General features: G+C 45.9%; 1 protein-coding gene across 7 annotated transcripts; it reads left to right on the top strand.

Annotated features, from left to right (window-relative positions):
* The first annotated feature begins 62,176 nt into the window (after window positions 1-62,176).
* Window positions 62,177-121,358, top strand: slc25a47b (solute carrier family 25 member 47b). 7 transcript variants are annotated; one of them, XM_070879372.1, is made up of 7 exons: window positions 62,177-62,442; window positions 89,793-89,836; window positions 89,920-89,991; window positions 100,389-100,571; window positions 113,915-114,197; window positions 114,697-114,769; window positions 119,992-120,044. In XM_070879372.1, the coding sequence occupies exons 1-6, from the start codon at window positions 62,406-62,408 to the stop codon at window positions 114,738-114,740; spliced, it is 663 nt and encodes a 220-aa protein (XP_070735473.1). In that variant the 5' UTR covers window positions 62,177-62,405; the 3' UTR covers window positions 114,741-114,769; window positions 119,992-120,044. The 7 variants fall into 7 exon arrangements, with proteins under 7 accessions (XP_070735473.1, XP_070735467.1, XP_070735470.1 ...); XM_070879366.1 differs by lacking the exon at window positions 114,697-114,769 and having other exon boundaries at window positions 119,992-121,358; XM_070879369.1 differs by lacking the exon at window positions 114,697-114,769 and having other exon boundaries at window positions 100,494-100,571; window positions 119,992-121,358.
* Window positions 121,359-140,604: the final 19,246 nt, after the last annotated feature.

The raw sequence follows: 140,604 nt of genomic DNA on the forward strand, positions 1-140,604 counted from the left end.
TCCGTTTGGCATTCGTTCGGCGGCAGCTATCTTTCAGCGGAACATGGAAAGCTTGCTCAAATACATTCCTGGAACAATCGTATTCCAAGACGACATCCTTATAACGTGTTGAGACACCGAGGAACACCTCCACAACCTGGAGGAGGTGCTACGCCGACTGGACCGGGTAAGCTTGCGGCTGAAAGAGGCCAAGTATGTGTTTTTGGCCCCAGAGGTTGAGTTTTTGGGCAAGAGGGTTGCCGCAGATGGGATCCGGCCCACTGAATCAAAAACGGAGGCGATCCGCCGGGCGCCCAGGCCTGGCAATACGTCGGAGCTGCGATCATTCCTGGGACTTTTGAACTATTTCGGGAACTTTCTGCCGAACTTAAGCACATTGTTGGAGCCATTACACATGTTCCTGCATAAAGGTTGTGAATGGCTTTGGGGGGACTGTCAAGAACGGGCTTTCAATAAGGTGAGGAACCTGTTGACTTTGTATGACCCCTGTAAAAACTGGTTTTAACGTGCGATGCATCGTCCTACGGGGTTGGGTGTGTGTTGCAGCAGGGTAATGACGACGGCCGACTCCAACCGGTGGCTTACGCCTCCAGGTCACTCTCCCAGGCAGAGCGTGGATACGACATGGTCGAAAAGGAAGCACTCGCTTGTGTTTACAGTGTGAAAAAGATGCACCAGTACCTTTTCGGTAGATGGTTCGAGCTAGAGACGGACCACAAGCCGTTAACATCCCTGCTGTCCGACAGCAAGGCTGTCAATGCCAATGCGTCAGCTCACATACAGCGATGGGCTCTCACGCTGGCTGCGTATGACTACATCATACGGCACCAGCCAAGCACCGGAAATTGCGCAGACGCGCTCAGCAGGCTCCCATTGGCCACCACCGAGGGAGCAGCGGAGCAAAGCGCCGAGGTGGTCATGGCCGCAGAGGCTTTTGACACCGCAGGCTCCCCCATCACAGCCCGCCAGATCAAACTCTGGACCAACAGAGAACCCCTCCTATCCATGATAAAGAAATGTGTCCTGACTGGGAATTGGGCGCCCGCACACAGGGCGTGCCCCGAAGAGGTCAGACCGTTTCAGAAACGGATGGATGAGCTCTCCATCCAAGCCGACTGCCTGCTATGGGGCAGCTGGGTAGTCATGACCCAGAAAGGCAGGGAAGCATTCATCAGAGAACTCCACAGCGAGCACCTTGGCATCGTATTAATGAAGGTCATTGTCCGGTCACATGTATGGTGGCCGGGGATTGACTCAGACCTGGAACACTGGTTTCGCAGGTGCACAACGTGTGCCCAGCTGGGCAATGCCGCCAGGGAGGCCCCACTCAGCCCGTGGCACTGGCCCACCAGGCCATGGTCACGTATTCATGTAGACTATGCTGGCCCGTTCATGGGAAAAATGTTCCTGATCGTTGTCGATGCATACTTGAAATGAATCGAGTGCATCATATTAAACTCGTGCACGACATCCATCACCGTGGAGAGTCTGCGTACGGTTTTCGCGACGCACGGCTTGCCAGACATTCTGGTCAGCGACAATGGCCCGTGTTTTACCAGCCATGAATTCCAGGAGTTTATGTCGGGCAATGGTATCAAACACGTCTGGACATCGCCATAAGCCGGCTTCCAATGGCCAGGCGGAATGTGCGGTCCAAGTCATAAAACAGGGCATGCTACGCATCCAAGGACCCTCCCTTCAGTACCGCCTATCGCGCCTCCTGCTGGCCTACAGGTCCCGCCTGCACTCGCTCACGGGAGTCCCACCAGCGGAACTTCTCATAAAACGCACGCTTAAAACGCAGCTGTCCCTCATTCACCCAGCCCTGGCAGACATTGTTGAGGGCAAGCGCCAGTCTCAAACCGAGTTCCATGATCAAAACTCAATGGGGAGGTGTATAGAAATGGATGACCCGGTATTTGTTCTTAACCATGCTTTGGGACCCAAGTGGCTTGAGGGCACAGTAATTGGCAAAGAAGGGAATAGGGTCTAAACAATGGGCAGATATGCTGCAAACACTTGGACCAAGTAAAGAAAAGGTTCAGCATAGACATAGAGGAACCTGAAGAAGAGCATGAGATGTCACCCACACTACTGCTAGTGGACGAGCAACAAGGACAATCCACAGCATGCACAATCCCTGCGGCCAGCCTGGACAGCCCGGTATCACCTCAGGTGACAGAGACGCGTGCCGAGGCCCAGCCACCAGAGCCACAACTGCGGCGCTCCACGAGAGAGCATCGACCACCTGAAAGACTTAACCTTTGACACAAAAAGATGTAAGGGGGGAGGTGATGTCATGTATATAACCATCATGCAACGGTAATCTTCATGTAACTAACTTTCATGCAACTCCTGTACACTGTACTTATACCCTAGAAATGCACACCCTGGCCACAGGGGGTGAACTTGTGGGAGACACTCCTCACCTGGTTTTCCAGGTATAAAAGGGGAAGTCCCACCCAGGGTCAAGACTCCTTGCTCCTGGGAATAAAGGATAAGGTTACATAGTGACTGTGTCTGCAGTACATGCCTCGTGTGAGTTTGTAGTACGGTGCAGGGACACGACAGAATGGATTCCTTAAACAGGGCCTCACAGTACAACCTCAAGGATCAAACCTTCCTCGCAAACAGTGGACAACCATCAACCGTCTCAGAACTGGTCATGGTGGATGCTGCCACCTGCTTCATAGATGGAAGATTAAAACATCCCCATCATGCGACTGTGGAGCTCCTAATCAGACCCTGGAGCACATCACTGAGCACTGCCCTCAGAGGAAATTTGCAGACAGCCTTCAAGATATCTATGCTGTTACACCGGATATCTGACTTAGATATTGACATTTAATTTGCTTTGCTACTACCAAACGAAAAAAGAAGAGTGAACTCCCCAATGCCACTGCCCACAAATCTGTTCAAGATTCCCTTAGCCACATTTAACTTCTACATTTTGTATATATCATCCAAAATTACCTTTGCTGGTCCACTTGCGCGCACATGCTGCTGTGGACCTGAGCTTCTTTGCCTCTATGCTAACTGCCTTCTGACGTACTCTGCTCCCACCTGAAGCCACTTCTCCCCAGTCTCTACCGTTCATACCCCCATTCCTCCTTTTGCTTCTGCCAATGCTCTTTTTTGTCTTCCACCTCATCTGACACTGCCAACCTCCTCTTCTGTTGATGTTGTGGGCCCAACCCCTTTTGACAAGCTTCCTTCTGCTTCTCCATAGATATCTTCTGCCACATATTATACGCCTCACTGTCTCTTCTAAATCAAGTCAGAGTATCTTTCATGAATACTCAAACTGCTGCTATAGAGGTCTTGAGCTCCCTTCTACAACATGCTGAAGGAATTGGACTGAGAGAAGCTTGAAGCAGTGCTTCACTGACTTCATTGCTGACAAGAGTCTGCTTCTATACAGATCAATGGACATGCTGAAGGAGTGTCCAGCAGCAGGGACATGGAGTAGTATTGGATGAGGCTTCCGTCTCTCAAGGGAATGCCATATCTGGTGGTATCCACTTCCCCTCCTCCTCCTGAAATAAGCAGTTGATGTATCAGAAAGTGGGCCCGATCAGGCCACTGCAGCTGCTGATGTGGCATAAGCAGTGCACACAATATTTTTATTAAAGCGAATCAGTGGTGTAAATTTTGCTCCCTCAAAAGCAGCCATCTGAGCCATCTGACCTTGACTGCCCCTCACATTTAAATGACAACAGGAGGCTGAGGCCAGGGAAACCAGCCAATTTCTTTACATTCCACCTCAAGTTCTTTTTTTATTCATTTCTGGTATGTCAGTGTCATTGCCAAGGTCAGCATTTAATGCCATCTCTAATTGCCCTTGAGCAGGTGGTGGTGAGCCGCCTTCTTGAACCGTTGCAGTCCGTGTGGTGAAGGTACTCCCACAGTGCTGTTAGGGAGGGAGTTGCAGGATTTTGACCCAGCGACTATAAAGGAACGGCGATATATTTCCAAGTCAGGATAGTGTGTGACTTGGAGGCAAAATTGCAGGTGATGGTGCTCCCATGTGCCTGCTGCCCTTGTTCTTCTAGGTTGCAGAGGTTGCGGGTTTGGAAGCTGCTGCCAAAGAAGCCTTGGCGAGTTGCCGTAGTGCATCTTATAGATGGTACACAGTGTAATATCTGTAAGCTTGTAATGTTTGTAGCTCCACACTGTGGATGTGGACGTATTGTGCACTGCAAGTGCATAGTTAATCATTAAACAGAACTAGGCAGTTTCCATAGACTTCTGAGGGAGCTGTCTCATGTTAGGAGCTGTGTGTGCTTGCGCTCTGAATATATCACAGTTGGCGACTGAGATGGGATTTTTCGGATGATTTAAAGCTAAAATTTTGTTGGTGAAGGATTCAGCCAGCCGATAGAGAGACTTTGGAAGTTTCTGTCTTTGGAAAAAAACTACAAAATCCGAGGTAAAATACAGCACATGGTGTGAACAGCTAGAGATTAAAATGGCAGGTTTATTGGGACATTTGGGTGAATGTAGACACGACCGGGAACGTTTTAAAGCGTATGTGGATTGGATAGAAATGTATTTCACTGCAAATAACATAATCGAAGTTCCAGACAATGCAGTCCAGAACCAGGCTGTGTCGGAACATAAGAAAGCGATCTTCTTATCGGAGGCAGGTCCGGCATTATACAAAATCCTTGTAAATCTGCTTGTGCCTGACGAGCTAAAGGACACAACGCTTAAAGAGATTTTAATGAAGCTGGAGCAGCACTATAAACCCAAACTGTTAGAAATTGCTGAAAGCTGTCGTTTTGGGATTCGGAATCAAAAGGCTGATGAAAGTATCGGTGATTACATCATAGCATTAAAAAAACTATCGATGCACTGTAATTTTGGAAACTTTCAAAACCGAGCATTACGGGATCGTTTTGTTTGTGGGGTGAAAAATGATGTGAGCAGAAGGAAGTTATTGACGATGGATGATTTGATTTTTGAGATTACTTGTTGACAGTGAGGTCGATGAGCATGGCCAAACAATATTCCCGAGAATTAAATAATGATTACGGTTGTCAGTCAACCGAGGAAAATCACCTGCAGGTTCAAAGTAAAAGATGGGCATGGCCGAAAGTCTCAGAAACTGGAAATTCTACCAGAGCGTCGAAGTCATGCTATAGGTGCCTGGGACAACACATTGCTCAAAGTTGTCCATACGTGAAGGCAGAGTGTTTCTTCTGCAGGAAGACTGGGCATGCCGAATGAAGGGTAAACCAGTTTTTAAAGCTATGAGTCCAGCGTTCAAAGCTATGAGTAATAATCCAAAGAGACTATATAGCATGGAAGAACAACAACAGGACGAGGAGATGTTAGAGTTACACGTCATCAGGAGCACGAGGTTAACGGACAGCAATTCGGAAAGCATCAAAATCCACATAGATGTTGCGGAATTCAAGATACCAATGGAAATTGACATGGATGCATCCGTGAGTGTAGTACCGGAGTCACTGTACCGAGACAAATTGCGTGATTTCCAACTGGAGAAATCCAAGATAGAGCTGCGAGGCTACTCAGGAGAGAAAATTCCTGTGGTAGATCGTATCACCGTACCGGTGAAATATAAAGATCAATTTCAGAACTTGTCTCTAATAGTAGTGAAAGGAGACAAGTCTGCCTTACTAGGAAGAAATTGGTTGAGCTCACTGAAGCTGGATTGGAGTAAGATTTTCTGTGTGGAAGCGAGATTTTCATCAACGGATGAGGTTATCAAGCAGTATCCGAAAGTGTTCTGCAAAACAGGCAGTCCGATCCAAGGCTTCAAGGCGAGTGTCAGGGTACAGAAGGATGCTAGATCGGTTTACTACAAGCCACGTTCCGTACCATATGCACTTTAGGAGAAAGTTGAGCAAGAACTCAAAAGACTAGAGACTGAGAACATTATTTGCAAGATAGGTCGATGTAATTGGGCTACACCCATTGTTGTTGTACCTAAGTCCGATGGTAAGGTAAGATTGTGTGGTGATTATAAAGTAACCGTAAACCAGGTTCTAGAGGGTAATGTCCCCAATACATTGCCGAATATAGAAGATTTGTTCACAACACTGACAGGTGGTCAGATCTTCTCAAAACTGGATCTTACGAATGCCTACACAGCTTGAATTAGATGAGGAGTCCAAGTCATGTTTGACTATAAATACTCATCTAGGCCTATATCAATTTAATAGGCTACCATTTGGAGTGTCTTCCGCCCCTGCCATATTCCAAGGGGTGATGAACCGGATTTTGCAAGGTATTGAAGGGGTGGTATGTTATTTGGATGACATACTAATTTCAGCACCAAATAGGCAAATTCATAATAACATTTTGAATGAAGTCCTCAAACGGCTAGAGAAGCACAGAGTATGAGTGTCTGCTCGTAAGTGTGAGTTATTTAAAAACTCAGAGGAGTACTTAGGGTACAGAGTAGACAAAGATCGTTTACATCCAACCATGGAAAAATTGGATGCAATTAGAAATGCACCCACTCCCAGGAATGTCACTGAACTTTGTGCATTTTTGGGTCTTTTAAAGTATTATGGGAAGTTCCTACCAAATTTGGCTACAGTATTACATCACTGAATGAACTTTTGAAAAAAACAGGCCCATTGGAAGTGGTCAAAACAATGCGATACAGCATTCAAGGAGTGTAAAAGCAAATTGGTAGAGAGCACCATGTTAGTTCACTATGACATATCTAAGGAGATTAAGATAGCATGTGATGCCTCTCCGTATGGAGTTGGGGCAGTAATCTTTCATGTATTAAGTAGTGGGGAGGAGAGACCAATTGCTTTTGCTTATAACACTCTCAGTGCCAGTGAGAGTAATTATGCGCAAATTGAAAGGGAAGCTTTGGCATTAATTTTTGGGGTCAAGAATTTTCACAAATACTTGTATGGTCGTAAGTTTACCATCGTTACGGACCATAAGCCCCTAACAGCAATCCTCCATCCAAAGTCCCCAGTTCCAACCTTAGCTGCAGCCCGAATGTAGAGATGGGCTTTGATTTTGTCAGCATATACATATGATTTTGAATACAGACAATCAGCTGATGACAGTAATGCTGATGCAATGTGTAGATTGCCTTCCCCATCACAAGTTACACCCGATAGGGAAGAAGTGTTTTATTTTTCATACATTGATGAACTGCCAGTCACAGCTGAAGAGATTGGTAGAGCAACCAAACGTGACCCAGTGATGTCAAAGGTGTATGAGTATATTGCAAATGGATGGCCAAACCAGGTAACAGACAAAGATACACATCCATTCTTCATTTGTAGGAATGAATTATCAGTCGATAAAGATTGTATCATGTGGGGTACAAGAGTGGTTATACCAAATAAATTCAAGTCCAAATTATTAGGAGACCTCCATGACCAGCACCTGGAAATGTGCTTGACCAAGAGTTCTGTAGCAGTTATTTATGGTGGCCAGGTCTTGATAAAGATATAGAGTACATTGTGAGGCAGTGTACGACATGTCAATTGGTAAGCAAACAACCACCACCAGTACCATTACAGCCACGGAAATGGCCTTCCAGGGTGTGGCAAAGGCTACATATTGATTTTGCTGAGTTAGAACGACAACAATTGTTCATTGTGATTGATAGCCATTCGAAGTGGGTTGAGGTGTTTCCAATGTGGAAAATAACAAGTAAAACATTAGACATTTTGTGAAAATTATTTTCTGCATTTGGCCTCCCTGAAGAAATTGTTTCGGATAATGGACCACAATTTCTTTCAGAAGAATTTGCACAATTCACGAGCAAAAATGGTGTGAAACATACGAAGGTTCCACCATACCACCCTGCTTCGATTGGTGCAGCAGAGCGCACTGTACAAATTATAAAACGTGCCCTCATAAAACAAATGTTAGATCCTAACCCAAGGAAATGACAGTTGTCATTGGATCACAAATTGGCTAATTTTTTGATTACATATCGAAATACTCCTCATACAACTACTGGTAGAACACCAGCAGAGTTGTTTCTCAAACGACAGCCACGAACCAGATTCTCGTTGTTAAAGCCAAATTTGGCACAGTCCGTAGAAGAGACACAATTAAGACAGTAGGAGAATCAGGATAGAGGTAGAGTAAAAGAGAGAAGTGTGAAATTAAACCAGAAGGTGAGTGTGAAGAACCAGCACCATAAATGGTTAAAGTGGTTACCAGGAAGAGTGGTGAAGATATGTGGTCCTCACACATATTTGGTAAAGATGTTTGATAATGGACAGGGTAGGTTTGTTTATATTGATCATATTTTACCTACAGACATGGAAGGAGTTGAAGGTGGGAATGATTCAATTATTTCTGACTCATCAGATAGTTTTGATACACCAGTAGCAAATCCTAAATTTAATGTACTGGAAAAAATCCAGGAGAGAATCAGAATGAAAGTCTGAGTCCGAGTCAGGAAAACAAAGAGCCTGAAGTTAGAGTGTGTTCAAATGAAAATCAAGGAAATTCCATGGAGGAAAACGTTCCTCAGGATGAGCCTCGAATGAGTTTAGATTCGACACCATGTTTGGAAGGTTTTGTTCGAGAGCGAAGGTATCCTCCTTGAAACAGGAAACAAGTGGTGAAGTTAAATTTGTAAATATGGAAAAAAAAATAAGTTTATATCCTGTTACTTGCCGCTTATCAACCCAAGCCTGAATGTCAGCCAGGTGCTTGCTGCATGCGGGCACGGTCTGCTTCATTATCTGAGGAGTTGCGAATGGCACTGAACACTGTGCAGTCATCAGAGAACATCCCCACTTCTGACCTTATAGAGGGAAAGTCATTGATGAAGCAGCTGAAGATGGTTGAGCCCAGGACACTGCCCTGACGAACTCCTGCAGTGATGTCCTGGGGCTGAGATGATTCGGCTCTTACCACCACAACCATCTTCCTTTGTTTTAGGTATGACTCCAGCCAGCGGAGAGTTTTTCCCCCTGATTTCCAATGACTGCAGTTTTACTAGGGTTCCTTGATGCCACACTTGATCAAATGCTGCCTTGATGTCAAAGGCAGTCACTCTCACCTCACCTCTGGAATTCAGCTCTTTTATTCATGTTTAGACCAAGGCTGTAATGGGGTCTGGAACCAAGTGATTCTGGCGGAACCCAAACTGAGCAGGTTATTAGTGAGCAAGTGCTGCTTCATAGCACTGTCAACAACACCTCCCATCACTTTGCTGATGATGGAGTAGACTGATGGGGCGGTAATTGGCTGGATTGGATTTATCCTGTTTTTTGTGGATAGGACATACCTGGGCAGTTTCCACATTGTCGGGTAGATGCCAGTGTTGTCGCTGCACTAGAATAGCTTAGCTAGATGCGTGGCTAGTTCTGGAGCACGACAGCTAGGATGTTGTCGGGGTCCATAGCCTTTGCTGTATCCAGTGCGCTCAGCTGATATCACGTGAAGTGAATTGAATTGGCTGAAGACTGGCTTCTGTGATGGTGGGGATCTCAGGAGGATCATCCACTCAGCACTTCTGGCTGAAGATGTTTGAAAACGCTTTAGCCTTGTCTTTTGCACTAGCATACTGGGCTCATTGAGGATGAGGATGTTCATGGAGCCTCCTTCTTCTGCCAGTTATTTAATTGTCCTCCACCATTCATGACTGGAAGAGGCAGGATTACAGAACTATGATCTGAACTGTTGGTTGTGGGATCGCTTAGCTCTGTCTATAGCATGCTGCTTCCATTGTTTAGTATGCATGGTAGTCCTGTGTTACAGCTTCACCAGGTTGGCACCTCATTTTTAGGTATACCTGGTGCTGCTCCTGGCATGCTGTTCTACACTCACTGCATCAGGGTTAGTCACCTCACCATCATAGGTAGTCCCTTGAAATCAAGGAAGACTTGCTTCCATTCTAAAACTGAGTTATTACGTGACTGTACAGTCCAATGCGGGAATTATAGTCTGTCACAGGTAGGGCAAACAGTGGTTGAAGGAAAGGGTGGGTGGGGAGCCTGGTTTCCCGCACGCTTCTTCCGTTGCACCTGGCTTGTTGTTAATGGTAGAGTGAGGAACATGCCGGGCCATGAGGTTACATATAGTGGTGGAATACAATTCTGCTGCTGCTGATGGCACACACCGCCTCATAGATGCCCAGTTTTGAGCTGTTCTGAATCTATCCCATTTAGCACAGTGGTAGTACCACACAACACAATGGAGGGTGCCCCCAGTGTGAAGATGGGTCTTCGTCACCACAAGGACTATGTGGTGATCACTGCTACCAATACTGTCATGGATAGATGTATCTGTGACAGGTAGAGATGGGTGAGGATGAGGTTTTTCCCTCATCTTAGTTCTCTTACCACCTGCTGCAGGCCCAGTCTGGCAGCTATGTCCTTCAGGACTCAGCCAGCTCAGTCAGTAGTGGTGCTATTGAGTCACTCTTGGTGGTGGACATTAAAGACTCCCATGCAGAGTACATTCTGTGCCCTTGCTACACTCAGTGCTTCTTCTGTATACCATTGTGCCGTCATCTGACAGGACATACCGAGGAATGGTGATGGAGGAGTCTGGAACATTGGATGAAAGGTATGATTCTGTGAGTATGTCTATATCAGGCTGTTGCTTGACTAGTCTGTGGGACAGCTCTCCCAATTTTGGCATGTCCTCAGATGTTAGTGAGGAGGACTTTTTAGGGTCAACTGGGCTGGGTGTGCCTTTGCCGTGTCCGAAGCTAGTGCCGAGGTCGCTGCGGAGTGGTCTATCCAGTTTTATTCTTATTATTGTCTCTTGTAGCGGTTTGTATAACTGAGTGGCTTGCCAGGCCATTTCATAGGGCAGCTAAGAATCAACCACATTGCTGTGGGTCTGGAGTCATGTATAGGCCAGACCAGGTAAGGACATCAGATTTCCCTCCCTAAAAGGACATTAGTGAACCAGATGGATTTTTATGACAATTTACGGTAGTTTCATGGTCACCATTACTAATACTGGCTTTTTATTCCAGATTATTAAATTAACTGAATTTAAATCCTGTGGTGGGATTTGAACTTACGTTTCTGGATTCATGGTTCAAGTCTCTGGGCTACTAGTCCAATAACATAACCACTACGATACTGCTCCCATTAAGGACCAATGACCCTACGGATTGTCAGAAGTGTGGTGGTACATCCTAGTAAACACTAGAATAGGTCCTCGACATGACAGGCAGGGGGATGAGTCATGACTGTGGTGAGTGGAAATACTGGAGACAACCCGAATGGTTTCTTCATACCTTAGCCTCTTTATCCCTTCTATTCCACCCTACACAATCTGCATGACAAACTGCAGCCAGTCATCTCTCTCTGCTTACCCTTGGCACTAAAAGCTAACCATTTATCCCCCTCTTTCATTTTGAGTGCAGAAAATGTCAAGGCACTTGAAGAGGAGGGTAGCCATGCATTCGGCAGTGGGACCCAGCATGATAGAGCTTCTGGTGACAGCTCTGACAGCATTTACCACACAGAGCAGCAGCAGTGCTAAGATGTAGCCTCAGAAGAGTGGCATTTCCTCCATGGGAGAGGCACCTGCTCCTCTGTCACCCACGGTACTAGTGTCCTTGTTAGTGCCAATTGGGCCAGATTTCCCTGTCTACGCCAAGATCTGCAGTCGGGCCTCCAAAGTTGGTTCTGTTGGAGATCAGCCATCACGGTCATCTGAAGTGTCATCACTGGAGGCTCAGCAACTCTCCATTTCGAAGCTGTAGCCACTGGAGATCCACTTCGCTGGAGCATTAGAATAGTTAAACGAGCATACAAGAGGCATTCATCATCACAGGCAGTCCCTCGGAATCGAGGAAGACCTGCCTCCACTCTCAGCATGAGTTCTTCGGTGGCTGAACAATCCAATACGAAAACCACAGTCTATGTCACAAGTGGGACAAATAGTCAGCAAGGGAAGGGGTGAGTGGGACTGGTTTGTCGCACGCTCTTTCCGCTGCCTGCGCTTTATTTCTGCATGCTGTCGACGACAAGACTCGAGGTGCTCGACGCCCTCCCGGATGCACTTCCTCCACTCAGGGACTCCCAGGTGTCAGTGAGGATGTTGCACTTTATCAGGGAGGCTTTGAAGGTGTCCTTGTAATGTCTCCGCTGTCCTCTTTTGGCTCATTTGCCGTGAAGGAGTTCCGAGTAGAGCGCTTTCTTTGGGAGTCTCGTGTCTGGCATGTGAACTATGTGGACTGCCCAGCAGAGCTGATCAAGTGTGGTCAGTGCTTCAATGCCAGGGATGTTGGTCTGGATGAGGACGCTAACTAGGACAGGCACTAGGGGTTTGCACAAAAGTGGATCTTAATTGTGCAACTATTAGCAAATTATAAAGTGAGTTCTTGCAGTAATGTTTTTTTTCTGGATTTGATATTGGTGTTAATACTTGTAGTCAAGTGAGGGCACCACCAATGAGGTTGGACTGCAGGAGGACGATCATATAGTGGTTGTGAGGATATTGATAAGGATGGCGGGACTGATGATGTATTGAAGAGTGGAGGAATGGTTCAGGTATAGTATAGTTCAGGTACAGCTCTGACCATAAGCGTAACTGGTGCCTGATGCTGCTTATGCTACTTCTGCTCTTCCTTTTCCTCCTCCTCCACTTTATTCTGCCAGGTGGTGGTGAGGGCTGGTTGGCAAAATTGTTGTAACATGTAACATGCCTCAAGAAATTTCAATAAAGTCAGGGGCTTACTGACTAGCTCCTCCAGAATGCTCTTTGATCATGCTGATGGCCTACTCAATAAGATTTTTGGTGGCATGGCTTGCATTGTAAGCCAGCTCTGTGTCTTGCTTGGGTTCCTGACAGAGGAGTCAGGAGCCATGTCTGGAGGGTATATCCCTGGTCATGAAGTAGCCAATCTGTGATCTGACAGCCAGATTGGAACAGAGGACTGGCACAGGATGACTGAATTATAGCTGCTACTAGGAAACTGTTGTGCGATAAGGTTATGGGTTCAAGCCCCATTCAAGACTTGAGTACATACTGACATTCCAGTGCAGCATTGAGAGAAAGCTATACTGTTGGAAGTGCCGTCTTTCAGATGAGACACTAAACCGAGATCCTGTCTTCCTTTTCAGATGAATGTAAAGATCCCATGGCACTATCTGAAGAATAGCAACGAAGTTCTCAATGTCCTGGTCAACATTTATTTCTCATGGAACTATGCTAAATGCAAATTGGCTACTGTGTTTCTTTATTTTATAACAGTGACTACATTTCAAAAGTACTTAATTGGCCATGAAACGCTTTGTGATGTCCTGAAGTCATGAAAATTCTTTTTTTTTCTTTAATGGTATCCTGTACTGGTTGACATTTGACAGAATGTGGCAGTTAAAGCATATTGTAAGGGCAATTTATAATGCAGTTTCACTATTCGGTTTCTCAATCAGCTGTTATTTGTTTGTGTCTCATCAGACATTATTGGTTGGTGTATTTAACATCTCTTGTACAGCACATCCCCAGAGAGTCTGATCAGTGAATCCATGGGGACCTCGAAAGAGCAATCACTAACCCAACAGTACCTGGTTAGAGAGGTGTAATAAAATCATATGGAGAATGTAATAACAACACTATGTGAAAGTGGAGAACACACACAGGCACAAGACACTGAATCATGCCAGCCTTATTATGAAGACATTTTAACATTAGAAATGATTGTTGCCAATATTAGGCGATGTTGTTTCCAGTAATGGCAATTCCTTCTCCCCTCCTTACCTCTCCCAAATATCAGAGGATGAACATTTGTGTCGACAACAGTAATTTCTAGCCTTTAAAAACAAAGGCTGTGGTTGCAATTTTATTTAATTTAGATTTCAACAGCCTTTCCTTACTGAACCAGATACATCATTGCAAATTAAATGATACAACTGAGGATAATTTCATCAGACAAATAAGACCCACGCAGTTATTCCATTTAAGAGCTGTCTTTTGGGTGATACATAACCGGTTTAATTGTAAACTCATCCAAATCAAGTGCACTTTCATATGTTACTTCACACCCAAATCCATTTTAGAAACAATTTTAGAAAATATTTATAAGAACATAAGAAATAGGAGCAGGAGTAGGCCAGAGGGCCCCTCGAGTTTGCTCCGCCATTCATAAGAACATAAGAAATAGGGGCAGGCGTAGGCCATATGGTCCCTCAAGCCTGCTCTGCCATTCAATAAGATCATGGCTGATCTGATCATGGACTCAGCTCCACTTCCCCGCCCGCTCCCCATAACCCTTTATCGTTTAAGAAACTGTTTATTTCTGCCTTAAATTTATTCAATGTCCCAGCTTCCACAGTGCTCTGAGGCAGCGAATTCCACAGATTTACAATCCTCTCAGGGAAGAAATTTCTCCTCATCTCTGTTTTAAATTGGCGGCTCCTTATTCTAAGATTGTGCCCTCTAGTTCTAGTCTCCCCCATCAGTGGAAACATCCTCTCTGCATCCACCTTGTCAAGGCCCCTCATAATCTTATACGTTTCGATAAGATCACCTCTCATTCTTCTGAATTCCAATGAGTAGAGGTCCAACCTACTCAACCATTCCTCATAAGTCAACCTCCTCATCCCCGGAATCAACCTAGTGAACCTTCTCTGAACTGCCTCCAAAACAAGTATATCCTTTCATAAATATGGAAACCAAAACCGCACGCAGTATTCCAGGTGTGGCCTCACCAATACCTTATATAGCTCTCGTAAGACTTCCCTGCTTTTATACTCCATCCCCTTTGCAATAAAGGCCAAGATACCATTGGCCTTCCTGATCACTTGCTGTACCTGCATACTATCCTTTTGTGTTTCATGCATAAGTACCCCCAGGTTCCGCTGTACTGCGGCACTTTGCAATCTTTCTCCATTTAAATAATAACTTGCTCTTTGATTTTTTTCTGCCAAAGTGCATGACCTCACATATCCCAACATTATACTCCATCTGCCAAATTTTTGCCCACTTACTTAGCCTGTCTATGTCCTTTTGCAGATTTTTTGTGTCCTCCTCACACATTGCTTTTCCTCCCATCTTTGTATTGTCAGCAAACTTGGCTACGTTACACTCAGTCCCTTCTTCCAAGTCGTTAATATAGATTGTAAATAGTTGGGGTCCCAGCACTGATCCCTACGGCACCCCACTAGTTATTGGTTGCCAACCAGAGGATGAACCATTTATTCCGACTCTCTGTTTTCTGTTTGTTAGCCAATCCTCTATCCATGCCAATATATTACCCCCAACACCGTGAACTTTTATTTTGTGCAGTACCTTTTATGCGGCACCTTGTCAAACGCTTTCTGGAAGTCCAAATACACCACATCCACTGTTCCCCTTTATCCACCCTGTTTGTTACATCCTCAAAGAACTCCAGCAAATTTGTCAAACATGAGTTCCCCTTCATAAATCCATGCTGACGCTGCCTGAATGAATTTTGCTTTTCCAAATGTCCTGCTACTGCTTCTTTAATAATGGACTCCAACATTTTCCCAACCACAGATGTTAAGCTAACTGGTCTATAGTTTCCTGCTTTTTGTCTGCCTCCTTTTTTGAATAGGGCCGTTACATTTGCAGTTTTCCAATCTGCTGGGACCTTCCCAGAATCCAGGGAATTTTGGAAAATTACAACCAATGCATCCACAATCCTTGCCGCTATTTCTCTTAAGACCCTAGGATGCAAGCCATCAGGTCCAGGGGATTTATCTGCCTTTCGTCCCATTATCTTACTGAGTATCATCTCCTTAGTGATTGTGATTGTGTTAAGTTCCTACCCCCCATAGCTCCTAGACTATCCACTGTCGGAATATTGTTTGTGTCCTCTACCGTAAAGACTGATACAAAATATTTGTTCAGAGTTTCTGCCATCTCCATGTTCCCCATTACTAATTCCCCGGTCTCATCCTCTAAGGAACCAACATTTACTTTAGCCACCCTTTTCCTTTTTATATACCTATAGAAACTCTTGCTATCTCTTTTTATATTTTGCGCTAGTTTACTTTCATAGTCTATCTTCCCTTTCTTAATCATTTTTTTAGTCGTTCTTTGCTGGCTTTTAAAAGCTTCCCAGTCTTCTGTCCTCCCACTAGTTTTGGCCACTTTATATGCCCTTGTATTTAATTGGATACCATCCTTTATTTCTTTAGTTAGCCACGGGTGGCTATCTTTTCTCTTAAACCCTTTCCTCCTGACTGGAATATATTTTTCTTGAGAGTTGTGAAATATCTCCTTAAATGTACACCACTGTTCATCAACCGCCCTACACTTTAATCTATTTTCCCAGTCCACTTTACCCAACTCTGCCCTCATACCTTCATAGTGATAGAGAATTCAAGCAGGCTGCAAAGTTGAGAAAACACAGACCCCAGTCACAGACCCCTGCCGACGTGAGAGCTAGCACATTGCATTGAGCTATAACTCACACTTGACATTTCAGGACTTTGGGCAGAGAGCCAACCATGGGCTAACAACACAGACTGGTGAATCAGTTAAGCCAATAAGGTCAAAGGGGGCGAGCTCACGGTTGTAAATTGATCCAGGTATAAGTACAGCCATTTTTTGCCATGTGCTGCAGTGGAACAAAGAGCTGGAACCTTGCCAAAGATCTGTTACTGCTGCTAAAATAAAGTTATGTTAAACTATCACCGGAGTTCGAATCTCATTGAGAATTAAGAAATCTAACAATTTTGGCGTCACGAACAGGATCGCTGAGGAAAGAAACTGAATTTTGGACATCGGACCTACATACTGAGGTAAGGACTCCTCTTTATGAAAGTCCTCAGTCAATTGTCTAAATTCGCCTCTCCTTCTACATGATTCCGAAAGCCTCCAGTTTGCGAACCCTCTGGTTAGTAATCAGCTCGAGGTCCCATAGACGTTTAAACTTCGGCGGTGTGTTAGTTAATTCATCACCGACCCACTGATTTGGCTGGAAAGCCTACGACTCGAGACACCAGTAAAGAAATTAGTATTATGGCAGCAGAAGATAAGAGCAAAGAATTGCCTACAACTGTTAAAGGCGGGCGGGCTCCACCTGAGGTTGCGATAGACGAAATCCTCGAACAGTTGAAAGAATACATAGAGCAACAATTCGACTTATCTAAAACCTGTATTAAGATCGAACGAAAGTACGGTACCTCCAAAGGACAATGGTCCTTGGATAAGCTCAAAAGGGGCTGGGAAAAAACGACCTGTATGAAAAATAAAGAATGAACCAGATGGTCCTTAGCCGTTATGGGACAGATCCGACAGCGGAATGAAATTATGACGCGATCCCAACATGATAGGGACATGACTAGTACAAAGGACCAATTTGCAAGCGGTTTGTGAACAACTCAGAGAAAAAACTTGAACTTGAAAAGTTGGAAGTAGAAGTTAAAGATCTTAAAGGTGAAATTAAAGAATGGAAAAAATCATTAGGTCAAGAGACAGTAATAGGAAAAGGAAAATGTATCGGTCAATTCCCAGGGTACCCATGTTTGGATAAATTAAAAGCGCAAACCCGAAGACACGACCAAGGAATAGATACGGATTCTGAATCCTCCGACGAGACAGGGTCGGAAGATGAAGAATTAGGGGTGTGTTTTGCCCTGTTAAAAAAAAACGAGTTGTAGTCAAATCAGAAGAGACTGTGGATGAGGACGGAATTAAAAAAACGAAGAAAAGGATCTATGCAAAATACTTAGTTCATGATCTGGCAGACGCAGAGAAAATTGATAAATGGTCCAAGGAGTTGCCCAATCCAAAGAAAGGGGGAGTGAAAATGTGGGACCAATTGGACCACTTAAGAAATATATATCAACTTCATCCCTGGGACGGAGTGCAAATTTTGACCGTAATGGTGCCAAAAACACAAGGAAGAAAATTGTACGACAAGGTAGGAGAAGCTTTGGGGCGGGATGAGCAAGAATTAGACGCAGGCTGGGATGCGATTAAACATTGGCTGCAAGCCTTCAGTCCAGCAAAGACAGACTGGGAAAAAAATTGCAGCCTGCCAACAGAAAGGAACAGAGGAGGTCCTGGAGTATGACGAGTGGTTTAGATGCATGTGGCTAGAACATTCAGGTATGAATCATACGGATGAGGAAATGGATGGACAAATGTTTGGACCACTGAAAGCAGCTTTCATGGCAGGTCTAAAGCCAGAACTGTCCAAAATGCTTAAAGTAGTGTTACCGGACTGGGAAGGTAGAGGAACAACCTTTGCAGCGTTGGTGGATCAATGTAACTAATTAGACAGTGATATGGGAGCTAAAGTCCGAGCTGTACAATTCATGGGATGGAAATCCCAGGATTCCGATAAACAATCATTTGGAAAATTACCCGGAAAATGTTATTATTGTGGGAAAGAAGGTCACTGAGCCAAGACATGCAGGGCGAAACAGCAAGGTCATGGCCAGGGAAGAGGATGCAACCAGGGATACAATTCAGCCAACAAGCCAGACTTGTCACAAGATAACGACCTCATAGAAGCATTTAAGCGACTGACAGTACAACAACAGAAAAAGTTATTTGGGATAGCAAAAAACGATTAGAGCCCGCCCTGGCCCCTCTCTTCACAATAATACAACAGAGGGGAGATGGACTATATGTAACTATGAGGGTGGGCGATAAGGATGTGGACTGTCTTTTAGACACAGGGGCGGAATTAACATGCTTACCCCTACAATATGGAGACTTTTTGCCGTTGGATGGTAGGGCACGTACAGCCTATGGAGTTGGGGGCCATAAAATGGAAATTAAAAGGACAACACCGGTACTTATAGGGCTGGGACCACATGAACTAACCACGCCGGTCTGGATAGGCCCAGTAGATCAACCCCTTTTGGGAATGGACGTTCTAATCCAAGTAGATTCATCGTTGCATTTCGAGGATGGTCGGGTGACATAGTCAATTAGAACTTTGAAGAAAGAAGAATTGAAGGAACACCCGATATGGGCTAAAGATAAGAACGATTGTGGCCTACTCCAGATGGACCTTGCGTCATTTACCAGGTCCAAGCCTCCATGCACTAAACAGTATCCCATCAGTCCAACTGCCATCGCGGGAATCTTACCGGTTATTCAGCAATTGGAGAAGCAAGGGGTGCTTATTAAAACGCATAGCTCCTCCAATAGCCCCGTGTGGCCGGTACAGAAATCCAATGAGACTTGGCGTTTGACCGTCGATTATAGGAAAGCTAACCAGTGTATTGATCAAAAAGCTCCTTTGGTCGCAGATCCCTCCACCATTTTTAATGCCCTCAAACCGGAACATAAATATTTCTCGGTTATAGATATGGCCAACGGATTTTGGTCGGTGCCTCTGGCACCGGAGGTTCGACAGTGGTTTGCTTTCACTGTCCAAGGACAACAGTATACTTGGACCCGGTTACCACAGGGTTTCCACAAGAGCCCTACAGTATTCCACATGGCTTTACAAAGCCATTTGCGAGAATTACCTCCCCTGTCATCCACAGTCATCCAATATGTAGACGATATCTTGCTAGCTTCAAACACGGAAGAACAGCATGAACAAGATCTACGAGCTCTGCTGGACCACCTTTGGCTGAAAGGACAAAGCCAGCATTGACAAAGCGTAAATATCCCAAGAAGAGGTTGTATACCTGGGACAAAAGATTTCACAAGGAAAGAGAGAACTTACCCAGGATGGAAGTGCAGCCATTCGGGCTGCTAAAAAAACCCATCACTATTCAGGAACTAAGATCCTTTTTGGGATTGTGTAACTTTAACAGAAATTGGATTGACTCCTTCACACAGCTTGCTCAGCCATTGAATGATATCTTAAAGGGGAAATGTGACTCTAAAGAAGCCATCACCCTCACTAAGGAACAGCAAGAGGCCTACCTGAGTTTGAAAAAGGCCTTGTGTTCGGCACCAGCTCTGGGAATCCCCCACAGTGGTAAGCCATTTACCCTGTTTGTCCATGGGAAAGAAGGATATATGACAGCTATACTGACACAAGAACATGGGGATCAGCAAAGACCTATTGGCTATTATTCGGCAAAACTGGATGCGGTAGCCCTCGGATGGGGAAGTTGCCTAAGGGCCATTGAAGCTACATGTCGAGCAGTAATGATCACTGCGGGTCTAGTCCTCGACCAAAAGCTGATGGTCAAGTGTCCCCACACCGTACACGCTTTGCTGTCTATGAATAGAATGTCTCAGTTGACAGCAGCTAGATGGACCCGCTGGACAGCAGTTTTGGAAGCTCCTAATCTCCATATCGTCCGGGCCAGCCCGGTTAATCCCGCAACTATGCTCCCGATGTCAGAATCGAGGGAGCAAGAGGGGGCAAAATGTGAAGAGCATGATTGCGTGGAGATTTTAAAAGAAACAGAAGAAGCAGCCTTAGTAGCAGAGGAGCCTCTACACAACCCAGACCTCATCCTGTTTACAGATGGTTCCTCCTTTGTTGACAATGGTACCAGAAAATGGTACCAGGATGGGCAGTTACAACCTTATATGAGGTAGTAGCAAAAGGATGTTTACCCTCAGGAACGTCAGCACAACAGGCCGAGTTACAGGCTCTGTCAGAAGCATGTCGAATAGCAGAAGGACAGACAGCTAATGTCTACACAGATTCGCGTTATGCTTTTGGAGTCGTTCACGACTTTGGTTTGTTATGGCGGAAAAGAGGATTCCTCACTGCTGCTGGTACACCTATCCGAAATGGAAAAGAAGTCCGAGACTTACTAGAGGCCATACAATTATCTCAGGAAGTGTCCATCCTGAAGTGTAAGGCCCCTACCAAATACCACGGGAGCACAGGGAAATGCCCTAGCCGACCAGGCAGCTAAAAAGGCCGCCTCACAGGGCGTTCCCCCAGAAGAACCAACACAGATGTGCAGATTGAAAGCACTCAGGATTCTGACACAAGACCTTCAAACAATGCAAGGCGAGTGCTCCAGAGAGGAAAAATGGACATGGATCGAGGCAGGAATTAAGCTATGCGAAGATAGTGTGTGGAAACAAAGGCCCCAAGTTTCGCCATGATTTGCTCCTGATTTTTAGGAGCAACTGGTGTAGAACGGAGTATCTTAGAAATCGGAATTCTCGCCATTTAGTTTGCTCCAGTTCTAGTCAGTTAGAACAGTTTCACTTTGGAACAGAATTTTTTTTCCGAAAGGGGGCGTGTCCGGCCACTTATGCCTGTTTTCAAAGATTCGTCAGTGAAAACTTACTCCAAACTAACTTAGGATGGAGTAAGTGAAGATTTTTGTATGCTCGAAAAAATCTTGTCTACACTTTAGAAAATCAGGCGTAGGTTACAAATCAGGCGTAGGGAATGGTGGGGGGGTTTGTAAAGAGAAGTTTACAAACATTAAACACTTCAGTTTTACAAATAAAGAGCCATCATCAATAATAAATGATAAAAACATCAATAAATCAACCAATAAATCAATCAAAAAAAATTTATAATAAATAATTTTTTTTTTTAAATCAATAAATAAAACATTTTCTACTTACCGACTGCAGCACCGGGAGCCCTCCAACAGCGTGCTGGGATGCCCCCCCACCCCACCCAGTGTGTCTCTGTCAGTGTCTCTATCTCTCTCTCTGTCTGTCTGTGTGTGTCTCTCATTCTCTGTCTGTCAGTGTCTGTGTTTCTGACAGCAAGGGGAGGGGGAGAAGGGGGTAGAGGGAGAGAGGGGGGGAGCAGAGGGAGGGATGGTGGAGAAGGGAGAGGGGGGAGGGGGGGAAAGGAGAGGGGGGGAAAGGAGAGGGGGGGAAAGGAGATGGGGGGGAAAGGAGATGGGAGTGGGGGGAAAAGGAGATGAGAGGGGGGAAAGGAGATGGGGGGGAAAGGAGATGGGGGGGAAAGGAGATGGGGGGGAAAGAAGATGGGGGAAAAGAAGATGGGGGGAAAGAAGATGGGGGGGAAAGGAGATGGGGGGAAAGGAGATGGGGGGAAAGGAGTTGATGGGGTGAAAAGGAGATGGGGAGGGGGAAAGGAGATGGGGGGGCGGGGAAAGGAGAAGGGGGAGGGAGGCTGAACGGGCCGGGCCCGAGACTTCGGGCAGGGCCCGTCCCCAGCACCAGATTTACAGGTAGGTGGCATAGGGTCGGGTCGGGTCGGGTGGGTGGTGGGAGGGAGGTCGGTTCGGTTTGGGACGGGGGGGAGGGAGGGAGAGGGAGGTCAGGTTGGGGGGAGGGAGGTCAGGTCGGGTCCAGTCGGAGAGGTGGGGGGGGGGGAAGCGGGAGTCGGGAATCGGGTCCAGTCCAGGGGGTCGGGTTGGGTCTGGTCCAGGAGCTGGGGCGGCGCAGGAGTCGGGTCGGTGTCAGGTCCGGTCCAGAGGCGGGAAGCGGGAGTCAAGTCGGGTCGGGAGGAAGCAGGAGCTGGCCGTGGGAGGAGCCTTATGCACGCAGCCCCAGTGAGGCCATTCGGCCAGGGCTAGGGGCTGTGTGCTTCGGGCCCCTCCCACACAGTTTTGGGCGCCTGGAGCTACTGCACATGCGCGCCCACTGTGCAGAGGTCCTGGCACTGTTTTCAGCGCAGGGACCTAGCTCCGCCCCCCACTGCTCGTGCTGCGCTGCGCCGAGCTGCAAACGACCTGCAGGGAGCTGGAGAATCTGGAAGTTTTTTTGGCGCACTATGTGGCGCGAAAAACGGGCGTCCAGGTCGGGACTGCGCCGTTCTAGGCGTGGCTCGAAACTTGGGCCCAATGAGTTACTGACAAGCCAGTCGCGCCACAAGTGCTTATGCCTTTTTTAGCCCAACAGATCCACTCGTGGGGACACTTGGCCTCACAACAGATGACGGCACGGTTCCAGAAAAGCTGGTGGGGTCGGGGATTTAAAAAACATGCCCAGCTGGTAGCAGACCGCTGTGTGGTCTGCCAGAAAAATAATTCTGGACCCATCACGGTAATGCCCCAACTGAGGCCCCCTGCCCCTGTCGGACCATTCCAGCATCTGCAGGTTGATTATATATCTCTTCCTTCATGCCAAAGATACACTAACATTCTTGTCATGGTCGACAGATTCTCTAGATGGGTAGAAGCTGTCCCAACTAAAAGAGCCACAGCCAATCACACTGCAAAGGTCTTGTGTAAGGATTACATTCCCCAATGGGGAGTCCCGAGTAGTATTGACTCAGATCAGGGAACACACTTCACAGGTGCTGTCTGCCAAGAAGTCTGTAGGTTACTGAACATTACGTGGGATTTACACTGTCCTCATCACCCACAATCATCAGGACAAGTAGAGCGAATGAATCGAACTCTGAAACAACGGCTTACCAAATATCACCAAGAAGGAACACCACGGTCCCAGGCACTACCAATAGCGCTATGTAGCATTAGGGCAACCCCAAACAGAACTACAGGTCTAAGCCCATTTGAAATTATAACAGGAAGACCCATGTCGCTGCCAGGAACTATTGATTTACAGAAAGCTGATGTTCACTTAATGAGTGACACTTTGTTATCACACTGTCAGAACCTAATCAATGCTATTAGTTCTGTTTCCCGACAGGTATTGGCAGCTTGGGGTAATCCACCTGAAGGAGGACACGACATCATCCCGGGAGTTTGGATGTATGTGAAAAAGTTGCATAAAGAACCTTTGGGTGCCAAGTGGGAGGGACCTTATCAAGTGTTATTGACCACCCAGGCAGCTGTTAAAGTCCAAGGAAAGAAAGCCTGGATCCACGTCTCACGCGTTAAACGAGCACCCGTAACCGAAGCTGAAATCTGATAAGGACAATTACTTTTTGTCAAAATGTATAAATTTACATGTTCTACTGACTGTAGGTATTCGAGGCATTTGCCTACTTCTTACTAGCCGACCCTCTGCACCAAAGGGAAATAGTAGAGTACCCAGGGAATTACATGTAAATACATTTTTTTACATATGTCATACGTTTATGCCAAACAAAGTAACATTTCCAGTTGGGTGTGTCCGCATATTCCTATTCACACAAAGGAAGGGATTCCCTTGAGGCCAATTCCCTTGAATATCTCGGAAATGGCTGAGTGGATAATTAATCAAAACAAAACAGGCAATGCGTTTCAGGATACGGAAAACTGGGCACGTAAATGGAAGTCAGCAGGTTACAATCTGACTATCTTTGAAGTGGGGTTCCAATCGTGCTACAATAATTCCAAATGGCCCCCATTTTTTGTTATCACTAATACAAAGTGGGTAGGAAGACCGGGGGAATCGGTCTGTCTGATTAGAAACATGAAAGGAGACCAAAATATGGGGTATAGTAACTGCTCCCGGAATTATAATATAATCAAGCCACGGAACCATCCTAACTGGGCTGATGTGGGAATTCTTAACGTAACGGGGAATTCTGAATAAAACAGATGGAAAAGCCTGGACAGGCTCCAGACTGTTGCTGACAAAGAAACAGCTAACATTCATAGCCTATAATGGCACATATTGGGTGTGTGGCCACAAGGCCTACCCTTGGCTGCCCCAGAATTGGACGGGATACTGCTATTTAGCCTACATTGTGCCATATATGTATCATATAAAGTCACTGTAGGAACATCTACACCATCCTAAGAGAACTATCACAGAAAAGAGAGGTTCTTTGCCATTCTGATCCCCAGGTATGAGACTGCCAAACTGGCAAGGGAATCCATTAACATGGCATCATTGTGGAACGGGTAGCCAATGATATTTCAGAGGCCCTTGTTAAAATCAATGCAGAAATGGTAGCAATCCACACAGTAGCCCTACAGAATACACTGGCCCTTGACTACATCCTGGCTGAAAAGGGAGATTCTTGCGCCCTACTCAGAACTGAGTGCTGCACATATATCCCAGAAAGCTCCGAAGAAATTACCCACTTAGCGGAGCATATCCAAAAGGAGGTAGAAAAACTTAAGCAACCCCCATCATTCACTTTGTGGAGCGGGGCCACTGGATGGTTAGGTTCAATAGGAACTTCATTGGTGGAAGGTTTAATTCTATTTGTTGTAATTATTTTACTTTTATATTGTTTGTTTATGTTGATTAAATGTTGTTGCAACCAGGCGGCTGTAGCTGCTGTCCCGCAGGTGAGACACCTTGCAGGTCCCAGCAGACCGTCTGTACGTGGCACAGGGGTATGTTATGCTTAAGGAAAGGTTGTTTACTGGTTGAATTAAGATATTGATTTGGATTAAATTGGAATGAGGTTAATTAACCTACTAAAACCAAACTTCCATTGTGGCCACGATGGAATTCAGGTTGGTGTAAATTGGTATGGAAGCTACTAGTCCGGACATGTGGCGAAACACATTAACAAATTTTAGAAGGAAACTCTATTAACATGTTTGAAATTATTTTGTAGAATGTTTAACCAGTGATACCTGATGTTTTATGATTCAGTTTGTGAAAGAATCAAAGGGGGAATTGATAGAGAATTCAAGCAGACTGCAAAGTTGACAAAACACAGACCCCAGTCATAGACCCCTGGCTACGTGAGAGCGAGCACATTGCATTGAGCTATAACTCACACTTGACATTTCAGGACTTTGGGCAGAGAGCCAACCATGGGCTAACAACACAGACTGTTGAATCAGTTGAGCCAATAAGGTCAAAGGGGGCGAGCTCATGATTGTAAATTGATCCAGGTATAAGTACAGCCATTTTTTGCCATGTGCTGCAATGGAACAAAGAACTGGAACCCTGTCAAGGATCTGTTACTGCTGCTAAAATAAAGTTACGTTAAACTATCACCGGAGTTCGAATCTCATTGAGAATTAAGAGATCTAACAATTTTCTCCTTTATGTAAGCTTAGTGCGCTGGTTAGAGATCCAACTTTCTCACCCTCCATCTGAATTTGAAATTCAATCATGCTATGATCACTCATTCCGAGGGGATCCTTTACTGGGAGATTGTTTATTAATCCTGTCTCATTACACAGGACCAGATCTAAGGTAGCTTGCAGCCTGGTTGGTTCCATTACATACTGCTCAAGGAACCCATCCCTTATGCACTCTATGAACTCCTCCTCGAGGCTACCCTGACCAATTTGATTTCTCCAATCAATATGGAGATTAAAATCACCCATGATTATTGTTGTTCCCTTTTTACAAGCCCCCCTATTTCCTCATGTATGCCCCCACCAACAGAGTTGCTACTGTTAGGGGGCCTATAAACTACGCCCACCAGTGACTTTTTCCATTATTGTTCCTTATCTCCACCCAAACTGTTTCAACACCCTTATCATTTGAGTCAATGTCGTTTCTTACTATTGCAGTGATTCCATCCTTTATCAATAGAGCTCCCCCACCTCCTTTTCCTTTCTGTTTGTCCTTCCGGATTGTCAAGTACCCTTGAATAATTAATTCCCAATCCTGGTGACCTTGCAACCACGTCTCTGTAATGACTATCAGATCATACTCATTTGTCTCGATTTATGCCATCAACTCATCTATCGTGTTATAAATGCTATGTGCATTTAGACCTTTAAGTTTGATTTTTTACCCTTTTTTCCTGCTTGTTTCCTCTCTCCTTCAAACTAATTTTCTTTATTTTTGCTTTTTAATTCCAGCTTTACTCCCCTCCCTATTGAATCTAGTTTTAGGTTCCCATCCCCTGCCAAGCTAGTTTAAACCCTCCCCAACAGCACTAGCAAACCGCACTCCCCCCGTGCGCGGATATTGGTCCCGGCTCTGTTGAGGTGCAACCCGTCCGGCTTGTACTGGTCCCACCTCCCCCAGAAGCGGTCCTAATGCCTCAGGAAACTAAAGCCCTCCCGCCTGCACCATCTCTCCAGCCACGTATTTGTCATGTATGTATGCTTGGGGTTACTAGCCACCAGGTGGCGCCACTGTCGGAGGTCACTGGGCTGTATGCACGTGTGTGCGGTCCAGGTATAAAAGGCAAGCCATCATGTAATGTAATCACTTTAGGCCCTAATAAAGCAGAGCTAGATTTGTACCTGTGTTAGTTTACAGTATTCAGTCTATCGAGTTATTACAGACATAACATTTGGTGATGAAGTAACTTAAGAACTTTTGCATGCAAAAATGAGCACAATTGGAATTCTGGAGAGATTCGTGGAGAGAAAGGACTGGGCAGATTTTGTAGCTCACCTGGACCAGTACTTCGTGGCCAACAAAATGGAGGAACCCACTGACGCAGTTAGGCGCAGGGCGGACTTCCTCGCGGTTTGCGGTCCAAAAATCCATGGACTCAAAGAATCTTCTCTCGGCTGCAAGTCCAATGGACAAGGACTATGAGGAATTGTATGCTCTGGTACATGACGATCTCAAGCCAGAAGGCGGCATCATCATCTCACGATATCGATTCTACAAGCACGTTTGTTCTGAGAGCCAGGATGTATCGGAATTCATTGCTGACCTAAGACGTCTAGCTGGCCCCTGTAAGTTCAAAAACGCGTTGGGAGACATGCTGTGGGACTTCTTTGTACTCGGCATCAACCACTAGGTGATCCTGCGTAAGCTACTGGTGGTGGAGATGCTGGATTTGAGCAATGCCATCACGATTGCCCAGGCATAAATGACAACGGACAAAAATTTAAAGCAGGTATCATCGAAAAATCGGAACTCAGCAAGTACTGTAAACAAGATTGTATCGTTGTTTGGCAGAGCTGCATATGGCAGGGCCTATTCGACTGCGCATGCTAAACCTGTGGCTGCCCAAAGTCCGCCAACGGGAATGAATCAAATTTCACCGTGTTGGCGTTGTGGAGGCAATCATTGGACTCATCAGTGTCGGTTTAAACAGTACATTTGTAAAGGCTGTTCGAGACTAGGGCATCTCCAGTGCATGTGTCCACAACTGAGCAAGCGTGCTGCGACACACCACGTGGATGATGATGACCAGTATAGCGCAGATCCGGCATTGCAATCAGAGGTACCAGAGGAGGAAGTGTATGGACTGTATTCATTCCTAACAAAGAGCCAACCGATAATGATTAACGTGAAATTTAACGGTGTGCCGGTACCGATGGAATTGGACACGGGTGCAAGTCAATCAATAATGAGCCAGAGGACATTCGACAAGCTGTGGGATACTAAGGCTGTGAGGCCTAAGCTGAGTCCAGTCAATGCCAAGTTGCGTACATACACTGAAGAACTCATAACGGCGATTGGCAGTGCGGTAGTCAAGGTGTCATATGATGGTGTGGTTCATGATTTACCGTTATGGATTGTTCCAGGCAATGGTCCAACGCTGTTCAGCAGGAATTGGCTAGAAAAAAATCAAATGGCATTGGAACGATATCAAAGCTTTGTCGTCGGAGGATGATACTCCATGTGCTCAAGTGCTGAGCAAGTTCCCCTTGCTGTTTGAACCAGGCATCGATAATTTCAAGGGTGCCAAGTTTCAGATCCATGTGGACTCGGATGCAAGACCCGTCCATCATAAAGCTCAGGTGGTTCCGTACATGATGAAGGAGAAGGTCGAAATAAAACTGGACAGACTCCAGTGTGAAGGGGTCATATCACCGGTCGAATGTAACGAATGGGCCAGCCCCATTGTTCCTGTGTTGAAGAGTGATGGCACTGTCAGGATTTGTGGAGACTACAAGGTTACGATCAACCGAGTTTCGAAACAGGATCAATACCCGTTACCGAAGGCTGATGACCCGTTTGCAACGCTAGCCGGGGTGGGGGGAAATTGTTCACTAAACTGGATCTGACGTCGTCCTACATGACACAGGAACTGGTCGATACATCGAAGAAACTTACGTGCATCAACACTCATAAAGGACTGTTTATCTACAACAGGTGTCCTTTCGGAATTTGTTCGGTTGCAGCCATATTTCAGAGGAACATGGAGAGTCTACTGAAGCCCGTCCCTAGAACCATTGTGTTCCACGATGACATCTTGGTCACAGGTCGTGACACCACCGAACATCTGAACAACCTGGAAGAGGCTCTACATCATCTGGACAAAGTGGGACTCCGAATGAAATGTTCGAAGTGCGTCTTCATGGCAATGGAAGTCGAATTCCTGGGGAGGAAAATTGCTGCTGACAGCATCAGGCCTACGGACTCGAAAACCAAGGCCTCAGAATGTGACGGAGCTGCGTTCATTCCTTGGTCTACTCAATTACTTCGGTAATTTCCTACATAGATTGAGCACTTCATTAGAGTCACTGCACATGCTGCTAAGGCGACAACTGGGTTTGGGGTGCGTCTCAAGATACTACTCTGCTTTGCTCTAACAAGCTGCTGGTACATTATGATTCATGTAAGCGTCTAGTATTGGCCTGTGATGCTTCGTCATATGGAGTTGGTGCGTGCTCCAACAAGCTAATGAGTCGGGTAAACTACAACCTGTTGCGTATGCTTCTAAAAGTTTGTCAAAAGTGGAAAGGGCCTTCATCATGGTAGAAAAAGAAGCATTAGCCCGTGTATGGGGTTAAAAAGATGCATCAGTACCGGTTTGGTCTTCGGTTTGAACTGGAAACAGATCACAAGCCACTTATTTCATTGCTTTCGGAAAACAAAGGTATAAATACCAATGCATCGTCCCGCATCCAGAGGTGGGCGCTGACATTATCTGCCTATGATTATGTCAGTCACCATAGACCTGGCACCGAGAATTGTGCCGATGCACTGAGCCACCTGCCGTTGTCCACACCGGAGGTGGAGACGCCACAACCTGCAGACCTGTTAGTTATGGATGCTTTTGAAAGTGAAGGAACTCCTGTCACGGCTCAACAAGTTAAGACCTGGACCAGTCAGGACCCGATATTATCGGTTGTGAAACGTTGTGTCCTTAGTGTTGATTGGTCTGCCATACCCAAGCAAATGGGTGATGAGACCAAACCTTACAATCATCACAAAAACGAACTATTCATTCAGTCAGTGTTAGATCTCTTAATTTCCAATGAAATACGAACTCCGATGGTAGTTTTAACTTTTTAATCTTGGCAGAGAGTAACAAGCTGCTGGCTGATTGCCAGTTCCTTTGTCTTACTGAAACCACATGGTCAAAATGGCTGTATTTATACCGGGTTCAATTTACAGAAAAGAACTCACCTTCTTTGATCTTATTGGCTCAATTAATAGTCTTTTAACGTTTTAATTGGCTCGCTACCCAAGGTCCGAAAATGTCAAGTTGATTGATGACTTAATGCAATGTGGCCTGTGTTTTTTCACAGCCTGTCTAAATGCAGCCTGGCTGCAGAGCTTGAATTCTCTATCAATTCCCCCTTTGATTCTTTCACAAACTGAATCATAAAACTTCAGGTATCACTGGTTAAACATTCTACAAAATAATTTCATACATGTTAATAGAGTTTCCTTCTAAAATTTGTTGATGTGTTTCGCCACATGTCCGGACTAGTAGCTTCCACACAAATTTACACCAACTCGAGTTCCATCGTGGCCACAATGGAAGTCTGGTTTTAGTAGGTTAATTAACCTTATTCCAATTTAATCCAAATCAATATCTTAATTCAACCAGTAAACAACCTTTCCTTAAGCATAACATACCCCTGTGCCACGTACAGATGGTCTGCTGGGACCTGCAAGGTATCTCACCTGCGGGACAGCAGCTACAGCCGCCTGGTCGCAACAACATTTAATCAACATAAACAAACAATATAAAACTAAAACAATTACAACAAATAGAATTAAACCTTCCACCAATGAAGTTCCTATTGAACCTAACCATTCAGTGGCTCCACTCCACAAAGTGAATGATGGGGGTTGCTTAAGTTTTTCTACCTCCTTTTGGATATGCTCCGCTAAGTGGATAATTTCTTCAGAGCTATCTGAGATATATGTGCAACACTCAGTTCCGAGTAGGGTGCAAGTACCTCCCTTTTCAGCCAGGATGTAATCAGGGGCCAGTCTATTCTGTAGGGCTACTGTGCGGATTGCTACCATTTCTGCATTGATTTTAACTAGGGCCTCTGAGGTATCATTGGCTACTCGTTCTACAACGGATGCCATGTTAATGGATTCCCTTGCCAGTTTGGCGGTCCCATACCCAGGGATCAGAATGGCAAAGAACCTCTCTGTTTCTGTGATAGCTCTCTTAGGATGGTGTAAATGTTCCGATAGTGACTTTATATGATACATATAAGGCACAATGTAGGCTAAATAGCAGGATCCCATCCAATTCTGGGGCAGCCAAGGGTAGGCCTTGTGGCCACACACCCAATAGGTGCCATTATAGGCTATGAATGTTAGCTGTTTCTTTGTCAGCAACAGTCCGGAGCCTGTCCAGGCTTTTCCATCTGTTTTATTCAAAATCCCTGTTACGTTAAAAACTCCCACATTGGCCCAGTTTGGACGGTTCCGTGGCTTGATTATATTATAATTCCGGGAGCAGGTACTATACCCCATATTTTGGCCTCCTTTGATGTTTCTAATCAGACAGACCGATTCCCCCGGTCTTCCTATTCCCGTTGTATTAGTGACAACAAAAAATGGGGGCCGTTTGTAATTATTGTAGCATGGTTGGTATCCCCCTTCAAAGGTAGTCAGATTGTAACCTGCTGACTTCCATTTACGTGCCCAGTTTTCCGTATCCTGAAACGCATTGCCTGTTTTGTTTTGATTAATTATCCACTCAGCCATTTCCGAGATATTCAAGGGAACTGGCCTCAAGGGAATCCCTCCCTTTGAGTGAATAGGAATATGCGCACACACCCAACAACTAGAAATGTTACCTTGTTTGGCATAAATGTATGACATATATAAAAAGGTATTTACATGTAATTTCCTTGCTACCCTACTATTTCCCTTTGGTGCAGAGGGTCGGTTAGTAAGAAGTAGGCCTATACCTATAATACCTACAATCAATAATACAGTAAATTTATACATTTTCGCAAAAAGTAATTGTCCTTATTAGATTTCAGCTTCAGTTACGGGTGTTCATTTAATGTGTGAAGTGTGGATCCAGGCTTTCTTTCCTTGGACTTTAACAGCTGCCTGCGTGGTCAATAACACTTGATAAGGTCCTTCCCACTTGGCACCCAAAGGTTCTTTATGCAACTTTTTCACATACGCCCAGACTCCTGGGATGATGTCATGTCCTCCTTCGGGTGGATTACCCCAAGCTGCCGATACCTGTCGGGAAACAGAACTAATAGCATTGGTTAAGTTCTGACAGTATGATAACAAAGTGTCACTTTGTTCACTAAGTGAACATCAGCTTTCCGTAAATCGATAGTTCCTGGCAGCGACATGGGTCTTCCTGTTATAATTTCAAATGGGCTTAGACCTGTAGTTCTGTTCGGGGTTGCCCTAATGCTACATAGCACTATTGGTAGTGCCTGGGGCCATGGTGTTCCTTCTTGGTGATATTTGGCAAGCCGTTGTTTCAGAGTTCGATTCATTCGTTCTACTTGTCCTGATGATTGTGGGTGATAAGGACAGTGTAAATCCCACGTAATGTAAATGACGCAGGCTCCATCTGGAGTAGGCCACAATCGTTCTTATCTCTAGCCCATATCGGGTGTTCCTTCAATTCTTCTTTCTTCAAAGTTCTAATTGACCATGTCACCCGACCATCCTCGAAATGCAACGATGAATCTACTTGGATTAGAACGTCCATTCCCAAAAGGGGTTGATCTACTGGACCTATCCAGACTGGCGTGGTTAGTTCATGTGGACCCAGCCCTATAAGTACCGGTGTTGTCCTTTTAATTTCCATTTTATGGCCCCCAACTCCATAGGCTGTATGTGCCTTATCATCCAACGGCAAAAAGTCTCCATATTGTAGGGGTAAGCATGTTAATTCCGCCCCTGTGTCTAAAAGACAGTCCACATCCTTATCGCCCACCCTCACAGTTATATATAGCCCATCTCCCCTTTGTTGTATTAGTGCGAGGAGGGGGGCCAGGGTGGGCTCTAATCGTTTCTTGCTATCCCAAGTAACTCCTTCTGTTGTTGTATTGTCAGTCGTTTAAATGCTTCTATGAGGTCGTTATCTTGTGACAAGCCTGGTTTGTTGGCTGAATTGTATCCCTGGCTGCGTCATCTTCCCCACGTCTTGGCCCAGTGACCTTCTTTCCCACGATAATGACATTTTCCGGGTAATTTTCCTAATAACTGTTTATCAGAATCCTGGGATTTCCATCTCATAGCCTGTACAGCTCGGACTTTAGCTCCCATATCCCGATCTAATTGGTTACATCGATCCACCAATGCTGCAAAGGTAGTTCCTCTACCTTCCCAGTCTGGTAACACTATCTTAAGCATTTTGGACAGTTCTGGCTTTAGACCTGCCACGAAAGCTGCTTTCAGGGGTCCAAACACTTGTTCATCCATTTCCTCATCCGTATTATTCATACCCGAATGTTCTAGCCACGTGCATCTAAACCGCTCGTCATACTCCAGGACCTCCTCTGTTCCTTTCTGTTGGCAGGCTGCAATTTTTCCCCAGTCTGTCTTAGCTGGACTGAAGGCTTGCAGCCAGTGTTTAATCGCCTCCCATCCTGCGTCTAATTCTTGCTCATTCTGCCCCAAAGCTTCATCTACCTTGTCGTGCAATTTTCTTCCCTGTGTTTTTGGCACCATTATGGTCAAAATTTGCACTCAGTCCCAGGGATGAAGTTGATATATATTTCTTAAGCGGTCCAATTGGTCCCACGTTTTTACTCCCCCTTTCTTTGGATTGGGCAATTCCTTGGGCCATTTATCAATTTTCTCTGGGTCTGCCGGAGCATGAACTAAATATTCTTTGTACACCCTTCTCTTTGTTTTTTTGGTTCCGCCCTCATCCGCAGTCTCTTCTGATTTGACTACAACTCGTCTTTTTTTAAACGGGGCAAAGCGCACCCCTAATTCTTCATCCTCCGACCCTGTATCGTCGGAGGATTCAGAATCCGTATCTATTCCTCGGTCGTGTCTTCGGGTTTGCACTTTTAATTTATCCAAACATGGGTACCCTGGGAATTGACCAATACATTTTCCTTTTCCTATTACTGTCTCTTGACCTAATGATTTTTTCCATTCTTTAATTTCACCTTTAAGATCTTTAACTTCCGCTTCCAGCTTTTCAAGTTCAAGCTTTTTCTGTCGCAGCTGTGCACAAACTGCTTGCAATTGATCCTTTGTACTGGTCAGTTCTCGATCATGTTGGGAACGCATTATAATTTCATTCCGGTTTCGAATCTGGCCCATAACCGCTAGGGACCATCTAGTTCGCTCTTTATTTTTCATACGGGTCGTTTTTCCCCAGACCCTTTTAATCTCGTCCAAGGACCATTGTCCTTTGGAGGTTCCGTACTTTTGTTCGATCTTAATACAGGTTTTAGATAAGTTGAATTGTTGCTCTATGTATTCTTTCAACTGTTCGAGAATTAAATCTAGCGAAACTTCAGGTGGTGCTTGCCAACCTTTAACAGTTGTAGGCAATTCTTTGTTCTTATCTCCTGCTGCCATAATTTCTTTACTGGGGTCTCGAGTTGTAGGCTTTTAGCCGATCAATCGGTCGGTGATTCATTAACTAACACACCGCCGAAGTTTAGACGTCTATGGGACCTCAAGCCGACTACCAACCGGAGGGTTTGCAAACCGGAGGCTTTCGGAATCGCATAGAAGGAGAGGCGAATTTAGACTTTTGACCGAGGACTTTTTAAAAAGAGGTGTCCATACCTCAATATGTAGGTCCGATGTCCAAAATTCAGATTCTTTCCTCAGTGACCCTGCTCGCAGCGCCAAAATTGTTAGATCTCTTAATTTCCAATGAAATACGAACTCTGATGGTAGTTTTAACTTTTTAATCTTGGCAGAGAGTAACAAGCTGCTGGCTGATTGCCAGTTCCTTTGTCTTACTGAAACCACATGGTCAAAATGGCTGTATTTATACTGGGTTCAATTTACAGAAAAGAACTCGCCTTCTTTGACCTTATTGGCTCAATTAATAGTCTTTTAACGTTTTAATTGGCTCGCTACCCAAGGTCCGAAAATGTCAAGTTGATTGATGACTTAATGCAATATGACCTGTGTTTTTTCACAGCCTGTCTAAATGCAGCCTGGCTGCAGAGCTTGAATTCTCTATCAGTCAGATTGTTTACTGTGGGGTAATCGTGTTGTTATGCCTAAGAAAGGCAGAGAGAAATTTGTACATGATCTACATAGCACTCATCCCGGTATTGTCATGATGAAAGCCATTGCCAGGTCTCATGTATGGTGGCTTGGAATTGACTCTGATCTGGAATTGTATGTGCATCAGTGCAACACTTGCATGCAGCTAAGTAAAGCACCAGCGGAATTGCCACCGAGTCAGTGGTCGTGGCCATCTAAACCATGGTCCAGGATCTACATTGACTTTGCAGGTCCCTTCCTGGGAAAGATGGTTTTAGTTGTGGTGGATGCATATTCCAAGTGGATAGAGTGTATAATCATGTCATCCAGTACATCCACAGCTACCATTGAAAGCCTTCGTGTCATGTTTGCCACTCATGGTCTGCCCGACATTGTTGTAAGCGACAACCGACCTTGTTTCACTAGTCTGGAGTTTCAAGAGTTCATGAAACTCAATGGTATCAAACATGAGGTCAGCACCATTCAAACCCGCTTCTAATGGTCAAGCAGAGCGTGCTGTTCAAACCATCAAGCAGAGTACGAAACGTGTAACTCAAGGTTCACTGCAGACTCGCTTGTCATGCATATTGCTTAGTTACAGGACAAGACCCCACACGCTTACCACTGAACTATTGATGAAGAGAGGTCTCAAGACCAAGCTCTCGATTGTCCACCCTGACTTGAACAATCATGTTGAATACAGACGTCAAAGTCAGCAGTGGTATCATGATCGCGCTGTTGTGTCACACGACATTTCTGTTAACGATCTTGTGTATGTACTAAATTATGGTCAAGGTCCCAAGTGGATCGCCGGTACTGTTACGGCCAAGGAGGGTAACAGAGTGTGTATTGTCAAGCTCAAGAATGGGCAAACATGTAGGAAACATGTTGATCAGATAAAGCTGCGGCACACGGATGAACCGGAACAGTCTGAGGAAGACACAATCAGTGACCAACCAACCTACTCTCAGTCATCAGAGGACTCCGCTGTCATCAATGAATCTGGACTTTCAATGCCTGATATGGTCACTGCCACTCCGATCAGATCGGCTACCCAGCCCCCAGTCATAACAGACTCAGAACACTTGCCCAAGACTGGAGTTGAACTGAGACGATCAACTCGGGAGCAGAAAGCCCCGGACCATCTCAATTTGTAAAAAGACTGCTACTAATATCTTAAAGGGGGATAATGTCATGTATGTATGCTTGGGGTTACTAGCCACCAGGTGGTGCCACTGTCGGAGGTCATTGGGCTGTATGCACGTGTGTGCGGCCCAGGTATAAAAGGCAAGCCATCATGTAATGTAATCACTTTGGGCCCTAATAAAGCAGAGCCAGGTTTGTACCTGTGTTAGTTTACAGTATTCAGTCCATCGAGTTATTACAGACATAACAGTATTCATCTGTTCTATCCTCCTATCTTTGAGGTCCTGTTTTTTAATCTCTCTCCTAGCTCCCTAAACTCTGCCTGCAGGACCTCATCCCTCTTCCTACCTATGTAATTGGTACCGATGTGGACCACGACATCTGGCTGTTCATCCTCTCCCCCCAGAATGCCCTGCAGCCACTCAGTGACATCCTTAACCCTGGCACCAGGGAAGCAACATACCATCCAGCAGTTATGTCTGTGGTCGCAGAAACGCCTGTCTGCACCCGACTATTGAATCCCCTACCATTATAGCTCTTCCAGTCTTCTTTCTCCCCCCGTGCAGCTGAGCTACCCGTGGTGCCGTGGACTTGGCTCCGGCTGCACTCCCCAGCGACTCCATCGCCCCCAACGGTACTCAAAACAGAGTACCGGTTGGAGAGCAAGATGGACTCAGTGGACTCCTGAACTACCTGCCTAGTCCTCCTCTTCTGTCTGGCGGTCACCCACTCCCTCTCTGCCTGCACACTCTTAACCTGTGGGGTTGACCGCCTCTAGAAACGTGCTATCCACGTTGCTCTCAGTCTCGCGGATGCACCGCAGAGACCCCAGCTGCCGCTCTAGCTCCAAAATACGGAGCTTGAGTTGGTGCAGCCGGAGACTTTGGTTCTGCCTTCACAAAGGGAGACACAAATAACCTTCCCGAAATACTAGGGGACCAAGGGTCTAGCGAGAAGGAGGAGCGGAAGGAAATCCTTATCAGTGTAAGGTTCGAAAATCCACGGCCGCATTTGAAACACCCTAAGGACAAGAAAACTAACATGGGATTGTTCCATACACTAAATGAAATTTTTGGCCAAGTAAAAGCAGGCTGGGAAAACGTGTGGGCAGATACGGACATTGTGGAGTCTGGCTCACAAGCGAGACAGAGGCACTGGCCAATGGGGGAAAAGTGCATTCTGGCAGGCCAATCAGGGGTCGAGTCGGGCCTGAAGTGGGGAAATCCCCAACCAATAAGGACTCCCCGGCCCAGTTTGAAAATTACTCCCCCCCGCGCCCCCCCCCCCAAATCAAACTACGAATGTGGGCCATTATCTACCTAATTAATATGGACAATAGCTCTGAATCAAAACTATGAATCACTGCAGGAATGGCCCACTGACTCCCAGGACTATAACAAAGGACCCACAGACTTTCAGTCACCTATGTGCCCCGTAACAATACCCAGATCCTCACACCTGCATGTACCTGTGACCTGCATGTTCCTTTTCAAAGCTATCTCCCCGCCCAAACTCACACAATGGACCACCCACTGGGTTTGAGTGCGAAAAGACCAGAACTGAATTGAATACAAATATAGGACACAGAACCTCCAGAAAAAGGAGTTGTGGACCAAAAAGAGTTGTGGACCAAAAAGAGTTGTGGGCAGAGTTCACAGTGGAGGAAAGGTGTGGAGAGGAAAAGACTTGCAGGAGTTGTGGAGCAAAACAGTTTGGGGTCAGTTCTTGAAAGGGCTGCTGGCTGCTGGGGGGAAAGGAGCTGAGAGAGTTTTGTAAACTTTGATTTTGGTCGAGGCTAAAAACCCACGAGCCAACCTCCTGGTTGGTAAGTGGCAGCAGGTGCTGCTGTTAGCCCTGAACACACTGGACAGGGTGAGAATAGCCGAAGCATCAGGCTGGGGTACACAGAGCTGTGCAGACCTGGACACCTGGTTCAATAACCTGGATTCACAGCTGTAGTCTGACGATAACCGAGAGGCAGATAGAAGAAACCGACGCAACATCGAAGAGGAAAACCCAACAACAACATAAAACCCACCCCAGAGGGACCCCGAGCTGAAATAAGTGCTACAGAACCCCGGAGTTGATAGGATTGTGAGTATACCCCAAACCCCCTCACACACTCAATTTAGGATAGGAATTGGTAGGAAGGGTGGGAGTGGGAGGTGTGGCTGTGTGTGAGTGGAATGTTTTAACCTCTTGTTTTCCCCTTCCCTGTTGCGAGATTTTTCGGGTTGTTGAATGAGATTTTGCCATTACTGCTATTTATGACTTCTTCCTATGCCCTCTATCTTTGTGTTTGCTATTCTAAATAAACAACATTCGCCATTTTGTACTCTTACCCACTGTGTCTGGTGCCTCATTAGTCACCCACCCTCATAAATCGCACGAACAGAACCCAAGGGGAGTGTGGATTTGAACCCACACTCCAAGCTCCCCTTACAGAATGGCGACCACGAAGGGACGTGCATTGAGTGAGGGTGAAGAGACAGTCAGTCCTGGTGAAGAGGAGTATAAAATGGAGGGTAGGATTGCTAGGTATGTAACAGCAAGGATAAACTGCTCAAGGAAGTGGGTGCAGGTGCTGCTGGAGGCTGAACGGCCTGAGAACGCAGCAGCCAGGTGGACCAAGAGTAAAGATCATAAAATATCAGTGGAAAAGGCAGTGTGGCTGATTTGCTTTCAGAAGCAAATACAGGTTTTGGACAGGCAGGTAGACGTCTTGCAGACAGAGTTAGCTGAGCAGAGAGAGGAGCTAGTAAAGACCAGCACAGAAAGGGAAATGCTGGATCAGGATTTAAGGTGGGAGAGGCAGGAAAGAAAGAGAGAGAGATAGAGAAAGCTATCTCAACCACAGGGAGTACCTTCAGTCCCAGGTAACTGAGGGAAAAGGTCACATCAGGGGATTGCAGGAGGAACTTGCTCAGGCTCAGAACCAGGGAAAGTTGGGGGAGGGTAAGACTCTCCGGCTACAGGCTGTGCTTCAGGCGTGCCACAGCAGGGCAGAGGCGGATCATCGTTCCTTTCAGGAACAAATTGATCGGCTCACCCTGGCTCTGGCTGAAGCCAAAGCAGCCCTTGTTCTAGCCAGAGCAAAACCTCTGGAAGTGCCCGAGACTCAAATCCCCACCCGGCCCGACAACAAAGCTCTGGCCCTAGCTGAGGCAAGAGCCCTTGGCTGGGCTGAAAGCAAGGCACCCAGTAAAGGAGTGGTGTGCCTTATCAGCCCAGCCGAGTACGGAAGGGGGAGCATAGTGAAACAGGCTGTGGGGAGGAGGATATGGAGGAAGAATCCTACAGGCCTTCTCCCACCGCTCTTTTGGGGATACCGGAGGAGAGGGAGGGTGAAATGCTGGAATCTAAACCTCCGGGACCAGCCCCAATGTGCCCCATCAGGCAGAGTAGATTCGGACCACCCACAGTGGGTCAGGCTGAGGGTCCCCTACAGAACCAGTACGTGATTCCCCTCAGTGTGACCCAGCTGCGGCAGATGGTGGCCCATGTGAATAAACTTACCCGAAAAGGAGACCCCTCTGTCCACTTTATGGAAGTAGAGCAGGTAGGAGACATAAATGATTGCGATGAGGCTGAACGGAGCAAACTGCTTCTGTTCTCACTGGACCCAGCCCGGTGTCAGGCTCTTTCTGCTGAGAGTAAGAGGGGTCAGCGAACAGTGACCGCTCTCCAGGAGGATATCCTGGAGGCCATGGGGTTGAACGACGGCTGTCCGTTCGATCGGGTACAGGCCTCTGTCCAGAGATCCGGGGAGACCCCCCAGGCATTCGCTGATCGACTGTGGCCAGTGTATGAGGAAGCCAGTGGGGGGAATTTGGACCGAACCCAGCTGGATGCACATCAACATGGTCGCTGGCTGCGTGCACTGGTGGCAAACAGCCTACCTGAGTTGCGCGCCCAGGCCAACCTGTGGTTCGATTTCAGAGACCCCCAAGCCACAGAGGAGACAGTGCTGAGGCAGCTGACCCTCTCTTTTTGCAATGGCAGAATCGGGAGGGGAGAAACCCACCAAGGGAAAGGTGTGTGAGATCCGCCCTGGCTCTGATAAGAGAGAATGGAGGCAAGAAGGGAATTGGCAGGCAGGCAGAGAGGTGGTTTGCTACGGGTGCGGAAAGACAGGGCACATGAGGAGGGAATGCTGGGATCCGAGGCAGGAAAAGAGAAGTCCACAGGTCCCAACCTCAGCCTCAGTCCCCGTGGCCGCAAGCCCTCCCAAACCAGCTGTGCCCAGCCCTGCCGCCCCACTCGAGGGTCTCCTCGCGGCTCTGCAGGCACTCCTTACCCAGACTGGGAAGATCGCAGCCGTGACCGGGGGAGAAGTCCCTCAGGCCCAGACCGACACCCCTCAATGACTAGACCCCGAGGAACCCGTGTACCTCTGCCTGGTCACCTATGATGCGTGGAACAGACCACGTGTCATGATGGGGGTTGAGGGGGTCTGGGGGGAGTAGCTGCTGGACACAGGGGCCTCGTGCACCCTGGTTCATGTAGACGACCCGACCACCTCACCCCTATCCAGTGGGATCCCCTACTGCCTAACTAGCTCCACTGGAGAAGAACGCGAGGGCTTCTTCTCCAAACCACTGCAGATACACATAGGCACCCTCCACACCATGTGGAAGTGTGTCCTTCTGCCGTGGGAGGGAGTGGGTAAAGGCATCCTAGAGGCAGATTTCCTTAGCAGCCAGAAAATTCTGGTCGACCTGAGGAACCACTGTCTGTGGGGCACAGCTGACACCGGGGAGGGGGACGGTACAGCAGTCATCCAGGGGAAGCAGGGGAAGGGTTCCCTTTGCATTGTAAAGCCGAAGGAGGGATATGACCTCGGCGCTCTGGTAGACGGCACCCCGATGATCTATCAGGCTTTTGTGCGGGTCAACCTGGCGGCATTTGCCAGGCATAAGCACGACTATGGACGGGTAAATGGGGTCGAGGTCAGAGTAGATGGGGACCCCATGTCTAAGCCCCAGAAGCAGTATAATTTTCCCAGGGAGGCTGAGGCAGACCTAGAGGTCGCATTGGGATCTCTAGTCAGACAGGGAGACCAATAGCCACACATGTGAACTCTCCACTTTGGCCGGTTCGGAATACGGACAATTCTTGGAGGGCCACGGTGGACTACCAAGTCCTCAATAAAAATATCCCTGCCTGTGCGCCCACAGTGGCAGCCATAGCCGACCTAGTCACAGCCATCCCCGCGTCCGCAGTCGTCTTTACGGTGCTGAACATCTCGAATGGGTTCTGGTCCATCTTGCTGCGGTGGGAGGACCAGTACAAATTCGCCTTTACATTCAAAGGACAGCAGTATACCTGGAACTGTCTTCCCCAGGGCTTCTACAACAGTCCGAGCATTTTTCATCAGTGTATGGCCAACTGCCTGAAAGAGTTCAGCAGACCCAGACAGCTAGTCCAGTATGTGGACGACCTCCTGCTATTCTCCGAGTTGGAGGAAAAGCACGGTCCCCTGCTGGCAGAGCTGTTGGGACTGCTGCACGAGAAGGGTTTTAAAGTAAACCCTAAGAAGGCACAGATCGGCCAGACAGAGGTAAAATTCCTGGGGCTGACTGTGCGGGCAGGGGAGAGAGCCATTGATGAGGCTAAGAGGAGGGCAGTTCAGGAGTTACTGACTCCGACTACAGTTACAGGGGTGAGGTCGTTCCTGGGTCTGACCGGTTACTGCAGGGACTTCATTGAGGATTACGCAGCCATTGCAGCCCCCCTACACCGGCTCCTGCGCAAAGGCGTGGAGTGGGAGTGGGATGAGGACTGTGATGCAGCGTTTACCCGCCTCAAGGGAGACCTGCAGAAAGCTCCGGCCCTGGGAGCGGTTGATGAGGGCGAGGAATTTTTCCTGGAGGTAGCAGCCAGCGGGGATAGCTTAAGTGCTGTGCTGATGCAACAGCGGCACGGCCAGCTGAGACCGGTGGTCTACTCCTCCAGGGTCCTCACTGAGGTTGAGAGGAGTTACTCAAACTGTGAAAGGCATCTGCTGGCCACCCACTGGGCTGTGAAGCGGTCGCAGGTGTTTACAGGAGTGTCCCCAATCACCCTCCTCACTCATCACACCCCCACTCAGATGCTGCTGGATGGGAGAATTAAGGATGGGACAGTGAGCAGCGTACACATTGCTCGCTGGACCCTCCTGCTCTCACAGATGGATTTGAGAGTAAAAGGGATGTGTGAGCCCCGACTGGCAGCCAACATGCTGTACCCCGGGAAAGCCCACCGTTGCTCCGTTGAGGGGGTCTGGGACGTGGACATAGGACTCTGGGCGGGGATCCATCCCCACGGCCGGGAGATCTATGTTGACGGGTCCAGCACGGTGGTGGCGTGGGAAAGGCTCACAGGGTGCGGGATTTATGATCCCCAGGCAGGCATTGCCAGGGCCATAAAGCTCCCAAACACCATGAGCGGCCAGCATGCTGAACTGTCGGCAGTCATGTATGTAGTCACCCACCCTGACGAATTCCCACGGCCCTATACCATCTGTTCAGATAGTATGTTCACCTGCAATGCCTGCACGGAGTACCTAGCCATCTGGTCCCGTCGCAGGTATACATGTGCAGACGGTAAGCCACTGGCCATAAAACCCCTACTGCAGCACATCATGCAGGCAGTAGGGACCGGGGCAGACATTTGCATTCACAAAGTAAAGGCCCATAACAAACATGAGCCCAGGGCAGCAGGGAACCAAAGGGCAGATCAACTGGCCAAAGAGGGAGCCTGAACGGGAACCAAGTGGAACCCGCTCGAGGCAAGCCCAATAGCAGCTATCCAGGGCGGACAGGGGACACAAGGGAGCACAGGGGTGGCTTTGGCCCCGGACCTCCAGCAGGTACAGGCACGAGATCCCGTCCTCAAGTCCGTCATGGACAAGCTGACTGCGGGAGAAAAGGTCGAAGGACTGTACGGAGGCACAGGCATCCATGTTAGAGAGAAGATGTTGTTTAAAGGAGAGCAGTGGATAGTGCCCCAGCAGCACCAGAGGGAGTTCCTTCCGCTGGCCCGCGCAGGCCCTGGAGCTGGACATCCCGGACCGGAGGTCACCTGGCAATGGGTGGAACAGGTCGGGTGATGGCCCCAGCTTCGGGAAGACACTCGTGAATTTTGCGCAAACTGTCTTGTCTGTGCAACCAATAATCCAGATCCCCAGAAAAGAAAGGTGTCTCTAGGACACGCAAGGAGGGTAGAGGGACCATGGCAATCGATACAAATAGATTACATAGGGCCCCTACCTGTGGCTAAGGGAGGGTACCGGTACTGCCTGGTTTTGGTGGACACTTTCACAAAGTGGGCTGAAGCTTTCCCTTGCCAAACAGCCACAGCAGCGGGGACCAGGATATTGGTTAGGGAGGTGTTCTCCAGGTAGGGACTTCCACAGTACGTGGAGTCTGACCGGGGGAGCCACTTCACAGGACAGGTCATGCAGGCAACCCTTAAAGTGCTGGGGATTGAAGGGAAGTGTCACGTCGCCTACAACCCCCAGTCCTCGGGGCTAGTGGAGCGTATGAATAGGATCGTGAAAGAAAAACTCAGGAAGGAGACTGGGGATTTCCCGCAGAGGTGGGTGGAGAGGTTGCTCCTGGTTTTGATGGGGATCCGGGCCAGCCAGTCGAAAATCACGGGATATTCCCCATATGAGCTCATGTCTGAAAGAGCCATGCGAACCCCCACCCATGTACTTGCCCCAGTCCTGATGGAAGCTCAGGTAATCGAGGTGAATATGGACCGCTTTACCAAGAGTCTGTTGGAGCACCTCAAGCAGATTCACTGGCAGGCGGCCACCAACATGGGGAAGCAGCACCAGACCAACCGATTGCTGCTGGAACCAAGCAAACACCACGAGTGGCAGGTGGGGAACCAGGTCATGGTCCGCAACTTTGCCAGGGAGTCTTTGAGCCACTATACATGGGGCCTTACAGCATTGTCGACAAGGCAAGCCCCATGGTATACGCGGTCAAGATGCCCCGCCGGGTTAAATGGTTTCACATTAACCAATGTAAACTGTTTAACCCCAACAAGGAAAAACCTCGGGGGAAAGGGCAGCCCGGAGGGATAATCCCGACGGGAAGCTCAGGCCCCCAGCCCACCACTGCAGCCCCACCGATCCCACCATAAGGAGCAGTGAGTGGCTTCACAGGTACAAACTACCCACAGATTTGGGACCCACAGGAAGGGGGATTCCCACCTTATATATGGGACGAGGACTCACCTCTACCCGTTAGGAGATCCGCTCGGACTCCACAGCCAAGGGTGCCACTGTCCCTAGCGGCCTGTTTTACTTTCCAGAGAGATACTGGGGGAAAAGGGCTGCGCAGGGCAGGCAGCCAGTCACTGGACGTGACCCCGCAGCCAAGGTCTCCTGACGGGGAAGGGGCCACCGACAGTGAGGAGCTTGTCGGGGTTAGCCTAGCCTTCGGTGCAGACAGCCCAGAGCCTGCAGGAGTGAGGGTGGCGACAGGTCCCAGTATTGAGTGGTCCCTGGAAGAACTGAGGAAACGCTGTGAGAGTATCAGCTGCGAGTGGTTTTAGATGGAACCCTTGTACAACCCAAAGCCCCCAGAGGATACGGGAGTCCCCAGCAGGGAGGAGCCTGCCGGGGGAATTTTCTTTGCTCCCAAGGGCAGTGAGCCATCCCTGGAGGGAGTGAGGGGCTGTACCAGCCCAGTAAGCACCACCCGAAGCTCGGGGGACACCTTGGCAGGGAAGACAGAGGGGCCACGGAGGTCGGTCCGGCCCAAGGGGCCAAAGGAGAGGTGGTCTCCCCCCTACATTCCCCCGCATAAAAGGAAAACCAAGGAGCATCCCAGAGATTAGCACATCCACCCGGGAAGGGTGGCAAGCAGGTTAAAAAGGAGAGCAGTAGGTGTGTACAGATATATAAAGTTTTCTCTCGTGTAGTGGGGCTCAGGTGGCCTCTGCAATATAAGGAGTATAACAGTGGGGTTTTTGAGCCAATAGGATGGGGGAGCCTGAAACCTCTTGACTCTTTCTCACTTCCTGTTTCGTGTAAGGTTGTTTGTTTTTTTAAGGGTTTGTTGCAGTTTGCGGTTAGACCAATTAGTTGAAATGCCTTGACTTCCACAGCAAAAATAAGCACACACAGTTTAAAACCGTGCAGGGGTACTGTGAGGTGCAGACAGAGGGGTAAATGGGGGAGGGATGAGCCAGGGGGCTCTGGGTCTTTAAACCAAATGAGATTTTGTCTTTCAGAAGAGGAACCGTAGATGAGGAAAATCCGGCTCCTGTGCACCATCAGAATGTGCATCGGCAACAAGGGAGAGACTGAAGAAGCCATTATTTTTGGATGCTCAGGGGGGCAGGCACCGACCATCACCCACAGGGGAAGGTGGCCAGGGTGGGTGGGGTCCAATTCCACTGGATACTCCAGTCATCCCGGGGTCACGTATGGGGAAGCATCAGTCTCCTGCCCCAGCATTGAGGTGACTGCATCCCGGGTTAGGGTAGTGGTTAGGAAGAGGGTTCGCCTGACCTGGTGGGAAGGTGGTGGTGGCTCAGGAAGCTGAGCAAGGACATGGGAAACCGACCAGACTGGACAACAGCACCTACCAGACCATCACGGGCACCCAGTGGGAGGAGTGTGTGTGTGTTGGGATAAATGGTGAGAGGCGGAGTTAGGAGTGTATGTGTGCAGGTGGGGATCAGAAAAGATATGCCCGGCAGGCATCTCCATAGCGTTCTCCCGACAGTGGCAAGATGAAGGGGAGGGGATGGGATGGGACCGGAGCATGGTCGTATGCATAGTAAGCCACCCCAGCTCCATCCACGCCACCGAGTTAAGCGCACACCCCAGACAGCCCCTGCCCACAGCCCCGACCGAACCAACTACCACCCTCAGGGACCAGAGAACGGTTTGGTTTCGGTTCCCAAGGACAAGCTGCTATACCAGGGGGTCCACTACGCCGTGGTCTCCGTCATCCTAAACCTTACCGAGGTGCACTTACCTGAGTGGTGCCCAAAAGAGACAGAACGCCTCTACCAGGCTCTCCTTCGAGAAATGTTCAGGACATTCTATGAGCTCGATTTTGGCTATTTGAATAAGACTTTGCTGTACAGTCTACAACCCAGAGACAACATTAAACCGAAAAGACACAGAAGAGGGATCTGGAATTATGTTTTCACCGGTTTCAACACCGGGGCATCAATGATTAATAGCATGGACAATTATGTAGCACATTTCGGATACCACATTCCATTTTTTTTACCAGAGCACCTGACAGATCTGTTCAAAGCAGTACAAAATCCCAGAAACATTACTTCACCCTACAACAACAAACAACCAGTGTAATACTATGATGTGTGATATTATGTGCTATTATGATTTTGGTGCAGGGTATTGGTTGAGATTTTACATTTTCAGTATTGTATTGATTCCAAATGTATGAATACCATTGGTGTATTTTAATGTTTTATCGTGGGTTTAGGTAAGATTTGGGAAAGATTGGCTCTGTGAGAGGGAAAAGGTTTTGCTCCACATTCTGAGAACACCCTGAGACAGTGTTTTAATGGGGGAGTGTAAGGTTCGAAAATCCACGGCCGCATTTGAAACACCCTAAGGACAAGAAAACTAACATGGGATCGTTCCATACACTAATTGAACATTTTTGGCCAAGTAAAAGCAGGCTGGGAAAACGTGTGGGCGGATACAGACATTGTGGAGTCTGGCTCACAAGCGAGACAGAGGCACTGGCCAATGGGAGAAAAGTGCATTTTGGCAGGCCAATCAGGGGTCGAGTCGGGCCTGAAGTGGGGAAATCCTCAACCAGTAAGGACTCTCCGGCCCAGTTTGAAAATGACTCCCCCCTCCCCCAAATCAAACTACGAATGTGGGCCATTATCTACCTAATTAATATTGGACAATAGCTCTGAATCAAAACTATGAATCACTGCAGGAATGGCCCACTGACTCCCAGGACTATAACAAAGGACCCACAGACTTTCAGGCACCTATGTGCCCCGTAACAATACCCTGGTCCTCACACCTGCATGTACCTGTGACATCTTCTGATTAAATATTCAAAGCTATCTCCCCGCCCAAACTTACACAATGGATCACCCACTGGGTTTGAGCGCGAAAAGACCAGAACTGAATTGAATACAAATATAGGACACAGAACCACCAGAAAAAGGAGTTGTGGACCAAAAGGAGCCGTGGACCAAAAAGAGTTGTGGGCAGAGTTCACAGGGGAGGAAAGGTGTGGAGAGGAAAAGACTTGCAGGAGTTGTGGAGCAAAACAGTTTGGAGTCAGTTCATGAAAAGGCTGCTGGCTGCTGGAGGGGGAATGCAGCTGGAGCAGTAGGGAAAACAGTTTGGAGTCAGTTCTTGAAAGGGCTGCTGGCTGCTGGGGGGAAAGGAGCTGAGAAAGTTTAGCAAACTTTGATTTTGGTCGAGACTAAAAACCCACGAGCCAACCTCCTGGTTGGTAAGTGGCAGCAGGTGCTGCTGTTAGCCCTGAACACACTGGACAGGGTGAGAATAGCCGAAGCATCAGGCTGGGGTACACAGAGCTGTGCAGTCCTGGACACCTGGTTCAATAACCTGGATTCACAGCTGTAGTCTGACGATAACCGAGAGGCAGATAGAAGAAACCGACGCAACATCGAAGAGGAAAACCGAACAACAACATAGAGGGACCCCGAGCTGAAATAAGTGCTACAGAACCCCGGAGTTGATAGGATTGTGAGTATACCCCAAACCCCCTCACAGACTCAATTTAGGATAGGAATTGGTAGGAAGGGTGGGAGTGGGAGGTGTGGTTGTGTGTGAGTGGAATGTTTTAACCTCTTGTTTTCCCCTTCCCTGTTGCGAGATTTTTCAGGTTGTTGAATGAGATTTTGCCATTACTGTTATTTTATGACCTCTTCCTATGCCCTCTATCTTTGTGTTTGCTATTCTAAATAAACAACATTCGCCATTTTGTACTCTTACCCACTGTGTCTGGTGCCTCATTAGTCACCCACCCTCATAAATCGCACGTACAGAACCCAAGGGGAGTGTCGATTCGAATCCACACCCCAAGCTCCCCTGACATTAGTCAGGAAATTGATGGGATTCAAAGCCGATAAATCCCCAGGGCCTGATAGTCTGCATCCCAGAGTACTTAAGGAAGTGGCCTTAGAAATAGTGGATGCATTGGTGATCATTTTCCAACAGTCTATCGACTCTGGATCAGTTCCTTTGGACTGGAAGGTAGCTAATGTAACACCAATTTTTAAAAATGGAAGGAGAGAGAAAATGGGGAATTATAGACCGGTTAGCCTGTCATCAGTAGTGGGGAAAATGTTGGAATCAATTATTAAAGATGAAATAGCAGCGCATTTGGAAAGCAGTGACAGGATCGGTCCAAGTCAGCATGGATTTATGAAAGGGAAATCATGCTTGACAAATCTTCTGGAATTTTCTGAGAATGTAACTAGTAGAGTGGACAAGGGAGAACCAGTGGATGTGGTGTATTTGGACTTTCAAAAGGCTTTTGACAAGGTCCCATACAAAAGATTGCTGTGCAAAATCAAAGCACATGGTATTGGGGGCAATGTATTGATGTGGATAGAGAACTGGTTGGCAGTCAGGAGAGTTGAGATAAACGGGTCCTTTTCAAAATGGCAGGCAGTGAAGAGTGGGGTGCGGCAGGGCTCAGTGCTGGGACTCCAGCTATTTACAATATGCATTAATGATTTAGATGAAGGAATTGAGTGTAATATCTCCAAGTTTGCAGATTACACTAAACTGGGTGGTGGTGTGAGCTGTGAGGAGGATGCTAAGAGGCTGCAGATTGACTTGGACAGGTTAGGTGAGTGGGCAAATGCATGGCAGATGCAGTTTAATGTGAATAAACGTGAGGTTATCCGCTTTGCTGGCAAAAACGTGAAGGCAGAATATTATCTGAATGGCAGCAGATTAAGAAAAGCGGGGGGGGGGGGTGGCGGGGGCGGTGCAATGAGACCTGGGTGTCATGGTACATCAGTCATTGAAAGTTGGCATGCAGGTGCAGCAAGCGGTGAAGAAGGCAAATAGCATGTTGGCCTTCATAGCTAGAGGATTTGAGTATAGGAGCAGGGAGGTCTTATTGCAGCTGTACAGTACCTTGGTGAGGCCTCACCTGGAATATTATGTTCAGTTTTGGTCTCCTAATCTGAGGAAGGATATTCTTGCTATTGATGGAGTGCAGCGAAGGTTCATCAGACTGATTCCCGGGATGGCAGGACTGACATATGAGGAGAGACTGGATAGACTGGGCCTGTATTCACTGGAGTTTAGAAGAATTAGAGGGGATCGCATAGAAACATATAAAATTCTGACGGGACTGGACAGGTTAGATGCAGTGAAAATGTGTAAAAGGGTTGTGAAAGTGGTAGATGGATAGAGAAGGTGGCAAAAGGATGGAGATAGGGAATCATGGGAAAATAGCTAAAGAAATGTCAAGATGCAGACAACTGCAGAATCAACAGAAAAAAAAGGGGTTACCAAGAGTTGAAGTTGAGGTTGAGGTTAGACACGGGTCATGAGAAAGCCACAAGGCAGCACAAAGAAAGAAAGCAATCCTAGATAGGAAGGGAAAAGTAATAGCTTCTACTGATAAGGAGGAAGGGAAACTAATTGGGTTCTTTACTGATAAGAGAAGACAGTGTAGCAAAGCTATAACTAACCTGACACCAGCCCTAATTGGGAGACTTTCTTGCCTACCATTGGACGTACTCGGGGGGGGGGGGGGGGGAGAGGCAGAAAGGGATTGCATAGACCAAGTGCTAATCAAATGTGTTCTGTTTTGAAAATGTATATCTACTGTGCTTTTCGCGCTGAAAAGGGCTTGTCCAGGGGAAGGTAAACAGGCTCTGATTGAGTGTTCCTTTGTCTTGACAAGTCCCGGCCGGAGTTTCTTCAATAAATGTCTTTTACAGAAAAGGCAAGAGGTGTTCGCGTGTCAGTGTATTCGCTGAAACAGATTGAGGGAAAAAGAATCCGTATTAACATTTGGTGTCAGAAGTGGGATCTCAACGGACGACTGCCGAAAGCTTGCGAATTAAGAGCCAGACTAGCCTTGGACGAGATTGGAGGAAAGTGACCACTGGAGTGAGTACCCTTTAAAATACCACTTCAGTTTCCTTCAATTCCAAAAGTCTGAGGAAAGTTTGGCCACTCGCTGGTTCTCAGGTAGCGTCTGAACGAGATCCAAGTCAATCTAGCGAATACCTTTTAACTTAGGAAATAAGTGTCCAAGTCAGGTACGACGTCGACTTTGTATATCACTTAGTCCGTCGAGGCGCTGATTGGACGTAAATCGCGCGGCGACTCGAACCGCTCAGCGACACGGAGGGATAGGGAAATAGACAATCGCGCGGCGACACGGAGGGATAGGGAAATAGACAATCGCGTGGCGACGCGAATAGGAAAACCGCGGGGCGACGCGGAAGAAAAGGGAAATCGCGGGGCGACGCGAGGAATTGTGTAAGGATAAAATAAATTGTGTAAGGATTAAATATTTCTTTACCGCGGGGCGACGCGGGAATGGGCAATCATGGATCCAAAAATAGAGCCGGCCAAAGAAAAAATTTAATTAATAAGCTTTGTTGAATGAAGAGAGACTTTTGTGAATGTCTGTTTTTGAATGAGAGTACTTGTGTGATTTTTTGACTGCGGAATGAATTTTTATGTTTTCATGTTTCCGAAAGCCTGGTTGGAAGAGGAATGCAACTGTCTGTTTATTTTAGCTCTGCCCACTTTTCTAAACAGAGTGAAAGTTTTTTTTGACCCTTTGTAGTGTTGTCCTGTATGTGGGAAGTTTTAAGACATTTTAAGTTAGAAACGCAGGTGTGGATTTATTCGGATGATAAGTTACGGAGCTAGGAAATGCACAAAGGATAGGTTTGTTGAGTAAAAGATAAAAGATAAAAAATACATGGTCCCGGTGGTTGAAAAAAAAATAATTTATTTGACACGCTCACTTACTTGTCGAAAGAAGACATGCAATGATTGATTACATTGGGTTGAAAGACATAAATTTAGTCTCGGAATGAGATAAAGAATGCCTTTTAAAAAAAGCTTCTACTCAAAAAAAAAGGTTTTAAATAAAGATTGAAATTACAAAGTTTGAAATGGGATTTTGAGATATTCAGAGAAGGCACAGCAAAATACTGAGGTGGATTCAAAAAAAATTATTAAATTAAATCTGATCTCTTAAAGAAAAAAGTAGATATAAAACTAAAAGGTTTGGAAACAATCTAGAAATACCTTCAGGGATCAGGTCAAACTCCTGGGCGAGTGGCGAGCTATCTGCGAAGGTGTAAAAGGGACTTTTGAAAAATGTTAAAAACAGCAAGCTTTAGCAGTTTAGAAGAGACATTTTAACGACTTTGAAACTGGAGCATTTTGAGATAACGAAAAGCAGCCCTCAAAGCCTAATTGCTGACTCCATTCTAGTTATGGAGAAAAGAAAAAGATAAAGACGCCACTTTGAAAGTAAACAAATGATTTTAAATTAACAAATTTATGGAGTCACGAGCCCTCCGTGTAAAATACAAAACCTAATTTGAAGAAAGGAGATCTGAAAAAAAAGATGTAACGTACTAAATAAGTGCTGAAAAAATGTGTGTGATGGAAAAAGACATAACTTACTAAATACTAGTTGATGTTTGCTGTGAAAAGGTTTTGGTTTAATTAGGAAAAGGAAAAAAAAAATTGGAAGAGGTAAAAGACACTCTACAGTGATAATGATTTTAAATTATGAGAAAGTTTCACTCCAGTTTGAAAGATTTCCAAAATGGACGTTGTTTATCAAGAAAAGTCCCGAACAGTCTAAACAAGCAGGAGGGTTTTGAAAATAACGAGAAAAGATCTAAGCTATGCGAACTCAGCACAGAAAAAAAACTGGGAATTAGAGAATCTTACTGAATTTTAAAATTCTTATAGAAAATGGAACTGGCACGGATGTTTAGATTTTGTGCCGAGAGAGAAATAAAACACAAGATTTGCCCAGTGAACGGGACCGTAAAATAAAACGAAATGTTAGAATGTACACAGTGTGTGTGAAATTTGGATTTCAGTAAACAAAATAGCTATTAAAAATGTGTGGTCTCGTTTTAAATCAATCAAAAAAAATCCTTGGCAATTAGAAGTTAAGAAATCATTGGAGTTTACTCTAAAATGCCGTCTTCCCTGATGAGAAGGCTTTTATTATGATGGCTTTACTAATGAGTTCTGCTGTTTTAACAGATTCCTAATTTCTAAGCAAGTTTTGAAGGCACAAAGACTTAAAAAAAAGAATTTTTCGGATGATTACGTGAAGTCACGTAATGACATCAGGCTTTCTTACAAACCTGTAAAGGAGTTAACTCTTTCCATTGACAGCTGTTTTATACTGGACATTATTAATTTGGATTTCTTAATAGAATAAAAAAGGCTCACCTAACAGAGGAAATGGTGCGATAGCCAGAATAAAAATAAAACAGAACTAGCCTATGTAATAATACTCGCCTGATACAAATAAAAGAAAGATACTCAAACAAAACAAATTCAAGAGTTAAAAGCTAAGATAAATAAGCTGGAAGAGATTTTTAAAAAACGGGGCCAGACGGATAGTGCAGTGCGCAGCCATAGCACCATCACCTATGGCAATAGAGCCAATGTACCCCACGGTGGGTAAGTGTAGTCTACAAACCCAACCTAACTTTACCTCCGATTTCACAGAGTGACCGCAACATGCATGGATAAAAGATGAGTAGACCAGAACCTAACACCTGGTGACGACCAGGCTATCTGTTTAAAATTTTCAGATAAAACACTCACCGAGATGGGACCGCAGCGGCTACTTCGACTCTGGAGACTCAGGATACTGGGAACCTTAAGGCCCACGCAGGCACCGGATAATACAGATGGACTACAAAAGATATAGCACACGCAGGAAAGGCACTACTACATGAACTAGCTTTGTTTAATTTGATTGCCGAAATATGCAACCCAGCAGCCAAGGACTGGAGCAAGAACAGAATTTATTTTAATGCATGGCTAAGTATAGTGTATTAAGGTTGTAATGCAGCAGGCTGCCGATGCCATGCGCGCCAGTATATTCCGAGGACAGGAGCAAGTTCAGAGGACCAAAAGGGGAAGGGCGCAGAAATCCAACTGGACAGAATTTCAGTTCTAGAAGCTCATGCCTGGGCAGACGAAGCTACAAACAAGCAGCCAAATCCACCCCGCAAGAACAGAAGGGTGGGAAGAGAACGGAGCAAAAAGGGGGTGGGACCCCAGGATGTTTAGGGAAACTGGCCAGTGGGATAAAATAAAGACCAAGGGAGGTCTCTGGAATATAAGGTGTATGTCCTGAAGCGTGACACGGTTATAACACGGAGAAGCCGGTATTGATCATGCGCAGCGCAAACAAGAAGGAATACAACCTAAAAAGGGGGGCTAGTAATAAAAGAATCTAAAGAAAGGATATAATTTGGGATGCATCAGCGACTACTTATCCTAAACCTAATGGATATCATTTTTCCTAGCTTCTGTGGGAATGAAACTATGGGCCCAAGTTTCCACAGGATAAAAAACGGGCGCCCCTCTGAGCTGGGCGCCCGTTTTTCGCGCCTAAAACGGCGCCAGAAATAAAACGCGCTATTCTCGAGCGCTTTGCAGCTCCTTGTCTGTTTGGCGCGGCGCCCAGGGGGGCGGAGCCTACACTCGCGACGATTTTGTAAGTGGGAGGAGACTATTTAAATTAGTTTTTTTCCTGCCGGCAACGCTGCGCGTGCGCGTTGGAGCGTTCGCGCATGCTCAGTGTGAAAAAAAACATTGGCACTCGGCCATTTTTGTAGTTCTTTGTAGCTGTTTAATTTTTGAACATTTTTTAATAAAACCACATTTTTTAATAAAAGCACTGAGGCTTCCCTTCTCTGCTTCCCCTCCCTCCCCTCCGCGGCAACAAGCCGCTGTCTCCTTCCCCTCCCTCCCCTCCGTGGCAACAAGCCGCTGTCTCCTTCCCCTCCCTCCCCTCCGCGGCAACAAACCGCTGTCTCCTTCCCCTCCCTCCCCGGCAACAAGTCGCTGTCTCCTTCCCCTCCCTCCCCTGCGCAGCAACAAGCCGCTGTCTCCTTCCCCTCCCTCCCCTCCGCAGCAACAAGCCACTGTCTCCTTCCCCTCCCTCCCCTGCGCGGCAACAAGCCACTGTCTCCTTCCCCTCCCTCCCCTGCGCGGCAACAAGCCGCTGTCTCCTTTCCCTCCCTCCCCTGCGCGGCAACAAACGGCGGTTTCCTTCGAACGATGGCTGAAGCACTTTCACACAGGTAGGAAGATGGTTTATTTAATCTTTTCTTTGCTTATAAATGTTTATTCAGGTTGGATTTATTTGTATAATATGTGTAGAAGTATAAATAAGGATTGATTGTAGAATTTAATGAGTTCCCTCCCCCCCGCCTCCCCCCACCTCGTTCTGGACGCCTAATTTGTAACCTGCGCCTGATTTTTTAATGTGTAGAACAGTTTTTTTCAGTTCTACAAAAATCTTCACTTGCTCCATTCTACTTTAGTTTGGAGTACGTTTTCACTGTGGAAACTTTCAAATCAGGCGTCAGTGGCCGGACACACCCCCTTTTGAAGAAAAAATTCTGTTCTAAAGTAGAACTGTTCTACCTGACCAGAACTGCAGAAAAAAAAATGTGGAGAATTGCGATTTCTAAGATAGTCCGTTCTCCACCAGTTGCTCCTAAAAATCAGGCGCAAATCATGTGGAAACTTGGGCCCTATAAGTCTATACCAGAACATGGCACAACGGATCCTTGAAGGCCCGGAACCCACTACCCTGAGATTTAATGTCAGAAATGGAACAGGGCAAGGTCGAAAAAAAAAGGGGAATACTGGAAACACTAGGCACGGGTTATGCAGCAGGGGTTATGACGATAAATTCCATAGGCCTTTAGGCAATATACGACCGGGTTAACAACTTAATGGCGTAGTCTTGAGTGGTTTAGTGGGGAGGGACTTGGATAACCATGCCCTACAAGCGCGGTTGGGAGATGGCGCGGAAGGGGAACTGTTACAAGTGGCCCATACATTGCCGAAATGCCAAGGCAATAAAATTGATCCACGCAATGGGGAAAGATATAAGTAAACGATTACAGGCTGAGATAGTTTGCTCCGGGTATGGGGCCTGGATATTAAGTGAGGTATAACATAATTTGGAGCAACTCCAGAATGGAGACATACCAGATTGGATTCCGAACAGCATACTTAACAATTGGACTCTAGATAAAAAAATGAATAACACATGCGAGGTACAAAGGAATAGTCACGCATGGGTGCCGAAATTCAGATGTATTACTGGGCGGGTGAATATGATCGGATTTGTGTTGTCCATACCACAGTATGATGTAACAAAGGGAGACCCCTTATATCAGATCGATAATATTGGTGAAATGAGAAACCAAACTCGGTTACGTTACCATCAGCCTGCCAGACGGGTGATTAAAATTAACAATAGTACCAAAGGCATTGATATAACTGACTGCTATAAAATTAACCAAGTGGTTTTATGTCGAGGTATGTCATGAATGACGAATGATGATTGCAGATTCCACCAAACAAACGGATGCATGCTGAGTATCACTCCTCTCGAACACGATCTTGAGACCATCGCTGCCCCGCAAGGGAACGGAGAGTGATGCGTGAGCACGGGGGCAGCCAACTTAACCATTAAGACCAGGGGAGGAGTCACCCCGTGTCCTCATTACTCCTAACTTCTGCTTCAGACCCAAGGGAGAAATAGACATAGATGGATATCATTTACATCCCGAGACAACGGAAATCATCGACAGAACAATCACGGATACCCTCCGAGAGGGGTACGAAGAGGCGGTATGGAAACCGCAAGGCAAACAGATACCGGAACTAAATGAGGAACAATTACGTTTGGTGCAAGGAATCCAGAATCAAAGACGACAGTATGTCCGGTTGATGGAAGAAATAGACAACTTACAGAGAGACAGTAACGCAATGCTGGCTGATCAGCCCTGATACTCAAAGCTGTGGGACATTGGACTTAATATTCAAATTCACCCATGGATAAGAATAATATCACATGTACTTGTAGTAATACAGGGTCTGGTTCTGATGGTCATGATGGGATTAACATGTGCACGAATTAAACAGGCCAAACAATAAGTCAGGGCACGCACTATGATTAAGGCCATAAGGGATGAAAATTTAAGCAGTCCTACAGGAAGGACTTACCTTATATAACTCTGTGGGAAGGTTTCAGGAGGTCCCGAAGCTTGGGAGATGGCCACCCAGGTGAACAAACCTATCTGGAACTTGCCTACAGGGAGATAGTTATTGGGAAATATGGCCAGCTTGGCGTATAGCCAAGGGCCAAAAGGGGGGAAATGTAAGAGAAAAATTTGGCATTAGGGGTACCAGTGGGACAAGGGTTAAAGTGCTGGTTCCTGCACTGGCCCATAAGGAGGTAAAAGGCTTCTCTTCGGCCTTGTACCAAGGCTCCAGAAGTTATCAATTCAATAATATTCCGACAGGATACGATGTGAGAACCGAAACAGACATTGATAAGACCTTGCAAAGAGGCTCGAGGCGGACTCACAGACAACAAGGAGGATCAGGAAGGAGAATGCACATGGCTAAACGTGATACTCCTGGAATAAGCACCAGGGTTATCATGGAATGATAAAAGGGGGGGAATGAGAATGTGTAAAAGGGTTGCGAAAGTGGTAGATGGATAGAGAAGGTGGCAAAAGGATGGAGATAGGGAATCATGGGAAAATAGCTAAAGAAATGTCAAGATGCAGACAACTGCAGAATCAACAGAAAAAAAAGGGGTTACCAAGAGTTGAAGTTGAGGTTAGACACGGGTCATGAGAAAGCCGCAAGGCAGCACAAAGAAAGAAAGCAATCCTAGATAGGAAGGGAAAAGTAATAGCTTCTACTGATAAGGAGGAAGGGAAACTAATTGGGTTCTTTACTGATAAGGGAAGACAGTGTAGACCAGCCCTAATTGGGAGACTTTCTTGCCTGCCATTGGACGTACTCGGGGTGGGGGGAGGCAGAAAGGGATTGGATAGACCAAGTGCTAATCAAATGTGTTCTGTTTTGAAAATGTATATCTACTGTGCTTTTCGCGCTGAAAAGGGCTTGTCCAGGGGAAGGTAAACAGGCTCTGATTGAGAGTGTTCCTTTGTCTTGACAAGTCCCGGCCGCAGAAAAGGCAAGAGGTGTTCGCGTGTCAGTGTATTCGCTGAAACAGATTGAGGGAAAAAGAATCCGTATTAACATTAGGAAGAATGTTCCCGATGTTAGGGAAGTCCAGAACCAGTGGTCACAGTGTAAGGATAAGGGGTAAGCCATTTAGGACCAAGATGAGGAGAAACTTCTTCACTCAGAGAGTTGTTAACCTGTGGAATTCTCTACCGCAGAGAGTTGTTGATGCCAGTTTGTTAGATATATACAAGAGGGAGTTAGATATGGCCCTTATGGCTAAAGAGATCAAGGGGTATGGAGAGAAAGCAGGAAAGGGGTACTGAGGTGAATGATCAGCCATGATCTTATTGAATGGTGGTGCAGGCTCAAAGGGCCGAATGGCCTACTCCTGCACCTATTTTCTATGTTTCTATGAGACACCTCCCGCACACGTGGTCGCCCCAGCTGCATGAAGCACCCAGGACTTCCCAAATGCCACAGGACGTGCAATCCACAGGACTGAGCTGCCTTGAAATCCCTCTAGTTACACTCGCAATTATCGAGTAGAATTCAATTCTAAACCTTACCACAACACACCAAGCCACCACTCAGCAAACAGCCGATTTAATTAACTGTCGCTCCTTAGATAATAAAGATCACCTATATTTACTGGCAGATACTACTTACAACAATGCCGAAGTTTCCTACGATCATGGCTGATCCGATCATGGATTCGGGTCCACTTCCTTGCCCGCTCCCCATAGCCCCTTATCCGTTAAGAAACTGTATATTTCTGTCTTAAATTTATTCAATGACCCAGCTTCCATAGCTCTCTGAGGCAGCGATGTCCACAGATTTACAACCCTCAGAAGAAATTTCTCCTCATCTCAGTTTTAAATGGGCGACCCCTTATTCTAAGATTATGCCCCCTAGTTCTAGTCTCCCCTATCAATGGAAACATCCTCTCTGCATCCATCTTGTCAATCCCCCTCATAATCTTATACATTTCAATAAAATCACCTCTCATTCTTCTGAATTCCAAAGAGTAGAGGCAAAACCTTCCCTCATAAGTCAACCCCCTCATCTCCGGAATCAACCTTGTGAACTTTCTCTGAACTACCTCTAAAGCAAGTATATCCTTTCTTAAATATGGAAACCAAAACTACACAATATTCCAGGTGTGGCCTCACCAATACCCTGTATAACTGTACATAGAAACATAGAAAATAGGTGCAGGAGTAGGCCATTCATCCCTTCGAACCTGCACCACCATTCAATAAGATCATGGCTGATCATTCCCTCAGTATCCCTTTCCTGCTTTCTCTCCATACCCCTTGATCCCCTTTAGCCGTAAGGGCCATATCTAACTCCCTCTTGAATATATCCAATGAACTGGCATCAACAACTCTCTGCGGTAGGGAATTCCACAGGTTAACAACTCTCTGAGTGAAGAAGTTTCTCCTCATCTCAGTCCTAAATGGCTTACCCCTTATCTTTAGACTATGTCCCCTGGTTCTGGACTTCCCCAACATCGGGAACATTCTTCCTGCATCTCACTTGTCCAGTCCCATCAGAATTTTATATGTTTTTATGAGATCCACTCTCATCCTTCTAAACTCCAGTGAGTACAGGCCCAGTCGATCCAGTCTCTCCTATGTCAGTCCTGCCATCCCGGGAATCAGTCTGGTGAACCTTCGCTGCACTCCCTCAATAGCAAGAACGTCCTTCCTCAGATTAGGAGACCAAAACTGAACACAATATTCCAGGTGAGGCCTCACTAAGGCCCTGTGCAACTGCATTAAGACTTCCCTGCTCCTATACTCAAATCCCCTAGCAATGAAGGCTAACATACATTTGCTTTCTTCACCGCCTGCTGTACCTGCATGCTAACTTTCAATAACTGATGTACCATGACACCCAGGTCTCGTTGCACCTCCCCTTTTCCTAATCTGCCGCCATTCAGATAATATTCTGCCTTTGTGTTTTTGCCACTAAAGTGGATAACCTCATATTCATCCACATTATACTGCATCTGCCATGCGTTTGCCCACTCACCTAACCTGTCCAAGTCACCCTGCAGCCTCTTAGCATCCTCCTCACAGCTCACACCACCACCCAGCTTAGTGTCATTTGCAAAGTTGGAGATATTACATTCAATTCCTTCATCTAAATCATTAATCTATATTAATCCTGATCACTTGCTGTCCCTGCATACTTACCTTTTGTGTTTCATTCACTAGGATCCCCTGGTCCCGCTGTACTGCAGCACTATGCAATTTTTCCCCATTTAAATAATAACTTACTCATCGATTTTTTTTTCTGCCTAAGTGTATAACCTCACACTTTCCAACATTATACTCCATCTGCCAAATTTTTGCCCACTCACTTAGCCTATGTCCTTTTTCTCCATGTCACCGACCTGGACCTTGATGACATCACTCTTCATTGCCATTGCTCTCCTGCTCCAGCTCACGCTGCTCCTTACGCTCCCCAGCCTGCGAACACCATCGGATTGGAGCGTGGGCAGGTACTACAGAAGCGGCGAGGTCGGGGTGAAGGAGCGGCAAGAGTTCATAGAGGGACGTGATCGGGACCCAAGAGAGGCGCGAGTTCGGGGCCTTCAAGAGGCGAAGGCCCAGGGACAGCAATGGGCCAGCCCACACTGCGATATGTGTGCGGACTAGGTCCGTGCAACAGAGCAGGTCTGCAGTCGTCTTGGTTAATCCTTGCTACTGGATCAAGACCTGGCTCTGTCAAGCCCGTGTGGTGGCTGGTGTGCAACGGTCACCACAGGTTTAAAAAATTCCAAGCACAGGCCTCTTTCACCCTTCAAGATTTAGCTCGGACCTGGAATTTTAGGTCATCATTGAAACACCTGTGAACCTTTTGACATGGAAGCAAGTCATCCTCGATTCGAGGGACTGCCTATGACGATGACTATGTCCTTTTGCAGATTTTTTGTGTCCTCCTCTCACATTGATTTTCCTCCCATCTTTGTATTGTCAGCAAACTTGGCTACATTACAGTCGGTCCCTTCATCCAAGTTGTTAATATAGATTGTAAATAGTTGGGGGTTCCAGCACTGATCCCTGCAGCATCCCACTAGTTACTAGTTATGCAATAAAATGAATACAACTTTTGACTCAACTAAGCTTAAATAATCAATGTTTGCCTTATGATGCAGACAAATAACCAAAATAAAATTTGGCGTCATTAACACAAATGTAAACCAATAAACATATTTGGTGGTGTTACCAAAAAAATTGTTTTTCTGGAGTTCTAAAATATCTTTCATAAATCAGGAGTATTACGTAGTAAAATTAGTTGGTATGTATTTAATAGCACATCCATACACTCTATACAAAACGTGGACAAATGCAAAGCTGTTCATTGCATCAGACTAGACTTATCTCACCTCAAGCATACATCGAAACGAATTGCAGCCCTCTACCCAACCGCAGTCATACATCACAGTTGACTGCAGGCTAATCCCGCCCTAACATCAGACTGCACTGCAGCCGTACTGCAGTGGGTAGGTGGCTCGTTGTTAACTGCTGCGGCCGGCTGTTGACAGACTAGTTGTAACTAGGGCGCTTCTACCTATTAGAGGGATATCTGCTGCACACAGGTGGACCGCACACCGACATGGCTGCAGCGCTATCCTGCAGTACATAAAACCAGACTGCAATCCTGTCCAGCCACCAGTGCATGGCTGGGAAATGCAGAACTACCATCAATATTATTGGAAGCAGGGGCTGGAATCAGTAAATAATCTCGCCTCGGACTGTACTTGTAAACTTTTTGTATACATAAGAGCACCATGACCTGAAAACACCTATGTAATGCCATGTATAATGCAAGTTCTGTTTAGTAATGTATGTTGCAAAGAAATTTAACTGTACCCTCACCCATTCCGTGTACTGGATAGTGCCACATGTAACGTAATTTGATGACTGTATTACAATGTATCCTGGATTGTACCTCGAAATGTAAAGCAAGCAAATGTATTGAACCGAACTGCCGTCAGCATCCAAATGTATTGTGTGGAATTGCTGACCGCATCCAAATGTACTGAACTGCTTTCCAATGTAGTGTGCAAATTTTTATGTGAATAAAGTATATTTTGAAATGAAAAAAAATATTAGAAGCAGAGTAGTGCTTGGCGGGAGGGGTCAGTGGAAAGCTGCCGCTGGTCCGCAACAAGGAGATTGTAGGTGCGGCATTTACACGCAGTCAGTAAAAGTGCTGTGGCTTCCAAACTGGTTGAGAAGTCTGGGGCTGGTTATAATTTTTGAGGCAAAAAACATGAATCAACATGCTAAGGAAGGGTTCCTGGTAGAGCCGAGGTATCGCTGCACTGCCCGGGGGTTCACAAAATAAACATTTCAGGTGGAACTTTTTGGGAATGTGCAAGTAAAAGGAGCACAAGCCTTCTCGGCCTTGGGAACGGCTGAGCCGAAACACCCAGCGCGCTCGACCGCCTATAACGTTCCCACAACAAGCAACTCTCTCCCTTTCGGTCATTGTTTAAAATCTTAATAAAGCCACCGCTCAGATTAGCAGTCATTAACTTTAATAATGAGGGTTTAACTCCAAATCCATCTCCCCACCGATATAAAAAAAAATGGTGTCTAATTTATCTTACTGTCTGCTAAAAACCGCAATCCTCCCGCCTTATTCATGGTGCATCAGGCCCCGTTCGGCTATTTCCGCCATTCAGCGACAGTTTCCGCCCTCACTCGGCTATTTCCGCCATTAGACGACAGTTTCCGCCCTCACTCGGCTATTTCCGCCATTCAGCGACAGTTTCCGCCCTCACTCGGCTATTTCCGCCATTAGACGACAGTTTCCGCCCTCACTCGGCTATTTCCGCCATTAGACGGTTTCCGCCGTCACTCGATTATTTCCGCCGCAACTCGGTATTGTCCGCTTCAAGACTTGTCACCCGAGCAGTCTCCCCTACAGCGCTCGGAGGTTGTTTTGATTCGATTACCGCCATGCTTACAGCCTGTGTTACACAGCTGAAGCTGGCCGGAGTCCTCCTCTTCAGGAAAGATCTCGCATTTCCTCGCTATGTTGCAGTCATAGACGCAAATGTCCATTGCACCGCCAGCACTGAGGAGAAGGTGTTGACATTCGGTGCAAAATGCATTTAATTGACTTCTTAGCTGGGTGGTTTGCAGGTAAGAAATGTCCAACCGCTCGTAAAAGTGTTTCAAAGTTAGAGAAGTATTCACAACATTTAGTCTACGCGTGGACTTGTTCTTTTAAAATGATATTCAAAGTTTTGAATAAAACCAGAAAATATTCAAACGAAAAAAGAGCTAATGTTTGGGCGATGTCTCTTCATCAGTTTTGAGAATATACAGGTTTTAATTCAAATGTCTAGCAATTATTTCTTTATAGGTTAAATTTGATGTGTTGTTTATAATTTTTAAAATACTTAAAATGTTTTTGTAAAGTCCTGACCCTGCAGTACAGACTTACATGAGGCACATGCATGAAGTCAAGGTCACTCTGGACCTGCACCTTTATTTCACAACTCTCAAGTGCCACACTTGCCTGAGACCTGCCTTTATATACCTGTGTGGAACAGGTATCCAGTGTCTCCTGCAAGTGCACGCCTGGTGGTAAGGTATGCTTGTGGTTACAGGTCATATCTAGTTACAGTCATGTATAGCATAGTAAGATACAGTTATATACAGTAGTGTGAGATACATGACATCACCCTCCCCCAAGGTCTTATTGCCTTTATAGATTCAGTCTCTCAGGTGGTCTACGCTCTCGCGTGGAGCGTCTTAGTTGTGGTTCAGTTGTTTGCCTTGGTGCCTGTTTTTCTTTCGGTGTGATTGCTGGTATCTCGCCTGGATTGTCTGTTTCATTCAGTATGATTGCTGGTATCTCGCCTGGGCTGTCTGTTGAGACTGCCCTTTCCTCAGGTTGTTCCCTCTGTCTGTCCACCAAGTGTGGTGTGAGTTCCACATTGTAGTCTGCCTCTGGTTCTGCAGTGTTGTTGGTGAATCTATTTTTTACTTGGTCTACATGCCTCCGGCAGGTTTGGCCATTGTCCATTTGTACAATCAGTAGCCTGTTTCCTTCCTTGCCTGTTACTGTCCCTGCAAGCCATTTGGGACCCCTGCCATAGTTTAGCACAAACACTTTGTCCCCTATCTCATTCCACCTCCCCTCGAATTTCGGTCACGGTACTCAGTTAGCTTCCGGCGCTTTGCCTCAACAATTTCATGCATGTCTGGGAGGATTAACGAGAACCGAGTCTTTAAGGTCCGTTTCATCAACAGTTGCGAGGGGGGAACCCCAGTCAATGAATGCGGACGAGATCTGTATGCCAGCAGCAGTCGCGACAGGCGGCTCTGCAGCGTGGGACCTTGGATTTTTAGCATGCCTTGTTTAACGATTTACACTGCTTGCTCCGCCTGGTCATTGGAGGCCGGCTTGAACGGTGCCGACTTAACGTGATTTATGCCGTGGTCAACTATAAAATCTTGAAATTCTGTACTGGTGAAGCACGGACCATTATCACTGACCAATTGTCAGGAATTCCGTGTGTTGCAAACATGGTTCTAAGGCTCTCCACAGTGGTGGAGGTGGTGCTCGAGTTTAAAATGGTGCATTCGATCCACTTTGAAAATGCATCGACGACTACGAGGAACATTTTGCCCATGAATGGGCCCGCATAGTCTACATGCACCCGCGACCACGGTTTGGTGGGCCAGGGCCAGGGGCTTACGGGGGCCTCCCTGGGGGCATTACTGAGTTGGGCACAAATGGTGCACTGCCGGACGCAGAGCTCCAAGTCCGCGTCAATGCCAGGCCACCAGACATGAGATCTGGCTATGGCCTTCATAAGGACAATCCCCGAGTGCTCGCATTGGAGCTCCCGGACAAACGCCTCTCTGCTTTGCAAGGGCATAACTACTCGGCTGCCCCACATCAGGCAGTCTGCCTGTAGTGATAGTTCATGCATGCGCCTATGGAAAGGGTTGATCTCCTCGGGGTAGGCATCGCGAGCCTCTGCCCAGTCATCAGTTAAAACACATCTTTTGACTAAGGATAACGTGGGGTGGCTGGTCGTCCAGGCTCTAATTTGGCGAGCTGTCATGGGCGAACCTGTGGATTCAAAGGCATTGATTTGCCATGACCATCTCGCACTCCTGTTCGTCGGACCCTTCCGTGGTCGCCAGGGGTAGCCTGCTAAGCGCGTCGGCACAGTTGTCTGTGCCTGGTCTGTGCCTTATTGTGTAGTCGTAAGACGCCAGCCTGAGTGCCCACTGCTGAATGCACGCCGAGGCGTTGGCGTTTATTGCCTTGCACTCGGATAGCAGGGACGTGAGGGGTGTGTGGTCGCTTTCTAACGCGAATTTGGCCCCGAAAAGGTATTGGTGCATCTTTTTGACGCCGTACACGCACACGAGCGCCTCCTTCTCAACCATACCGTACCCGCACTCTGCCCGCAAAAGTGACCTGGAGGCATAAGCAATGGGTTGTAATTTACCCGCATCATTGACATGCTGTAAAACGCACCCGACCCCGTACGCTGATGCATCACATGTAAGAACTAGCTTTTTACCTGGGTCAAAAAAGGCTAAAAACTGTTGGAACATAGAAGATTGCATGCCTTATTGAAGGCGCGTTCTTGGGCATCCCCCGAAAACCAATCGCACCCCTTTCTGAGTAGCACGTGGAGAGGCTCCAGCAGCGTGCTCAAGTTCTGCATAAAGTTCCCAAAGTAATTGAGTAGCCCGAGAAAGGCGGGCAGTTCCGAGACATTCCGGGGCCTGGGTGCTAGACTAATTGCTTCTGTTTTGGACTCTGTTGGGCGGATTCCATCAGCAGCAATCCTTCTGCCCAAAAATTCAACCTCGGGCACGAGAAACAGACACTTGGATTTCTTAACTCTTAGGCTTACCTGATCCAATCGATTTAGTACTTCCTCCAAATTGCGGAGATGGGAGTCGGTGTCCCTGCCCGTGATGAGTATGTCATCTTGAAACACAACCGTCCCCTGATTGGACTTGAGCAGACTCCATGTTGTGCTGAAATATAGCAGCTGCCAACCTGATGCCGAATGGGCATCGATTGTACATAAAAAGGCCTCTATGTGTGTTGATGGTGATGAGTAGCTTAGACTCATCGGTCAGTTGTTGCTTCATATACGCAGATGTGAGATCTAGTTTCGAGAAAAGTTTTCCTCCAGCCAATGTGGCAAATAGGTCCTCCGCTCTGGGCAGCGGGTATTGGTCCTGTAGGGAGACTCTGTTTATGGTAGACTTGTAATCCCCACAGATTCATACGGATCCATCAGGCTTCATGATGGGGACGATGGGACTTGCCCAGTCGCTAAATTCCACGGGTGAGATAATGCCTTCCCGCAGTTCATGTTCAATCTTTTCCCTCATCACATAAGGCACAGCTCTATCCTTGTGATGGACCGGTCTGGCATTCTGTGTGATGTAGATTTTAACTTTAGCCCCTTTGAAGGTGCCCACACCTGGCTGAAAGAGATGTTCAAAACGACTTAGAACTGTTGAGCAGGAGGTCCGTTCCTCTGACGACATGGTGTGAACATCATCCCATTTCCAATTTAGTTTTACCAGCCCGCTTCTCCCCAACAGGGCTGGGAGATCTCCGGGGACAATCCACAGGGGAAGTCGGTTCATCATCCCTTTGTGTGTGACTGGGAGCATGGTGCTGCCAAGGACTGGGACGATTTCTTTGGTATAGGTCCTTAGTTTGGTGTTGATCCTTGTGAGTTTTGGCCTGTTGCTTTTGTGCGGCCACAGCTGTTCAAATTGTTGGACGCTCATGAGAGATTGACTAGCTCCATGTTTTAATAATGGAGAACCTATTAGTTTAAAAAAATGTTTGTGTAGTGTATGGAGAAAGAGTCAGACTGAACACTGAGCTCAAAGTAATGTGTGACCTTAGTCTTTTATTGCAGGTCTTCAGAGTGCCTCTACAACCTGTGAAGCCTTTTTAAATACCTTTTCTCCCAAGGGCTTATGAGATCCCTTGGGATTCCAGGGGATGAGCCCTCTGGTGGCTGTACAGAGTATATAAAAGTCCAGATACATAACATTCCCCCCTGAAAAGTCAATAGTGTAACTATTTACAATGTGAGTCGATCTGGGCCCTTCTTGCCCTGGTTGATCGTCTCGTTGTGAAAGCTGGTGTTGTTGAGTCATTTGTTGGCCGCTCGCTGGGCTGCTGTGCAGCTGGCTTTGCTGGGCTGCCTGGTGTGTTGGGCCCTGCAGGACTGCTGTGGATGATGGGTTCTGCTTCGTGGTCAACCATGGTGCCGGTTGCCACTGGTGTGTCTGTTGGGGGATCAAAAAAGGTAGGGTCCAAGGTGGGTTGCTCAGGATAGTCCGTGAATCTGAGTTTGATTTGGTCCAAATGTTTCCGGTGAATGAATCCATTTGAAAGTTTGACCCGAAACACCCTGCTCCCCTCTTTGGCCATGACAGTGCTGTGAAGCCACTTGGGACCTTGCCCATAATTTAATACAAATACAGGATCATTGACTTCAATCTCGCGTGACACATTTGCGCTATCATATGCACTTTGTGTTGAAGCCGTCTGCTCTCTACCTGTTCATGTAGATCAGGGTGAACTAACGAGAGCCATGTCTTAAATGCTCTTTTCATGAGCAGTTCAGCAGGTGGGATCCCAGTGAGTGAGTGGGGTCTCATGCGGTAGCGAAACAGGACTCGGGATAGGCGAGTCTGCAGTGAGCCTTCAGTTACCCTCTTCAAGTTTTGCTTGATGGTTTGCACTGCTCTATCTGCCTGACCATTGGACGCTGGTTTAAACGGGGCAGATGTGACATGCTTGATCCCGTTACGGGTCATAAATTCTTTGAACTCAGCACTGGTAAAACATGGCACGTTGTTGCTCACCAGGACATTGGGTAAGCCATGTGTGGCAAACATGGCCCGCAGTCTTTCAGTAGTGGCAGCGGGTGTGCTGGCCGACATTATCTCCCATTCAATCCACTTGGAGTATGCGTCTACAACCACAAGGAACATTTTACCCAAGAACAGGCCTGCATAGTCGATGTGTACCCTAGACCATGGTTTGGAGGGCCAAGACCATAAACTTAGCAGTGCCTCCCTGGGTACATTGCTTAACTGCGAGCATGTATTACATCTGTGAATACAGGACTCTAAGTCCGCATCGATGCCGGGCCATCACACGTGGGATCTGGCTATCGCTTTCATCATTACGATGCCTGGGTGGGTACTGTGGAAGTCATTTATGAAGGTGTCTCTGCCCTTCTTGGGGACCACTACTCGATTGCCCCACAGAAGACAGTCTGCCTGTATAGACATTTCATCTTTGTGCCGCTGGAACGGCTTTACCTCTTCCTGCATTTCCACTGGGACACTGGATCAGCTCCCGTGAAGCACACAGCTTTTGACGAGAGATAATAAGGGGTCCTGGCTTGTCCTGGTTTTGATCTGCCGGGCAGTGACGGGTGATTGCTCACTCTCAAATGTTTTCGTAACCATAGCTAGATCTGCGGGCTGCACCATTTCCACTCCTGTGTGGGCAATGGCAGCCTACTGAGCGCATCGGTGCAGTTTTCTGTGCCTGGCCTGTGGCGGATGGCGTAGTTGTATGCGGACAACGTGAGTGCCCATCTCTGGATGCGGGCCGATGTGTTGGTATTTATCCCTTTGCTCTCGGAAAACAGGGATATAAATGGCTTGTGGTCAGTTTCCAATTCGAATTTTAGCCCAAACAGATATTGATGCATTTTCTTTACCCCATAGACACACACTAACGCTTCTTTCTCAATCATGCTGTAGGCTCTCTCAGCCTTCGACAGACTCCTGGATGCATAAACAACCGGTTGCAGTTTCCTGAAATCATTAGCTTGTTGCAATACACACCCGACGCCATATGACGACGCATCACATGCTAGTACCAAACGCTTACATGGATCATACAATGCAAGCAATTTGTTTGAGCATAACCATTTTCTCGCTTTTACAAAGGCATTTTCTTGACTTTTGCCCCAAACCCATTCGCCCCCTTTTTGTAGTAAGACATGTAGTGGTTCGAGCAGGGTGCTGAGACCTGGTAAGAAGTTACCAAAGTAGTTCAAGAGAACCAGGAACGACATCAGCTCCGTCACGTTCTGTGGCCTCGGTGCGTTCTCGATTGCCTCCGTCTTTACGTTGGTGGGCCTGATGCTGTCCGCCGCAATCCTCCTTCCCAAGAATGCCACTTCAGGCGCCAGGAAAACGCACTTCGAGCATATTAACCTGAGCCCCATACGGTTGCGCCGACTAAGAATTTCCTCCAGGTTCTGCAGATGCTCGACTGTATTCCAATCTGTGATCAAGATGTCATCCTGGAAGACCATGGTGTGTGGGACCGACTTCTTCAGTAAACTTTCCATGTTTCTCTGGAATATCACCGCCGCTGATCGGATTCCAAACAGGCATCTGTTATAAACAAAAAGACTTTTGTGCGTGTTGATGCAGGTGAAGGCCTTCGATGATTCCTCCAGTTCCTGCGTCATTTAGGCTGAGGTCAGATCCAGCTTCATGAACGTCTTTCTGTTAAGTCCTATTTCGGGTGGTCAGCTGCATTCGACAACAATCGAGTCAGATACCTTCAATCTTTACATCTTTATTGAAGCAGCTTCGGACCTGTTGCCAAACTGCCAGCACAGAGTCTACAGATTCCGAGGCAGGCAGACAAAAGGTCTGCCTATCCTTACAGATGCATCCTTTTTATTCTTACAAACTAGAGGAGGTATGGCCCGCTTCATCAATCACAGTGTGTTACTAGGGCTTCATGAATTGACAGCCTGTTTATCTTTAGAACACTTTATACTTTTACGAGCGGAATATCCCAGCTTAATCACACGAGGCAAATGTGCACCTTATCAAGTCATGGCCATAAACCCTTGTTTATCAGTGATGGTCACATAAGTTACTTTATCCCCTACTTTCTCACGGGAAACCAATTCTGTCTTTTCTTATTTTCTTATTGATTCGTAGAACCATTTTATTAACCCTTTCATGATTCTTCCACCTACATTCACATTCCCTCCTGTTATCATTCCATGATAAATTCTCATTCATAAATGTTTACTCTCAATTTTGTGCACGGCCCAGTACTCCCTGCCTCAACGTGCTGGCCAGTCACGCGGTTTCAGGAGTCCCGGTTGCTTAGATCAAATTATGCCCCATGTTATTGCTAAGATCAATTTTGTCCCGACCAGTATGTGTGAAATTATACGAATCCAAGGATGGATGTTCACAATTATTCCCCAATCCCAGACCTTTCTCCACCAACTCTGACTTTGTAAGTCTACATCGATATCTTTTTCCAGTACTTTGATTTTAGTTTGCAGTTGTTGGTAGAGCTTTACGGATTGACCCACTCTGAGCCTCAATTCTCGTAATACTTCGGTTAGATGTGGGATGGGTGATATGCGCTTGCCCGATCGTGACAGGTCGTAGTGGCGTAAAGCAAAAGTTTGGCTGTGGTATAGGGCACTGCAGGTCATTTGGGTCCCTTGTCTTACTTCTACACAGGTATCCACACTCTGGCAAGAGTTGATGCCTGTGTTTGAGTCGTGAAGACAGGAATAATTGGACTGCTTTGGAGACAAATCTGGTTAACAGGCACATCCACTTTTGCGCACCCGAATCCTGTACCATTCCAACACTGTGGGTACCCATCCTTCCCAGACCCTGTGGTGTTTAGGCAGGTGGCTGGGGTGCCTCAGCCATCGGAATATGTGAAGTTAATGTTTTCAGCGGGCGGGGTATCATTGTATCCTTGTATGTAAAGAGTGGGATCCATAACCGGGGTTGGGGTAAACAATTCAGTGACCGACATAACAGGGTAGCATACAACCGACTCTGGCGCAAATAAGATCTTATGAGTCCTCAGGAATATATTATGATTGTTCCCCAGTTGCCCTTGCACATTCCTTTTCCTCCTTTGCCCTGTTACTGATTCCAGGGATTGGTCCTTTGAATCAACTAAGTCATCTTCAGATTGATCAGGGCAAACAAAGTCCATCTCACATTCCCTGAACCGGCATGGCAAATTCCATCGGTCTTTGCCTTGTAGAGTCACCTGTCGATCAACCTGTGAGAGTATACCCGTACGGGATTTTATTTTAGTCATGGTCCATGATTCGAGATCGTCTGGTGTCCTGGTTCCACATTGTACTATATCTCCCATACAGAGGCAGAGAATTTGCTCTCGTGAGCCATCGGTTGGGCAGCTGAGTAGTCGTCCCCCTGTTTTTGTTACTGTTATCAGCAGGATCACGACTCCTAGCAGCAGAGTTCCGTGCATTCTTTCAATCCTGAAAGACAAAAGGGCTTACAAACCGTCATGTTACTATTGTGGCCACCAAGGCCTCATGTTATGCCTAAATACCTAAAAGCAGGACAAGCAATCATATGATAATTAGATTAATTAAAATTATGGCTTAAAATTACGGCTAAAACGGTTACGGAACGACGGGAACAAACGTATTATTAGTCCACGTCTATCTCCACTCCCCCCTTTTGATTACCGCCGGTAATCAATTTGCAATAATGCATGTGCACCCACGCGTCTCTACCTTCCACCTTTACAGCGGTGAGGGTGGTGAGTAAGACCTGAAATGGACCATCCCATCGGGGCTGGAGATGATGTCGCGTCCAATTTTTGATAAGGACGAAGGATCCGGGCTCGATAGGGGATGATCCGTGAGAAGAGGGACGGTCATCATAAGCGGCGCGAACCTGTGAATGAGAGGCTCGCAATGCCTTAGTTAGGGCTAACACATAGGTAGTCATCTCCTCAGTCATGTGATGAAAGTAAACGGCAACTGGAGAATGGTGGTCCCAAGGGGTGCGAAGAGGTCTGCCGTACACGATCTCGGCCGGGGTGAAACGCGTCGTCCCTGCGGGGGTGGAGCGAATCTGAAAAAGAGCTACAGGTAACAATTTTAACCAAGTCGACCCTGTTTGAAAGGTTAATTTAGCTAACTTGGTTTTAAGAGTCTGGTTGGTTCGCTCGACCAGACCCGCCGCCTGGGGGCGATAGGCATAATGGAGTTATTGATGTATCCCTAACTGTTAGCACAATTCCTTGTTTACAGCTGCAATAAAATGGGGTCCGTTATCTGAACTAAGACGCCCGGGAACCCCGAAGCGAGGGATAACTTCCTTCAGCAATATCTTAACAGGCTCTATTATCCGTAGTAGGATAAGCTTCAATCCATTTACTAAAAACATCAACAATAACCAACACATATTTATAACACTGACAGCGTGGCAATTCTATATAGTCCATCTGCAAAGTCTCAAAGGGTCCGGCTGGCAAGGGTTTTTTTCCTAATTAACATGGTGCCCCCCTTCCAGGATTATGGCGTTGGCAGGTAAGGCAACGAGAAATAATATTCTGCGCAAACATTTGGAGGCTAGGATGTCACCATGTCTGGAGGAGCAGGTCACTAGTGGCTTTTGCTCCACAATGCGTGGCATAATGAACACATCCAAAGGGCCAATTCATCGGACATACAAGTTTGACCAACGGCTGTGATCCACAACCCGGAGGCAGTATCATATTTACAATCAAGATCGTTCCAAAGTTGTTTTTGTACAGCAGGAGCGTCCTCCTGTAGGCGAAGTACCTCTTTGATGGTTGGCATTGGCTTTTCAGGGGCCGACAAGCTCGGTTTAGAGCTGGACGTCTGCCTCATCATTCGGGGCACAACAATCTGCTGACTCCTTGCAGCACACTTAGCCGCCTCGTCAGCAAGGCGGTTTCCGATGTCGATTAGAGAGGAACCGGCAGTATGAGCGGAACATTTAATAACAGCGATTTATCGAGGGAGCAGAAGAGCAAGTAATAGGTCAGACACAAGCTCTTCGTTCGAGATTGGCGTACCGGTTGAAGTTAGGAATCCTCGGTTTTTCCAGAGCTGGCCGAAGTCGTGGACAGTGTAGATATTGACTTGGAGATCCTCTCCTAAAATACACGCACGGGTGAGGGCAAAAAGTTCTGTTTGCTGAGCGGAAAGGGGGACCTGGAAGGCTCCAGACTCGAGAGTCGTTCCTTCTTGACTAACAACAGCATAACCGGAAATGCGGGTTCCTTCCTTGTTGCTGGAGGAACTGCCATCAGTGAACATAACGAGGTCAGGGTTTAACAGAGGGGTATCTGAAAGGTCGGAGCGAGGGCTCGTGTCCTCGAGGACTGAGTGCAGACAGTCATGATCCGGCTTAACAACATATTCTGTCTTTACTTTAGTCAGCAGTGAATCTTTTAGCTCAACCGTCGGACCGTCCTTCCAAAAAGCTTTTACTGCTTGAGACATTGCCTGAGTTGTGGCGTCACACCAGTCAAGATTATTATTTAAAAAAAAAAATTTTTTTTAATTTATTCGTAGCCAATCTTTCCAATTCTTTGTCAAATCACAAACGCCAGAGATCACCTTGCACACATCAAGGATCACTCTGCGCCAATGCTCTTAGCCAAAAGGCCGAGAGCCACTGCACCGTTCCTGGAAGTACTGCAATACCAGGTTCGTGCCATGGAGGTGGATGGGTCAGGCCCCCCACACACCTCCGTGGAGGTGGATGGGTCAATCCACCCCACCCACTTCCTCCTTATTGCAGTAGCAACTGTTCCAGGAAGGCAGTTCATTAACATAGAACAAAACTGAGGAGAGGGCTGTCCCCTAGAAAACACCTGGTCTCCTGACTGGGTTCATAGAAACATAGACATAGAAAATAGGTGCAGGAGTAGGCCATTCGGCCCTTCAAGCCTGCACCGCCATTCAATGAGTTCATGGCTGAACATTCAACTTCAGTACCCCATTCCTGCTTTCTCGCCATACCCCTTGATCCCCCTAGTAGTAAGGACCTCATCTAACTCCTTTTTGAATATATTTAGTGAATTAGCCTCAACAACTTTCTGTGGTAGAGAATTCCACAGGTTCACCACTCTCTGGGTGAAGAAGTTCCTCCGCATCTCGGTCCTAAATGGCTTACCCCTTATCCTTAGACTGTGACCTCTGGTTCTGGACTTCCCCAACATTGGGAACATTCTTCCTGCATCTAACCTGTCTAACTCCATATACTTCCTTAAATCTCTCTAAAAATTCCTCGACTGTCTCGCCCTTCTTTGTTCTCATGTCCAAGACTTTGGTAATATCGACAGGTTTTCGCAGAACTACGTGTACAGCATCCAGAAGCATCGTCTCTCTGTTCTCGTTATTCGCGTTCGCTACTTCTAAGGCATCGTGAGTTTGATATCCTAAGGCTTCCTTAAATCTGGTCCATTCAGAACCAGTAAGTACCTGTTGTACCAGAGACCAAAGGTCCCTTGAGTCTGCTTGATAGACTCTAATGGTTCGTGACAAAAATTCAATGAACCGTTGAGGACAGGTATTTTTATTCGGGGCACTGGTTAATATGGACATAAGTTCATGAGGTTTCCAAGGTAACCACAATTGTATCATAGCAGGTGGTGGCACATTCGGGCCCCCATCCACAACAGGCGCTGCTGGTGCCAACACGCGAGGGTTAGGGACAGTTCTGACGGGCAGCTGTTTCGGCGCGCATTTCTTCAGGGGTCTTGGTGTCTCCCTGTCATTGTCCCTTTCAACATCGTCAACCCATTCCGACTCTGAATCTGTCCCAGTATCTGACCCTGACACTATCACATCATCCACATCCGTAGGGGTTGATTTCCCCTTTTTCCCTTTACCACTACGTCGTTGATTTCTTTCAAGCTGTTGTAATTTCCTTATTTCCTGTTCAAGTTGACGCCATCTTTGAGCATGGCTTCTAATCCCCTCTGCAACGGATCGACAGAAAACCTCATCATCAGACTTACTTCCCCGACACTGTCGTTCTATATTAGACACATTTGTCTAAACTGGGATAAATGAGTGTTGCAGCAGCAGTGGCGCCCGGTGTTGGGACATTAGGACCGGGGTAAGGGGGTGGTAGAACTCTATTCGTCTGTAAATTTGGCACCGGCACATTTACTGCCACAGCCGCGTCAGCCAAGGCATTAACATCGGGTTGTGCCGTCGGACGAGGCGGGGGAGCCCTTGGAGTCATATTCCAATTATCCCATTCATCGTCATCGTCAGCCCCTTGCATGCCAAAACCAGCCATTGAACTACGTAGTTCAGTTAAAGATTCCTTGTTTGTTCTATTTCTCTTTTCCTGTGCACATTCCTTTCTTTAAATTTCCAATGACTTAGGGATTCCCGCATCGGTTAATTTAATTCCTGCCTTGAGAGCATTCTCCTACCAACTCGCCAGAATATTCTTATCTTTTTCATCCTGACAATGTTTGCGCCAGATTTCAATCAATTTCTTACTCTTTTTCCTGATTCCCTTTTTCCAAATTAATTCTTGGGCGCGTTTAATTGTTTCTAAATCACTTGAACCCCCTAATGGCCATATGTCTGAACCTAATTTCTGATTCAAACCTCCCGACAATTGTCTGAGTTGCTCGTTTTTATCTGGGTGTTTATTACCCATGATAAAACTTATCTTAACCTAGGTATTCAATGTTTTGACGGACTCATTAAGTGAGACAATTTCAAATCAGTTATTCAACGTTTTGACGGACTCATTAAGTGAGACAATTTCAAATCAGTGATCTTTTAACCCACCGCCGTGGTGTGCACCCACAACTTCCTTTTCTCTTTATTCCTTTTCTCTATTCCTTTTCTCTCTATTCCTTACTGTTTTAACGTTTGACGGACTACTTGTGGTAGACAATTTCCAGATCAACCTACACCTTCGTCATTTTAACGGACCACCATCGTGGACAATTCCAAATTCCTTCGTAACTTTAACGGACCACCATCGTGGACAATTCCAAATCTATTTTTTCCTGGGGTAATCTGACAACTGACCACGGGCGATCCCGTCAACAATTAATTGAACAGTGGTGAAAGATCCGCGACCAGAACTTATGACAGGAGGAAAACAAAGTGGCAATTTAACTAAATATACTCACTTTGGGGCCCATTTCCTCTGCCGCGTCCTGTCTGTAGGATATCAATGATTCAGCCACTTCCAATCGAGAGTTTTTGGGATCCCACTTCTGACACCGAATGTTAAGTCCTATTTCGGGTGGTCAGCTGCATTCGACAACAATCGAGTCAGATACCTTCAATCTTTACATCTTTATTGAAGCAGCTTCGGACCTGTTACCAAACTGCCAGCACAGAGTCTACAGATTCCGAGGCAGGCAGACAAAAGGTCTGCCTATCCTTACAGACGCATCCTTTTTATTCTTACAAACCGAAGGAGGTATGGCCCGCTTCATCAATCACAGTGTGTTACTAGGGCTTCATGAATTGACAGCCTGTTTATTTTAGAACACTTTATACTTTTACGAGCGGAATAGCCCAGCTTAATCACACGAGGCAAATGTGCACCTTATCAAGTCATGGCCATAAACCCTTATTTATCAGTGATATTCACATAAGCTACTTTATCCCCTACTTTCTCACGGGAAACCAATTCTGTCTTTTCTTATTTTCTTATTGATTCGTAGAACCATTTTATTAACCCTTTCATGATTCTTCCACCTACATTCACATTTCCTCCCGCCAGCGTTGCAAAGAGGTCATCGGCTTTTGGAAGTCAGTATTGATCCTGCAGGGAGAAACAATTGATAGTTACTTTGTAATCGCCACAGATTCTGACGGTGCCGTCTCCCTTGAGGACTGGGAAATAGGATTGGCCCACTCGCTGAACTCGATCGGTGAAATGATGCCCTCTCTTTGTAGCCGGTCGAGCTTGATTTCTACCCTTTCTCTCATCATGCACAGTACTGCTCTTGCCTTGTGATGGATGGGTCGCGCCCCCGGAATTAGGTGGATCTGCACTTTTGCTCCTTGGAATTTTCCGATGCCTGGTTCGAACAGCGAAGGAAATTTATTTAAGACCTCTGCACGCGAAGTGTCATCAGCGGGCGATAACGCTCGGATGTCATCCCAGTTCCAGCGTATCTTTACCAGCCAGCTCCTGCCGAGCAGCATGGTACCATCGCCCGGTACCACCGAGTGGTAGCTTGTGCACCGCTCCATCGTAGGTGACCTTTACAGTAGCACTGCCGATTACACGAATCTGTTCTTTCGTGTAAGTTCTTAGTTTCGTGCGAATTGGAGTTAAGACTGGCCTTGAGGCCTTGTTGCACCACAACCTTTCTAAAGTCTTTTTGCCCATGATGGACTGGCTCATGCCCGTGTCCAGCTCCATTGTCACCGGAAGTCCATTTAGTTCAACATTCAGCATTATCGGGGGACAATTCGTGGTGAATATGTGCACCCCATGTACCTCTGTCTCCTCTATCAGAGATTCTGTTTCATCGTGATCCTCCGTGGATCTGTCCTCCTCTGCAACGTGGTGGTTTGCAGGTTTAGCAGGCCTAGCAGCTCGCCTGCACACTCGTTGGAGGTGTCCCATTGTTCCACAGCCCTTGCAAATGTATCCTTTGAATCGGCATGAATGGAAATGATGATCACCCCCGCAGCGCCAACAAGGTGTTAATGACCTTGCATTCATCACCCTTGATGGTGGACTCAGACATCTGCAGATGTGTAGCTGCAGGTATGTGTGACTTGCCCTGTCCGTTACGATTCGAAAACAACATCACTTTGTTCACAGAACTTGTAGCAGCACTTGTGTGCTGAGAGATTTGCTTAGTATTGTCACTGGTGGCAATGAACGCCTGGGCTATCGCTATGGCCTTACTCAAGGTTTGGGTCGCTAGAGTCAAAAGTTTGCGAAGTATGGTTTCGTGGCCAATGCCAAGTACAAAAAAGTCTCTGAGCATGTGCTCCAAATGTCCTTCAAATTCGCAATGTCGTGCAAGGCGTCTTAGCTCGGCGACATAACTCGCCACTTCCTGGCCTTCAGATGTTTTGTAGGTGTAAAACCAGTACCTCGCCATCAGAACACTTTCCTTCGGGTTCAAATGCTCTCGGACCAGTGTGCACAAATCGTCGTACGATTTCTCCATGGGTTTCGCTGGAGTGAGCAGATTCTTCATGAGGCCATACGTTGGTGCCCCACAGACGGTGAGGAGGATCGCTCTATGTTTGGCAGCGCTCTCTTCCCCCATCTGGCTCGTTGGCCACGAAGTATTGGTCGAGTCGCTCCACAAAAGTTTCCCAATCATCTCCCTCCGAGAATTTCTCCAGGATGCCCAATGTTCTCTGCATCTTTGGGTTCGCTATCTGTGTCTCGTCGCCAGTTGTAGTGTATGGAGAAAGAGTCCGACTGAACACTGAGCTCAAAGTAAAGTGTGACCGCAGTCTTTTATTGCAGGTTTCCAGAGAGCCTCTCCAACCTGTGAAGCACTCTTAAATACCTGTGCTCCCAAGGGATTATGACATCCCTTGGGACTCCAGGCGATGAGCCCTCTGGTGATTGTACAGAATATATACAAGTCCAGATACATAACCGTTTGGAACACACATGTTGGAATTATGTACTTGCGTTGAGATTTGGGTTTCTTCAGGTACCATTGAAACTATTCGAAGGTCATAGTGAGGAGCTGTGGGACATGATTGTTAGTAGTTGTCAAATGCTGTCACACTTCTGAGTCAGTTTAAATAATGTTTTTCTTAGTTTGTACAAGCCATCCTTTATTATTGGCAGATGGAGTGTAATGTTGGAAAGTGTGAGGTCATGCACTTTGGCAGAAAAAAAATCGAAGAGCAAGTTATTATTTAAATGGAGAAAAATTGCAAAGTGCTGCAGTACAGCGGGTCCTGCGGATCCTTGTGCATGAAACACACAAGGATAGTATGCAGGTACACTAAAGTGATTAGGAAGGCCAATGGAATCTTGGCCTTTATTGCAAAGGGGATGGATTATAAAAGTAGGGAAGTCTTGCTACAGTTATACAGGGTATTGGTGAGGCCACACCTGGAATATTGCGTACAGTTTTGGTTTCTATATTTAAGAAAGGAAATACTTGCTTTGGAGGCAGTTCAGGGATGGTTCACTAAGTTGATTGCAGGAGGTAGATCAGAAATGATAGAATAAGTAAGGAAAAAAATCCATGAGTGGACAGAACAATGAAATTTAATGGTGACAGTTGTGAAGTTGGAGTTGTCCATGAGGGTCCTGACTTTCAGCCCAGAACTTCATCTTAAACGGTGGAAGATGCCTGTACATGAATTCTTTTAACGTGGGATGGCCGTTGCGCACCAGCTACCACATGGCCTTGACAGAGCAAGGTCTTGGTCCAGTGGCATGGGGATCCAAGATGATTGGAGAGACCAGGCTCTGCTGCATATGCCTAGTACATACACACAATCATACTACTACTGGCCTCCTTCCTCCTCCCCACAGGTCCTCTCTCCCTGGGATTCATAGGACGCAGTGTAGTCCTCAAGACCTCACTGTTGGTCCATGCTGCTCCATCCCTGGACCACTCCTGGGCCCCGACCTCACCGCTGCTCCAGGCCTCCATCTCTGACTTCCGCTCCCGACCAGTGCAATTGTGAAGTATTGCACATAGGAAACTATGGATGAAGTTGAACGAGACCAACAGCAGATTCTTCTCTTAGGCAGTCGCCCTCGAAGTTGAAGATGACTTGCTTCCATACTAATGAGTTCTCAGGTGACTGATGAGTCAAATGCGGGATCTACAGTCTCTGTCACAGGTGGGGCAGACGATGGTTGAAGAGACGGGTGGGTGGGGTGCTTGGGTTGTCGTGCACTCCTTCCGCTGTTTGCGCTTGGCTTCCGCTTGCTCCCGGCAAAGAGACTTGGTGTTCGACGCCTTCCCGAATGCTTTTCCTCCACGTTGAGCAGTCTTGGGCCAGGGATTCCCAGATGTCAGTGGAGATGTTGGTGTCTCCCCAAGGATCTATCCTTGGCCTCCTAGTTCTCATCTCTTTCAACCCGTCGGCTGTCTCTAAACTGTCAAGACTGCTTGTCCAACATCCAGTACTAGATTTCCTCCAACTAAATATTGGGAAGACCAAAGCCATTGTCTTCTGTCCCTGCCACCAACTCTGTTTCCTAGCCACTGTCTCCATCCCTCTCCCTGGCAACTGTCTGCAGCTGAACCAGACTGTTCGCAACCTTGATGTCCTATTTGACCCCGAGATGAGCTTCTGACCACATATCCGGGCCATCACTAAGACTGCCTATTTCTAGCTCTAACATTGCTCGACTCCACCCCGTCTCAGCTTATCTGCTGCTGAAACCCTCATCCATGCTTTGTTAGCTCTAGACTTGACTATTCCAATGCACTCCTGGCCAGCCTGCCACGTTCTGCCCTTCATAAACTTGAGGTCCTAACTCTCACCAAGTCCCGTTCGCCCATCACCTCTGTGCTCACTGACCTACAGTGGCTCTCGGTTAAGCAATGCCTTGATTTAAAAATTCTCATCCTTGTTTTCAAATCCTGACATGGCCTTGCCCTTCCCTATATCTTTATTCTCTTCCAGCCCTACAACCCTCTGAGATATCTGCGCTCCTCTAATTCAAGTTTCTTGTGCATCCCCGATTTCAATCGTTCCACCTTCAGCTGTCAAGGCCCTAATCTCTGTAATTTCCCCCCCTAAACCTCTTCGCCGCTCTATCTCTCTTTCCTCCTTTTAAGATGCTCCTTAAAACCTAACTCTTTGGCCAAAATTTTGGTCATCTGCCCTAATATCTCCTTATGTGGATCAGTGTCAAATTTTATTTGTAAGCACTCCCGTGAAGCACCTTGAGACGTTTTACTATGTTCTTTTGATTGTATTTATCATGTGCGCTTTGATTAATTAATTTAAAAAAAAAGGCTAAAACAATAAAATCAATGCAATTTGCTAAATAGTAAAGAAACACAATGTTTACCCCTAGTAAGACGTGTGTATCATTAGCCCACAAGGACTGCTTTGGCACTAGGCTCCCATGTATTGGAAATTGTTGGTGTAGTGTTGCCGAGTTCTGTCAAATCTAGAAAATTGCATTCTGTGACATATACAACAACAACAACTTGTATTTATATAGCGCCTTTAATGGAGTGAAACGTCCCAAGGCGCTTCACAGGAGTATTATGAGATTAAAAATTTGACACTGAGCCGCAAAAGAAGAAATTAGGACAAGTGACCAAAAGTTTGGTCAAAGAGGTAAGTTTTAAGACCCTAAAATAGCCCCAGCAGATTATCTGCACTGGTAAATTAGCTGATTTATCTATAGGCTTGATATCTCTTGTGTTGATTTCCCTTTCTTTTCTTGGCTGTAAGAAGTGGGTGCATCCCCAGTGAGGGAAATCAACAGGCCAGTTGAGCTAGGTACAAGGCAAATCTGTGTTTATCTTGTAATTACAGAACCAGGACCAGTAGTTTTCTGTAAATCGAAAGCTTGAAAAATTTGTGAATCCCTATCCACCGTAATAACTATGGCAGCATAGGACTTTCATCTGGTCCCATGAACCCCTATACCTATGTGGATTCCTAGGGCTAGACTTTCCACTTCACATCGCCAATTTATGGCCCACATGTCGCCCAAAACGGACCTCTATCGCCCATTTTGAGTAAAAAGTGGAAACTAGGTCCAAAATATCGCCGGAAAAATAAGCCCCCAAGTTTCTGATCGCCGACATAAGGCCCATCCCAACTTTCGGCACATCACCGACACTTTGCCGGGCTGATAGAAGGCCGAAAACATCGCTGAGAAATAGTTGCTTTTCCCAAGCTTTACAGAATGAAATGGGCACTACGGATGCCATTTTGAAGATTGGAGGAAGGGTGGAGGCAACTGAAAAAAACTAGCTAGGTAGTTGTGAGTTATTTATAGATAGATCAATATTAACATATATAAATGTACTGATAGTAGCTTAGTGGATAGGCATTTTTTTTGTGGAAAAGTGCATTTATAGTAATTGAAAACAATTATTGATATTGTTATTGTTGGGGCCTGTTAGACTGACTGGTATACAATGTTAGATAGGTTGGAGTAGAGAGAGAGAGTAGTTTAATAAAGTGAAAGTAATTGTTGATAGTGATGGGGCCTATGCTTTCTGTGCCATTACTCATAACTGCTCACAAGCTGGTTTCTGAAAAGATCAATCGAGGAGATGGCAGATTAAGGCGTGGACAGAGACAGAGGAGGTGACTGTACAGCCAGCGAAGGTACAAACAAACACAATCTTATCTAAACTTGTCTGAAAATGCGTGTCTTAGGAGGCTGCGCTTCCGGAAGGAGGTCATCGATGAGATTTGCCAGCTCATCAAGGAGGATTTGCAGCCTTCCAGCACCATCAGAACCGTTGAGGTGAAGGTTACTGCAGTCCTAGCCTTCTACGCATCGGGATCCTTTCAGGCTTCAGCTGGAGATATCTGCCATATCTCAGCATGACACACACTGCTGCATTCGGCAGGTGACTGAACCCTTTACGTTCACAAGGTGGACTTTATAAGCTTCCCGATTGATATGTCCTTACTATACAGTATAAATGCACACGAGGCCCATACTTGAGAGAAGGTCACTCTGTGACTAGTTACCTTTATTATCAAGACCTCAAGTGATGAAGGTGAGTGGAGCTTCCCCTTTTATACCTGAAAGTCCAGGTTAGGAGTGTCTCCCACAAGTTCACCCCCTTGTGGTCAATGTTCTCAAGGTGTACAACTTAGGTCAGCTTATACATGGGTTACAATGATACTTGAATACATGACATCACCTCCCCCCAAAGTCTATTGGGATCACAAGTTAAGTCTCTGGTGGTTTACGCTCCCTTGTAGAGCGCCTGAGTTGGGGCTCCGGTTGTTGGGCGCTGGCTTGAGTGTCTGCTGTTTGCGGTGCCTCAGGCCTGTCTGGACTGCCCACAGTGATTGGTCTCTCCTTCACTTGGTTTCAGTGTTCGGTCACCTGTGGTGGAGTAAACTCAACGTTGTGTTCTTCCTCTGCTTCTTCTATGGGGTTGCTGAACTTCCTTTTAGTTTGATCCACGTGTTTGCGGCAGATTTGTCCATTGGTAAGTTTAACTACCAAAACCCTATTCCCCTCTTTGGCAATCACAGTGCCTGCAAGCCATTTTGGCCCTGCAGCGTAATTAAGGACAAAAACAGGGTCATTGACATCAATACATCGCGTCCTCTCATTCCTGTCATGATAGTCACATTGTGACTGACGCCTGCTCTCAACAATTTCTTTCATTGTAGGGTGTATAAGGGATAACCTGGTTTTGAGCATCCTTTTCATTAGCAGCTCTGCGGGTGGAACCCCTATGAGCGAGAGTGGTCGGGATCTATTGGCCAACAGGAGGCATGATAAGCGGCTTTGTAGGGAAACCCCTTGGATTCTGGGCATCCCCTGTTTGATTATCTGCACTGCTCGTTCCGCCTGGCCGTTTGAGGCCGGCTTGAACGGTGCCTTTCTGACATGGTTGATTCCATTGCCCGCCATGAAGTCCTGGAATTCAGTGCTTGTGAAGCACGGGCCATTGTCGCTGACCAAGACATCCGGTAGACCATGGGCGGCGAACATTGCCCGTAGACTTTCTACTGTGGCAGAGGATGTGCTTGAATTTAAAATGGCACACTCAATCCATTTGGAGTAGGCGTCTACTACAACCAAAAACATTTTTCCCATGAAAGGACCTGGGTAGTCCACATGGATGTGTGACCATGGCTTGGCGGGCCAGGACCAGGAGCGAAGGGGGGCTTCCTTGGGTGCGTTGCCCAGCTGAGCACACGGGTTGCACCTGCGAACACAAAGTTCCAGGTCTGCATCTATCCCTGGCCACCAAACGTGTGACCTGGCAATTGCCTTCATCATGACAATGCCCAAGTGCTCATTGTGAAGTTCTCTGATAAAACACCTCTCTGCCCCTCTGGGGCATGACTACTTGGTTTCCCCACAGTAGGCAATCGGCCTGAATCGAGAGTTCATCCTTGCGCCTATGAAACAGTTTAAATTTCTCTGGGCATGCCCCGTACGTGGCTGCCCAGTCCCCATTCATAAGAACATAAGAATTAGAAACAGGAGTAGGCCATCTAGCCCCTCAAAAAGATCATGGCTGATCTGGCCGTGGACTCAGTTCCACTTACCCGCCTGCTCCCCATCACCTTTAATTCCCTTATTGGTTAAAAATCTATCTATCTGTGATTTGAATACATTCAATGAGCTAGCCTCAACTGCTTCCTTGGGCAGAGAATTCCACAGATTCACAACCCTCTGGGAGAAGAAATTCCTTCTCAACTCGGTTTTAAATTGTCTCCCCCGTATTTTGAGGCTGTGCCCCCTAGTTCTAGTCTCCCCTCCCAGTGGAAACAACCTCTCTGCCTCTATCCTGCCTATCTATCCCTTTCATTATTTTAAATGTTTCTATAAGATCACCCCTCATCCTTCTGAACTCCGTGTAAAGACCAATCTACTCAATTTATCATCATAAGGCAACCCCCTCATCTCCGGAATCAGCCTAGTGAATCGTCTCTGTACCCCCTCCAAGGCTAGTATATCCTTCCTTAAGTAAGGTGACCAAAACTGCACGCAGTACTCCAGGTGCGGCCTCACCAATACCCTGTACAGTTTAAAAAAAAATGCACCAGTACCTGTTTGGCAGGAAATTTGAGCTGGAGACAGATCTCAAACCCCTAGCGTCCCTTTTGGCCGACAATAAGGCCATAAATGCGAATGCATCGGCCCGCATACAGAGGTGGGCACTTATGTTAGCCGCCTATGACTACACAATTCGGCACAGACCGGGCACTGAAAACTGCGCAGATGCCCTGTTCAGGACACATTTCTTAACTAAAGACAGTAGCGGGTCTTTATTTGTCCAGACTTTAATCTGACGGCCTGTCACAGGTGAGTCTTCGCTTTTGAAGGCTTCAAAAGCCATGACCATCTCAGCATCACGCTCAGGTGCCCCCTCAGTGGTGGCTAGTGGGAGCCTGCTGAGTGCATCGGCACAGTTTTCAGTGCCCGGTCTGTGCCGAATTGTGTAGTCATAGGCGGCTAACGTGAGTGCCCACCTCTGTATGCGGGCTGATGCATTCGCATTTAATGGCCTTGTCGGCCAAAAGGGACATTAGGGGTTTGTGATCTGTCTCCAGCTCAAGTTTCCTGCCAAACAGGTACTGGTGCATTTTTTTTTTACTGCATATAGACATGTTAGCTTCCTTTTCTACCATCCCGTAGCCCCTTTCTGCCTGGGACAGACTTCTGAAGGCATAAGCTATCGGCTGTAACTGACCATTGGCATTCACATGCTGCAAAACACACCCGACCCCATAGGACAACACATCGCATGTTAGAACAAGTTTCTTACACGGGTCATATAACGTTAACAGTTTGTTAGAGCACGCAACTTGTCATGCTCCATCAAAAGCCCTTTCCTGGCTGTCCCCCCAGACCCAATCGCGACCTTTGCGTAGGAGCACATGTAGCGGCTCTAACAGTGTGCTCAATTTGGGAAGAAAGTTGCCAAAACAGTTCAGGAGCCCCAGGAACGAACGCAGCTCCGTCATGTTACGGGATCTGGGTGCTCTCTGGATCGCTTCCGTTTTGGACGTAGTGGGTCTGATTCCATCTGCTGCTACCCTCCTCCCCAGGAATTCTACCTCTGGAGCTAAGAAGATGCACTTCGCCTTTTTCAGTCGCAGCCCTACCCGGTCCAGTCTGTGTAGCACCTCCTCCAGGTTGTGGAGGTGTTCTTCAGTATCGCGACCCGTGATGAGGATGTCATCTTGAAAAACCACGTCCTTGGAATCGACTTGAAGAGGCTTTCCATATTTCGCTGAAAGATCGCAGCGGCTGAACGAATCCCGAATGGACATCTGTTGTACTCAAACAACCCCTTGTGTGTCGTGATGGTGGTCAGCTTCTTCGACTCGCTCGCCAGCTCCTAGGTCATGTAAGCTGAGGTCAGGTCCAATTTTGAAAAAGATAGCATCGCAAAGAGGTCCTCCACTCTCGGTAGCGGGTACTGGTCTTGGAGTGACACCCAATTGATGGTGGCCTTGTAATCACCACATATCCTGACCGACCCATCCGCCTTGAGCACCGGCACAATCGGGCTCGTCCAGTCACTGAATTCGACTGGCGAGATGATGCCTTCCCTCAGCAGGCGGTCCAATTCGCATTCTATCTTTTCCCGCATCACGTACGGCACCACTCTGGCCTTGTGGTGTACTGGCCTGGCGTCCGGGTTTATGTGAATCACTACCTTGGCCCCCATGAAAGTGCCGATGCCGGGTTGAAATAATGAGTCAAATTTGTCCAGGACCTGTGAGCATGATGCTCGCTCCACAGAAGAAATTGCATTGACATCGCCCCATTTCCAGTTCATGACAGCAAGCCAACTCTTCCCGAGTAGTGCGGGACCGTCCCCCGGGACAATCCAGAGTGGCAACCTGTTCTCCGAATCTTTGTGGGTCACGACTACCATGGCGCTGCCTAGCACTGGAATTATCTCCTTTGTATATGTCCATAGCTGTCCGTCAATCGACAGTAATTTTGGCCGCCTGGCCTTGGACACCCACAACCTTTTGAACTGTTTGATACTCATCAGGGACTGGCTGGCCCCCGTGTCTAGTTCCATTAATACTGGGATGCCATTGAGGAGCACTTTCATCATTATCAGTGGCGTCCTGGTATATGAACTGTATATGTGCTCCACATGAACTCGCTGAACTTCAGCTTCCAGCAATTTTCCCCCAGAATTTATTTGGCCTCGTAGGGCTTGCATCGGGCCCGTCCTCCTCGTACATCAACCTGGCTGCAGGCTTCCTGCACATACGTGCCAAGTGACCGCTGACATTGCAGTTTCTGCAGATATATTGCTGATACCTGCAAGCTCTGGCTGGGTGTTTGCCTCCACACCTCCAGCATGAGCTGGAGGCCCCGTGTTGGAAACAAAAGGTCCATTACCAGTTGATCGTCTCTGACTGTCTCTGTAACTTCCTTAAGCGCACCATTAACAGTTGTTGATGGCCCCATTACTGGCCGCATTGCCCATTGCGATGGCATGAATCGCCGTTCAGCTAGCCATTGTCTCTGTTGAATTCCCCCTTTGGGTTCGACTACATGCTGGGGCATGTCTGATTGCCCTTGTCTGCCTAGAGAACTGTGTGCCGCGTTAACAATGTTGACACCCTGGTCGCTTGCCGCATTTGATCTAAGATTTTTGTCATACATCATTCTAGTCTCTTCCTCCCCTGAGATAAATGTCTGGGCTATCAAGGTCAAGCCTTTGGTCTCAATCAGTTCCCTGAAAACCCCAGCGTGCCCGATGCCCTCAATAAAAAAAGTCTCGCAGCATCTCCGCTCTGCATGCATCTGTGAACTTACATAGGCTCGCCAGTCGCCGAAGATCTGCCACGAAGTCAGGAAGGCTTTGCCCTTCTCGCTGCCGGTGCGTGTAAAACCGGTGTCTCGCTATGTGCATGTTGCTCACCGGTTTAAGGTGTTCCCCGATCAACTTACTGAGCTCTTTGAATGTCTTGCCCGCCGACTTCTCTGGCGCTCGAAGGTCCTTCATCAGGCAGTACGTTCTGGATCCACAAACCGTCAGATGAGCCCTGCGTTTGTCGGCCGAATCCTGTCCCAACCATTCCTTAGTGACAAAACTTTGCTCTAGTCTCTCAATAAAGTCGTCCCAATCATCACCAACACAGTACCTCTCTTCTGTGCTGCTAGTGGCCATGCTAGCGTGGTTTAAATCCCAGTTTCTCGTCGCCAATGATATGTCTTTACTATAACAGTATAAATGCACACGAGGCCCATACTTGAGAGAAGGTCACTTTGTGACCAGTTACCTTTATTACCAAGACCTCAAGTGATGAAGGTGGGTGGAGCTTCCCTTTTTATACCTGAAAGTCCAGGTTCGGAGTATCTCCCACAAGTTCACCCCCTTGTGGTCAGTGTTCTCAAGGTATACAACTTGGGTCAGCTTATACATGGGTTACAATGATAGTTGAATACATGATACCAATGATCAGGGAGGCACAGACCGTGAGGGTTTTGGGGTTCTCAAGAATAGCAGACTTCCCGAAGGTGCAGGAAGCAATACACTGCATGCTCATCACCCTGAAAGCCCCTTTTAAAGAACGCGTTTCGTAACAGAAAGGGATTCCACACCCTAAATGTGCAGCTTGTTGTCGACCACAACCAAATAATCATGACAGTAAATGCTACATTTCCTGGCAGATCAAAACAAAACTTCCTGCATAACTTCAGTTATTTCAATTATATTGTAAATTTTATTTTATAAGGTAGCATATCGTAACTGTTTTGAAATAATAGCACACATAGTTTTAATGGGCTCAATTTTGGCCAGGAGTTGCTCCACTTTTCTGGCGTAACTTAAAAATCCCCATTTTCCACAATCAATTTGCATTAGTGTTAGTTACGATTTTTTTAGTTTAGTTTTTTTTCTCAAAAGGGGGCGTTACCAGCCACCTACGCCAGTTCTGCCCATTTAGGCAACTTTGGCCAGCTAATAGTTACTTCATTTCTACTTAGGCCAGCATATGTGGTAATTTCAGAAAACCTTTTGCAGAGAGTTAAGAAATCGGCACAGGTAGATACATCGGAGGCCATTCGGCCTGGGGTAGGGGCGGGAAGGGAAGCGGAAAGGACCTACACCTAAAGCACCAAGCCGTATAAACCAACAAACCTTGGAAACAAAAGTACTAAGAATTCAATAACAAATAAAAAATTGAAGTAAGTCCGACCTTCATCTTAAAATTCGGCCTCGGAAGGCAGCAGGCCGGCCGGTGCGGGAGGCCACTTGGCCTGGTACAGTGGCGTCCCTGTGTGATTTCTAAGATTAAAGTGATTAAAGCTTCAAATTGATGCATTTACCAAATTAGGGTTAAGGCTTTTCTAAAGACACATGCTGCTTAAACTGACTGCATCACCTGCTAATGCACACATAGCTCCCCAATAAGCAATGTATTTTCCAATTTAAGTCCATAAATAGGGATTTTCCAAGCAAATGGAACTAAGCAGTCTGTGCAATTGCCACTCCATACCCCTACTCGCAACATTTGGCTGGCATCGGGTCTCACACAGCGGCTGCAGCAAAACACGGAGAGCTGGGGGCGAGGAGCTACTGCACATGCGCGGACACTCCACTGCGCATGTGCAGATGTCCCGGCACTGTTTTCGGCTCAGGACGCTGGCTCCACCCCCAACTTGACTGGCCATGCTGTGCAACTACAGAGAGGAGGCCGGACAGCGGCCAAAGTGGGAAGGAAATTTTTTGCCGCACTTCTGAACGGAGAAAAGCGGCGCATCTCCGATAAGTGCGCCAAAAAACGGCCTGACCAAAATTGAGCCGAATGTTTTAGCTGATTTTAAACTGGGACAAATTCGTCAGAGCTATTCTAATTAGAGAAATTAAAACATTTTTGGTGAATTTTTGTGTTCATTAAAGTCAGGAATATCATTGTAATGGAGAATGGTACACTTTTGCATGTGTTATAGCCTCTGCTCATATCAAACACTCCCAGTTCAGCTTTAGTATGGCTAGATCCAGTGTAATTCTTCCCCTATTTATACCTGTACTTACATTCTGGTAACCGGAAAATGGTAATGGTTCTGATTCCAGCTGACAGTCGGGTACTGCGCGGTTAGCCACTGGAGTGTTTAGCCTTCTTGGGCCAGTATGACTGGCTGGGGAGCCACTAATCCTTTGCCACTCACGCAGCTATGGGATGGTATAATGAAACTTATGAAATAGAGGCAGTGAACAGGAAAGGTACGTTGCAATGCTTATAGTGCGGGAAATGCTGACAAGGTTTTTCATGAAATCACAGAGCCTTAAGACCAAAGCTGCTGTAGTTTAATTTAATGGGTGAAGTTGGTAGCCCATTTTCTACTATTTTGTATATCACTGTCCCTCTAATCTTCCGCTTCTCTCCTCCCCTTCAAAAATGCACCTTAACCAATGTTAATCTGTGTATCACACCAACCGTGTTTATCATCTCTCTCTGGGATCAGTGTGAAGACATGGGCAGTTTTCTGCTGTGTTCTTGCATTTCCTTAAAAATGAGTTGAGACTGCTTAGTTCCACTCCCTGCAGAGGAATTTTATCGTCTTGATTTAAAACTAGGTCCCAGAGGTGAAAGCAGAATGTGAACCGGTTAGTTGGAGCTGAGTAAAGGAAGCTTTACTCTGCATCTAGCCCTTGCGATACTTGATCCTTTGATGGATGATGCATTGGGAGCAAAAGATGGAAAACGATCCCTTCCCTAGCTAGCAGTGACATTGCTCATGAATGAGTGGCAAGAAGGTACAATCGGAAGCTACCTTGTGACTGATTCTGCAGTAATATAAGTTTCTTCATTGTAACAGAATACAGGGGATAATAAGTAACATAACTGAGTTAACGCACATACAGTACCTGTGCTTAGTTTTTTTTTACTTTACAGATTGCAATAGGATAAATATTTTAGAGATTTTATGTAAAATGAGTATATTGCAAATTTCCTATCGTGTAACATTTGTAATTAAAATGATGTTTCACATCCACTGCTGTAAAATCTACATTGCCACCACAGGTGGACTTGCTACTGCTGTGGGATATCCTTTGGATACAATCAAGGTAGTGTATTTATTTGGATTGCTGCTAGAAATTGCCCATATTTACATACATGACTTTGTAGTTAATACCTGTTGTCTCACCAGGTAAGAATTCAGACACAGAACATGTACAGCAGTGTTTGGCACTGTATTCGATCAACATATCAGCGAGAAAAGGTAAACCTGAGCTTTTGTCGATTGTGTACAACTTTGTGAAACATGGAATGATTATTTTAGAAACCATTTTGTTGACTTTATTCCTGCGTTACGGAGTTCTTCGATGTTACTGCTCTTAACTTGAGGAAATGCCAGAAGTTGAGCACTACAGTTTTCTAGTTATCCCCCTTTAAAATCCATTTATTTTATATACATTTATAAACTGCATGGTCTTCAATTTGGGCCAACCATCATTGAATCATTTCCAATGCCAGGTGTTGAACTACCATATTGCAGCCTCATAGAAGCATAGAAAATAGGTGCAAGAGTAGACTATTCGGCCCTTCGAGCCTGCACCACCATTCAATAAGATCATGGCTGATCATTCCCTCAGTACCCCTTTCCTGCTTTCGCTCCAGACCCCTTGATCCCGTTAGCCGTAAGGGCCATATCTAACTCCCTCTTGAATATATCTGATGAATTGGCATCAACAACTCTCTGCGGCAGGGAATTCCACAGGTTAACAACTCTCTGAGTGAAGAAGTTTCTCCTCATCTCAGTCCTAAATAGCCTACTCCTTATCCTAAGATTGTGTCCGCTGGTTCTGGACTTCCACAACATCGGGAACATTCCACCTGTCCCATCCCGTCAGAATCTTATATGTTTCTATGAGATCCCCTCTCATCCTTCTAAACTCCAATACTATAAAGACTCAGTTGATCTAATCTCTCCTCATATGTCAGTCCAGCCATCCCTTGAATCAGTCTGGTGAACCTTCGCTGCACTCCCTCAAAGCAAGAACGTCCTTCCTCAGATTAGGAGACCAAAACTGAACACCATATTCCAGGTGAGGCCTCACCAAGGCCTTGTACAACTGCAGTAAGACCTCCCTGCCCCTATACTCAAATCCCCTAGCTATGAAGGCCAACATACCATTTGCCTTCTTCACCGCCTGCTGTACCTGTATGCCAACTTTCAATGACTGACGAACCATGACACCCAGGTCTCGTTGCACCTCCCCTTTTCCTAATCTGCCGCCATTCAGATAATATTCTGTCTTCGCGTTTTGCCCCCAAAGTGGATAACCTCACATTTATCCATATTATACTGCATCTGCCATGCATTTGCCCACTCACCGAACCTGTCCAAGTCACCCTGCAGCTTCTCAGCATCCCCCTCACAGCTCACATCGCCACCCAGTTTAGTGTCATCTGTACACTTGGAGATATTGCACTCAATTCCTTCACCTAAATCATTGATGTATATTGTAAAGAGCTGGGGTCCCAGCACTGAGCCCTGTGGCACTCCACTAGTCACTGCCTGCCATTCTGAAAAGGACCCATTTATCCCGACTCTCTGCTTCCTGTCTGCCAACCAGTTCTCTATCCACGTCAGTTTATTACCCCCAATACCATGTGCTTTGATTTTGCACACCAATCTCTTGTGTGGGACCTTGTCAAAAGCCTTTTGAAAGTCCAAATACACCACATCCACTGGTTCTCCCTTGTTCACTCTTCTAGTTACATCCTCAAAAAAATTCCAGAAGATTTGTCAAGCATGATTTCCCGTTCATAACTCCATGCTGACTTGGACCGATCTTGTCACTGCTTTCCAAATGCGCTGCTATTTCATCCTTAATGATTGATTCCAACATTTTCCCCACTACTGATGTCAGGCTAACCGGTCTATAATTACCTGCTTTCTCCCTCCCTTTTTAAAAAGTGGTGTTACATTAGCTACCCTCCAGTCCATAGGAACTGATCCAGAGTCGATAGACTGTTGGAAAATGATCACCAATGCATCCACTATGTCTAGGGCCACTTCCTTAAGTACTCTGGGATGCAGACTATCAGGCCCCGGGGATTTATTGGCCTTCAATCCCATCAATTTCCCCAACACAATTTCCCGCCTAATAAGGATATCCTTCAGTTCCTCCTTCTCACTAGACCCTCGGTCCCCTAGTACTTCCGGAAGGTTATTTGTGTCTTCCTTTGTGAAGACACAACCAAAGTATTTGTTCAGTTGGTCTGCCATTTCTTTGTTCCCCATTATAAATTCACCTGAATCCGACTGCAAGGGACCTACGTTTGTCTTCACTAATCCTTTTCTCTTCACATATCTATAGAAGCTTTTGCAGTCAGTTTTTATGTTCCCAGCAAGCTTTGTCTCGTACTCTATTTTCCCCCTCTTGAGTAAACCCTTTGTCCTCCTCTGCTGAATTCTAAATTTCTCCCAGTCCTCAGGTCTGCTGCTTTTTCTGGCCAATTTATATGCCTCTTCCTTGGATTTAACACTATCCTTAATTTCCCTTGTTAGCCACAGTTGAGCCACCTTCCCCGTTTTATTTTTACTTCAGACAGGGATGTACAATTGCTGAAGTTCATCCATATGATCTTTGTGTTTGCCATTGCCTATCCATTGTTAACCCTTTAAGTACCATTTGCCGGTCTATTCTAGCCAATTCACACCTCAAACCATCGAAGTTACCTTTCCTTAAGTTCAGGACCTTAGTTTCTGAATTAACTGTGTCACTCTCCATCTTGATAAAGAATTCTACCATTTATGGTCACTTTTCCCCAAGGGGCCTCGCACAACAAGATTGCTAATTAGTCCTTTCTCATTACACATCACCCAGTCTAGGACGGCCAGCTCCCTAGTTGGTTCCTCGACATATTGCTCTAGAGAATCATCCCGAATGCACTCCAGGAAATCCTCCTCCACCGCATTGCTACTAGTTTAGTTAGCCCAATCAACATGTAGATTAAAGTCACCTATGATAACTGCTGTACCTTTATTGCATGCATCCCTAATTTCTTGTTTGATGCTGTCCCCAACCTCGCTATTACTGTTTGGTGGTCTGTACACAACTCCCACTAGCATTTTCTGCCCTTTGGTATTCCGTAGCTCCACCCATACCGATTCCACATCATCCAAGCCAATGTCCTTTCTTACTATTGCTTTAATTTCCTCTTTAACCAGCAATGCCACCCCGCCTACTTTTCCTTTCTGTCTATCCTTCCTGAATGTTGAATACCCCTGGATGTTGAGTTCCCAGCCTTGGTCACCCTGGAGCCATGTCTCCGTGATGCGAATTATATCATAACCGTTAACTGCTATCTGCGCAGTTAATTCGTCCATCTTATTCCGAATATTCCTCACATTGAGGCACAGAGCCTTCAGGCCTGTCTTTCTAACACACTTTGCCCCTTTAGAATTTTGCTGTAATGTGGCCCTTTTTGCTTTTTGCCTTGGGTTTCTCTGCCCTCCACTTTTACTTTTCTTCTTTCTATCTTTTGCTTCTGCCCCCATTCTACTTTCCTCTGTCTCCCTGCATAGCTTCCCATCCCCCTGCCTTATTAGATTAACCCCTCCCCAACAGCACAAGCAAACACTCCCCCGAGGACATTGGTTCCGGTCCTGTCCAGGTGCAGACTGTCCGGTTTGTACTGGTCCCACCTCCCCCAGAACTGGTTCCAATGTCTCAGGAATTTGAATCCCTCCTTTCTGCACCACTCCTCAAGCCACGTATTCATCTGAGCTATCCTGACATTCCTACTCTGACTAGCACGTGGCACTGGTAGCAATCCTGAGATTACTACTTTTGAGGTCCTACTTTTTAATTTAGCTCCTAGCTCCCTAAATTCATCTGTAGGATCTCATCCCATTTTTTTTACCTATATTGTTGGTACCTATATGCATCACAACAACTGGCTGTTCACCCTCCCCTTTTCAGAATGCCCTGCACCCGCTCTGAGACATCCTTGACCCTTGCACCAGGGAGGCAACATACCATCCTGGAGTCTTGGTTGCGGCCGCAGAAACGTCTATCTATTCCCCTTACAATTGAATACCCTATCACTATCGCTCTCCCACTCTTTTTCCTGCCCTCCTGTGCAGCAGAGCCACCCACGCGCCATGAACTTGGCTGAGATGCCCCCCCCTGATGACCCAAAGTGGTGTATCTGTTTTGCAGGGGGATGACCGCAGGGGACCCCTGCACTACCTTCCTTGCACTGCTCTTCCTGTTGGTCACCCATTCCTGTGTACCCTATACCTGTGGTAAGACCAACTCACTAAACGTGTAATCACGTCCACCTCAGCATCGTGGATGCTCCAGAGTGAATCCACCCGCAGCTCCAGTGCCGCAATGCGGTCTGTTCGGAGCTGCAGGCGGATGCACTTCCCGCACACGTAGTCGTCAAGGACACCGGAAGCGTCCTTGACTTCCCGCATAGTACAGGAGGAGCATAACATGTGTCCGAGCTGTCCTGCCATGACTTAACCCTTCGATGAACTTAATGCTAAAAGGTTACTTACTGATAAAGAAAAAGAAAAACTACTTACCAATCACTTATCCCCTTGGCTGTGACGTCACCTTTCGATTTCTTTCTACTTTTTTGCCTTCTCACCCCACTGCAGCTGCACAAGCTGGCCTTTATTGGCCTCCCCCGGACTCCCACTGCTAGGACTGCCGCTCCTCCTTGACGTTGGGCCTTTATAGGCCTCCTCCGGACTCTCACTGCTAGGACTGCCGCTCCTGCTCGACGTTGGGCCTTTATAGGCCTCCTCCGGACTCTCACTGCTAGGACTGCCGCTCCTGCTCGACGTTGGGCCTTTATAAGCCTTCCCCGGACTCCCGCTGCTCGGACTGCTGCTCCTCCTCGACATTGGGCCTTTATAGGCCTCCCCCGGACTCCCGCTGCTCAAACATTATAAAGCTGTCTGTTCAACTCGAAGGCCAGGTACTGCGCAATAAGGTTTTAAATAATTTTTAACTCGGCAAAAATGTGTTTTTAATAATTATTGGAAACATAGGAACAGAAGTAGACCATTCAGCCCCTTGTACCTGTTTGGCCGTTCAGTGAGATCATAACTCCATCCACCTGCCTTGGCTTTGTATCCCTTAATAGCCTTGGCTAGTAAAAGTCTATTGACCTCAGATTTAAAATTATTAATTGAGCTAGCTTCTGCTGCTTTTTGTGGGAGAGAGTTCCACACTACTTCCACTCTTTGCACGAAGAAGTGTTTTCTAACTTCTCTTTTGAATGGCCTGGCTCTGATTTTAAGGTTGCATAAGAACATAAGAAATAGGAGCAGGAGTAGGCCATTTGGCCCCTCGAGCCTGCTCCGCCATTCAATAAGATCATGGCTGATCTTGGCCTCAACTCCACTTCCCTGCCTGCTCACCATAACCCTTGACTCCCTTATCATTCAAAAATCTGCCTATCTCCATCACAAATATATTCAATGATCCCATCTCCACAGCTCTCTGGGGAAGAGAATTCCAAAGATTCATGACCCTCTGAGAGAAGAAGTTCCTCCTCATTTCTGTTTTAAATTGGTAACCCCTTATTCTGAAATGATGACCCTAGTTCTAGATTCCCCCACGAGGGGAAACATCTCTCTGCATCTACCCTGTCAAGCCCCTTCAGAATCTTGTATGGTTCAATAAGGTCCCCTCTCATTCTTCTAAACTCCAATGAGTATAGGTCCAACCTGCTCAACCTTTCTTCATAAGACAACCCCTTTATCTCAGGAATCAACCTCGTGAACCTTCCCTGAAAAATCTCCAATGCATGTATATCCCTCCTTAAATAAGGAGACCAAACGGTACACAGTACTCCAGTTGTAGCAGGACTTCCCTACTTTTATACTCCATTACCCTTGCAATAAAGGCCAACATTCCATTTGCCTTCCTAATTACTTGCTGTACCTGAATGCTTTTTGTGTTTCACGTACAAGCACTCCCGCTGTAGCTCAGCATTTTGTAATCTCTCCGCATTTAAATAATAATTTGCTTTTTTATTTTTCCTACCAAAATGGATAACCTCACATTTTCCCGCATTATACTCTATCTGCCAGATTTTTGCTCACGCACTTAATCTATCTATAACCCTTTGCAGATTCTTTGTGTCCTCTTCACAACTTGCTTTCCCATCTATCTTTGTATCATCTTTAAATTTGGCTACATTACACTTGGTCCTTTCATCCAAGTCGTTAATATTGATTGTGAATAGTTGAGGTCCCAGCACTGATCCCTGTGACGAGCCACTATTTACAGTTTGTCAACCTGAAAATGACGCATTTATCCCAAATTTCTGTTTTCTGTTAGCCAAACCTCTATCCATGCTAATATATTAATCCCAACTCCGTGAACTCTTATCTTGTGCAGTAACCTTTTATGTGGCACCTTATCGAATGCCTTCCGGAAATTCAAATACACCACATCTACTGGTTCCCCTTTATCCACCCTGCATGTTACATCCTCAAAGAACTCCAGCAAATTTGTTAAACATGATTTCCCTTTCATAAAACCATGCTGACTCTGCTTGACTGTTATGATTTATAAATGTCCTGCTATCACTTCCTTAATAATGGACTCCAGCATTTTCCCAATGTCAGATATTAGGCTAAGTGGTCTATAGTTGCCTGCTTTCTGTCTCCCTCATTTCTTAAATAGGGGTGTTACAGTTGCGGTTTTTCAGTCCACTGGGACCTTTCCAGAATCCAGGGAATTTTGGTAGATTGCAACCAATGCATCCACTATCTCTGCAGCCACTTTTAAGACCCTAGGATGCAGGCCATTAGCTCCAGGGGACTTGTCCACCTTTAGTCCCATTAGTTTGCTCCCCCTTCCCAATAGCCCCTTGATTATCAATTTTTGGGATGCTTTTAGTGTCTTCTACCATGAAGACTGATGCAAAATATTTGTTCAAAGTATCTGCTGTTTTCCATTATTAATTCCCCAGTCTCATCCTCTAAAGGACCAATGTTTACTTTAGCTACTCTCTTCCTTTTTATATACCTGTAGAAGCTCACTGTTTTTAAAATTTTTTGCTAATTTACTCTCATAAACTATCTTCTCTCTCACTATTTTTTACTCGTCCTTTGCTGGCTTCTAAAAATTTCCCAATCCTCTGGCCTTCCACTATTCTTCGCAACATTGTATGCCTTTGTTTTCAATTTGATACCATCCTTTACTTCCTTAGTTAGCCACAGATGGTCCACCCTTCCCTACAGTTTTTGTTTCTCACTGGAATATATCTTTGCTGAGAGTTATGAGGTTATGTCGCTTGTCCTTGCCTTCCCCCACCAGTGGGAAAATGTTTCTCTCTATCTACCCTATCAATTGCTTTCAAAAACCCTAAAAAGCATCAATCAAATCACCACTTAACCTTCTATATTCCGGGGAATACAAGCCTAGTTTTTGTAATCCCTCCTCATAATCTAACCATTGGAGCCCCGGTAACATTTTGGTGAACTTGTGCTGCTCTCCTTCCAAGATCAGTATATCCTTTCTAATGTGCGATGCTCAGATCTGTACACAATACTCCAGATGTGGTCTAACCAGGGCTTTGTACAGCTGCAGCAAAACTTCCTCCCCTTTACAGACTAGCCCTCTAGTTATAAAGGCTAACATTCCATTAGTCTTTTTAATTATTTTTGGTACCTGATTACTACATTTTAGTGATGTGTGCAGAGGCATCTTTTAATTTAGTATGCAAGGATGAGCATTGTTCAAATATAACTCCAAATTATACCTGTGGCTCATTATAGTGCATTTGGAGGAGTGAGGGCTAGGAATTTCAGACTCCGTCATGTATTGCTGGAAAACATAATCAAATACAAACTGAACTCAAATACAACAACAACAACTTGTATCCATATAGCACCTTTAATGTAGTGAAACGTCCCAAGGCGCTTCACAGGAGTGTTATGAGATTTAAAAGTATTAACACCAAGCCGCCTAAGTAGAAATTCGCGCAGGTGACCAAAAGCTTGGTTTTAAGGAGCGAAGAAGAAAAGAGAGACGGAGAGGTTTCAGCAGGGAGCTTCAGAGCTTGGGGCCTAGGCAACAGCAGGCACAGTTGAGTGATTATAATCAGGCATGCTCAAGGGAACAGAATTTGACGAGCACAGACATCTTGGAGGGGTGGGGTGGGGTGGTTGTGGGGCTGGAGGAGATTAGAGATGGGGAGGGGCGAGGCCATGGAGGGATTTGAAAACAAGGATGAGAATTTTGAAATCAAGGCATTGCTTCACCGGAAGCCAATGTAGGTTAGCGAGGGGTGATCGGTGAGCATTACGGTGTGAGTTAGGACACGGGCAGCCGAGTTTTGGATCACCTCTAGTTTACATAGGGTAGAATGTGGGAGGCCAGCCAGGAGTGCGTTGGAATGGTCAAGTCTAAAGGTAACAAAGGCATGGATGAGGGCTTCAACAGCGAATGAGCTGAGGCAAGGGCGGAGACGGGCGATGTTATGGAGGTGGAACTAGGCGGTCTTAGTTATGCTGCAGATATGTAGTCGAAAGCTCATTTCAGGTTCAAATATGACAACGTTGCGAACAGTCTGGTTCAGTCTCAGACAGAAGTTGAGGAGAGGGATGGAGTCACTGGCTAGGGAAATGGAGTTTGTGGCGAAAACAATGGCTTCCCAATATTCAATTGGAGAAAATTTCTACTTATCCAGAACTGGATGTAGGACAAGCAGAGGCCGTGGAGAGGTTGAGAGAAATGGTATTGAGATAGAGCTGGGTCTCATCAGCATACATGTTTTTGGATGATGTCGCCAAGGGGCACCATGTAGATGAGAAATAGGAGAGGGCCAAGGATAAATACTTGGGGGACACCAGAGCTAATGATGCGGGGGGGCAGGAAGAGAATCCATTGCAGGTGATTCTCTGGCTATGATTGATAGATAAGAATGGAAATAGGAGAGTGCAGTCCCACTCAGCTGGGCGACAGTGGAGCAGCGTTGGAGAATGATAGTGGTTAACCATGTCAAAGACTACAGACAAGTCAAGAAGGATGAGGAGGGGTAGTTTGCCTTTGTCACAATCACAAAGCATGTCATTTGTGATTTTGGTGAGAGCTGTTTCGGTACTGTGGCAGGTGCGGAAACCGAATTGGAGGGATTCAAACATGGAATTGCAGGAAATATGGGCATGGATTTAGGAGGTGACAACATGTTCAAGGACTTTGGAGATGAAATGGAGGTTGGAGATGGGGTGGTAGTTTGCCAGGACGGAGGGGTTGAGGTTTTTTTTTAGGAGAAGGATAATGACGGCAGATTTGAGGGAGAGGGCGACTGTACCTGAGGCGAGAGAACCGTTAACAATGTCAGCTAACATGGGAGCCAGAAAAGGAAGTTGTGTGGTCAGAAGTTTGGTGGGAATAGGGTCAAAGGACCAGGAAGTGGGTCTCATGGATGGGCTCGGAGAGGTCATGAGGGGAGATCGGAGATAAACTGGAGAAAGGTCAGGGCTAGGGCAGAGGTGATCCTTAGAGGAAGTTTGGCCCGGTGGGCTAGGGAAAGGAAGGGAAGAGGCAGAGGCGGCCGAACGGATGGACTCGTTCTCAGAGACAAAGTCGTCCATGAGCTCCTTACACCTATTGTCGGAGGTGAGGGTGGTGTCTGGGAGAGAGGTTTAAAATGATGGTTCACAATAGAAAATAGAAGCTGGGGTTTATTCTTACATTCCAGAATGAGTCTGGAATAGTGAGCGATTTTGGCAGACGAGAGCAGGACCCATTAGTGCTTTATGTGGTCCAGCCAGATCTGGTGGTGAATGGCTAAACCAGTTGCCCGCCATATCTGTCTAAGTCTGCGTCCTTTGGACTTAAGGGAGTGAAGATCAGGACTGTACAGGGGTAACGGCCAAGGTGAGAGAGAGTAATTGTTTTAACAGGGACTAGGGCATCAAAGATGGTGGTGAGGGTGTGATTGACCAGATTGGTAGCTGCAGAAATGTCATGACGAAAGGCTGAACAGTTGGGTGTTCATAAGTGCACTCGTAAGAGAGTCGGGAGAGATTTTTTTCCAGGGGCAGACACAGAAGGAGGTAGGGTTGTGGGGGTGGGGTGGGTATAGAGGAAGGGGAATATGGGTGTAGAGCGATACGAGAAAGTGGTTAGAGATGACCTTATCTGCGATTGACACAATGGGAGTAGCAAGGCCACGAAAGATGTCAAGGTCGTGGGGCTGGCCGTGAATATGGGTTGGGGGTATGGGAGGGAGAGATTAAGTTAGGATAGGAGGCTAGTGAACTCCGAGGAGAGAGAGCATAATGAATTGAGATGGAAGTTGAAATCACCGAGGATGAGAAGTCTTTCGGTACAGAGGCAGAGAGAGGTAAGTAGTGAAAAATATTGGTAATAACATTGTTATGGTACTTAGGTGGGCGGTAGAGAACGAGAATTTTAAATTAGGTGAGTGGGTGGAATAGGACGAGATGCTCAAAGGAGGAGAAAGTGCCACAGGAGTAGGGGGACAGACCAAATACAGCTGATTATGAATAGGATTTGAAATGAGGCAAATTTTAGATCTTGGAAATTGTAATCCAGTTATTTATTGTAATATCAGAGTTATGCAATGAGGAGAAAATCTTCAGTAATATTTGTTGTGTCTTTTACCCAGGTGTATGGATTTTATAAAGGGATGGCATTACCTGTTCTATCGGTGTCTGTATGCAGCTCAGTTTGTTTTGGCACATACAGAAATTGTCTCCATTTTTTATGTCAGTTGCGGCATGGTAACTCAGATGGGAAACCATCCAGACTTGATGTTTTCATTGCAGGCTGCGCTGCAGGGACTGCTGAGGTAAGTTATTTGTTGTATGATAATTGTCATTGTGTTCAGGATATTATCTTGCTTTGGTTATGTTTCAGGCTAAATTACTTAGATTGTTTTGATTAATTCTGTATCTAATGCATGAATTTGGGGGGAAAACATGTCTTATATGTGCAACTTTTTTTTTTATTCGGTCACGGGATGTGGGCGTCGTTGACAAGGCCAGCATTTACTGCCTATCTCTAATTGCTCTTGAGAAGATGGTGGTGAGCCATCTTCTTGAACTGCTGCGGTCTATGCTTCTTTGTGGTGGTTTGTATAACTGAGTGGCTTGTCCATTTCAGAGGGCAGTTAAGAGTCAACCACATTATTGTGGGTCTGGAGTCACATTTAGGCCAGACCAGGTAAAGGCAGCAGATTTTCTTCCCTAAAGGACATTAGTCAACCAGATGGGTTTTTATGACAATCCGGCAGTTTCATGGTCACAATTACTGACACTAGTTTTTTATTCCAGATTTTATTTAATTAACTGAATTTAAATTCCCCAGCTGCCGTGGTGGGATTTGAACTCACTCCTCCTGATCATTAGTCCAGACCTCTGGATTACTATTCTAGTAACATAACCACTATGTTACTATACCCCTAACTGACCTATGAAACTTACGACTTGTCTTCAGATGAAATATCTAATGTATCCTAAATTTGGAATGACTTGATACTCTGGGTTTATTTGCAGTACACCCTTTATCTGTGGTCTCACTAGAAAAGAAAGATAATGGGTTTGAATGCATGTGCTGCCACTAATTTACAGATTACCAGGAGTTCTCCATTATTACTTTATTGTAAAATGTTTTCTGATTACTGATTTAAATAGTGTTAATAAATCATTAAAGGGCTTCACAATTTTGCTAATGTCTGTAAATAGTCGCAAGCCGAACATTGCTTACATACAGCATCTTTGGCTCTTGGTCGTATTCTCACTTCTGAGTCAGATGGTCATGGGTTCACGGTCCACTGCAAAACCTGAGCACGTAATCTAGACTGACTTTCGGTGCAGTACTGAGGGAGTGCTGCATTGTCAGGTTCTGTTTTTCAGATGAGACTTTAAACTGAAGCACTTGTTCAAGTGGACATAAAACATTCCATTGCACGACTTGAAGAAGAAAATTTAAGTTCTCCCCGTGTCTTGGCCAACAGAAACTTGGCTGAAGGATGATGATATCTTGCCCTTAAATAAAGCCTCTTCGCCTGACTATAACTTGCCACTCCCAGACTGCCGTGGTAGCAGATGACTCTCATCACCAAGTCACACCTGGGTCTGTGCCCCAACTCCTCTGACATTTTCTCTTTTCTTTGAGCATCTTGCCTTGTTCCACCCCTCTCACCTCTCGTTTTCTATCGCCCACCCAAGTACGATAAAAATGTAATCACCGTGACAGCTTCACTGCTTTCCTCCCTCAGCCTCTGCATCGAGCGACTTCTCATCCTCGGTGACTTCAACCTCCATTTCAATTCATCATGCTCTCTCTCCTCTGAGTTCACTACCCTCCTATCTTCCCTTATTCTCCCTCCATGTGAACTCCCCAACCCATAATCACGGCCACCCCCTTGACCTTGCCATCTTGTGGCCTTGCTACTCCCACCGTGTCAATAGAAGATAAGGCCATCTCTGACCACTTCCTTATATCGCCACCAACATCCCCCTTCACTCACCCAACCCTACTTCCTTCAGTGTCCGCCCCTGGAAAAACTCTCTCCCAACTCCCTTACAACTGCACTTATGAAATTCCAACTGTCTAGGCTTTGGCCCTCCATACCCCACGACATTTCTGCAGTTACCGATCTGCTGAACCACACCCTTACCACCACCTTTGATGCCCTAGTCCCTATTTAAAACAATGACTCTCGCTCACCCTGGCTGTTCCACCTGGTACAGCCCACATCTCCACTCCCTCAAGTCCAAGGGATGCAGACTTGAACAGATGTGGTGGACAACTGATTTAGCTGTTCACCGCCAGACCGGTCTGGACCACATAAAGCATTATCGTCCTACTGCCAAAACTGCTATCCACAATCATTCTGGAATACAAAGATAGCCCCAACTACTGTTTTCTACTGCTAACCGTTTTCTTAAACCTCTCTCCCCTGTCTCCACCACACTTACCTCCAACAACTAGTGTGAGGAGCTCATGGACTTCTTTGTCTCTAGGACTGAGACCATCCGAGCAGCTGCCTCTGCCACTTCTCTTCCTTCCCCTAACCCACCGGGCCAATGTCCTCTAAGGTTCCCTCCTGCCCTAGCCTTGAACTCGCATCTTTCTCCAGTTTCTGACCGATCTCTGCTCATGATCTCTCCAAGCTCATCTTGTCCACGTGACCCACTTCCTGCTCCCGCAACCCTATTCCCACTAAACTGCTAACCAACCAACTTCCTTTTCTGGCTCCCATGTGGGTTACATTGTTAACTGTTCACTCTTCTCAGGTCCTGCGCCCCTCTCCTTCAAATTTGCCGTCATCACCCCTCTCAGATCCTTCTGTCAGCTGTGGCTCAGTGGGTAACACTCTCGCCTCTGAGTCAGAAGGTTGTGGGTTCAAGTCCTGACTTGAGCATAAAAAAAATCTAGTCTGACACTCCAGTGCAGTGCTGAGGGAGTGCTGCACTGTCGGAGGTGCCGTCTTTTGGATAAGATATTAAACCGAGTCCCTGTCTCCTCTCTCAATTGGACATAAAATATCCCCTGCCACTATTTCAAAGAAGACCAGGTGAGTTATCCCCTGTGTCCTGGACAATATTTATCCCTCAATCAACATAACAAACAAAAAGGTTCTCTGGTCCTTCTCACATTGCTGTTTGTGGCAACTTGCTTGTATGCAAATTGGCTGCCGTGTTGCCTACATTACAATAGTGATTACACTCAAAAAGTACTACATTGGCTGTAAAGCGCTTTGAAATATCCAGTGGTCGTGAAAGACGCTATATAAATCCAAGTATTTCTTTTTCTTTTCTCTCCTCAAAAAACCAACCTTTGACCCCTCCATCCTTGCAAACTACCGCCCCATCTCCAACCTCCCTTTCCTCTCCCAAGTCCTTGAACGTGTTGTCACCTCTCAAATCCGTGTACATCTTTCCTGGAACTCCATGTTTGAATCCCTCCAATCTGGTTTCCGCCCCTGCCACAGGACCGAAACAGCCCTCATCAAAGTCACAAATGACATCGTTTGTGATTGTGACAATGGCAAACTATCCCTCTTCATCCTTCTTGAGCTTTCTGCAGCCTTTGACCACTCCATTCATCTCTAACGCCTTTCCACCATCGTCTAGCTGGGTTGAACTGCACTCGCCTTGTTCCATTCTTATCCATTGAATCATAGCCAGAAAATTCCTTGCAATGGCTTTTCTTCCCACTCCTGCACAGGTACCTCTGCGGTCCCCCAAAGATCAGTCCTTGGCTCCTTCCTATTTCTCATATCTGCTGCTCCTTGGCGACATCATCCGTAAACACAGCGTCAGTTTCCACGTGTATGCTGGATTCTGGGGGGGACCCAGCAGATTGGAAAACTGCAAATGTAACGCCCCTATTTAAAAAAGGAGGCAGACAAAAAGCAGGAAATTATAGAACAGTTAGCCTAACATCTGTGGTTGGGAAGATGTTGGAGTCCATTATTAAAGAAGCAGTGGCAGGACATTTGGAAAAGCAAAATTTGGTCAGACACAGTCAGCATGGATTTATGAAGGGGAAAGTCATGTTTGACAAATTTGCTACAATTCTTTGAGGATGTAACGAACAGGGTGGATAAAGGGGATCCAGTGGATGTGGTGCATTTGGACTGCCAGAAGGCATTTGACAAGGTGCCACATAAAAGGTTACTGCACAAGATAAAAAAGCACGGGGTTGGGGTAATATATTAGTATGGATAGAGGATTGGTTAACGAACAGGAAACAGAGAGTCGGGATAAATGGTTCATTCTCCGGTTGGCAATCAGTAACCAGTGGGGTGCCGCAGGGATCAGTGCTGGGACCCCAACTATTTACAATCTATATTAGCGACTTAGAAGAAGGGACCGAGTGTAACGTAGGCAAGTTTGCTGACGATACAAAGATGGGAGGAAAAGCAATGTGTGAGGAGAACACAAAAATTCTGCAAAAGAATATAGACAGGCTAAGTGAGTGGGCAAAAATTTGGCAGATGGAGTATAATGTTGGAAAGTGTGAGGTCATACACTTTGGCAGAAAAAATCAAACAGCAAGTTATTATTTAAATGGAGAAAGATTGCAAAGTGCTGCAGTACAGCGAGACCTGGGGGTACTTGTGCATGAAACACAAAAGGATAGTATGCAGGTACAGCAAGTGATCAAGAAGACCAATGGAATTGTGGCCTTTATTGCAAAGGGGATGGAGTATAAAAGCAGGGAAGTCTTGCTACAGTTATACAGGGTATTGGTGAGGGCACACCTGGAATACTGCGTACAGATTTGGTTTCCATATTTACGAAAGGATATACTTGCTTTAGAGGCAGTTCAGATAAGGTTCACAAGGTTGATTCCAGAAATGTGGGTGTTGACTTATGAGGAAAGGTTGAGTAGGTAGGGCCTCTACCCATTGGAATTCAGAAGAATGAGAAGTGATCTTATTGAAACGTATAAGATTATGAGGGGGCTTGACAAGGTGGATGTAGAGAGGATGTTTCCACTGATGGGGAAGACTAGAATTAGAGGGCATGATCTTAGAATAAGGGGCCGCCCATTTAAAACAGAGATGAGGAGAAATTTCTTCTCTCTGGGGGTTGTGGATCTGTGGAATTTGCTGCCTCAGAGAGCTGAGGAAGCTGGGACATTGAATAAATTTAAGACATAAATAGACAGTTTCTTAAAAGATAAGGGGATAAGGGTTATGGAGAGCGGGCAGGGAAGTTCACGATTGGATCAGCCATACTCCTCCTATTTCTTATGTTCTTATGACATTTCTCATCTGTATGCCCCTTGACATTCAATAGCAGCACCATCGCTGAATCCCCCCCCCCCCCCATCATAAGAACATAAAAAATAGGAACAGGAATAGGCCATACGGCCCCTCGAGCCTGCTCCGCCATTCAATAAGATCATGGCTGATCTGATCATGGACTCAGCTCCACTTCCCCACCCACTCCCCCACCCACTCCCCACAACCCCTTATCCCCTTATCGTTTAAGAAACTGTCTATTTCTGTCTTAAATTTATTCCATGTCCTAGCTTCCACAGCTCTCTGAGGCAGTGAATTCCACAGATGTACAACCACCGGAGAGAAGAAATTTCTCCTCATCTCTGTTTTAAATGGACGGCCCCTTATTCTAAGATCATGCCCTCTAGTTCCAGTCTTCCCCATCAGTGGAAACAAATCTCTCTGCATCCACCTTGTCAAGCCCCCTCATAATCTTATACGTTTCGATAAGATCACCTCTCATTCTTCTGAATTCTAATGAGTAGAGGCCCAACCTACTCAACCTTTCCTCATAAGCCAACCCCCTCATCCCCGGAATCAACCTAGTGAACCTTCTCTGAGCTGCCTCCAAAACAAGTATATCCTTTCGTAAATATGGAAACCAAAACTGCACGCAGTATTCCAGGTGTGGCCTCACCAATACCTTATATAGCTGTAGCAAGACTCGCCTGCTTTTAAACTCCATCCCCTTTGCAATAAAGGCTGAGATACCATTGGCCTTCCTGATCACTTGCTGTACCTGCATACTATCCTTTTGTGTTTCATGCACAAGTACCCAGGTTCCACCGTACTGCGCACTTTGCAATCTTTCTCCATTTAAATAATAATTTTTTAAAAGGAGGGAGAGAGAAAACAGGGAATTATAGACCGGTCAGCCTGACATCGGTAGTGGGTAAATTGATGGAATCAATTATTAAGGATGTCATAGCAGCGCATTTGGAAAGAGGTGACATGATAGATCCAAGTCAGCATGGATTTGTGAAAGGGAAATCATGCTTGACAAATCTTCTGGAATTTTTTGAGGATGTTTCCAGTAGAGTGGACAAGGGGGAACCAGTTGATGTGGTGTATTTGGACTTTCAGAAGGCTTTCGACAAGGTCCCACACAAGAGATTAATGTGCAAAGTTAAAGCACATGGGATTGGGGGTAGTGTGCTGACGTGGATTGAGAACTGGTTGGCAGACAGGAAGCAAAGAGTAGGAGTAAATGGATACTTTTCAGAATGGCAGGCAGTGACTAGTGGGGTACCGCAAGGTTCTGTGCTGGGGCCCCAGCTGTTTACATTGTACATTAATGATTTAGACGAGGGGATTAAATGTAGCATCTCCAAATTTGCGGATGACACTAAGTTGGGTGGCAGTGTGAGCTGCGAGGAGGATGCTATGAGGCTGCAGGGTGACTTGGATAGGTTAGGTGAGTGGGCAAATGCATGGTAGATGAAGTATAATGTGGATAAATGTGAGGTTATCCACTTTGGTGGTAAAAACAGAGAGACAGACTATTATCTGAATGGCGACAGATTAGGAAAAGGGGAGGTGCAACGAGACCTGGGTGTCATAGTACATCAGTCATTGAAGGTTGGCATGCAGGTACAGCAGGCGGTTAAGAAAGCAAATGGCATGTTGGCCTTCATAGCGAGGGGATTTGAGTACAGGGGCAGGGAGGTGTTACTACAGTTGTACAGGGCCTTGGTGAGGCCACACCTGGGGTATTGTGTACAGTTTTGGTCTCCTAACTTGAGGAAGGACATTCTTGCTATTGAGGGAGTGCAGCGAAGATTCACCAGACTGATTCCCGGGATGGCGGGACTGACATATCAAGAAAGACTGGATCAACTGGGCTTGTATTCACTGGAGTTCAGAAGAATGAGAGGGGATCTCATAGAAACGTTTACAATTCTGACGGGTTTAGACAGATTAGATGCAGGAAGAATGTTCCCAATGTTGGGGAAGTCCAGAACCAGGGGTCACAGTATAAGGATAAGGGGTAAGCCATTTAGGACCGAGATGAGGAGAAACTTCTTCACCCAGAGAGTGGTGAACCTGTGGAATTCTCTACCACAGAAAGTTGTTGAGGCCAATTCACTAAATATATTCAAAAAGGAGTTCGATGTAATCCTTATTACTAGGGGGAATCAAGGGGTATGGCGAGAAAGCAGGAATGGGGTACTGATGTTGCATGTTCAGCCATGAACTCATTAAATGGTGGTGCAGGCTCGAAGGGCCGAATGGCTTACTCCTGCACCTATTTTCTATGTTTCTATAACTTGCTCTTTGATTTTTTTTCTGCTAGCGTGCATGACCTCATACTTTCCAACATTATACTCCATCTGCCAAATTTTTGCCCACTCACTTAGCATGTCTATGTCCTGGGGGTCACCATTGACCAGAAACTTAACTGGACCAGCCACATAAATATTGTGGCAACAAGTGCAGGTCAGAGGCTGGATATTCTGCGGCGAATGTCTCACCTCCTGACTTCCCAAAGCCTTTCCACCATCTACAAGGCACAAGTCAGAAATGTGATGGAATACTCTCCACTTGCCTGGATGAGTGAAGCTCAACACCATCCAGGACAAAACAGTCCACTTGATTGGCACCCCATCCACCACCTTAAACATTCACTCCCTCCATCACCAACGTACCGTGGCTGCAGTGTGTACCATCTACAAGATGCACTGCAGCAACTCACTAAAGCTTCTTTGGCAACAACTCCAAAACCCGTGACCTCTACCACCTAGAAGGACAAGGGCAGCAGGCACATGGGAACACCACCACCTCCATGTTCCCCTCCAAGTCACACACCATTCTGACTTGGAAATATATCGCCGATCCTGCTTCATCGCTGGGTCAAAATCCTGGAACTCCCTCCCTAACAGTACTGTGGGATTACCTTCACCACACGGACTGCAGTGGTTCAAGAAGGTGGCTCACCACCATCTTCTCAAGGGCAATTAGGGATGGGCAATAAATGCTGGCCTTATCAGTGACGCCCACATCCCATGAACAAATTTTTTTTTAAACCCGGCTCTTCACTCAACCCCGCCACGGTATCTAAATTTTCACATTTGTAGTAATAGTGTGGAGGACGAATTCATGGAGTGTATACAAAATAGTTTTCTAGATCACTTGAGGAACCAACTAGGGAACAGGCTATTAGATCTAGTATTGTGCAATGAGAAAGGGTTAATTAATAACCTTGTAGTAAAGGGCCCCTTAGAGAAGAATGACCATAATATGATAAAATGTTATATTAAGTTTGAAGGTGATTTTGTTAAATCCGAAACTAGAGCCTTAACTCTCAACAAAGGAAACTATGAGGGGAGAGTTGGCTAAGGTAGATTGGGACACTACATTAAAAGATATGACGGTAGATAAGCAATGGTTAGCATTTAAATAACTAATACATAATTTACAACAAACATACATTCCTTTAAGGCACACAAACCCCTACCAGAAAAGATGACCAACCGATAGTATCAGATCACACAGGAAGAGGCTTATAATGTTGCCAAAAAAAGCAGTAAGCCTGAGGATTGTGAGCATTTTAGAATTCAGCAAAAGACCAAGAAATTGATAAAGAAAGGGAAAATAGAATACTAGAGTAAACTAGCAAGGGACATAAAACAGACTGTAAAAGCTCCTATAGGTATGTAAAAAGGAAAAGATTAGCAAAAGTAAATGTGGGTCCCCTACAGGCTGAGACAGGAGAAATTATAACGGGGAATAGTGGAGAACCAAGGGTCTAGCGAGAATGAGGAACTGAAAGAAATTAGTATTAGTAAAAAAAATAGTACTGGAGGAATTAATGGGACTGAAAGCCGATAAATCCCCATAACCTGATAGCCTAGAGTTTTGTAAGAGGTGGCTATAGAGATAGTGGATGCATTGGTTGCCATCTTCCAAAATTCCATAGATTTTAGAACTGTTCCCGCAGATTGGAAGATAGCTAATATAACCCCACTATTTAAGAAAGTGGGGAGACAGAAAACGGGGAACTATAGACCAGTTAGCTTGATATCAGTAGCAGGGAAAATGCTAGAATCTATTATTCAGGACGTGGTAACAGGGCATTTAGAATAGGATTGGGCAGAGTCAACATGGATTTATGAAAGGGAAATCATGTTTGACAAACCTGTTAGTTTTTTGAGGTTGTAACTAGCAGAATAGATAAGGGGGAACCAGTGGATGTGGTGTATTTGGATTTTCAGAAGACATTCAATAAGGTGCCACACAAGAAGTTATTGAACAAAATTAGGGCTCATGGGATTGGGGGGTAATATACTAGCATGAATTGAGGATTGGTTAACTGACAGAAATCAGAGAGTAGGAATAAACGGGTCATTTTCATGTTAGCAGGCTGTAACTAGTGGGGTGCCACAAGGATCGGTGCTTGGGCCCCAGCTATTCAAAATCTATATCAATGATTTGGATGAGGGGACCAAATGTAATAAACCCAGGTTTGCTGACGATACAAAGCTAGGTGGGAATGTAAGTTGTGAGGAGGATGCAAAGAGACTTCAAGGGGATATAGACAGGCTAAGTGAGTGGGCAAGAACATGGCAAATGGAATATCATGTGGAGAAATGTGAAGTTATCCACTTTGGTAGGAAAAATATGAAAAGCAGAGTATTTTTTAAATGGTGAGAGATTGGGAAATGTTGGTGTTCAGAGGGACCTGGGTGTCTTTGTACAGAAATCACTGAAAGTTAACATGCAGGTTCAGCAGACAATTAAGAAAGCAAATGGTATGTTGGCCTTTATTATAAGAGAATTTGAGCATGAGTAAGGACGTCTTACTGCAATTATATAGGGCTCTGGTGAGACCGCACCTGGAGTATTATGTACAGTTTTGGTCTCCTTACCTAAGGAAAGATATACTCGCCATTGAGAGAGTGCAACGTAGGTTCACCAGACTGATTCCTAGGATGGGGGATTGTCCTATGTGGAGAGATCAAGTAGACTAGGCCTATATTCTCTAGAATTTAGAAGAAAATTCTTACAGGGCTTGACAGGGTAGCTGCAGGGAGGATGTTTCCTCTGGCTGAGGGGTCTAGAACCAGGGATCACAGTCTCAGAATAAGGGATTGGCCATTTACGACTGAGATGAAGAGAAACTTCTTCACTCCAGAGGGTGGTGAATCTTTGGAATTCTCTACTCCTGAGGCTGTGGAGGTTCAGTATTTGAGTATATTCAAGACAGAGATCGATAGATATTTGGATATTGAGGGAATCAAGCGATATGAGGATAGTGCAGGAAAGTGGAGTTGAGGTGGAAGATCAGCCATCATCTCATTGAATGGCAGAGGGGTCGAATGACCTATTCCTACTCCTAATTGTTATGTTCATGCCTCCATCCCTCTCCCTAGCACCTGTCTGAGGCTGAACCAGACTGTTCGCAACTTTGATGTCATATTTAATCCTGAAATGAGCTTCCGACCACAAATCCGTGACATAACTAAGACCGCCTATTTCCACCTCCATTACATCGCCTGTCTCTGCCCCTGCTTCACCTCATTCCTGCTGAAACCCTCTTCCCTGCCTTGTTACCTCGAGACTTGACTATTCCAACACTCTCCTGGCTGGCCTCCCACATTCTACCCTAGTAAACGTGAGGTCATCCAAAACTCGGCTGCCCATTGTCGAAATCTCGACTCCCGATAAACGACTCAGACACCTTCAGCTCCGGCAGAAGTTTCTTTAATTTACTTGCTAGCAAGGGAAAGGTCACACTCAGTCAATAGCTAAGTGAACACCTTCCAAATGGTACAATTTCACGAGATATTTATACTGTAAAACCCAAGTTATGGCCTCTCCCTGTGTATCGGCTCTGTCTCGCAGTCAGTGAATACAGATAAAGAGTTAATTACTACATCCTTGTCCTGACATGGTTTCCAGATATTTCCTTTTGTCAGGGTTATTCGTTGGCCAGCCGACCATTACTCGATGAGAGTGTGGTAATGAGCTATTACTTGCCTTGCATTGTGTCAGGATTGTCCAGTTTCCTGGTCAGTTATCTTTTTGCACCAAATGGATGAGGTCTCTACAAGAGATAATGGCTGGTTTGAGTACTTCGAAAAGGGTGGGGTGGAGTGGAACTGGTGTCGTATAAACAATAGGAGAGCACCATGGGTGCTACTTGTCTCAGCAGGACTTGTCTCCTAGCTGTCTGGTGGCTATCAGCCATTTCAAGCCAGGTTTAGCTGTTTTTGCAAACCAACTGCTTGTTGCAGAAATTTCTGGAAGGACCAGGACTCCATTTTGTTTTATATTAAAAAGGGTACAAAAATATAGTTGTACAGCTTAGATAAAAATACATTTCCACACCATGTCCTAACTCACACCAAGTCCCTTTCACCCATCACCCCTGTGCTCGCTGATCTACATTGGCCCTCGGTTAAACAACATTTCAATTTCAAAATTCTCATCCTTGTTTTCAAATCGCTCCAGGGCCTTGCCCCTTCCTATCTCTGTAATCTTCTCCAGCCCCACAGCCCTCCCCCACCCCCTGCACCCCGGAGATATGTGCGCTCCTCAAATTCTGCCCTCTTAAGCATCCCTGATTATAATTGCTCAACCATCGGTAGCCGTGCCTTCAGCTGCCTAGGTCCTAAGCTCTGGAACTCCTCCCTAAACCTCTCCATCTCTACCTCTCTTTCCACTTTTTACCTGCCTTTTTGACCAAGTTTTTGGTCATCTGCCTTAATTTCTTATGTGGCTCGGTGTCCATTCTTTGTCTTATAACACTCCAATGACGTGCCTTGGGACATTTTACTACGTTAAAGGTGCTTTATAAATACCAGTAGTAGTAGTACAGGTTGAGTGTCCGAAATCTGGAAACCTCGGGACCAATGCCGTTCCGGATTCTGGGTATTTCCGGATTTTGGAATGTCTTTGCCTGGGCCGAGGTAGGTGGGGTCGGGCAACCGAGGTAAGGGGGCGAGGTCGGTCCGCCGAGGTAAAGGGCGGGGGGGGGGTTGGGGAGGCAAAGTCGGACCGGGGCGAGGCCGGGCCGGGCCGCCAAGGGCCGGGGCGAGGTCGGGCCGCCGAGGGCCGGGGTGAAGTTGGGGCGCTGAGGGCCGGGGCGAGGTCGGGCCGCCGAGGGCCGGGGCGAGGTCGGGCCGCCGAGGGCCGGGGTGAAGTTGGGGCGCTGAGGGCCGGGGCGAGGTCGGGCCGCCGAGGGCCGGGGTGAAGTTGGGGCGCTGAGGGCCGGGGCGAGGTCGGGCCGCCGAGGGCCGGGGCGAGGTCGGGCCGCCGAGGGCCGGGGTGAAGTTGGGGCGCTGAGGGCCGGGGCGAGGTCGGGCCGCCGAGGGCCGGGGTGAAGTTGGGGCGCTGAGGGCCGGGGCGAGGTCGGGCCGCCGAGGGCTGGGGGTGGGGGAGGTTGGGCCGCCGAGGCGGGGGAGTCCGGATTTCAAAATATTTTCCGGTTTCCGGATGACCCTGCCACGAATTGGCCCGGTGTCTGGATTCTGGAACATCCCGAATTTTGGAACTCCGGATTTCGGACCATCAACCTGTAGTACAAATAGAAGATCAATCTTTTGACTTGCATTCCTGGCACCTGAGTCTCATTAAGTTCTATTAGTGCATCTGTGGGAAGTATGCTCTAGAAGTTTTGTTTTTTGGAGGGGAGGACAGAAGAGGTCACCTAATAGAGGGAATTATTATTCTTAACCATGCTATTGTTTACTAATACAGGTTGAATCTCCCTCATCCAGAACCATTCCCGGCCACCAGGTAGCGCATGCTCAGAACTCCAACATGAACAAATTGAAGTCCTTCCTCGCTGCCAACTCCCACAATCGTTGGCCTGACCCCACGATCCACCACACTCCCCCACACCATAATCTCTCTACCGCACTCCCAGCCCCAAGCCAGCCAGCCCTGATATTCCCTTGCTCAGTACCTGTACCATCCAATTTAACGTGACCTCCTCTCGTCCGGAAAAATCTCTTATTCAGAACAGGCCAGGTTCCGAGTGTACCGGATAAGGGAGGTTCAACCTGTATGTCTAACATTGACAGATTACAGGAAGACTATTTATTATACGGTTTTATAGGATAGATTGGGGAATTCTCTGCAAATTAAGTGCTGTGTTGGGACTCCACATGTAATAGAACCATAAATTATGAACAGATCAATTCATGGCACACAAAGTCCAGGGCTTAAATCATTAAAGCCATAGATGGTTCACGTTAACCAATATTTGTAAGTAGATTTTGAAAAATACTGTTTTTTTTAAATGGGGAGAATGTTGTCCCTAGCCTAGCTTTGTCCTAGAGGCTTCATAACTACCTCACAGGGCCCCAATTTTTTAAAAGCAATTTTTAATCTGACAGACTGTATCTGTCTTTATATTGTCATTTAAAACATCTTGTTAATTTTTTTTTCAGGCTGTGGTGTTTGCTCCTATTGACCTAATCAAGATAAGGCAGCAAAATCAGACACATCCTCATCAGTCATACCAAGGTCCTTTATCTCATGGCCTGTTATCAAACCCCAAATACAGAGGCCCAATCCACTGCCTAATAACAGTACTAAAAGAGGAAGGGATTTGCGGATTGTACAGAGGTATTACTGCACTGTGGTTAAGAGACATCCCATGTTTTGGATTATATTTTGTGACATACTCTGTTTTCACTGAATGGTTAACACCACAAGGACAACATAAACCAGGTATTTACAAATTTTGAACCATTTTAAATGTCCGTTCAACAGATGCTTATATAGAATGGCTTAACTCTGATTTTAAGATTGTGTCCACTTGTTCTGGATTTCTCCACCAGAAGAAATAGTTTCTCTGTATTTACCCTATCAAATTCTTTTTATTATTTTAACCACCGTGCCTTGACTGTACATTTAAACAAATTAATTCTTAAGATATGGGTGTCTCTAGCAAGGCCAGCATTTATTGTTCATCCCTATATAACACTGTTCACAGGTAATTGTAAACAGACACAGCAGGAGGAATTTTAACCCCCAAAAGCAGGTGGGTTTGGGTCGGGTGGGAAGTAAAAATGTAAAAAAAAATCTCAAACCAGAATTCAACTCGCTTACTTCCGGTTTAAACCGAGGTGGAACAGGGGCTGCGTGACCAACCCGCTCCCAGGAGGTAGGACACTTATTTAAATATTTTAATGAGGCTGCGTGCATCAGTTTTTTTTCACTGTTGCAGCAGTAATGCTGGCCGGCCGGGTTTCGGGGAAACACAACAGCTAAAGGGAGATGAGGACTGGTGCATGAAAGAGGTAAGTGCTTTTCCAGCACAGCTTCTGAACAAGGAGGAGCAGGAGTCCTCCCTCCTCCCCACAGCCCCCCCGGACCATTAGACAAATCTGTTAACCTCGCCCGCAATCCAATGTGCTCCTGATGTCTTCCACGATCTCTTCCCGGCACCCCCATGTCCTCCATGAGATCCCAGTGATCTTCTCCCCTCCTCCCCCAATCTTTCCAGCCCCTTCCCCAAACTTTCCCTCTCCCCTCCGCTCCCTGGCTGCGGCCTGGTGCCAAAGGCCTACTCGCCCGCCCGCAAGACTCTCAATCTGACTGATTGCAGCCAGGAAACAGAGTCGAAAAATGATAATCAGGTTCTGCCATTAAATTCAGCAGGACCTGAGGCAAACCAATTCTTCTGGGTTTCCTGACTGCAAAACTTCCTTCCCACCTCCCCGTTACTATTTGGGCCAATAGATTCATAGAAACATAGAAAATAGGTGCAGGAGTAGGCCATTCGGTCCTTCAAGCCTGCACCACCATTCAATATGATCATGGCTGATCATGCAACTTCAGTACCCCATTCCTGCCTTCTCCCCATACCCCTTGATCCCTTTAGCTGTCAGGTCCACATCTAACTCCATTTTGAATATATCTAACGAACTGGCCTCAACAACTTTCTGTGATAGAGAATTCCACAGGTTCACAATTCTCTGAGTGACGAAGTTTCTCCGCATCACAGTCCTAAATGGCTTACCCCTTATCCTTAGACTGTGACCCCTGGTTCTGGACTTCCCCAACATCGGGAACATTCTTCCTGCATCTAACCTGTCCAATCCCGTCAGAATTTTATATGTTTCTATGAGTTCTCCTCTCATTCTTCTAAATTCCAGTGTATATAAGCCTAGTCTATCCAGTCTTTCTTCATGTGTCAGTCCTGCCATCCTGGAAATCAGTGTGGTGAACCTTCGCTGCACTCCCTCAATAGCAAGAATGTCCTTCCTCAGATTAGGAGACCAAAACTACACAATATTCAAGGTGTGGCCTCACCAAGGCCCTGTACAACTGCAGTAAGACCTCCCTACTCCTATACTCAAATCCTCTCGCTATGAAGGCCAACATGCCATTTGCCTTCTTCACCGCCTGCTGTACCTGCATGCCAAATTTCAATGACTGATGTACCATGACACCCAGGTCTCATTACACCTCCCCTTTTCCTAATCTGTCACCATTCAGATAATATTCTGCCTTCCTGTTTTTGCCACCAAAGTGGATAACCTCACACTTATCTACATTATACTGCATCTGCCATGCATTTGCCCATTCAACTAATCTGTCCAAGTCACCCTGCAGCCTCTTAGCATCCTCTTCACAGCTCACACTGCCACGCAGCTTAGTGTCATCTGCAAACTTGGAGATATTACATTCAATTCCTTCGTCTAAATCATTACTGTATATTATAAATAGCTGGGGTTCTAGCACTGAACCTTGTGGTACCCCACTAGTCATTGCCTGCCATTCTGAAAAGGACCAGTTTATTCCTACTCTTTGCTTCCTGTCTGCCAACCTGTTCTCTATCCACGTCAATACATTAACCTAATACCATATGCTTTAATTTTGCACACCAATCTCTTGTGTGGGACCTTGTCAAAAGCCTTGTGAAAGTCCAAATACACCACATCCACTGATTCTTCCTTGTCCACTCTACTAGTTACATCCTCAAAAAATTCTAGAAGATTTGTTAAGCATGATTTCCCTTTCATAAATCCATGCTGACTTGGACCGATCCTGTCACTGCTTTCCAAATGCGCTGCTATTACATCTATAATAATTCCAACATTTTCCCCACTACTGATGTCTGGTTAACCGGTCTATAATTCCCTGTTTTCTCTCTCCCTTTTTTAAAAAGTGGGGTTACATTAGCTACCCTCCAATCCATAGGAACTGATCCAGAGTCTATAAAATGTTGGAAAATGACCACCAATGCATCCTATATTTCTAGGGCCACTTCCTTAAGTACTCTGGGATGCAGACTATCAGGCCCTGGGGATTTATTGGCCTTCAATTCCATCAATTTCCCTAACACAATTTTCTGACTAATAATGATTTCCTTCAGTTCCTCCTTCTCGCTAGACCCTCGGTTCACTATTGCATGGCTGGGAATATTTATTATCTTTACTAATATACTCTTATGCCACTGCCTGTGAGGTTAACAAAAACACCTGTGTTCAAATTTTGGAAATAATCCACATCTCAATATGTGTTATCATAGAATCATAGGCACAGAAGGAGGCCATTCGGTTATATTTTAAATAACTGAACACCACTTTAGAGAAAATGGATTTCTAAATTGTTGAGCAAGAAATGAAAAGTTGTTTACCTTGTAGCATTTTGTTTCAAAAGCTTACATTCCTTCTCCCTCTTGTTTGTTCTGTTGCCAATGCCTATTGCTAGCAATTCTATGCTTCAAACTGGAAGTGTAATAATGTTTTGAATGTGACTTGTGGGATGACAATTGGTTAAAATTAACCACTTTTTCCTTCTAAAATTAATTTTTAAAAGTGATAATAGGATTTATCGTTGTCATCATGGCAAATAAATAAATCTGGAATAAAAAGCTAGTATCAGTAATGATGAAGCTGTTGTAAAAATGCAACTGGTTCACTAATATCCTTTCGGGAAGGAAATTTGCTGTCCTTAGCCGGTCTGGCTCCAGACCCACAGCAATGTGGTTGAGTTTCGACTGCCCTCTGAAACGGCCGAGCAAATCACAGTATTAAAAAAAACTGCTATGATGGACTGGAGTGGTTCAAGATCTGCGGCTCACCACCATCTTCTCGAGCAATAAATGCTGGCCTTGCCAGCGACGTCCACATCTCATGAATGAATAAAAGTTTCAGCTTAGCTCATTTGGTAGCACTTTTGCCTCTGAGTCAGAAGACCCACTCTAGGACTTTAATGCATAAAGGTAGACACGTATAAGGGACACTGACTTGAGCCATCCCAGTGCCATATGGCTGGACCATATTAATTGCTATCAGGGCTCATTTTCCTTTTCAAAACTGCCAGGATCATCTTGGAGAGCAAATATAACCCCTTGCTTCTTTTCTCCAGTACCAACCATCTCCTTAAAACCACTTCCCTGCCCCATCTCCCCTCACCTCCACCAACACATTCGAGGAGTGTATGGATTTCGTTGTCACGAACATTGAGACAGTCATTTCAACTGCCTCTGCTGCTTCCTCCCCATCCTTTAGTTCCCTCCTCTCCTCTCTAGTTTCTCTCTTGTCTCTCCTCATGATCTCTCCAAGCTTACCTTATCCACGAGACCCACCTCCTACTCTCTTGACCCCATTCCCACTAAGCAACTGACCACCCAACTTCCCTTCCTGACCCCCTTACTAGCTGATACAGGTTGAATCTCCCTTATCGGGAACCCTCAGGACCTGGCCTGGATAAGGGATTTTTCCAGAGGAGGGGTGGTCACACTAAATTGGATGGTACAGGTACTGAGCAAGGGGATATCTAGGCTGGCTGGCTTGGGGCTGGGAGTGCGGCAGAGAGATCATGGTGGGGGGGGTTTGCCAGTGGATCGCGGAGTCGGGCCAGCGATTGCGGGAGTTGGCATCGAGGAAGGACTTCAATTTGTTCATGTCGGAGGTCTGCGCATGCGCCACCCGGTTGCCGGGAATGGTTCTGGATGAGCGGTGGTTCTGGATAAGGGAGGTTCAACCTGTACTGTAAATGTTCACTTTCTTTTCTCGCATGCCATCTCCTTTTCTAAACAGCTATCACCTACGCTCTCATCAAAAAACCCACCCCTGACCCCTCTATCCTTGCAAACTACCACCCCCAACTCCAACCTCTCATTCCTTTCCAAAATCCTTGAACTTGTCATCACATGCCAAATTCATGCCCATCTTTGCTCCAACTCGATGTCTCAATCTCTTCAATCAGGTTTGCTGGTACAGAATTGAAACGCGCTAATCAAAGTCAAATTACATTCTCAGTGATTGTGACGGTGATGCATTTTCCTTTCTCGTCTTCCTCAGCCTCTCTGTAGTCTTTGATGCAGCAGACCACGCTATCCTCCTCCAATGTCTTTCCTCCGTTGTCAGCTCAGTGAGACTTTCCTCGCTTGGTTCTATCTTTACCCTATCCAATCATAGCCAGAGTATCTTCAGCAATGGCTTTTCTTCCGTCCCATGCACCATTATCTATGGAGTTCCCAAGGTTGTATCCATGGCTTCCTCTGCAACAGGCTGCTCCTTGGTGAAATCATCCGAAGACATGTGGTCAGCTTCCACATGCATGCTGAATATTCCCAGATCAACCTATCCAGCACCTCTTTCCACTGCCTGTATTGTCAGAACTTTCATCTGACATCCTGTCTTGAATGAACCACACTTTCATCCGGTAAAACATTAGGAAGACAAGCTATTAACTCTGGTTCCCATTGCAAACTCTGTATCCTAGTCACTGAATTCGTCCCTCCCTGATCACAGTTTCAGGTCTGATTCAACCCCACTCAACCCTAAGCTAAGCTTCCGCCGAATGTACTCTCCATCATGAAGACTACCTACTTTCACCATCGTAGTATCACCCACCTCTGCCACTGAAACTCTCGTCCATGCATTTGTCAGCTCCAGACTTGACTACACTAATGCTCTCCTGCCCAGCCGGCCTCCCATCTTCCATGCTCTGTAAGCTTCAGCTCACAAAACTTTGCTGCCCGTACCCTATCCCACACTAAGTCACACTCGTCTGTCTCTCCTGTTCTTGCTGATCTGCTTTAGCTTCCAGTCATCCAATTCCTCCAATTTTAAAATCCTCATCCTTGTGTTTAATATCCCTTCATGATCTCCTTTTATCTCTGTAACCATTCCCGCCCCCCACCCACCAAAAGATAACTTTCCTTTCATCCAACTCTGGCATCCTTTGTATCCCCTTTCCCATTGCCCTACTATTGATGGCCATGCCTTAAGCCATTCAGACTCTCCTTAAAACCCAACTCTTTGATCAACCCTCCTAATTTCTCCTCCTTTAGTTCTGCACCTATATTTGTCTGATTACACTTCTGTGAAATGCCTTGAAACATTTTCTATGTTAAAAGCACTGTACAATTATAAGTTAATGTTGTGGTCTTTTAGAATGTTTACAAGCAGGCTTGCATTAAGTGGTGTAATAAGAATATGGAGAAATAGTTTTACATGTTGGGCACATTTTGAATTAATAAAAGCTTTTTTTCCCCTATCAGATTGGTCAGCCATGTTGTTGGCTGGCGGATGCTCTGGCATGACTTACTGGATATTGGCAACTCCCATGGATGTCATGAAATCTCGAATGCAGATGGATGGCATGGGACAGCAGAGATATAGTGGTGTATTAAATTGTATTACTGAAAGTTTCAGACAGGAGGGGATGAGAGTTTTCTTCAAGGGCTTGAGCTTGAACTGTGTCCGTGCATTTCCTGTTAATGGACTAACATTTGTAATTTATGAAACTGTGCTGGCATTCCTCAAAAAAATAAACTTAAAGGATTAGTGCAGTGCAAGAACTTCTGAAGGCAATCCATATTTATATCCATTTGTTAAAACTTACATATGTGGTTTCATGGACTTGAATGAATGTTTTTAATGAAGGTGTCTGAATGTGGGAATATCTAGTAGTTAATGCTCTTTGAATCTCAGTGCAACTTTGTGAATTTTGTTTTCTGAAACCAGTTCATGAATTTTGGGACCTTTAGCTTTTTTTCTACATAACTTTCACTTGTATAAAAGGTACTAGCATTATCAAAGTCTTTAAAGGGAATGTATCCATGTAAATGTTCATTCTAGAAAAGAATAATGGATACCTTGTTATATGGCTATTTAAATAGTACTGTATCCTAAAACTAGAAAAGGGATGACCGGACCCCTTGTTACTTGTTTTCTTTACTTTTGGTTTAATTTGTGAATTCTTGCTGCTGAATGCTGGTGTGCATTATTTCCCTGATCTGTGTGAATATTTACAAGTGTTTCAATCTTTGGGGATAAGGGTATGGTGGCATAGTGGTTATGTTCCTGGACTAGTAACCCAGATGCCTGGATTAATGATCTGGAGACATGAGTTCAAATCCCACCACAGCAACTGTGGAATTTAAATGATAATTCAATAAATCTGGAAATAAAAAAGCTAGCATCAATAATGGTGACCATGAAACTACTGAATTGTTGTAAAAACCCATCTGGTTCACTAAATTCCATTTAGGAAGGAAATCTGTCGCCCTTACCCGGTCTATACGTGACTCCAGATATGTGGTTGATTCTTAACTGGAGTGGGATTTGAACTGATAACCTTCTGACTCAGGTGAGAGGGTTCACAGCTGACAGTTTTCCTAGTGTCTTCCAATATTCATCCTTTAACTAACATAACAAATAAATTGGTAATTTATTTCAATTGCAGTTTGTTGAATCTTACTGTGTACAAATTGGCTGCTATATTTGCTTGCACTTTGAAAGTAATTAATTGCCAGTGAAGTGCATTGGGACACTGAGGATGTAAAAAGCATTATATAAATGTATATTACTCATTTTTAAAGTCAAGGATATGTCTACAGAAGCTAAAATAAAATTGTAATTTGCATTTTTTCTGTTCCCGTTTTCTACTTTGTAAATTTAGAATATATTTTGTGTCTTTCACTGACTATATTGGTGGTTTCATAATTGAAATTACATTTGTGAAAATGAACTAATTTTTGCATATTTTTATATAAATATAGCAACTTTATATTTTTTTGTTTGGCATCAGATTATGAACAAAAAAATAGCCTGATCATATACAGTTTTTTTTTCTCCATTGTGCATTTATTCTGTACTTCTGGTTATTTGTACAATATTTCACAAAAATACAATTTTAATATTGTTAATGAAAATGTTATCCAGAATCAAACCGGCAGTACAAAAAGTGTGCATATAAATTAAGACAAATAACGTGCTTTGTTATTCAGAAAGTGATTGTGTAAATGGAACAAACTGAAATTAAATCATTCTCTTAACAGTTTCACTATAATTTAGGAATTGTAGACTGTACCTTCCACACATTGTGCCCTATTGTATACTCTATCACCCTCCAAGAGAAAATTTCTCCTTGACCTGTCGAGCAAACCTAATGAATGGCAGAACATCCATATAACTTTATAGCCTTAACCAGCTGCAAACAATAGCAACACAAGAACCATTCCGTTCCATACAGTATTTCAATGTCTTTTTCAATTCATAACCTGTGATATAGGCTTCCATTGCCTGGGCTTCTGAATTAAAAAAAAAATGCAATTGTGTTTCTCCTATTTATTGCAGAGAGGCTTAGGCCGCGATATTGCCCACCGAGGCGGGTTAAATGTGGCCGAGGTTGGTGGCGGACTGAAACCCACTCCCGGTTCGATCATGCTCTGTTGAAGTGATTTTGCCCTGATTGGGCTTGTTAAGCCCACCCTGCGAGGTTTCCGGCCAATTAAAAGAAGTGGGTCTGATGATGTCTTTTGATGACATGTCATCAGCCGGTTTCTTTAAAGGGATCATGCCCACATTAATTTTGACAGTTGTGCTGCTGCAAACACCGACAAGCACTGCACAAAGGTGCAAGGCTGCACCCAGGTGCTCCCATGCTTATGGAGGGAGTCACCGCATGCAGGGAGGTTTTCTTCCCTTCCAATGGACGGAAGAGACCTCCCCAGGACACCAACGCAGCCTGAATTGCACATTGTACAGGAGGGCATAAGTAGGGATGTCGTCAAGAGGACCTGGCTGCAGTTGCGCAAACCTTTCAATGATCTCAGTCGATCACAAAACATTTCTGCAAAGCCACGGCTCAACCTCGTTCTGCTGTGCCACTCATCACATCCCCATCACTCTGCCTTCTCTATCCTACTCCTGCACATCCTTACACCAACTTACCTTGCACCTCCACCCATCTCTCTCATTATCACATCCCCATCTCACTAGCCACCCTTCACAATCATCCTTGTCCAATCATACCAACTAACAACACACAAGGGTAGGCAATCGGATCTTTTAGCCAATGTTCATGTCAAGTTTCTGTTAATGTGTTGTCAAACATTGAAATCTTTATTTTCAACACTTTGCCTTCTTGACCAGATTTGTGTGCTCCTTTGGATGGGGCTTAGTGAGTTGTCGTGAATGGTGAGATGTAACGGTACCCTCTGCAATGGTGATGAGTGGGAAAGAAATGACTTGGGCATTGTGGGGATGCTTTATGGTGTTGGTGTGGGATGATGCCAACCTGGCATATGGCAGCCGGGGTGTACAGCATCAAGTGAAGTAAATGTGGCCATGGTGAGGCCATCCCTGGCCTCCCGGGCAGCAATGTGGTCGGGTGCTGATGCCCTGTATCCTAAGAACATAAGAAATAAGAGCAGGAGTAGGAGGCCACACCTGGAATACTGCATGCAGTTTTGGTTTCAATATTTATGAAAGGATATACTTGCTTTGGAGACATAGAAACATAGACATAGAAAATAGGTGCAGGAGCAGGCCATTCAGCCCTTCTAGCCTGCACCGCCATTCAATGAGTTCATGGCTGAACATGAAACTTCAGTACCCCCTTCCTGCTTTCTCGCCATAACCCTTGATCCCCCGAGTAGTAAGGACTTCATCTAACTCCCTTTTGAATATATTTAGTGAATTGGCCTCAACTACTTGCTGTGGTAGAGAATTCCACAGGTTCACCACTCTCTGGGTGAAGAAGTTTCTCCTCATCTCGGTCCTAAATGGCTTACCCCTTATCCTCAGACTGTGACCCCTGGTTCTGGACTTCCCCAACATTGGGAACATTCTTTCTGCATCTAACCTGTCTAAACCCGTCAGAATTTTAAACGTTTCTATGAGGTCCCCTCTCATTCTTCTGAACTCCAGTGAATACAAGCCCAGTTGATCCAATCTTTCTTGATAGGTCAGTCCCGCCATCCCGGGAATCAGTCTGGTGAACCTTCGCTGCACTCCCTCAATAGCAAGAATGTCCTTCCTCAAGTTAGGAGACCAAAACTGTACACAATACTCCAGGTGTGGCCTCACCAAGGCCCTGTACAACTGTAGCAACACCTCCCTGCCCCTGTATTCAAATCCCCTCGCTATGAAGGCCAACATGCCATTTGCTTTCTTAACCGCCTGCTGTACCTGCATGCTAACCTTCAATGACTGATGTACCATGACACCCAGGTCTCGTTGCACCTTTCCTTTTCCTAATCTGTCACCATTCAGATAATAGTCTGTCTCTCTGTTTTTACCACCAAAGTGGATAACCTCACATTTATCCACATTATACTTCATCTGCCATGCATTTGCCCACTCACCTAACCTATCCAAGTCACTCTGCAGCCTAATAGCATCCTCCTCGCAGCTCACACTGCCACCCAACTTAGTATCATCCGCAAATTTGGAGATACTGCATTTAATCCCCTCGTCTAAATCATTAATGTACAATGTAAACAGCTGGGGCCCCAGCACAGAACCTTGCGGCACTCCACTAGTCACTGCCTGCCATTCTGAAAAGTACCCGTTTACTCCTACTCTTTGCTTCCTGTCTGACAACCAGTTCTCAATCCACGTCAGCACACTACCCCCAATCCCATGTGCTTTAACTTTGCACATTAATCTCTTGTGTGGGACCTTGTCGAAAGCCTTCTGAAAGTCCAAATATACCACATCAACTGGTTCTCCTTTGTCCACTTTACTGGAAACATCCTCAAAAAATTCCAGAAGATTTGTCAAGCATGATTTCCCTTTCACAAATCCATGCTGACTTGGACCTATCATGTCACCATTTTCCAGATGCACTGCTATGACATCCTTAATAATTGATTCCATCATTTTACCCACTACTGAGGTCAGGCTGACCGGTCTATAATTCCCTGTTTTCTCTCTCCCTCCTTTTTTAAAAAGTGGGGTTACATTGGCTACCCTCCACTCCATAGGAACTGATCCAGAGTCAATGGAATGTTGGAAAATGACTGTCAATGCATCCGCTATTTCCAAGGCCACCTCCTTAAGTACTCTAGGATGCAGTCCATCAGGCCCTGGGGATTTATCGGCCTTCAATCCCATCAATTTCCCCAACACAATTTCCCGACTAATAAAGATTTCCCTCAGTTCCCCCTCCTTACTAGACCCTCTGACCCCTTTTATATCCGGAAGGTTGTTTGTATCCTCCTTAGTGAATACCGAACCAAAGTACTTGTTCAATTGGCCTGCCATTTCTTTGTTCCCCGTTATGACTTCCCCTGATTCTGACTGCAGGGGACCTACGTTTGTCTTCACCAACCTTTTTCTCTTTACATACCTATAGAAACTTTTGCAATCCGCCTTAATGTTCCCTGCAAGCTTCTTCTCGTACTCCATTTTCCCTGCCCTAATCAAACCCTTTGTCCTCCTCTGCTGAGTTCTAAATTTCTCCCAGTCCCCAGGTTCGCTGCTATTTCTGGCCAATTTGTATGCCACTTCCTTGGCTTTAATACTATCCCTGATTTCCCTAGATAGCCACGGTTGAGCCACCTTCCCTTTTTTATTTTTACGCCAGACAGGAATGTACAATTGTTGTAATTCATCCATGCGGTCTCTAAATGTCTGCCATTGCCCATCCACAGTCAACCCCTTAAGTATCATTCGCCAATCTATCTTAGCCAATTCATGCCTCATACCTTCAAAGTTACCCTTCTTTAAGTTCTAGACCATGGTCTCTGAAATTACTGTTTCATTCTCCATCCTAATGCAGAATTCCACCATATTATGGTCACTCTTCCCCAAGGGGCCTCGCACAATGAGATTGCTAATTAATCCTCTCTCATTACACAACACCCAGTCTAAGATGGCCTCCCCCCTAGTTGGTTCCTCAACATATTGGTCTAGAAAACCATCCCTTATGCACTCCAGGAAATCCTCCTCCACCGTATTGCTTCCAGTTTGGCTCGCCCAATCTATGTGCATATTAAAGTCACCCATTATAACTGCTACACCTTTATTGCATGCACCCCTAATTTCCTGTTTGATGCCCTCCCCAACATCCCTATTACTGTTTGGAGGTCTGTACACAACTCCTACTAACGTTTTTTGCCCTTTGGTGTTCTGCAGCTCTACCCATATAGATTCCACATCATCCAAGCTAATGTCTTTCCTAACTATTGCATTAATCTCCTCTTTAACCAGCAATGCTACCCCACCTCCTTTTCCTTTTATTCTATCCTTCCTGAATGTTGAATACCCCTGAATGTTGAGTTCCCAGCCCTGACAGTTCAGAGAAGGTTCATTAGGTTGATTCCGGAGATGAGGGGGTTGACTTATGAGGAAAGGTTGAGTAGAATGGGCCTCAACTCATTGGAATGAGAGGTGATCTTATCGAAACGTATAAGATTATGAGGGGGCTTGACAAGGTAGATGCAGAGAGGATGTTTCCACTGATGAGGGAGACTAGAACTAGAGGGCATGATCTTAGAATAAGGGACCGCCTATTTAAAACTGAGATGAGGAGACATTTCTTCTCTGAGGGTTGTAAATCTGTGGAATTCACTGCCTCAGAGAGCTGTGGAAGTTGGGACATTAAATAAATTTAAGACAGAAATAGACAGTTTCTTAAACGATAAAGGGATAAGGGGTTATGGGGAGCGGGCAGGGAGGTGGAGCTGAGTCCATGATCAGATCAGCCATGATCTGATTGAATGGTGGAGCAGGCTCAAGAGGCCATATGGCCTACTCCTGTTCCTATTTCTTATGTTCTTATATGGCCCCTTGACCCTGCTTTGCCATTCAATAAGATCATGGTTGATCATCGACCTCAACTCCACTTTCCTGCCTGATCTCCATATCCCTTGATTCCCCTAGGGTCCAAAAATCTATCTCAGCCTTTAGAATACTCAAAGACTGAGCATCCACAGCCCTTTGGGGTAGAGAATTCCAAAGATTCACAGTCTTCTGAGTGAAGAAATTTCTCCTCGTCTCGGTCTTAAATGGCTTACCCCATATCCTGAGATTGTGCCCCCTAGTTCTATAACTTCAGTCAGGGGAAACAACCTCTCAGCATCTACCCTATCAATACCCTTCAGATTCTTTATATATTTCAATGAGATCACCTCTCATTCTTCTAAACTCTGGAGAGTATAGGCCCATTCTGCATAATCTCTCATCATAGGACAGCCCTCTCATCCCAGGAATCAATCTAGTGAACCTTTGTTACATGTCTCCAAGATATTCTTTAGATAAGGAGACCAAAACTGTGCACAGTACTCCAGGTGTGATCTCACCAAGGCCCTGTACAATTGTAGCAAGACGTCCTTACTCTTATACTCCAACCCCCTTGCAATAAAAGCCAACATGCCATTTGCCTTCCTTTATTGCTTGCTGTACCTGTATGCTAGCTTTCTGTGGATCATGCATGAGGACACCCAAATCTCTTTGAACACCAACATTTAAAGGTTTCTCACCCTTTAAAACATATTCTGTTTTTTGATTCTTCCTGTCCAGCATCAGTTGATTGCAGAGATGGTTGGTGTTGCTGGTGTGCCTAGTGTTGCTGATGGTGTTGGGGCTGATTGTGGTGGGATTCTGGGGTCCAAGGTGAGATTTTTTTCAAGGGCACCTTGATGGAACAGATGCCAAGTGAAGTTAAGATGACAGAAGCGATCTGTCAAGGGTGAGATACGTTGTTCCAAGGAGGTGACAGTGGATAGAGAGTATATTCCAAACACATCCAAACTGCATGAAGCTCAAAAGTGTATTCAAAATCCTGAAGGCTCCAGCCTCCAACATTGGAAAATGAACAGCTGTGAAATGATAGCTTTTATAAAAGCAATGGGAAGTCACTGAAAACCTGACGCACTTACCTGGCATGATCCCCGAGCGATGGGAACATCGTGAAAAAGTTGGAAAAATGGTTAGTAACTGGTAAAATGCTGCTTAAATACCTTTTAAACACCCTCTTAAGTATTTGAATTGGCTCACGCGCTGCTTAGTGCTGGGACTGCAGAGCCGGCACTTGGGGAAACTTACAAGGAGGCGGGTTCAGAGTGGGATAACGCTCCGCCCTCTGAGCACCAGAAAAATCCAGCGATTTAATATAGGAAAAAGGTTTTCATTGTGGAGCTGATTGTCTAAAGACTTGGAATTCCTTTGTGGTGTTTGGACTGGACAACAGAATGAATAAACATTTCATGTGATTTCTTGAGATGAACTTTCTGGCTCCATGGTCCCAAACCATTCCCTTTGTACCTGGTATAGAAATTAGTTTCAACATGCGTCTTATTTGAGCAGCAGCCAACATGTCGGTATGTGTTTTTCATCCTTTGTTTGACCTTAATCACTAATAGCCAATGTATAAAGCCGTGTGATATAGACTGGAATGAAGCCATTTAACTTTATACTCCTGGACAAGGCTGACCTTTGGATAGAGCATACTACAAACTGAGGTAGAGAAATAAAAGATCTAAAATCTGCCCTTATATATAGCACATACAGAAGACACAGAGTTTTGTTTGACTTCCCAGGAAGAAATTGGTATGAAGAATCTGATTTGCATTTTCAACGGGTATGGCTTGATTCACAAATGCACTTCATGGATAGGATGATATAAAGATGGATTTGTATCCCTTGGGTGAGAAAGCATTGCTTTACAACCTTCTGGATTAAACATTGACTTTAACAAATACAGATTATAACCACTGCTCCCATTGGCTCAGACAGCAGGTGCTGGTAATGATTCTACTGTTGCCCTTTACAGCTCCTCTAGACCCATTTTTTGTTTCTTTACTGGTCCCATTACCAAACCCCTGGCCTTGCACCTTTCTTCATTTAATCACTTTTGTTCTTTCTTTCCCTCTTTCCCTGCCTCTGTACTTACATAAAAACTGGTAGATCTCTAACTTTTCCCAGTTCTGATGAAAAGCCATCGACCTGAAATGTTAACTCTTTCTCCTCATATGCTGCCTGACCTGCTGAGTATTTTCAGCATTTTCTGTATTTTTGCTTTCATTATGTTGCTTTTAGACAGGAATCTAATGCATTAAGACGGAATATCTTGCTTAGATCACACTTAGACTACTGTTCATAGTTTTAGACTCCATATTACAAAAAGGATATGGAGATGAAGGTGCAAAAAAGATTTACAAAGATATACCAGAACTGAGACATTGTAACAATGACGCAAGACTGGACAGACCGTGGTTCTTTTCTCTAGTAAAGGGAAAGCTGAGGGGTGACTTATGAAGGGTTTGATAGGGTAGATGTAGAGAAAATGTGAGGAAATAAAAAACTAGGAATAAGAATTCAAGAGAATCTTCTTTACCAAGAAAGTGGTTAGAATGTAGAACTTGCTACAACATGAGGCAAATAGCATAGATGTATTTAAGGGGAAGCCAGATAAGTACATGAGGGAGAAGGGAAAAGATGGTTATGCAGTTCGGGCTGGATGAAGTAAGGTGGGAGGAGGCTCGTGTGGAGCATAAACATCAGCATAGATCAGTTCGGCTTGCATTTTTTTTAATATAGCGTCTTTCACGACCACCGGACGTCTCAAAGTGCTTTATAGCCAATGAAGTAATTTTGGAGTGAAGTCATTGTTGTTGTTATGTATGGAGAAAGAGTCAGACCGAACACTGAGCTCAAAGTAAAGTGTGACCGTAGTCTTTTATTGCAGGTCTCCAAAGTGCCTCTCCAACCTGTGAGGCCTCCTTAAGTACCTGTGCTCCCAAGGGATTATGGGATCCCTTGGGACTCCAGGGGATGAGCCCTCTGGTGGCTGTATAGAGTAAGTACAAGTTTACATATATAACAACACCCCCCCCCCCCCCAGACTATTTACAATGTGAGTCGATCTGGGGCCCTTCTTGCCCTGGTTGATCGTCTCGGTGTGAAAGCTGGCGTTGTTGAATCGTTTGTTGGGCCCTCACTGGGCTGCTGTGCAGCTGGCCTTGCTGGGCTGCCTGGTGTGTTGGGCCCTGCTGGGCCGCTGTGGATGATGGGTTCTGCTTCATGGTCAACCGTGGTGCCGGTTGTCACTGGTGTGTATGTTGGGGGATCAAAAAAGGTAGGGTCCAAGGTGGGTTGCTCAGGATATTTCGTGAATCTGAGTTTGATTTGGTCCAAGTGTTTCCGGTGAATGAGTCCATTTGACAGTTTGAGCCGAAACACCCTGCTCCCCTCTTTGGCCACGACAGTGCCGGAAAGCCACTTGGGATCTTATCCATAATTCAATACAAATACAGGATCATTAATTTCAATCTTGCATGACACATTTGCGCTATCATGGTATGCACTTTGTCGAAGCCGCTTGCTCTCTACCTGTTCATGTAGATCAGGGTGAACTAACAAGAGCCTTGTCTTAAGTGCTCTTTTCATGAGCAGTTCAGCAGGTGGGATCCCAGTGAGCGAGTGGGGTCTCGTGCAGTAGCTAAGCAGGACTCGGGATAGGCAAGTCTGCAGTGAACCTTCAGTTACCCTCTTCAAGCCTTGCTTGATGGTTTGCACTGCTCTCTCTGCCTGACCATTGGACGCTGGTTTAAACGGGGCAGATGTGACCTGTTTGATCCCGTTACGGGTCATGAATTCTTTGAACTCAGCACTGGTAAAACATGGCCCGTTGTCACTCACCAGGACATCGGGTAAGCTGTGCGTGGCAAACATGGCCCGCAGGCTTTTAGTAGTGGCAGCGGACGTGCTAGCTGACATTATCTCACATTCAATCCACTTGGAATACGCGTCTACAACCACAAGGAACATTTTACCCAAGAACGGGCCAGCATAGTCGACGTGTACCCTAGACCACAGTTTGGAGGGCCAAATGCATAAACTTAGCGGTGCCTCCCTGGGTACATTGCTTAACTGCGAGCATGTATTACATCTCTGAACATAGGACTCTAAATCTGCATCGATACCGGGCCACCACACGTGGGATCTGGCTATCGCTTTCATCATTACGATGCCTGCGTGGGTACTGTGGAGGTCATTGATGACGGTGTCTCTGTCCTTCTTGGGGACCACTACTCGATTACTTCACAGAAGGCAGTCTGCTTGTATAGACGTTTCATCTTTGCGCAGCTGGAACGGCTTTATCTCTTCTTGCATTTCCACTAGGACACTGGACCAGCTCCCGTGAAGCACACAGCTTTTGACGAGAGATAATAAGGGGTTCTGGCTTGTCCAGGTTTTTATCTGCCTGGCAGTGACGGGTGATTGCTCACTCTCAAATGCTTCCATAACCATGGCTAGATCTGCGGGCTGCGCCATTTCCACCTCTGTGGTGGGCAATGCCAGCCTACTGAGAGCATCGGCGCAGTTTTCTGTGCCTGGCCTGTGGCGGATGGCGTAGTTGTATGCGGACAACGGGAGTGCCCATCTCTGGATGTGGGCTGATGTGTTGGTATTTATCCATCTACTCTCGTAAAACAGGGATAGAAGTGGCTTATGGTCAGTTTCCAATTCGAATTTTAGCCCAAACAGGTATTGATGCATTTTCTTTATCCCATAGACACATGCTAACGCTTCTTTTTCAATCATACTGTAGGGTCTCTCGGCCTTCGACAGACGTCTGGATGCATAAGCAACCAGTTGCAGTTTCCCGAAATCATTAGCTTGTTGCAATACACACTCGACACCATATGATGACACATCACATGCTTGTACCAAACGCTTCCATGGATCATACAACACAAGCAATTTGTTTGAGCATAACAATTTTCTCGCTTTTACAAAGGCATTTTCTTGGCTTTTGCCCCAAACCCATTAGTGCCCTTTTCGTAGTAAGACATGCAGTGGTTCTAACAATATGCTGAGACCAGGTAAGAAGTTACCAAAGTAGTTTAGGAATCCCAGAAACGACCGCAGCTCTGTCACGTTCTGTGGCCTTGGTGCATTCTCAATGGCCTCTGTCTTTGCGTTGGTTGGCCTGATGCCATTGGCTGCAATCCTCCTTCCCAAGAACTCCACTTTAGGTGCCAGGAAAACGCACTTTGAGCATTTTAACCTGAGCCCCACACGGTTGAGTCGACTAAGAACCTCCTCCAGGTTCTGTAGATGCTCGACTATATTCTGACCTGTGACCAATATGTCATCCTGGAAGACCACGGTGTGGGGGACCGACTTCAGTAAGCCATCCATGTTTCTCTGGAATATCGCCGCCGCTGATCGGTTTCCAAACGGGCATCTGTTATAAGCGAAAAGACCTTTATGCGTGTTGATGCAAGTGAGGGCCTTCAATGATTCCTCTAGATCCTACATCATGTAGGCTGAAGTTAGATCCAGCTTCGTGAACGTCTTTCCTCCCGCCAGTGTTGCAAAGAGGTCGTCGGCCTTTGGTAGTGGGTATTGGTCCTACAGGGAGAAATGATTGATAGTTACTTTGTAATCACCACAAATTCTGACGGTGCCATCTCCCTTGAGGACTGGGATGATAGGACTGGCCCACTCATTGAACTTGATCGGGGAAATGATGCCCTCTCTTTGCAGCCGGTCTAGCTCGATCTCTACGCTTTCTCTCATCATGTACGGTAGTACTCTCGCCTTGTGATGGATGGGTCGCGCTCCTGGAATTAGGTGGATCTGCACTTTTACTCCTTGGAATTTCCCGATGCCTGGTTCGAACAGTGAAGGAAATTTGTTTAAGACCTGGGCACACAAAGTGTCGTCAGCGGGCGATAGCGCTTGGACGTCATCCCAGTTCCAGCGTATCTTTCCCAGCCAGCTTCTGCCGAGCAGCGTGGGACCATCGCCCGATACCACCCAGAGCGTTCTTAGATTCATGCGAATAGGAGTTAAGACTGGCCTTGAGGCCTTGTTGCACCACAACCTTTCGAAAGTATTTTTGCCCATGATGGACTGGCTCGCGCCCGTGTCCAGCTCCATTGACACCGGGAGTCCATTTAGTTCAACATTCAGCATTATCGGGGGACAATTCATGGTGAATGTGTGCACCCCATGTACCTCTGCCTCCTCGATCTGAGGCTCTGGTTCGTTGTGATCCTCCGTGGATCTGTCCTCATCTGCAACATGGTGGTTTGCAGGTTTGACAGGCTTTGAAGCTCACCTGCACACTCGTTGGAGGTGTCCCATTGTTCCACAGCCCTTGCAAACATGCTCTTTGAATCGACATGAATGGAAACGATGATCACCCCTGCAGCGCCAACAAGGTATTAATTGCCTTGCATTCATCAACCTTGATGGTGGACTTTGAGACATCTGCAGACGTGCAGCTGCAGATATGTGTGACCTGCCCTGTATGTTACAATTCTAAAACAACAACACTTTGTTCACAGTACTTGTTGCAGCACTTGCGTGCTAAGAAATTTGCTTCATATTGTCACTGGTGGCAATGAATGCCTGGGCTATCGTTATGGCCTTACTCAAGGTTGGGGTCTCTACAGTCAAAGGTTTGTGAAGTATGGTTTCATGGCCAATGCCAAGTACGAAAAAGTCTCTGAACATATGCTCCACATGTCCTTCAAATTCGCAATGTCCTGCAAGGCGTCTTAGCTCGGCAAAATAACTCACCACTTCCTGGCCTTCAGACTTTTTGTTGGTGTAGAACCCGTACCTCGCCATCAGAACACTTTCCTTCGGGTTCAAATGCTCTCGGACCAGTGTGCACAAATCATCGTACAATTTCTCCATGGGTTTCACTGGAGTGAGCAGATTCTTTATGAGGCCATACATTGGTGCCCCGCAGACAGTGAGGAGGATCGCCCTTCGTTTGGCAGCATTCTCTTCCCCATCTAGCTCATTGGCCACGAAGTATTGGTCGAGTCGCTCCACAAAAGTTTCCCAATCATCTCCCTCCAAAAATGTCTCCAGGCTGCCCACTATTCTCTGCATCTTTGGGTTCGCTAGCTGTATCTCGAATGGAGGAAGAGTCAGACCGAACACTGAGCTCAAAGTAAAGTGTGACCTTAGTCTTTTATTGCAGGTCTCCAGTGTGCCTCTCCAACCTGTGAGGCCTCCTTAAATACCTGTGCTCCCAAGGCATTATGGGATCCCTTGGGACTCCAGGGGATGAGCCCTCTGGTGGCTGTACAGAATAAATACAAGTTTACACATATAACAGTTGTAATGTAGTAAACGCAGCAGCCAATTTGTGCACAAGCAAGTTTCCACAAACAGCAATGTGATAATGACCAGATAATCTGTTTTTTGTTATGTTGATTGAGGGATAAATATTGGCCAGGACATTGGGGATAACTCCCCTGCTCGCCTCTGAAATAGTGCCAAGGGATCTTTTACTTTTACTTGAAAGAGCAGACAGGGCTTTGGTCTAATGTCTCATCCAAAAGACGGATTGTGTCGAATTGCCTGTTTCTGTGCTGTAAATTCTATGTAGTATTTTCCTTGCTTGGGAAGCAAGTTAACAGTAATGTAGGGAAGTTTAAGAAATAGAGGTTAAAGTATACTACACTAGCTGTGGTATTCTGACTACACCTCACTGCAGATATACAAATTTGATTGTGTTTTGAAGAAGTCACTGGGCTTTTGATAAGGTACCTCACAAGAGGCTTCTCTACAATATAGAACCTTGTGGAATTAGTGGTAATCTGCTGTGGTGAATTGAGAACTGTCTCAATGCCCAAGGCAGGACTAACCTTTGCTATTTACTATTTTCATAAATTATTTTGATGCAGGAGTTGGAATGATCTGCTAGTTTGCAGACAATACCAAAATATGTACGAGTGTTAGGACTGTCGAGAATGCTCAACTCTGGAAGCAGATTATAGTCATAGGCGGTCCCTTGAAACGAGGATGACTTGCTTCCACGCCAAAAAAGGATGAGTTCACAGGTGTTTCAATGAAGGACCCGAACTACATCCTGAAGGGTGGAAGATGTCTGTGCGGATTTTTTTAATGTGTGGAGGCCATTGCACACCCATCACCACACGGGCTTGACAGAGCTAGGTCTTGGTCCAATGGCAAGGATTACTCAAGATGACTGGAGACCAGTTCTGCTGCATGGACCTAGTGCGCACACATATTGCAATGTGGGCTGGCCCATGCTGCGAACTCATGCCTCCCCTGGGCCCCGATCACATCCTTCCACAGTCTCTCGCTGCTCCTGCTATATCTGCCCACTCTCCAATCCCCAAACTGGACCTTGATGACATCCCTCTTTGCTGCCATCGCCCTCCTGCTGCAGCTCGCGCTGCTTCCTGGAGTAGTATGCTTCCTCGCCGCTCCTTTTATGGCCCCAACCTGCCGCTGGTGTTCTCACACAAGTCAGGGGTGTTGGAAGAATCGGCACATGTTTGGCAAATGATATTGCATTTAGAAAAGTGTAGTGTTATGCACGTAGGCAGATCAAATACTGATTATACTTGCACCCTACAGGGACCATAATTAAAACCAGTGGTGAAAGGAATTTAATCTGGGCATTTTAGTGTATCAATCTCTAAAGATTCCTGATCAATACCGTGAAACTATAGCTAAAGCGAATAGGGTTCTCGAGTGTATTTATAGGACAGTTCACTATAAAGCAAAGCACACTATTTTGCCCTTGTACAAGACCATTATTCGAGCCTTGGTCAGACCCCATTTGGAGGACTGCGCTCAGTTTTTGGGCACCACAACTCGGGAAGTAGATATTGACCTTGAAAGGTGATACAATGTAGACTGGCCAGAATGACACTGGAGCTTAAAGGGTTAAATTATTAGGACAGGTTACATAAACTTTAAGGGCTAGGCTTTCCACTTCACATCGCCCATCTATGGCCCATATATCGCCTAAAATGAACCCCTATCGCCCATTTTGAGGAAAAAGTGGAAGCTAGGCCAGAAAGATCGGCAGAAAAATAAGCCCCCAAGTTTCAGCTCATTTCGCTGAACTGATCACTGAGCTGATCGCCCACACATGGCCCATCCCAGCTTTCGGCACATCGCAATCACAAGGCCGGGCTGATTGCTCTCCGAGAACATGGCTGGGTAATAGTTGCTTTTCCCGGGCTTTACTGAAGGAAATGGGCACTACGGATGCCATTTTGAAGATCGGAGGAAGGATGGAGGCAGCTAAAAAATCGTGCTTAGATAGTTGTGAGTTATTTAAGGGTCCTGTATAGGTAGATCTACTCAGATTATTAATTATATTTAATTTTAATAATAGCCTAGTGGATTAGGCATTTTTTAGTGAAAAGTGCATTTATAGCAAGTGAAAATAATTATTGAAAGTGATGGGGCCTATTGTTAGACTGGGGCTGGAATAGAGAATATTAGACTGAGATTGGTATACAGTGTTAGACTGGAGCTTTTATAGCGAGAGTAGTTTAATAGATTGACATTCTTTAGTGAAAAGTGCATTTATAGCAAGTGAAAATAATTATTGATAGTGATGGGGCCTATGCTTTCTGTGCCATTACTCGTAACTGCTCGCAAGCTGGTTTCTGAAAGGATCAATCGAAGAGGTGGCAGAGAAATGCATAGACAGAGACAGAAGAAACAGAGGAGGCGAGCATACAGCCAATGAAGGTACAAGAAATGCAATCTTACCTCAACCTATCTGAAAACATGTGTCTTAGGAGGCTGCGCTTCTGGAAGGAGGTCATCGATGAGATTTACCAGCTCATCAAGGAGGATTTGCAGCCTTCCAGCACCATCAGAACCACACTGTCCATTGAGATTAAGGTTACTGAAGCCCTAGTCTTCTATGCATCGGGATCTTTTCAGGCTTCAGTTGGTGACATCTGTCATATCTCTCAACACGCCACACACTGCTGCATTCGGCAGGTGACTGAAGTCCTTTACGCTCGCAGGATGGACTTTATATGCTTCCCTATGACCAGGTAGGCACAGACCGGGAGGGCTTTGGGGTTCTCGAGAATAGCAGACTTCCCCAAGGTGCAGGGAGCAATAGACTGCATGCACATTGCCCTGAAAGCCCCCTTAAAGAATGCGGAGGTGTTTCATAACAGAAAGGGATTCCACTCCCTAAATGTGCAGCTGGTTGTCGACTACAACCAAATAATCATGACAGTAAATGCTACATCTCCAGGCAGCATCCATGATGTGCACATCCTACGTGAGAGTGCTATCCCTGACCTGTTTGTCAATCAGCCAGAAGGTTGGATGCTGGGGGATAAGGGATATGGCCTTGCCAATTGGCCGATGATCCCACTGCGTAATCCTGTCACTGAAGCAGAGAAACGTTACAATGAAAGCCACATAGCGACACGCAACATCGTCGAAAAAACAATTGGAGTCCTAAAGCAGCGCTTCAGATGCCTGGACCATTCTGGTGGCAGCCTACAGTACCACCCTGACCAGGTCGCTGAGTTTATTGTGGTGTGTTGCATGCTGCATAACCTAGCTATAAGGAGAGGACAACTAATGCCAGATGGGGCTGCAGGTCCACCTCCAGAAGGAGGGGAGACGGAAGAGCTAGCCCGTGAGGAGCAAGAGGTGGAAGAAGAAGCTGGTGAGGACCTAGGGGAGGGCAAATCAGCTTGGCGATCTAGCCATGGTCCCAACTCCTCCCCCCCACCCCCTGAAGTCCAGTACCCAGTGGCAATTCCTGCTTCTTATGCACAAGGGCTGCATACATGCACGCATGAAATGACATGACATCATTAGTACATCATAAGTAGATTACAAGTATATTGCATTTTGCATTATAATTACAAGACATTAGATCAGTTAAGTTTATAATATTGTTTTTAATACAGTTCGACAAATTACAAATTACTCACGAGACGCATGGTTGGGTTCAGCCAGACCACGGGTGGTTGCCGAACGGCTCTCATGGTCAACCAACACGGCCGCACGCTCCTCAATACTGAAAGTGGCTGCAGCTGAGCAGAGCCGCCCCCATCTGCCGTTGCTCAGAACGGTTGATATATATCTTCTTCTGCAAACAAGAAAAGAGCATGACATGGCGTATGGACTAGGTAGTGTCTTGAGGTCATAACAGTTTAAAATGTTACATGCTGCTGGTTCAGATCACTGTCCGGATCTTAACATGGTTTATGTAATAGATTTAAGAATAACAAACTTAAATTCAATGCAGGAGATTCATTGTTATAATAAAAATTTGCATGCATCAGTAAAGTATTAAATATAAAATTTGAAATAGAAAATGCAACTTACTGTTAACATGGTTTAGTTAATACAATAAAGAATGTCAAACTTGAATTAAATGCAGGACATTCATTGCTCTAATAAAAATTTGCATTAAATATAAATGATAAAATATTAAGTGCAAATTACTGTTAACATGGTTTAACTAATACATTCAAGAATTAATAACTTCGATTCAATGCAGGAGATTCATTGTTCTAATAAAAATTTGCATGCATCAGTAAAATATTACAGGTAAAATATAAAATGCAACTTACTCTTGCTGCAGCGACCAAGCTATTCCAGCGTTTTCTGCACTGGTCAGCCCCCCTCGCCTCATGGGATGCAGACAAAACCACGTATGCAATCTCCACCCAAATTTTTCTGTAGACACAGGGTGGAGATTTTCCATGCACACCCCGTGTCAAATCGGACCACCTGGCATGCACCTCGTTCGAAAGGGCCTCGTTCGCCTCATTGCTAAAGGGTTCAGACCTTTTCCTCTCTGAATCCTGGTCAGAGATCATTTTCAGAATGCTTCTACTGATCTTTATATTAAAATTTAAGTTTATATTTGTAAACGCTGCAAATCAATCCACTGTAATTTTCTTGCTTCCTCCTCTCTCCATCTCCTCTCTCTCTCTCTCTCTAGCCCTCCCTCGGCCTTCTGCATATGTGTGATGACCCCTGACCTCCCGAAATGTGGTAAAACCAGTCGGCTGAAAAAAAATTAATCTCACACATGCGCAGAAGGCCGTTGCTAGGGAAGCTTTGTGACTTCCTCGTTTGGTGGACGAATGCGACATCGCCGAAAAATCAGATCGCTCATTCCACATCGTCGGCCGAAGGCTGAGTGGAAAATCGAAAAAGAAAATGGGCCATGTACCAGCGATCAGTAAGGCTGAGACATCCTACATCGCTGGAACAAGGCCCATTTTGGGGGGCGATGGCCATCTAGTGGAAAAACTAGCCCTAAATGTTTCCCTTGAGTTTAGAAGGTTCAGGGGTGATCTAATTGAGGTATTTAAAATAATAAAGGGATTTGATAGGGTAGATACAGATAAATTCTTTCCTCTGGTGGAGAATCCAGAACAAGGGGGCACAACCTGAAATTGGAGCCAGGCTGCTTAGAATTGAAATCAAGAACTTTTTCACACAATGGGTAGTCGAAATCTTGAACGCTCTTCCCCAAAAAAGTGTGGCTGCTGGGTCAATTGAAACTTTCAAGACTGTGATTGAGATTTTTGTTGGGAAGCATGTCAAAGGATATGGCTCAAAGGCATGTACATGGAGTTGAGGTACAGATCAGCCATTATCTTAGCTCGAGGGGCAGAATGGCCTCCTTCTGCTCCTATGTTCCAAATACTTTAGAGGTAAACCTTATTGTGGACTTTCATTCCCAAGCAAGTCAATAAACAGTTTACAAAATTTGTTTCTAGTTAATGGCTAGGCTAAGTTGCTACAGATTCCTATCCATTTGTAGTCTTCTTGCTTGCTGCAGTGTGTGGTATTGTGAGGCACGTTAATGAGCTTGCCAGGTTTTAAAATGGTCCTAGGGATGAATAAGAGCAAACAAAAGTTAAATTACTTAAAGCTCGTTTTACATTGAGAAAAAATGATCATGGAACAATAGAATGGCACCTTGCTGAGATATCTGTTTAATGGTTATCATTCTGGGAAGAAAAATTAAACATATGAAATGGTCTTATAACAGAGCTCATTATTTATAACAACTACTACTCATAAAAAAGTTGTGATTCTTTAGTGATGCACATTTAACATTTTGTGTGACTAAGCAAGCTTTGTTCAACAAGGGAAATTAAGAATAGTGTTAAATTCAAGGAAGAGGCATAAGCCATTTTCCAACATTCCATAGACTCTGGATCAGTTCCGATGGAGTGGAGGGTAGCCAATGTAACCCCACTTTTTAAAAAAGGAGGGAGAGAGAAAACAGGGAATTATAGACCGGTCAGCCTGACATCGGTAGTGGATAAAATGATGGAATCAATTATTAAGGATGTCATAGCAGCGCATTTGGAAAGAGGTGACATGATAGGTCCAAGTCAGCATGGATTTGTGAAAGGGAAATCATGCTTGACAAATTTTCTGGAATTTTTTGAGGATGTTTCCAGTAGAGTGGACAAGGGAGAACCAGTTGATGTGGTGTATTTGGACTTTCAGAAGGCTTTCGACAAGGTCCCACACAAGAGATTAATGTGCAAAGTTAAAGCACATGGGATTGGGGGTAATGTGCTGATGTGGATTGAGAACTGGTTGGCAGACAGGAAGCAAAGAGTAGGAGTAAATGGGTATTTTTCAGAATGGCAGGCAGTGACTAGTGGGGTACCGCAAGGTTCTGTGCTGGGGCCCCAGCTGTTTACATTGTACATTAATGATTTAGACGAGGGGATTAAATGTAGTATCTCCAAATTTGCGGATGACACTAATTTGGGTGGCAGTGTGAGCTGCGAGGAGGATGCTATGAGGCATCAGAGTGACTTGGATAGGTTAGGTGAGTGGGCAAATGCATGGCAGATGAAGTATAACGTGGATAAATGTGAGGTTATCCACTTTGGTGGTAAAAACAGAGAGACAGACTATTATCTGAATGGTGACAGATTAGGAAAAGGGGAGGTGCAACGAGACCTGGGTGTCATGGTACATCAGTCATTGAAGGTTGGCATGCAGGTACAGCAGGCGGTTAAGAAAGCAAATGGCTTTCATAGCGAGGGGATTTGAGTATAGGGGCAGGGAGGTGTTACTGCAGTTGTACAAGGCCTTGGTGAGGCCACACCTGGAGTAATGTGTAC

This window comes from Pristiophorus japonicus, chromosome 4, assembly GCF_044704955.1.
Source record: "Pristiophorus japonicus isolate sPriJap1 chromosome 4, sPriJap1.hap1, whole genome shotgun sequence".
In the NCBI taxonomy this organism is placed as follows: domain Eukaryota; kingdom Metazoa; phylum Chordata; class Chondrichthyes; family Pristiophoridae; genus Pristiophorus; species Pristiophorus japonicus.

Coding starts and splice junctions, on each gene's coding strand:
- slc25a47b (XM_070879366.1), top strand. CDS start 62,406: ATGCATTTAATTGACTTCTTAGCTGGGTGGTTTGCAG. Junction 89,837..89,919: donor ATCCTTTGGATACAATCAAG/GTAGTGTATTTA, acceptor TTGTCTCACCAG/GTAAGAATTCAGACACAGAA. Junction 89,992..100,388: donor CAACATATCAGCGAGAAAAG/GTAAACCTGAGC, acceptor TCTTTTACCCAG/GTGTATGGATTTTATAAAGG.